The sequence below is a fragment of the Martes martes genome (assembly GCF_963455335.1).
Source record: "Martes martes genome assembly, chromosome: 6".
NCBI classification, from domain to species: Eukaryota; Metazoa; Chordata; class Mammalia; order Carnivora; family Mustelidae; genus Martes; species Martes martes.
In genome coordinates, this window is record NC_137893.1 from 35,248,947 (window position 1) to 35,393,125 (window position 144,179).

General features: G+C 35.7%; 2 protein-coding genes across 4 annotated transcripts; both read right to left on the minus strand.

Annotated features, from left to right (window-relative positions):
• Positions 1-4,345: 4,345 nt before the first annotated feature.
• Positions 4,346-91,126, minus strand: MANEA (mannosidase endo-alpha). Of its 3 annotated transcripts, none has more exons than XM_080805372.1 (5): positions 91,009-91,126; positions 76,869-77,447; positions 37,591-37,700; positions 9,838-9,914; positions 4,346-9,094 (listed from the first exon to the last, which is right to left on the minus strand). In XM_080805372.1, exons 2-5 carry the CDS (start codon positions 77,407-77,409, stop codon positions 8,437-8,439), a joined length of 1,386 nt encoding a protein of 461 aa, XP_080661498.1. In that variant the 5' UTR covers positions 77,410-77,447; positions 91,009-91,126; the 3' UTR covers positions 4,346-8,436. The 3 variants fall into 3 exon arrangements, with proteins under 3 accessions (XP_080661498.1, XP_080661499.1, XP_080661500.1); XM_080805373.1 differs by having other exon boundaries at positions 76,869-77,086; positions 91,009-91,097; XM_080805374.1 differs by lacking the exons at positions 76,869-77,447; positions 91,009-91,126 and adding an exon at positions 45,426-45,562.
• A 24,486-nt stretch (positions 91,127-115,612) lies between these two features.
• Positions 115,613-116,003, minus strand: LOC308344939 (large ribosomal subunit protein eL30-like; the record flags this gene model as incomplete). The annotated part of the gene is made up of 1 exon (XM_080806820.1): positions 115,613-116,003. The coding sequence occupies one exon, from the start codon at positions 116,001-116,003 to the stop codon at positions 115,656-115,658; it is 348 nt and encodes a 115-aa protein (XP_080662946.1). The 3' UTR covers positions 115,613-115,655.
• Positions 116,004-144,179: the final 28,176 nt, after the last annotated feature.

Genomic DNA, 144,179 nt, shown 5'->3' on the forward strand with positions numbered 1-144,179 from the left:
TTGAAAGCAGGAAGCTAGTGTCTTACTCATGTGTAACCCTTTCACCATTGCACTCTCTGGAAAAATTAAAGAAATATTAGTGAATATTCAAAAAATTGTGGGAAGAATTACTTGAAAGATACATACATAGATTATTCACTTTTTGAGATAAATGGATGGCTGAGTGGGTAGATGGATGGATGGATAAATATATAAATGCTTTTAGTGATTGTGCTTTAGTATGATACTGCAATCACATATTCTAGAGATATTTATAAGAAAAAGCATTATGAAATTTGGCCTTGGCATATTATAAGGAAGGTGTTGATATAAAGACATTGTTCATACAGTATCCTCTTTCTGAGAACTCTGAAAAAGAAATTTCTCTTAATACTGATATATATATATATAATATATATATATACACACATATATGTATACACACACATATATACACACACACATATATATATAATATATATACACACACATATATGTGTATATATATGTGTGTGTATATATATATGCATATATATATATATATAAAATAGTTGACACACATTACATTAGTTTCATAGTTTCAGGTGTACAGCATAGTGATTTGACAAATCTATACATTATGCTAGGTTTACCACAAGCATAGCTACCATCTTTCACCATACAATACTATTATGATACCATTAACTATATTCCCTATGATGTACCTTTCATCCGTGTGATTTCTTTATTCCATAACTGGAAGTCTGTCTTTCCAAACCACTCCCCTTTACCCATTTGCTCATACCCTCACTCCTCTCCCTTCTGGCAACCAACAGTTTTATTTATGTGTCAGTTTGTTTTGCTTGTTCATTTTTATTTTTTAAATTCCACATAAAAGTGAAACCGTATGGTATTTGTCTTTTGTCTATCTGACTTACTTCACTTAGCATAATACCCTGTAAGTCCATCCATGTCATTGCAAATGGCAAGATCTCATTCTTTTTATGGCTGAGTAATATTACTTTGTATATATTTACCACATCTTCTTTACCCATAGATAGACACTCTGGTTGCTTCCTTATCTTGGCTACTGTAAATAATGCCAAATAAACAAGGATGCAAATACCTTTTCAAATTAGTGTTTTCATTTCTGTGGGTAAATACCCAGTAGTGGAATTACTGGATCATATGGTGTTTCAATTTTTAATGTTTTACAAAACTCCCACAGTGGCTGTACCAACTTACATTTCCACCAACAGTTCATGAGGGTTCCTTTTTTCTCTGCATCCTTGACTTTTTTTTTTTTTTTTTTAATTCTAACCATTCTGATAGGTATAAGGTGGTATCTCATTGTGAGTTGGGTTAGCATTTCCTGGTGATTAGTGATGTTGAGAATCTTTTCATGTTTCTGCTGGTATTTCTGTATATCTTCTTAGAGAAAATGTCTATTCATGTCCTTGGCCCATTTTTTAAATCAGATTTGTTTTATTGATGTTGAGTTGTATAAGTTTGGATCTTATATTTTGGATATTAATCCCTTATTGGATATTGCAAATACCTTCTCCCATTCAGTAGTGACCCATTTCATTTTGCTGGTTTCCTCTGCTGTGCAAAAACTTTTTATTTTGGCATAGTCCAGTATTTTAATTTTTCATTTCCCTTGTCTAAGGAGACATATCCACAAATATGTTGCTAGAGTTGAGGTCAAAGAAATACTACCTATTTTGTTCTAGGAGTGTTCTGCTTTTAGGTCATCATGATTAGGTCTTTAATCCATTTTACTTTTGTGTATTGTGTAAGAAAGTGGTCTAGTTTTCCCAGTACCATTTATTGAAGAAACTTTTTTTTCCCATTGTAGTCTTGCCTTTGTCATAATTGATTGACCATATAAGTGTGGGTTTATATCTGAACTTTCTATTCTGTTCCATAGATCTATGTGTCTGTTTTTGTGCCAGTGCCATACTGTCTTGGTTACTAGTTTTGTAGTATATTTTGTATCTGGGAAAGTTTTGTTCTTTCAAGATTGATTTTGCTATTTGGGGATTTTTGTGGTCCCATATATTTCTTTTTTTTAATTTTTTTTAAGATTATTTATTTATTTGACAGAGATCACAAGTAGGCAGAGAGGCAGGCAGAGAGAGAGGAGGAAGCGGCTCCCTGCTGAGCAGAGAGCCCGATGCGGGGCTTGATCTCAGGACCCTGGGATCATGACCTGAGCCGAAGGCAGAGGCTTTAACCCACTGAGCCACCCAGGCGCCCCAAGGTCCCATATATTTCTTAATATTATTCTAGTTCTGTGAAAAATGCTGTTGTCATTTTGATAGAGATTTCATTGATCTGTAGATTGCTTTGGGTAGTATGGACATTTTAGCAATATTATTCCAATCCAGGAGTATGGGATATCTTTCCATTTGTTTGTGTTATCTTCAATTTCTCTCATCAGTGTTTTAGAGTTTTCAGAATTCAGATCTTTCATCTCTTTGGTTAAGTTCATTTCAAGGTATTTTTTTAAATATGGTTTAAATGGATTGTTTTAATTTCTCTCTTGTCATTAACATATAGAAAGATGACAGATTTCTGTATAAGTTTGTATCCTGCACCTTTACTGAATTCACCTATTTCTAGTAGTTTTTTAGGGGAGCCTGTAGGTTTTCTGTGTTTTGTATCATGTCACCTGTAAATAGTTTTTCTTTCTTAACCAATTTAGATGCCTTTTATTTCTTATTGATTGTTGTGGCTAGACTTTCAGTACTCATTTGAATAAATGTGGGAAAAGTGGACATCCTTAAGACAGCCATACTTTTCTTGAGAAATTTGTATCTTACTCTATGAGTATTGCACAATATGTAGATGATTAGATTTTTTTTTCACATTGGCTACTCAAAAGCTTAAATTTGTGATCACCAGTATAGCAATGTATTTACCATAATATTGTTTTCCTGTTAATGCTGGGTTCAATGTGGATTCCTATTCTTGTTCCACTTCAACTGAGACTTTTTTGCCACATGTTACATATTCTAACAGATCACTAATATCCTCTTTGAAACAAAACAGATAAGAAAGGGAGGTAAGTTGAGAGTAAGAAAGAAAGGTTGAATAGCAGGCATCAAAAAGGCAGAAAATAGGTTACAGAAATGGGGGCTATAATTAAAGGCAATTACAGTGTTTTCTACTTACTTTCCAGGCTCCAAACATGGATCTATATCGAATAGGCAAAAGAATGAAAGCATTGGTCCTTCTCAGTAAATAAAATTAATTCAAATCAGCTATTCAAAAAGCCAAATTAGGATAAATAATAAATGAAATTTGGTCTTGGCATATTGGTCCTGGCTAAGAGACATGTACCTCATTGTTGGGGTGCTTTATTTCTGATCTTCTGTAAGATCAGGGAAAAGTTATCATACAATCAGAACCTTCATGGATTCACTTTCATTGAGTTTCATTATATACTTAGAACTTATCCAATAATCATCACAATAACTAGTCATATGAAATCCCCTTGAGTGTAATGTTATGAAAAATGTTCTCAATAATTTTATATTCTATCAGAGGTCACAAATTAGTGACCCCACCAAGGAAATATTTTAAAAATCTTTTCTGGCATTTGCCAACATGTTGTAATTAGAAAAAAATTTATACACACATGGGCATACATACGTCCTCATTTTAGTGACCCATACCTACAAAATGAAATGAGAGCTGATTAGCAACTACTCCTTTTAGTTGAGAGTGGTCCACAGTTCCTAGGACTCTCTATGGTCTTAAACCTGATGCATTTATTTATAGTACATTACCTGACAGGTTCCTATAGGTTTTAACATTTTTTGTTTTTTAAACCATAGGTATAATGCCAATTGGAAAATTTTTTTAAGTTTTTTTTTTATATAGTTGATACATGTTACATTATTTTACAACATAGTGACTCAACAACTCTATATGTTATGTTGTGCTCACCATAAGTGTAGCTACCATCTGTCAGCATACAACATTATACACAGTACCACCGACTATATTCCCTATGCTTTACCTTTTATTTTAAATTGTGATGACAATGTACAGTTTACCTTGTAAAGGAGATGCTCCTTTCCTGGCCAAAAAACCAAACCAAACCAAACCAAACCAAACCAAACCATATAACATCTTGTATTAACTACTCTGAAGCTCAATACTGAATATGCAGTCAGCTATATATGCTAGCATGTATATAGATGTATATTCTTTCTAAATTCCCATCTTTCATTGTTGATATACTTTTAAATTCTTTTTATGGAAAAAATACTTTAAATCCTGTTTTCAAAATGAGTACACATTTTAAAAAGAGAAAGCACTACCTACACTCTACATAAGAATGATTAAAGTAAAAAGAAAACAATGAAATATTATACATTAAAAGAATATTTTATTTGGGGATTATATTAAGTCTTTAGCTAAGAATACATAATACTCATGAGGAAAAATAGAATTTAAGCTCTGCTACTATTCATAAAATGATTGTCAACATTTTTTTTTTACGAGACAGCTAAAAAGTCAAGAGCATAATTTCCAGTAATGTACTTTAATTAAATATAACACCAAATTTTCAAGTAAGAATTTAGCAGCCTTGCAGTTAGCTTTTTACATGAAGCCAGAGATTAGACTGCACTATTTTAATACTAATGGCTTAATAGACTGCCACATGGCTAAAGAATCTAAGTAATTAAAAAACAATACATAGAATGGCAGCATTCAGTAAATACAAACTTACCACATCCAAAAAACATTGACACACTACCTTTAGGTGACTGTGTTTAAATATATAAATTTCTAAACTTTATTGCATTTATTACAAGTGAATTTCTTCTATTTTTCTCTTTTGTATTTGTTTAAAAATCAGGGTAAAGATATTACATTAGACATTATCAAATTAATAGTGTTTTCATAATGGCTTTTGTAAAAGTGACTCATACTTTTATGCATGAACATAATTATAATTAATGTATTTTAAATGTAATTAGCTAAAGTGTCACTTTATTTCATGTTTACAACAATCTTTGCTCAGATTAACCAATTCTTTAAAAAAATCAAAAACAAGGCATGATGATACAATCATATACCATAGTATACCACTTCCTTATATCATAAAATATTTATTTCATGGGGTCTTTTCTTAAAAGGCTCTTTAACTTTGATTGAATTTATGGTTAATTTTATGTAAATTGAGAAACTTAAAATATATAAGATGCTTTTAAATAAAGTCTAAAACATCCAAAATAGTGCTACTGTGTTTTAACTTCACTAAATTTTAGATCTGTGACCATTTACTATTTCTTTTTTTCTTTTTATATCATAAATTATGTAACAATAATGGCAACAAAAACTAACCACATTGAAAAATGTTCCCCTCATCATTGATGAAATATAATAGCACTACTACTAAGTTATTTGATTGGACTACAATGAATCTCTAAAGTAATTAAGCAATGTAGCACTTGAATTCTCAAGAATGATAATCTTATAGGAAGCATACAATAACATTTAGACTTTATGTGGATATATAGCAAAGTCACTATAGAATTTTACCTGAATGAATAAATTTTTTTGCTTGTGGTAAGGTTCATTTTTCATTTTGAAATTATAGATATTTATAAAAAACTGGAATTTTGCTGGTCATAAATAAAGTATTGCTTCTATACTGTGGGGCATGAGGGTGTTCTACCTTGATTCAAAATTTAGATATAGACTTTTAAGAGCTGTTTCTGTAGACACTATAGAATTCAGGAACCGTCATCTTTAACTGGTCAGTTTGAAAAAGTGCATGGTTATAAACTTGATAGATTCTCTGGTGGTTTGTTAGGGTAAGATTTCCCAAAAGAGTTGGAGCTAACATAGGATCATGCCCAAAGAATAAAAAAAAACACCTCTACCCGCTACGCCCAAAACTTGTGTGTGTGTGTGTGTGTGTGTGTGTGTGTTTAACAAATTCACAGATTTAAAAATGTAAATACAGTTAAAGATACAGACTTTGTAAATGCTACATATCTCAAATAGAGAAAAAATAGAGTTCTGAATGAATACTACTTTTCATCTGCTAATCAGAAATTAAATATTTTATAAATAGAAAGGGACACATTTTTATACCTATGATACACTATTTCACGTACGCTTTTATTAAATGAAAGTTAATTACTCCATATAACAAAATAGTCTTTTACTTTTAAAACAGAAAAAAAGTTAACATACAACTTAAACATTAATAACAGCAGTTTTGACAATATTAGTCCTTAAGGAGAACAATAAAACAGATTATTTTCTATACAGTCAAAATAGACTGATTAAACCATAAAAGAATTGTGATTCATGCGTTGCATATATTACACTGTTTAATAGTTATTTTAGTTTATTGAAGTCACACCTAGGTAGTTTAAATTAGGCAATCAGTTCTTTGCTTTTACTTGTGATCATCATGATTTAAACTGTTATAAGTCAAATGATAAAGGCAGCTGTAATGAATACCTGAGGAAGACTTATGAAATTAAAGATAATTCCTGTTTTTTAAAACAGGCAAAAAGACACAGGGTTTTCATATAATTATAAATTCTTAAACTCTTATGAAGTCAGATTCCAAACATTCTTCCCTTGAGAAAAAAATCCGTTTTACTTTGAAATCTGATCCTTACTGGCTGGCTGGAGTAATGTGTTGGGAACCACAACAAAGCTCAGAGGTAAAGAGTGTTGTAGTAGATTATCTAGGTCTGCAGTGGAAGCAAGACAGAAAGTGGTAGTATTCACATTGAGTATTTGTTGACCTTGTTTTTATACACTTTCTCTTAATCTCGAACTATTTCATAAAACTTTCTGTCACAGTAGGTTCAAATATACAGTATAAGCAATGACAAAAATTCCTCTTTAGTAATTTCTCTAAATTTAATAAAATATGGTATAAGTGATTATTAGGCATGATACATTTAGAGTTTATCCCTGTGATAATATATAGTAGCTACATGGATATAAGAAAAAAAAAATCCATAGGTCGTATCTGTGTGAATGTTCCTATGAAAGCCTTGGTTCTATCATTATAGTGATTTATTCTTGTAATTTCCTCTAGAAAGTAAGTTACTACTATTGCTTAAATTTCACATGGCCTGATCATTCTCTGAGAAATGGCAAATTCTTAATTTATAAATAAGTTTAACATTAGTCATGCCTTTTTTCAAAGAAAAGATATTTTATTTAAAAATCATTGGCTAAAATAAATTTCATCACCTGATGGGCTGTGTTATGATAAATTCTACAGTTACTTTATTTCTGAATATCTCTAAAACCTGGAGATTTATATCTATTATTGTTCAGTATTGTTTCTCTTCAGTAAATTAAGTATCTAAGAAATAATATTCTTGTAATAGTATATATATATTTTAGAGTTCTAGTTAACTATAAGAACTGAAGGATAACATATAATCTATTAAAGAGATCCATTTTCAGCATATATGTGGATTAATTTGTCACAATAGGACAGTCAGCTGATCACAAGTATTGAATCTGGTAGATACCATGAAAGTATGTTTTTACATGGGGATATATTGTCTTTTAAATGAGATTATTGCCATCATTAAGCATTAAACTTAAAAGTCAAACTTCAGGAATGAATTTAAGATACAAGAGAATTTTCATTTCCATGTTCCTAAAAGGCTACGTAAATGTTCCCTATTTTGGTAAAAACAGCTTAAATATTAAGAAGGAAATCCAATGATAGTATCAACTTTTTTCTTTCTTACTAACAGTTGGTCTCTGATTAAAAACATTAATAGAATAACAAGTTAAAGTTTGACAGGTTATCCAAAAACTGGTATTTTGGGCATTCTATCTTCATAACTGTGAACCAACTATGTTTTCTTAATACAGAAGCATGAAAGAACTTACCATAGCTTCTAAAATCTAGAATTTAGCATTGTAAAACAGACGTATTAGACATGCAAAACACCTAGCATGCTATAAGTAATCAATCCTCAAAGGATGATGCATATTGTGCTATAGAAAGGAGGCCTTCCTAACACAATGTGATGCACAGTAAGGCTGAAGTTGTGATTTTATTTTCCTTAAGAATTTTTATTGCAGACTTTATTGTGTTAGTGAACACTCTGGATGACTGAATCATTGGGAAAAAAAGTCTACATGAAACATGTACATGATCTTTTAGGTTCTATTTTCTTCACTAGACATACCCAATATACACGATCTATTTCTTTGGGCCCAGAATACAAGAAGGATTTAACCGTGCACTAATTATTTATGTAATACAGTTTTGTGTGAGATAAAAATTAGCAGCAAATTACGCCACAGGGAATGTTATTTGCACAGTTTTTCTCTCAGATATTTTTTCAGTGCAGCATTGTGGAGGATGGCAAGGATATCACAATTTTTTTAAAAAAGTGCAAATTCTTTTTATTATGGGGATAACTGCCAATCAGTACACACTTAAAACAATAGGTACTTAATGCATTAAGAAAGAGGCAGCTTCTGATCTAATGCATAAGTTGCTCTTTCCTTACTGTATTTTTCAGACCACTTGCGAGTCAGTTCTAGATAAAGACTTGGTTTATGAGGCCGGTAATCCAGGTACACAGTATTACTGGTTTTTTTGGGAATGGCTTTTTCAATCTGAGTTCCTTCATGCCACTCATTGAAAGAGGTGATAGAAATCACACTGGGGTGAGCATGGAGTGCAGCCCCCAGAGCAGTTTCATAGTACTTCCCGCTGATTCGGTTTCGAGTGTTTTGAGCATTCCATGGGCGGATGCTGGTATCTATATATCCTGGGCCCACACTTGGGATAAACAGTAGGTTGAACTGGTCACAGAAAAATTTTAGCCTTGCCCAGTTCTCATATGATGAGCCATAAGTAAAGCCATTTGTGGCAAAATATGTGTAAATTCCATCAAAACCTCCTTGAAGAATATCATATCTATGTTTGCTTTCTACTAGAAGTGCAATAAACAGTCCATCATAAGGAGAATTGCGGATGCTCTGAGACCCTGTGATGGTTAACAAATTGGCCCATTTTTCAGGCTTTGTGATATAGGAATCATAGATATAAAACATAGGAAGAGCATTGCCAGTCTTAGTCTTGTACCTATAAAAGGCAGGATGATTTCCGTATCTAGAACACAAAAATACATAAAAGTGAAGTGAATATCTGTAACTCATTTTCCACAGACAATAACTTTCTATATTGAAAATGAAGGTAATCGACACAGTTTAAACATATTGTTCACTTTCTTTGGGGGATCAGTCATATTAAGGATAATCATTAAAAATGCATTTTCAATTTTGAAGATAGGTAATGTCTTGATGTATCCAGTATCTCATTTTTCATAACAAGAAATTATATTGAGGTTTACAAATGATGACCAACACCATAAAAAGCCCATTTTCTATATGAATATGTCAACTGCTATTCCTGCTGACAAGTTTCCTTTTACGTGTATAGTATTTGTCACAGGTTCTTATCAGTAAAATCCTTGAACAAAATGAAGCTGTATTAATTTTTTCCTTATAATCAGACTAAATAAAAATGAAAATATTGGATGCGGGTCCATAGATATAAAGCAGTTCACATTTCATAATTTGAACCTTCTTTTAAAAAGACAATCTGTATTTGTGATTTATAGAATACCAATTTAAAATGTCAGCCAGCAAATCATAAATAGCTTAATAAACATTTAAACAGTAAATAATCTATACAGAAAGTGAATTATAGGAATTTCAGAAATGTTCCTCAAAATGAGTATTCACTACAAAATTTAATATATCAGACCATAAGTCATTCAAATCTCAAATATAATTTAAATGTACTCACTATCATTGATCATAAAACAGTAATTATAAACACAGAAGACTCACTTGTCTATAATATATTTGACATTTTTGTACATGCTTTGATCATCTCGATTGCTGTACGGTTCAATGTGAAAAGTGACCTAAAACAGAACAAAACAAAAAAAGATTAGAAAAAATTATCTATGATGTAAAAATAAAAATGAAACTGTACTTCATATTTTTTAATAATTTAAGATGAATACTTATTGAATATAAACATTATTAACAGGGAATTCTAGCAGAGAAAGCTCTAAGTCAACATTGTTACTGTGAAAAAATATGCCTATCAGTTTATATTCTCACAACTCCCTAACGTAGTTACTAAGTGAGGCAGACTGCTGGAGGCAAAATAAGCAATCAGAATTCAGAACTCAAATGTTTGAAGACCATGCAATTCTTCTTCCTGTATGTTTATTTTTTTATAAAATAGGGATATATTCTACATCCAGACATGTTTCTTTGAAAAGAACATGGTCCAGAAAAATCTGGATTCTTTTCCCAGGTGTGACCAATAGCAATTTTTTTTTTCTTTTTTTTTTTTTAAGATTTATTTAAGAGAGAATGAGCATGTACCAGTGTGGGGAGGGACAGAGAAAGAGAATCTCAAGCAGACTCCTTGCCAAACCAGGAGGCTGCCTGGGTGCTGGATCCCACCAACCATGATCATGAGATCATGACATGAGCAGAAATTGAGAGTCAGATAGCAAAGTCCTCTACAATTAAAACACCATTTCACAAAATAATCTACATTTAATGTGTACTATTACTCGAAGAATTTATCACAAAATTACTGGAAAACTACCACTAGTACTATGAATGCTTGTTATTGATATGGTTTATAGATCTCTACCATAGTTGCAGAAAGCAGTAACCAAAAGTATTTTCTAAATACTGTGCACAGAAGATTCATTTTTAGTTTGGGGCGCCTGGGTGGCTCAGTGGGTTAAAGCCTCTGCCTTCAGCTCGGGTCGTGATCCCAGGATCCTGGGATCGAGCCCCGCATTGGGCTCTCTGCTCAGCAGGGAGCCTGCTTCCCCCTCTCTCTCTGCCTGCTTCTCTGCCTACTTGTGATCTCTCTCTGTCAAATAAATAAATAAAATCTTAAAAAAAAAACAAGATTCATTTTTAGTTTAAAAAAAAACATTATATATAAATCAAGAAAAACTGATTATGGCTAGTAAAACCATTTTGTATGATACTAACCAATAGTGTAGATTGTCACTTAGATCTGTAAATCAAATAGGAGATTTTTCACTTTTATTACTAACTTTAACTGACTTATCAGTAGCTATTAAACATCTTTATGACAATCTAATAAACAACTTGATGTTACTCTAATTTTAGGGTTTAGTCTCTTTGAAACATGTATGGAATTAGAAACTTCTATGCTACTGCAATATAAAATGCCTTTGTTTTGGGGCCACCTGGGTGGCACAGCTGACTTGACTGAACATCCCACTCCTGGTTTTAGCTCAGTCGTGATCTCAGCATGGTGGCATCGGGCTTGGGCTGCTGCTCAGCACAGAGTCTGCTTGGGAGTCTCTCTCGCTCTCCCTGTGCCCCTCCCTCTCATGCTCTCTCTAAAACAAATCAATCTCTGAATTGCTTTTGTTGTCAATACCCAATTAAAGTAAAATGAATAAATAACAAGAATACTATGAATAATGAATAATAAAATGGATTTTACTAGCCACAGAATTTTAAAGTCAGAGAGCATTTAGTGAAAATATTCCCTACTTTGTATATTATTGAAATCTCATTTTATTAAAAGGAAGTTTTATCAGTAAAAATAAGGTCAAATTCAATTCTGTATATTTAAGTATTGTTAGGACAGTCACAGTTTTCAGTAATTCTAGAATTTGCTTCTTAACATCAAGTGAAAGCAGAATGGCAAGGGTATAGGTATTTTCATATTCTTATATAATGTTACCTTGGGTAATTCTCCTTTTAGAGGGGATGTTATATTTTCTAAGCTTCCATTTTATATATATAAAGGGTACCATATGTCAAAATATAAATGGCATCCTTTCCTTCTTTTGTAAAGTACAGATAAGAAAAAGCCATTATTGATAAATATACAATATCTTCATTTTCTCTATTTCAAACTTCTTAATTATAATAAAATCATTTTGTAGGTTTAACTATGATGTAATCTAGTTAATGTTTCTCTTAGACCAATATTAAAGTAACTTCATAGGAGTCATAAATGTTCCCCCATTTCATACTTCTACAATTTTGACCAGCTCTTCTCCATCCTGAGTATACTTCCTAAAATGAACATCTGATGATCCTGGAGAGTGGGGTCAGCAACATGCTGGCATAAAATGTTCCTTCTTTAATCCACTCCCCAAATCAAAAGATTAGACATCACCCCCATGGATGTTTTTAGACCTATCACCTTAATCCAGGGAAATTGGCAGGAGTCTCACCCACCAGAGCAGCCACTAAGGGACCTTGTATGGGCTGGGGAACCAGAGGAGCCAGCCAAAATGCCTACACCTCTCTTGCCCCTATGGAACAAAAACTGGGTGAGTACAGACTGGAATAGTATTAGAGAGAGAACCTTCCTGAGTCTAGCCTTCCCTAAGGCAGACTCCAGCATACCATTGTAATGGGAAAAAAAATAGGAGTTTGGCCACCTAAGAGATTATAAGATAAATTCTCCTGGCACTACCCATCTGCAAAATGAAACACTGAAGAGTTCTGATTTATCTGGAACCATGACCATGGTTGGCCAATGGCCATGACCTCTCCTAGGAGCACAGGAAAAGGAAAGCAGTGAGTGCCTAGTTATGGCAACTGGAGAAAACCTTTCTTTCCCTCAGCACCTGGAGTACTGTGGTGGGAGATCTATAACTGGAGGTTGGGAGGATATTGGGAAAGCAAGGAGTAAGAATTTCAAATGGTGGAAAAGGAATTGTGCTTAGCAGGGGGGTACTACTCCCAGGATCATTCTGCTGGGTCTGTAAGTGCACCCACAGTGCTAAACCCATACCTTCCCTCATGCTGTTAGTTCCTTGTGCAGGATGTCATGTGCCACTGTGAGAGCAGTCTCCGGTGGACAGAGAGCATGCTCAGAAACCACTCCATGCTAAAAAACAAAAGAAAGGCTTCTGCCTTGGTAAATTGTAAGAACCGGAGAAGACACAAAAGATTTAAAAAACCAAAACTGCCCCAAAGAAGGGACAAGACTGGAGTAGGTGCACCTTCATAAACACAGAGGAAAAGGTAACAATACTATGGGACATAATACCCTATCTGCTGAAGCAATAAGCAGAATAAAGAGGTATGTACTACTTCAAAAGTACTGGTAAATATCTACAAAGGTTATGACAAATCAAGGAAATATGGCTTCTCTAAAAAAGAATTTAAAACAGCTATAATGAGGAAACTCAATAAGTTACAAGAAAATTCAGGAAGAAAGTTCAATCAAATCAGGAATTTAAAATATAAACAAAATGAGTTCTTTCAAAATTCTGGGGCTGAAATTCAGTAAATGAGATCAAGAATGTAACAGAGAACATATAAAGACCACATGAAAGAAAGAATAATTGACACGGAGGCTAAGAATTTTGACATAACATGGAAGAGGGAACTTAGAGTTAAAATAATGAGGAAAGCCTACATGAGTGGTGATTATCCATTAAAAAAAATAAATATCAGAATAATCATGATTTCAGAAGGAGAAGAGATAGAGAAGGGGGCAGAGAGTTTTTTTTAAAAAGAATAAAACAAAAAACAAGGCTGAGAATTTCCCTAACAGGAGGAAAGACCTGTCTATTGAACTCAAAGAGTACCCGTTAAAAAAATAAATAAATAAAATATTAGGGACGCCTAATTAAGCGTTTGCCTGACTCAGGTGATGATCTCAGGGTCCTGGGATCAAGCCCCACATCAAGCCCCAGATCAGGCTCCCTACTCAGAGGGAAGCCTGCTTCTTCCTCTCCTACTCTCCCTGTGTTTCCTCTCTCACTGTGTCTCTGTCAAATAGATAAATAAATAAATAGAATCTTTAAAAAAAAAAAAAAAACATATTTATTAAAGTAAAGGTGGGGGGCCTGGGCGGCTCAGTGGTTTAGGCCTCTGCCTTCGGCTCAGGTCATGGTCTCAGGGTCCTGGGATCGAGCCCCGTATCAGGCTCTCTGCTCAGCGGGGAGCCTGCTTCCCCCTGTCTCTCTGCCTGCCTCTCTGTGTACTTGTGATCTCTCTCTCTGCAACAGATAAATAATAAATAAAATCTTTAAAAAATAATTTCTTTTATTTATTTTTTTTAAAGATTTTATTTATTTATTTGACAGACAGAGATCACAAGCAGGCAGGCAGGCAGGCAGAGAGAGAGGAGGAAGCAGGCTTCTGGCCAAGCAGAGAGCCCGATGCGGGGCTCGATCCCAGGACCTGGGATCATGACCTGAGCTGAAGGCAGAGGCTTTAACCCACTGAGACACCCAGGTGCCCCTAAAAAATCATTTATTGAAGCACAAGCAGAGAGAGCAGGAGAGGGAGAAGCAGGCTCCCCGTTGAGCAAGAAGCCCAACATGGGACTATCCCAGGACCCTGGGATCATGACCTGAGCTGAAGGCAGATGCTTAACCAACTGGGCCACCAAGGCACCCCATAGATTACCCTTTTATCTCAAAACAAAATGACCTTTATAAGACATAAATTGTCACAATTCCATAATGAAGAATTTTAAAGGCATCCAGGTCAAAAAAGAAAAAAAATGTAACTTACACAGAAATTCCCATTACACTATCAGATTTATCTGCAGAACCTCTATAGGCCTGTAGAGAGTAAAATGACATATTTGAAGTGTTGAAAGATATAAAATTGTCAGCCAACAATACTTAATCTGGCAAAGTTTTCCTTTAGATATAAAAAAGAAATAAAGGCTTTCCCAGATCAACTGAATCTGAAAAAGTTCACCACTAGCCCTGCCTGCAAGCACTAAAATAAGAGGTTCTTCAATCTAAAACCATGACAGGCTGACCAGTGACATGAAAACATACGAAAATACACAACACACTAGGCAAAGGTTAAAAATATTCCTTTTGGACTTAGAAAACTAATTCTAAATTAGGATGGTGTGTCAGCTCTTCAACAATAGTATAAAAGCTAAAGGAACAGTGAGAAAATAACTACAGTAACAGTAAGTTGTTAATGAAACAAAAAAAAGATCTAAATTGTAACTAACATCAAGATATGGTATTTATATACAATGGAATACTATGCAGCCATCAAAAGAAATGAAATTTGCTATTTGCAATGACGTGGATGGAACTAGAGGGTATTATGCTGAGTGAAATGAGTCAATCAGAGAAATACAATTACCATATGATCTTCCTGATATGAGGAATTTGAGAGGCAGGGAGGTTTGAGGGGTAGGGAAGGAAAAAATGAAACAAGATGGGATGGGAGGGAGACAAACCATAAGAGACTCTTAATCTCACAAAACAAACTGAGGGTTGCTGGGGGAAGGGGGGTGTGGAGAGGGTGGTTGGATTATGGACACTGGGGAGGGTATGTGCTATGGTGAGTGCTGTGGAGTGTGTAAGCCTGACGATTCACAAACCTGTACCCCTGGGGCAAATAATATATTACACGTTAATAAAAAAAAAAAAAGACCTATGCAATGAGACATAAAACCATTTCAGGCTAAGAATAACTTATCTTTAAGAAATTTTATGTAAGCCCCACAGTAACTACAAGACAAAAACCTATAGCAGATTGACAAAGAAGGGGGAAACAGAGCATACCACGGGGAAGAATAACCAATTTACAAAGGCTTCTGCCTAGAAAGTGAGGGAAAAAGAAATGATAGAAATACAAAACAAGAAAGCAATTAAGATGGCATTAGTAAGTCTTTACATATCAATAATTACTCTAAATGGAAGTGGAATGAATTCACCAATCAAAAGGCGCACTGGCTGGCTGGACAAAAAGTAAGACCCAACTACTGGGTGCCAATAGGAGATATACTTCAGCTTTAAAGCTATATATGAGACCTGCAGTGATGGAAACATACTCTATGCAAGTGGAAACTGCAATAGAACATCAAATTTCAGAATATAAATTCAAAGAGGGCTGAAAAATTAAGTGTTCAAACGAATATCATTAATTTTTATGGGAATGTTTTCATGTGCTGTGGCAATGATGCTGTACTTTAGTGTTTCTTCTGGTAATAGTTTCCTCCCAAATACCACCAGATGTAATTTATTATATCAATTAGTGCTAAACTTCCTCTCTACAAAATTGTGTCTCTGTGTCAAATATTTTTCTTTGTAGTTTTACTTTACAATTTTGTTGAAATAAATATAACTCTAATTTTGTTGAAATAAATATAACTCTAATAGAAAAAAAAAAACAAAACAGTTCCAATTCAAGATAGTGACAGAGGAAGATCCTTCAACTCACCTCACATAGCACACTGAACCTATACCTATCTATGGAACAATTTCCTCCAGAAAAAACCCCTAAAACTTGGCAGTGAGCTCTTCACGTCTGGTAAACGAGGCAAAGCAGATCAAAGTGGGTAGGAAAGACTGAGACAATCTCACCACAGACCCATAATCAGAGGAGGATTCAGAAGCTGGAGTCTCTCCCTGAGAAGCAAATTGATCCCACACTGGGCATCCTAACATTTAAGACTGGCACCTGAGAGATGAGACTCCAGAACATCTGGCTTTGAAGACCTACAGGGTTTACACCTATCAGATTGACTGGGGCTATAGGAAACTGAAAAATGACTCTTAAAAGGCTCAAGTGCAGACTCACCTGCCCCAGGGCCTGGCATGGAAACCATCCTTTGCAGGTGCCAGGTTTTATGTGAAAGAGACTTACTTGCTAATGTTAAAGCATTGGTCTGAAGGGCAGGGGCCTAGAGGAAGACTCTCTGGGGAAGAAAGCTGGTGAGTACCGTCTTCCTAATCTCTCTCAGTTATGTTCTAGAGCACCAGTATCTCCTGGAGAAGAGATTTTATCTATACCTGGTATCCCGGTTTTTGTGCCAGGTGACCCAGTTTTTGTAGCTGCCTTTCAGAAAACACCCTTGATTAGCTGGCTCTAGAGAATGAGAGCTTGTGTTCCTGGGTCTCACAGGACTGGAACAAAGAGGTAGTTTGACAGACTAATACTACTAGGGCAGAGTACAGCTTGCAGACCAAAAGCCACTCCCAATCTAAGAGAGAGGCCTATTTTCTTGTCCAGGGGCTCCGACCTGAGGGTCTGACCTGAGGCTTCTAGTTTGGCACATATATAGATATCCACAGAATTGCTCTCACTGAACAGAAGCCAGCAGATACAATATTTATTTACATTCTCCATCTACCTTGCTGGAGCTCGCCATTATTTTTAAGAAGGGAACTTATTATATTCTTGGCTGATGCCTTGATTTTTTACAGCTGCTTCTGGGGGATACCTCTATATCACTTGGCTCTGGTGTCCAATGGAGTTTATGCTCATAAATCCCATAGGTCTGTAACCAACAGAGAAAGAGTTCTTACTTAAATAGCTACCAAGCTACCACCCCTAGGACACAGCAAGAGGTAAAGTGAACTAGGACCTTAGTCTTTTGTGAAAGAGGCCTATTGGTTTATACGAGAGCTGCATTCTGAGGCAGGCTTCTAATTAAACACACATTTGGGATGCCTGGGTGGCTCAGTCAGTTAAGTGTCTGCCTTTGGCTCAGGCATGATCCCAGAGTCCTGGGATTGAGTCCTATGTCGGGCTCCTTGCTCAGCAGGGAGCCTGCTTCTCCCTCTACCTGCCACTCTCCCTGCTTATGCTCTGACAAATAAATAAAATCTAAAACAAAACAAAAAACAATAACTAACCAAATTGGTGCCCCAATTTTCATAACTACCATGCAGACAACACCTCTGGCTCTCATGGCCAGTGAATCTTATCTACAGTCTAGTGGAACCACAAACATATCTTCATTCTTAAAGTTACTGCCCAAGGGTCTGGCCTCTGATCAGCCTGAATCTAGGTGCTGACTGAGACTAAAAAAAACTAAGCTAACCAGAAGAAAGTGTCACAACCAAGAACACTGATCCTGGGCAAAGTTACCATTCAGAATTCAGAAGAGTTTTCCACACAGGCAAAAGCCAAAGGAGTTTATCACCACAAGCCTGCCCTACAAGAAATGTTAAAGGGACTGTTTTAAGTAGGAAAGAAAGGGTGCTAAATAGTAACAACTTGTAAAAGTAAAAATTTCACTGGTAAATAGGGTAGTGAATTAATCACAAAGCTAGCATGAAGGTTAACAAATAAAAACAGTTAAAATAACTACAATAATTAAAGTATATATACAACAAAAAGATGTAAATTGTGACCCCCAAAACATAAAAGAGGTGTAAGGAGAGTAAAATTGTACAGCTTTAGAATGCATTCAAACTTAATGACTTAAAACAAACTGTTACAAATATAACTTGTTAAATGTAAACCTCATGGTAATCACAAAGCAAAAACCTACAGTGGATAAGTGCACACACAAGATAATAAGAAATGAATCTAGGCACACCACTAGAAAGCCACCAAAACGAAAAGGAAGAGAACAAAAGAAGACAAAAGAAACAGGAACCCCAAAACAGCCAGAAAACAATAAAACAGCAAGAAGTATATAGCTATTATATTACTTTAAATATAAGTGGACTAAATTCTCTAATCAAAAGGCAGACTAAATGGATTAAAATAAATAAACAAAAATAAGACCCATCCATATGGTACCTATATGTGAGTGTTCGGATATAAGAACATGGGTATTAAGGAGGGCATGTATTGCAAGGAGTACTGGGTGTGATGCATAAACAATGAATCTTGGAACACTGAAAAAGTAAAATAAAGTTAAGAAAAAACTACAGATTCTAAAAAAAAAAAATGCAGTTTGAAAGTTAAGGGATGGAAGAAGTTATTTCATACAAATGCAAATAGAAATCAAGAGAAAGCTGGAGTATCTATATGGATATCCCACAAAATAGGCTTTGAAAACTAAGATTATCAGCGATAAAAAAGGGGATTACATAATGATAAAAGGGTGAATCCAATAAGAAGATGTAGCATTTGTAAATATTTATGCACTGAACACTGGAGCATCTAAATATATAAAGCAAATGTTAGAACACCTAAAGGGAGGAAAAGCAATACAATAGTAGAGGACTTAAATATCCACATAAGTCAATGGATAAATCATTCAGAGAGTAAAAGGAATTATAGGCCTTAACAGATGAACTTAACAGATATCTACAGAAAATTTTATTCAAAACAACAGACTGCACTTTTTTTTTAAAGGGTTTTATTTATTCATTTGAGACAGATACAGAGACAGAGTATAAGCACGGCGAAAGGCCGGGGCAGAGGGAGAAGCAGACACCCCGGTGAGCAAGAAGCCTGACGTGGGGCTCAATCCCAGGACCTGGAGATCATGACCTGAGCTGAAGGCAGAGGCTCAACCATCTGAGGTACCCGGGCATCCTTCTTAAAGTGCACAGTCATTCTCCAGGATAGGTCATATATTAGGCCACAAAACAAGTCTTAACAAATATAGTTAGATTAAAATCATATACCATATGGTCAGAAAAGATGCTTGATGAAACCAGAATATAATTGTAAGAAAACTGGGAAATTTATAAACATGTGGAGATTAAACAACATGATACTGAACAACCAATATATCAAAGAAGAAATTAAAAGAGAAATTTAAAAATTCCTCAGCCACAGCAACTTCTTTCAAGTCACATCTCCAAAGGCAAGGGAAACAAAAGCAGAAATGAACTTTTGGGACTTCATCAGATAAAAAGCTTCTGTACAACAAAGGGAAGTCAACAAAACTAAGAGGCAAGTAACCCATGGAATGGGTGAAGATATTTGCAAATGACATTACAAATGAAGGGCTGATATCCAAAATCTATAAAGAACTTCTCAAAGTCAACATCCAAAAAACAAACAATCAAGGGGTGCCTGGGTGGCTCAATGGGTTAAGCCTCTGCCTTCAGCTCAGGTAATGATCTCAGGGTTCTGGGATCGAACCCCATATCGGGTGCTCTGCTCAGCAGGGAGCTGCCTCCCTCCTACCCTCTGCCTGCTTCTCTTCCTACTTGTGATCTCTCTCTGTCAAATAAATAAATAAAATCTTAAAAAAGAAAAAAACAAAACAAAACAAAATAATCAAGTCAAAAAATGGCCAGAAGACATAAGAGACACTTGTCCAAAGACATACAAATGGCTAACAGACACATGAGAAAATGTTCAACATCACTAGCCATTAGGGAAATACATATCAAAACCACAATGAAATACCACCTCCCATCAGTCAGAAAAGCTAAAATGAACAAAACACGAACAACAATGTTGGCAACGATGTGGGAACCCTCTTACATGTTGGTGGGAACACAAGCTGGTATAGCCACTCTGGAAAACAGTATGGAGGTTCCTCAAGATGTTAAAAATAGAGCTACCTTATGACCCAGCAATTGTACTATTAGGTATTTACCCTAAAGATACAGATGTCATGAAAAGAAGGGGTCATTCACCCCAATGTTCATAACAGCAATGTCCACAATAGCCAAACTGTGGAAGGAGTTGAGATGCCCTTCAAATGACAGATGGGTAAATAAGATGTGGTCCATATACACAATGGAATATTATACAGACATCAGAAAGGATGAATACCCACTATTTGCACTGACAGTGATGGAACTGGATGGAGATTATGTTAAGTGAAGTAAGTCAAGCAGAGAAAAACAATTATATGGTTTCACTCATATGTGGAACATAAGCAATAGCATGGAGGACCATAGGGGAAGGGAGGGAAATCTGAAATGGGTGCAATCAGAGAGGGACATGAACCATGACAGACTATGGAGCCTGGGAAACAAACTGAGGGTTTCAGACGGAAGGTGGTGGAGGGATGTGGTAATAGGGTGATGGTTATTAAGGAGGGCAAATGTTGTAATGAGTACTGGGTACTAATGAGTCATTGAACACTATATCAAAAACTAATCATATATACTATACAGTGGCTAACTGAACATTAAAAAAATGAGACAATGAAAATAGAAATAAAAAATACAAAAACTTAAGAGAGGAGTTCATAGCAATAAATGCCTACCTTCAGAAATAAGAACAACCTAACTTTATATGTAAAGGAACTAGGGGGAAAAAAGTTTGGAGCTATATATAAAAAAAAAAAATATATGTAACAAGGTTTGGAGTTTTATATAGGAAATAGACATTAAAATGACAATAGAAAAAATAGAAAAAAATGACAATAGAAAAGCAAACAAGAGCTGTTTCTTTGAAAATATAAACAAAATTGAGAAACCTTTAAACCTTTAGTTTCCCCAAGAAAATTAAAAAAAAAAAAATCAGAAATGAAAGAGATGTTACAAATAAACCACAAAAATAAAAAGGATCATAAAAACTACAATGAACCATTATATGCTGACAAACTGAAAAACCTAGAAAAATGGCTAAGTTTCTAGAAACATACAACCTCCTTAGACTGCATCATGATGAAAGAGAGAGTCTGAACCAACCAGTTATTGGTAAGGAGATTGAGTCAGTAATCAAAAACTTCCAATAAACAAAAGTCCAGGACAGAATGCTTCGTTGGTGAATTCTACTAAGTATCCAAGGAATTTATAGAAATTTTTACTCTTCCAAAATACAGAAGAGGAGTGAACTCTTCCAAACTAATTTTACAAGGTTAGCGTTACCCTGATATCCAAACCAGACAAGGATGCCGAAAGAAAAGAAAATTACAGGCCAACATCCATGATGAACACAGATGCAAAAATCATCAACAAAAGATTACTAAGCTGCATTATTCACAAAAGCCAAGACAACAGAACAATCTAAATGTCCACTGAACGATGAATAGGTAAGGAAGTAGCAGTATGTAAGTGTATATATACTCATATACAAACACACACACACAATGGAATATTATTCAGCCATAATAAAAGAATTAAGAAGTAAAATTTTGCCATTTGTGACAACATGGATAAACCTTGAGGTAATTATGCTAAGTAAAATAAGTCAGAAAAAGAAATGCTGTTTGCTTTCAAATGTGGAACAAACCAAGCTCACAGACACAAAGGCGAAGGGTGGGAGTTGAGGGATGTGAGCAAAGGTATTCAAAGTGCACAAATTTCCGGTTATAAAAAATGTCAGTCATGGGGATGTAATGTACAGCATGGTGACTACAGTTCCTAATACTCTACTGTACATCTGAAATTTGCTAAGAGAGTAGCTCTTAAAAGTTTTTAATCACAAGAAAACCTTATTACATATGGTGGCAGATGTTAACTAAACTTATTGTGGTAATCATTCCACAATATATATAAATATAAAATCCTTATATTATACACCTGAAACTAATATAATGTCACATGTCAATTACACCCAATTAAAAAAAAGGAAATCAAAGAATATCTCAAATGAAAATGGAAACACAACATACCAAAACCAATGGAATGCTCCAAAACTGGTTCTGAGACAAAAGTTTATAGTGATGAATGCACATATTAAGAAATAAGAAATCATAAATAAACAGCCTTAACTTTACACCTCAAGGAACTAGAAAAAGAACAAACTAAGCTCAGAATTAGCATAAGGAGGGAAAGAATAAAGATCAGAGCAAAGGTAAATGGAAACCAGAAAAGCAATAGAAAAGATTAATGAAACTAAGATCCTGCCTTTTTTGAAAGATTAACAAAATTTACAACTCTTCAGTGGGACAGAATATGAGACAGAAGATTCAAAATGAAATTACAACAGACACTACCAAAATAAATAGGATCATAAGATACTACTATGAATAATTATATGCCAACAAATTAGATAACCTAAAAGAAATGGATAATTTCCTAGAGATACAGAAATGGTAAGTCTGAACAGTAACAAGTAAGGTGATTTGAATCATTATCAAAAACTTCCTGACAACTGAAATCCCATGACCACAAATGTCTCATTTAACGGGGCAATTCTGTCAAATATTTAAAGAAGAATTAATGCCAGCACTTTTCAATTTTTTCTAAGAACTACAAGAGGAGGGAACACTTCTAAACTAATTTTATGAGGCCAGAATTATTCTGATGCCAGAGCTAGATAATGATGCTATAGGGATGAATGGAAAACTATAGATCCTATGAAAAGAGAGGCAAAAGAACATATCTAATGATAATAAAGGCAAAATACAACAGACCCATAGCTAACATTATACTCAGGGAAACAGGAACAAGACAAGTATGCTCACCTTACCACTCTTATTCAAAATAGCCGTGCAAGTCCTAGCTAGAGCCGTCAGGCAAAACAAACATATATAAAGTATCCAAATAGGAGAGAAATAAGTAAAATTGTCATTATTTGCAGATGATAGGACCTTCTATATTGAAAATCCCGAAGACTCAAAGTATAGGATCTAATCAGTGAATTCAGTAAAGTGCACAAATTAAAACCAATAAACAGAAATCAGTTGCATTCTATACACTAACATACATCTGAAAAAGAAAAAAAAAAATCTGTCTCATTCACAAATGTACCAAAACAATACTAAATACAGAGGAATAAACTTAACCAAGGGAGTAAAAGATCTGTATAAAAAGATCTAATAAAAACTACAAAATTTTGCTAAAAGAAATTGAAGACAACATAAACAAATAGAAAGACAGCTTCTGTTCACAGCTGCAAGAGATAATATTGTTAAAATGTTCATGCTACCCAAAGAAGTCTGTAGATTCAATGCAATCCCTACCTAAATCCAATATAATTTTTCACAGAAACAAAAAAAAAAAAAACAATCCTCAAATTTGTGCGGAACCACAGAAGATCCCTAATAGATAAAACAATCATGGGAGAGGACAATAAAACTAGAGGTATCACACTTCCTAATTTCAAACTATACTACAAAGCTATGGTAATTAAACTTTGGTGCTGACATAAGATAGACACATGGACCCATGGAACAAAATAAAGAGCCCAGAAATAAGCCTCTGCATATAAGGTCAACTAGTATTTGATAAGGGGGTCAGGAACAACAGGTGAGGAAAGGATAGTCTCTTCCAACAAAACATGCTGTATAACCACATGTAGAAAAGTAAAATTGGACTACTAACTTATACAACTCACAAAAATTACCTTGAGAGGGACTTGAAGACTTAAACCTAAGAGCTGAAACGGCAAAACTCTTAGGAAAAAAACATGGGTAAGAACCTTCTTGACACTGGTTTTGACATGATATTTTGTATATAACACCAAAAGTACAAATGACAAAAGAAAAAAAAAATCAGTAAGTGGGACTAAATAAAACTTAAAATCTCCTACACTGAAAAAGATAAAAAATAAATGAAAAGACAGCTATGGAATGGTAGGAAATACTTGCAAACCATGTATTGGATAAGGAGTTAATATGCAAAATTTATAAAGAATTCATACAAGTCAATTAAAAAATATGATTAAAAAATGTAGAGAGTAAGAATAGACATTTTTTCCAAGTAAGATACACAAATGGCTAAGAGGTACATGAAAAGGTGCTCAGTATCACTAATCATCAGGGAAATGCAAATAAATATTACATACTATATATGGTATAGTATATATGTAATATATCCTGGCTCCCTGAATATTGAAAAATCTAGGAAGATATTCTTCAGAACTTAACAGTGGATATCTCTACATAGTGGAAACTCCAATGACTTTTACATTATTCTTCATACTTTTCTAAATTTTTTGAAATTTTTACAAGCGTGTACTACTGTTATAATAAAAGAAGAAAATGAAAAAAAAAATAAGATAGCCATAATAACAGATGTGAAGTGCTAGCATCAAAAAGAAGTGTTGATTAGGCTGTGGAGAAAAGGAACCCTTGTGTACTGTTAGTGGGAACGTAAACTGGTTCAGCTACTGTAGAAAGCAGTATGAAGGTTCCTCAAACAATTAAAGATAGCAGTATTATAATACAAACTCTCACTTCAGAGTATTTATTCAAAGGAAATGAAATCATTATCCCCAGAAGATATCTTCACTGTCATGTTCCTTCTAGCATTATTTACAATAGACTATATATGGAAACAATGTAAGTGTCCAATGGATGAATGGATAAGGAAAATGTGGTATATATACACAATGGAATGCTATTCAGCCATGAGAAAAAAAGAAATCCTGCTGTGTGTGACAACATGGGTGGACCTTGAGGTCATTAAGATAAGTGAGACAAGTCAGAAATAGACAATTTAGGGTATCTCTTTTATGTAGACTCTAAAAGAAAATGAATGCAAAAACAAGACAAAACAGAACAAAACCAGTAGAATGGTGTTGCTAGGGTCTGGGGCTGGAGAAATGGGAGTGAGCTTATTTAAGGGAATATACCTACAACTAGTAGATTAAAAACCATGGAGATCTAACACACACAGGACAGTGGTTATACACAACAAAATTCTATTATAAACATTAAACTTGCTAAAATACTAGATCTCAATTGTTCCCATCACTACAGGAGACTATAATTACGTGACATATGATAGAGGTGTTAGCTAGTGCTACAATGGCAATCATTCTGAAATATAAATTTATCAGTGCATTATAAACCTTAATTTACATTTTATATGCTGGTTATAGCCTAACAAAGGAGCTAAAAATCAGATCAGGCTTTCCTCCTTCAACTCCTCCATTCCCCTATACCTTTCACTTTCCCCTATAATACAAATGAGGTCTTCCTACACCTATATGGTGCTATATACTTAGTACTTTTCTCTTCCTGCTATTACTTGTGTTTGTTTCTGACCTCCAGCAAACTGCAAAGTCCCTTAAGAAACAGAGAAATTACATTATTCTTAATATTACCAGCATCTGGAACAGTGCTTGCCAGGTAGCAGGGCCTGAATGAATGCATTCAAGTGAAAGATTTCATGCAAAATTGGTTAATAGTCAAATTCTACATCTTCCATTAATTATACACCCAATTTAAGTAAAATTTACCAAGTTTTCACCACAAATTCACCCTATAACTTAACAAGGAAGGAAAAAAGGGGGAAAAAGGAGATCACTGATAATATAACATCTTTCAAATGGAGCTGAAAAATAATCTTAAAAAAAACCACACACATACACACATACACACAAACATACTCCATGCAACTTTTAACATAGCCAAAAATCTGCATGAGGCTGAAAAACACAATTTTTTTATTTATTTGGCCTATGACTCCAGAGCCATAGGACAAATAAATAATGGATGCTGGTGAACTAACAGTATGAGAAATGTGACTTATATACAACATCGAAAAACACTTGCTATTTTAAAATACTACATTTATTAAAATGCCAGACTATCAGTGGATAAGTTGGTTCTTTCACTGGATCCTCCTGATTTTCTTTTACCTAGATGGATGGTTTAGTTCAGTCAGATTGTAATGTGATGATGTTATATAATTAACAACCCTTTCTAAGACAAACATTTTTTGTTGCACATAGTTATATGGACTGGCTATGATGGTGCTGCTCCAGACTGTGGATCAGGTTCAGATCTGCTCCATGTGCCTATCATTCTGGGTCCTAGGAAGAAAGAGCACCTGGGGTATGCTATTCTCACAGAAGAGAAAAGGAATACAACCATGGAAGCACATACAGCGTTTATGCTCAGACATGGTATATATTATGTTTTTCACATCTTATTAGTCAAAGCAAGCCATGAGGCCAAGGTGAACTTCAGTGGGTCAGGAAGTACATCCACTCCGTTCCATGGAGGGGAAGGGAAAAAGGAATATTGACTAAACAATTACACGATCTACCAAAAAGTGTTTCACTCAACCACTGTTTCACTGCTGTGCTGTGATATTTATTTATTTATTTATTTATAGAGAGAGCATACACATGGGTGTTAAGGGACAGAGAGAGAGGAAGGAGAGCAACAGACTCCCCACTGAGTGGGGAGCCCCACAGAAGGCTCAATCTCAAGACCCTGAGATCATGACATGAGCCAGATCAAGAGGCTGATGCTCAACCTACTGAGCCACCCATAAGAGTCCCTCACTGCTGTGTTTGTAAAGATACAGCAGGATGGCAAAGATTTGGTGGAAAAGATCCAGCTCTGATTTTTACTATAGTTAAAAAGTACTACAACAGCCCTTGTTTCCAATGAATATGCTAAGAAATATATAAAAGAGCAGATATCTAAATCTCTTTGAAAACTCATAATTTATATTTTGCTTTACTCATTTACTCTGCCCTCCTCAAGAAATTAATTAATCTACGTTTGTCAAAGGTAAAGCAAAACAAGTAACCAAAGTGTCAAACATTTGTTATTCTTGCTCATTTGTTTGACTTAAAAGCACTCACCTAAAATAACTCTTGAAGTTAATAAAAATTGCAATTACAAAGTACTTAGTGACTAATACTAGTTAAACCATTATGTAAGCAAAACTAATTAGCTATGACAAAAGCTTAACTGTGAGACAAACTCGTTTCTTAATAAACTCTCTATTCCTAAACCAAAAAAAAAAAAAGAGTGAGAATAAAGGAAAAACATCCTCAGCTCAAAAAGTAGAAAGGGAAGAGTAAACAAACCTGAGGAAACAATGATTAATTCTATCAATCAAGATTGAATAAAACTAATACATTAAAACTACTAGAATATCTTAAAAAAACTATTAGAATATTTTAAAAATAAAATGATAAACTGAAGGGCTGCTTTTTTGACAGGAAGGAGCTAAGCAAATCTAGGCTAACCAAATTGTGGAAAGGGGGAGATATTTCCTTGTGCTGAAAATTAGCTGGGCAAAAAGAGTTGTTACTAAAAACCCCACTTATTCTACTCTTAAATTTTCAGGTGTGGTAAGTTATGCACATTGTAGGCCCCAGTTTATTATCACAGAACTCATAATATTATTCATCACTTCTATGACTGCCTTAGAACTTTAATTTTAGTAAGTTACTGTCATTCTTTAAGCATTAACTTTTCTTTGTATTAGCAGGCGAAGTTTCCATTCTTTATAAAAACAGGATATATTACACTCTATCTAATTATAAGAAATATCTGCTCAACAACACTACAGAAATCACACAAAAACTCAATAAATAAAACCACCTTACAGTTTCATCGTGTCATTTTATAAATGAGGAAGACAAGACAAGATGATAAAGTAACTAATATATAATTCCAAAGCTGAGACTAACTCCAGTCTCATGGTTCCTGGTCTATTTTCATAAGCACTGCATAGTTGCTCCCCAGACATAAGGCCAAGAAATTATCCTAAACATTTCGTAAAATATTAGCCTGTCTGGTTCCGAATGTTTCTGATCATTAGGTATAAAAGCTGAAGCACAGAGAGACCAACTATACTGGCAAACAGATTATCTTTGCCACATTCTGCTTAAAGGAAGCTTTAAAGAGGAGAAAATCAAACCTATCCTCATGTATCAGAACATCCTCACTTTACCTTTAAACTCTTAAAAGTACATAGTAAAAAAGCCAGCTTTGAGTTTTGAAGGCCTCTTCCCTCTCATCTCCCAGAATTACAGAACCTAGAACTACATGGACAGAAGAATGGACTTGTTTTGTGGAAGATAAATCGTATTACTTACCCAGTTTCAGACCTGGTGCCAGTATTTTCAAGGTCTGCATATCTGCCAACTTCAAGTGCCAATGAGAGCTTACTGAATGGTACTAGGGGACATGGCAAATGACAGCTCTTTCCAGTCAGCTAATTTAGGAGATGTTGCTGCCTTAAGAGCTTTAGGATTATAAACTAGAAAAAGAAGGCTTTATAGACAGGATTTGGAGGTGGGGGTGGGGAAGAACTTGTCTACTTAGCTGAAACTGTTTCCCTAGAGTTCTAGTTCTACTCCCTCGTAAATTACTGAATCCGTAAGCTGCAAAAGAAGTATTAAAACTGATCTTTCAGACTTTTATTTGGAAATAAATATTTCAACAGTGGTCCACATCATCTCTTAGAGACCTCATTTAATTTACATGTACTGGACAAACCAGCCTGTCTTCCATTAGTATATATAAATTTCAAGACATTTCAGAGCAAATAAAAAACCTCTGTGATTTTTAGTTGTAACAACCTAAGAATTCAGAATAAATAGTCTCTAAGTGAAAAGATACTCTGATTCCCATTTTCATTAAGATTTGTTAACACACTACCTTAAAAAACAGGAATAAACATGAAGAAAAGTGCACAGTCTAAGAGTTATTAGACATGAAAATTATTGCTTAAGGACAAGAACAGTAGAACAGATAATGCAAAAAGCTAAATCAGTATCATAAAGACAAGGTTATTAATAAACATTCCTTTTACACTTCATTCTAAATGATTCCTGAATTATATAATCGAATCTCATATAAAGTGCTTTATTTTTGGCTATTATGTTTCATTGATCTCTTTCTGTATACTTATGCTAATACCATACTCTTAATACCTGCCATTTGACAGTACATTTCATTATTTGGAAAAACAAGTTTTCCCTTCATTAATTAACATTTTTTAAAGTCTTTTTTTTATGTTTTAAATAAATAAAATCTTTTACAAAATTTTTAAAAAGGGTGCCTGCATGGCTCAGTTGGTTAAGATTCTGTCTTCTGCTCAGGTCATGATCCCGAGGTCCTGGGATCAGGTTCCATATCAAGCCCCTGCTCAGCAGGGAGTCTGCATCTCCCTCTCCCTCTGCTGTTCTCTCTCTTTCTCTCTGTGTCAAATAATAAAATTTTTTTTTAAAAAAAGTGTTTTTTAGAGAGAGAGTGCCTTGTGGGCAAGCATGAGCGGGGGAGGGTCAAAGGGACAGGAAGAGGGAAAGGCAGACTCCCGCTGAGCCCAGAGTCCAACAGGGGGCTAATCTCAGGATGACCCTGAGATCATGACCTGAGCTGAAGTCAGATGCTTAACCGACTGAGCCACACAGGCACCCCTAAAGGTCTTATTTTTTTCCAATTTATTTATAAACTTTAGAAATAGGTGGTTAAATTCTGTATTTAAAATCTCATCAGAATTTTTCATTGGGATTACATTAAATTTATAAATTATATTAAAATATAAAATACAGGGGGAGCCTGGGTGGCTCAGTCGGTTAAACATCTGCTTTCAGTTCAGGTCATGATCTTGGGATGGAGCCCTAAATCGGGCTTCCTGCTCAAGGGGAGCCTGCTTCTCCCTCTCCCTTTGCCACTCCCCACCACTCATGCTCCTGTGCTCACTCTCTCTCAAATGAGTGGAAAAATTCTAGAAAATATATATATATAAATAAAATACAAATGAACAAAAGAATGGCTACTTGGCAATTTTGAATCTTCACATTAAATTCATGTTTCTCTGTTTATGCAAGTCTTTTATATCCTTTCATAAAATGCCAAAGATTTTTTCATAAGTCTACTGCTATCCTATTTTCAGTGTACTTTTTTTCCATTTTTTTGGAAAATGGAATTTTAATGTTAATATAGGAATCCTATTGACTCATATATTCTTTGGTTTCAACCACCTTACTGGACTCATTACATACAAGTTTTTAGATACTTTTCATGAGTTTGATAGGTATTTTCCATTTGCAAAGAAGAGTAATTTTACTTAGAACATTTTTTCTTTTTGTATTTTTTAGTTAAAATGATTTGTTCAGAAATTCTGGAACAGGGGTGCCTGAGTGGCTCAGTCAGTTAAGTGTCTGCCTTTGGCTGGGGTCATGATCCTGGGATCCTTTAGGGATCCAGCCTGGCATTGGGCTCCTTGCTCAGTGGGGAGTCCGCTTCTACCCCTGCCTTTCTCCCTGCTTGTTGTGCTCTCTCTCTCAGATAAATATATAAAATTAAAAAAAAAAAATCTCTGTAACAGTATTAAGTAATACTGATGACAGAAGACATTCTTTACTGATTTTGGTTTAATGAGCATGATACCACTGCTTTTCCATTAAGGATGGTGTTTGAGGGGTGCCTGGGTGACTCATTGGGTTAAGCGTCTATCTTTGGCTCAGGTCATGATCTCAGGGTCCTGGGATCTAGCCAGAGGGCTCCCTGATCAGCTTCTCCCTCTGCACCCACCACCCCACTTATACTCTCTCTCGAATAAATAAATCTTAGGAAAAAAAAAAAAAAGATGGTGTTTGATATAGGTTAGTAAAAGACCTCATCTATCAAGTTAAAGAACTCACAACAGATTTATTAATGAGTTTTTATTTCCTTGAAATTTCAGTACCTGTTAAGATATTTTATCTCCAGCAAATAATTAAATTTAATTTACTTAACAATACAGTGCTAACTGTGTGCCAGACACTGAGTACTTTTCATGTATTACCTCATATAATCTTTATAACCACTCTGTAAAGTACATTTTCTTACTTCTTCCACTTGAGAAATGAGAAAACTGAGGCACAAGAGTCACATAGTTCTTATAAGTGGTTGAGCCAGGACTGAATACAGAGATTTGTATTCAGATTTTATACTCTTGAAACCATTCTTAGATTCTCGCTAATGAACACTTCTTATCTAAGTTTTCTTTAGAAATTTTGCACATATTTTCATTAGTAAGATCAGTCTATAAATCTTTTTTTTTTTTTTTAAGGATTATTTACTTATTTGAGAGAGAGGGAGTGTGCACAAGCGGGGGATAAGGCAGACATACTCCCCTGCCGGAAAAGGGAGCCTGACTCGGGGCTTGATCCCAGGACTCTGAGATCATGAACCACGCTGACAGCAAATGCTTAACTGACTGAGCCATCCAGGTGCCCAGTCTATAAATCTTTCTCCTGCTATATTTGTTTGGTTGGCTTATCCAATAGATAAAACAAGAGAATATGGCAAAAATGGTAGTCACATCTAAGATTAGGTCAAGAAAACACTGCAGCGTCTCTACTGGACTCTCTCAGATCATTCATTATGGGGAAAGTAGCTGCCATGTCTTAAGGAGACTCAGGTAGCTCTATGCAGAGGCTTAAAAGAACCAAAACTCCCATTCCGATAGCTGAAAGGAACTGAGGGCCTGTGAACTGGTAAGTGAGAAAGCTTGGAAAGATCCTACAGCCGTCAGATAACTGTAGTTCCAGTAAACAGATTTGACTATAACCTCTTGGGAAAGTCTGACCAGACCCACCAGGTTAAGACACTTTCAGATTCTCAACTTGCCATTGTATTTCAGTACCATAAGAATCTGCTGTTTCTTCAAAGGTTGACTAGAAGTGCCAGGTGAAAACTGATGCTCTGGGAAGACATGTTCAATAAACTTAAAGAAATTTTTTCTAGGATACAAGTCAATTCAGATTATTTAAACTTCTTTCTGTACATACATGTATTTTTTTGTATTTTCTTTTTTTTTTTGTATTTTCTAAGAAAATGGCCATTTCTTATAGATTTTAAATACGGTGATATAAAATCTAAACTCTTCTGCATCTATGGGTATATACCTATATATTTTTTTCCTTTTTTAATCTCACCAGTGACTGCTGTTTTGTAAGTAAAAAAATGATAGATTTACACAGGCTATTGATTTGAAGGTTTTGTATTCTATTTAATTGCTTACTTCATCCTTATTAATTTCTCCTTCCCCTTTTAGCTTATTATCGCTATCCCACTAGTATTAATAATGCAGTAATTTTGTCAGTGCTATTTATTTTTTGTCATCTTAAATTTTACTCTTGATTATTCTTTTTAAGTGTTTTTTTAATTAGAATCTTACAATTTTTTTAATTTGATGTCTTTTAGATGTTTCATTTGGCCTTAAATGTTTAGGTATACTGAATATGGCCAAGGAATGCAGAATCTATGGTTATATTATAGTTCTTGTGAATTTATTATGATTAATGTTGCCACCTTCTACATAACCAGTTTTTGAAAAGTGTGAATAAAAACAATGCTTATTCTTTTGCTATTTAGTATAAAATTTTCCTTTGGAGTGCTAATGCAATCCTTTTAATCATCATTTCTATGTTTCCATGATTCATTAATTTCCAAAAGAAATAAAATCTTACACTGTGAAAATATTTCCCCCATTTGTAACACAGTTTAATACATGGGTAGAATATACTTGGTCTGGGACACCTGGGTGGCTCAGTCAGATAAGCATCTGCTCAGGTCATGATCCCAGGGTCCTGGGATTAAGTTCCTGTATCAGGCTCCTTCCTCAGCAGGAAGCCTGCTTCTCCCTCTGCCTGCTGCTCTCCGGCTTGCATACTCTCTCTTTCTACCTGACAAATAAAGAAAATTAAAATAAATAAATAAATAAAAGGATAAACTTGGTGTTACAGATGCTTTTCAGAATTTCACCAGTATCTTTCTTATATGTACATAAATAGGTGTGTATACACGTGTGTGTGTGTGGGGGGTATATGTGTTAAATACTCCTTGAGTAAATATCAGATTTTGACAGATTTTGAGTGGCAGTTTCTTTTTCAATTACTTTATACATACTTAAATTCACATGGTTAACAACTCTTGTTTTCAATACATCTTTGATATCTAAGATATTTAAAAATCTAATTACTATATTATCTTCATAAAAGAACACTTCAATTATTTTCCACTAAGCAAACAATAAGTAAATGAGGGTAATATATGTATATAAAATAGTAAGAGATCTTTAATAAATTATAATGTACACAAGTTTGGAATTCATGATAGAATTTTTTTATGGAAAAATAGAGTATTAGAAAAGATTCTCATTCATATTTGCAAATATTTTAATAAAAGTATCCATTCCAAAAACTAATATCCTCATGTCCAAAAGAATTAACTTATAAGTAGTTTGATAATAAAATTAAATATCTTCAGAGGGTCCAGTTCAAGATGTTGACATAGGAGGATCCTTAACTCAATTCCTCCCATGGATATACCAAATCTACAACTATGTGTAAAACAATTTCCTCTGTAAGAAATCCAAAAAGTAGCTGAATTACTTCTGTACATTAGGCTAACAAGGAAAAAAAAAAAGTTGAAATGGATAGGACAGGCTGAGACACAATCTAACCATAAACCCCACTATCACTGCAGCAGTCCACAACCATGAAGCAAAACACAGAAGCAAAAACCTTCAACAAAATATTAATAAACTGAATTCAATACATTAAAAAGATCATACACCATGATTAAATGGGATTTATTCCAGGAACACAAGAATGGTTTAACATCAGCAGATCAGTCAATGTGAAACACAACATTAATTAAGAATTAAAAAGCATATCATCTCCATAGATAAAAAAAGCATTCAACAAGATTCAATATCCATTTATGATAAAATTATCAGCAAAGTGGGTATGGAGGAAATGTATCTCACAACAGTAAAGGCTATATATAACAAGCCTCCAGCTAACATCACAGCCAAAGGAGAAATACTGAATGTATTTTCCTGTAAGATCACAAACAAGACAAGGATGCCTACTCTCACCACTTTTATTTAGCATACTGTTCAAATTCCCAGCCAAAGCAACAACACAAGAAAAAGAAATGAAAGGAATGCAAATTAGAAAGGAAGAAACAAAACTGTCATTATTTGCAGATGATATAAAAAAGTCTAAAACTTCATCAAAAAGCCGTTTAGAATATAGAATTTACTTTTATACAATACAAATACAAAATTTAGTAAAGTCGCAGAATACAACAAAACCAGTACATAAAAATGTTGGTATTTCTATTCACTAATAATGAGCTAAAAGAGAAATTAAGAAAATCCTACTTACAATTGCATCAAAAATAATAAAATACCAAAGAATAAATTTTACTAAGAAGGGACAGATCTTGGGGAGCCTGGGTGGCTCAGTGGGTTAAGCCTCTGCCTTCGGCTCAGGTCTTGATCCCAGAGTTCTGGGATTGAGCCCTGCATCGGGCTCTCTGCTCAGTGGGAAGCCTGCTTCCCCCACCTCTCTCTGCCTGTCTCTCTGCCTACTTGTGATCTCTCTCTGTCAGATAAATAAATAAAATTAAAAAAAAAAAAAAAAAAAAGAAGGGACAGATCTCGTCAAAGTGAAGAAAACACAAATGGAAAGATACTCCATGCTCATAAACTAAAAGAACTAATATTGTTAAAATATCCATACTACACAAAGCAATGTATAGATTCAATACAATCCCTATGAATATTCCAATGACATTTTCAACAGAAAGGGAACAAATGTTCCTAAAACTTGTATGGAACCATGAGAACCAAAGCAATCTTGAGAAAGAAAAAAGAAACCTGGAAGTATCAAGGTCCCTAACTTCAAATTGTATAACAAAGGTACAGTAATCAAAACAGTATGGTACTTGCAAAAACACAAACAAAAAAACAAAACCAGAAGCAGATCAATGGAACATACAGAATAGAAAGCCTGACTCCCCCCTCACCAAAAAAAAAAAAAAAAAAAAAAAAAAAAAACAACTCATGCAGATATCATCAATCTTCAACAACAGAGCCAAGAATATACACAATGGGGAAAGGCCAGTCTCTTCAACAAATTGTGTTTCGAAAACTGGACAGCTACATGCAAAAAAATGAAACTGAACCACTAAATCACACCATATACAAAATTAACTCAAATGGATTAAAATCTTAAACATAAGTCTAGAAAGTATAAAACTTCTGGAAGACAACATTGGTGATAAACTCCTTGACAAAGTTCTTAGTAATGATTTTTTGGATTTGACACCAAAAGGCAAAGGCTACAAAAGCAAAAATAAACAAGTGGGACTACATCAAACTAAAAAGCTTCTGCACAACAATGTGAAAGGCAACCTAGGAAATAGGAGAAAATATCTGCATATCATATATCTGATAAGGAGTTAATATCCAAAATCAATTTTAAAAAGCATATGATCTAATTTAAAAAGGGGCAGAAGTTCAGAATATTTTTCCTAAGAAGATATCCAGATGGCCAACAAGTACCTGAAGACGTGCTCATCCTCACTCATTATTGGGGAAATGTAAATCAAACCACAATGAGATGCACCTCGCACCTACTAGTATAGCTATTATCAAAAAGACAAGAAATAACCAGTGTTGGGAGCACCTGGGTTGCTTAGTCAGTTGCACATCCAACTCTTGGTTTCTGTCCAGTCATGATCTCAGGATCATGGGATCAAGTCCCCCAACAGGATCTATGCTCCATGTGGAGTTGAGATGCTCCTTCTCTCCCTCTGCCCCTAGCCCCACCCATGGACACACAGGCCCTCCCTTTCTCTCCAAAATGAATCAATCTTTAAGGAATAACAAGTGTTGGAGAGGATAGGGAGAAAAGAGAACCCTTGTGCACTGTTAGTGGGAATATAAATTGATGCAGCCACTATGGAAAACACTATGGAAGTACTTTAAAGAATTAAAAATAAAACTACATAGGGGGAGACAAACCATGAGACTGTGGAGTCTGTGAGACAAACTGAGGGTTTTGGAGGGGACAGGCATGGGGGGTTGGGTGAGCCCTGGATGTGGTGCATAAGCAATGAATTTTGGAACACTGAAAAACAAAACAAAACAAAAACAAACAAACAAACAAAAAAACTACATATGATCCAGCAGTTCCCCTTCGGTTATTTATCCAAAGGAAACAAAACAAGTTTGAAAAAATAGTGATGTTTACTGCACAATTACAAGCGTACCTCAGACATTACAGGTTTGGTTCCAGGCCACACAATAAAGTGAATATTGCAAAAAAGTGAGTCAAATGAATTTTTTGGCTTCCCAGTGCATAACAAAGTTCATCTTATACTATGCTGTAGTCTGTTAAGTTTGTAATAGCATTATGCTAAAACACTATGTATCTTAATTAAAACACTTTACTTCTAAAAAATGCTAGCCATCATTTGATCTTTCAGCAAGTCATAATCGCTCATCACAGACTGCCTTAACAAATATAACAAAAAAGTTTGAAATATTGTAAGAATTACCAAAATGTGACACAGAACATGAAGCAAATGCTGTTGGAAAAATGCCGGTGTATTTGCTATATGAAGGTTTGTCACAAAACTTCAATTTTTTAAAAAATGTAGTATCTGCAAAGCACAAAATCTAAATGCAACCAAATGAAGTGTGCCTCATTTACAATAGCCAAGAACTGGAAATAACCTAAATGTCCGTTAATGGATGGAAAAACAAAATGTGGCCTATGGGGCTCCTGGGTGGCTCAGTGAGTTAAGCCTCTGCCTTTGGCTCAGGTCATGAACTCAGGGTCCTGGGATCAAGCCCTGCATTAGGCTCTCTACTCAGCAGGGAGCCTGATTCCTCCTTTCTCTCTCTGCCTGCCTCTCTGCCTGCTTGTGATCTTTGTCAAATAAATAAATAAAACCTTAAAAAAAAAAGAAAAAAAGAAAAAAAAATGTGGCCTATACACAAGGCAAATATTATTGTGCCACAAAAAGAAGGAAATCTCGCCATTTGCTACAACATAAATGGACCTTGATGACATTATGCTACGTGAAATAAGCCTGGCAAAGACAAATAACCTATGATCTCATTTACATGTGTACCTGAAAAAAAAAAAAAAAACTCATAGATATAGATAACAGATGTATGGCTGTCTGAGGTGGGGGTGGGGAGGGGGTGAAATGGGTGAAGATGGTTAAAAGGTACAACTTCCAGGCATAAAATAAAAAAAAACCCAGGTATATAATGTACAGCATAGTCACTACAATTAACATTGTATGATGCATTTGAAAGCCACTAAGAGAATAGATCTTAAAAATTCTTAACACAGGAAAAAATTTGTAATTGTGTAATGAATATTAACTAGACTTATTGTGATGATCACTTCACAAAATAAACACACCAAATCATTATGTTGAACACCTGAAACTAATGTAATATGTCTACGATATCTCAAACAAATAAAATGAAATACCTTCAAATTATATTTATGAGCTTTATCCAAAATAGTCGGTACCAAGTCATCAGTATTTTCTCCATTCTCATCATTTGTACCAGGTGGGTACCAAGACAGGGCTAGTACACCTAAAAGAAAAGACCAAAAAGAAAAATAAATACAGAAGTGGGAGTAATTGGAGATATTCTTAAAAAAAAAAAAAAAAAAAAAAAAAGAAAAAATTAAGGAGGCAGAATAAAGACCAAATTGTTAACATTGAAAAAGAAACACATCCTCATATAAGTTGTTTTGTTACTTTACTAGATACGATCTATGGTTATTTGATTACTTTATATTGTTATATTTATGGATTCTTTATCAAGTATGAATATATTTAAGTTAATAGGTTTTACTTTCCAGATTAGGTTTACAGAGAAATTGCACAGATAGTACAGTCTCCATATATTCTTCCCTTATATACCTGTTCCCCAACCCACATACAGTTCTTGTTATTAATATCTTGCATTTATGCAAGACATTATATATATATATATATATATATATATATATATATAAAAATAATGTGATGAACCAATACTGGTACATCAATATTATGTATATACATATACATATATATATGCACATATATATATGTATATGTATTTGTTACATGTGATGAGCCAATATTGATACATCTTTATTAACCACAGCCCACAATTTAGATGAGGGCTCACTCTTTGTGATGTACAGCTGTATGGCTTCTGACAAAAGCATATGTACCCACCATTAAGTATCATGCAGAATAGTTTTACAGACCTCAGAACCCACTGAAATCTATCTATTTATCCCTCCTCTCTCACTCGTCTCTCAATCCCCTGGATACTTATTGATCTTTTCAGTATCTCTATTGTTTTGTCTTTTCCACAATGCTACATAGGTGGAATCCTATCAGTAACTTTTTCAGACTGGCTTCTTACACTTAGCAATACATAATAAAGGTTCACTTCTGTTTCTTTGTATATTTATAGATCATTCTTTTTACTGCTGCATGATAACTCACTGCATGGATGTACAACAATTTATACATTCACTTACTGGAACATACACCATGGATGCTCCTAATTTGGGGCAATTATGAAGATTCAGGAAAAAAAATAGTTTCTCCTTGTAGTACTTACTTTTGAAACGATACATTACAAAATAAGTTTTAGAAACATAAGCCCACACACACAAAAAAAAGCTTACATAATGAAGGACTATTTGAAATCAACTCTCAAAGCCTCACTTATATATGAAGAAATGAGAGACCATTTGAAAAAGCTGCTTATTTGTATATCAACCAACACACTTTTTAAGGCATGGACAAAAATACAATGGTACGAAAATAGAAGCATGTGGAAATACAGGAACTGCAAGGTTAGAAACTGGCAGAGAACTAAATTATAACACTTATACTTTATAGTCAACCTGCCATGTACAGAACAGCCCCATCTAGAGAAACAAAACAGAACTTTTATTAAAGTTTACAGGAAAAAAGATGTCTATGTCCTCTATCCACTCTGAAAATAAGATAGCAATAAGAACATGAAAAGTGGAAATACATAAAGTGCTTCATAATACATAAAGTGCTTTAGGGAAGCTTATGATTAGCCATGAAGGGAGTCTATTATATAGAGAAAAATGCTGGTAAGAAAAGTGGAAACAGTTGACCAAACATCTATGCTGCCTAAGAGTCTAGCTTATAAAAAGAACAGTGCCAATGGAGAGTCACAGTAAAAAAACAAAACAAAACAAAAAAACAAAAAAACAACAACAACAAAAAAAAAACCCAACACAAAAAAAAAACCCTCAACATAACTTATGTAAAAATCCTACCAAAAAAAAAAAAAAAAAAAAAAGTTGAGACAAAATAGTAAAGAAAAGGACATATAAAAGAAAGATCATGCCATGAAGCCTAGGAAAACTGTAAGCATAGCATTCTTCCATGAAATTCAAAACAAAAGATACCTGTTTCTAGCAATAGATTAGGTTACACAGACCAACATTTCCATGAAAATAATATTAAATAAAATATGGATTACAAAAAACTTCTTAGCCAAAGAGCTGGAGAGTAAGGAATTACCTGTCCAAATTGAGGCAAAAACATGAAATGAGCATGGAAGTCAGTCTTCCCAAAACATAATTGGTAGAAGTAAACCAACCATCAAAACCAGTGGATTAAGTCCCAGGTTGACAGCACTTGGGAAATTCTCTAGCTTTAAAGTGACTAGTGTTTTCTACTGTATTGAACAACACAGATAAAGAACATTTTCATTATCACATTAAGTTCTACTGGACAGTATTGCCAGATTGCTGATTCTCGTAATACCCTAATCATTTCATTTTTATCTACTGATTTTTCTTCCTCATTCTCACTGAAGTTATACTCTACGGCTTGAGGAAAATGTTCTTTGTTCTTCATTATTACTTTCAGCTTTTTATTGTATCAAATTATCATTTCCAAATGTCTAATTCTATCTCCATACTGTGCTCCACAATCTAATTTTTCCTTGTACAGTATCTTTTGGACTATATCACTCCTGAGTTCTGAATAAGTAATGGCCTGGAAAACAAGTCAGTGATGGTCCTCCTCAGGCAGACTGGACCACTTACAATGGTTATGAATCATCACAGCAACCAGAGGTTTCTCTAACACAAACTAAGTATCATTTATAAATCAGATTACTGCATATTTCTACTATCTCACTTGTGTAGTGCAAAGAGGTATTCTTTGAGGTCTTTTCTCAGAATATTAGCATTTCGTTTTATTATTTTTAAAAATACTTATTTACTTTAGAGAGCACAAGACAGTGTGCACAAGTCAGAGGTAAGGGCAGAGGGAGTGAATCTTCAATAGACTCCCCACTAAGCTCAGAGCCCAACAAGGGACTCGATCTCATGACTCATGAGAGTATGACCTGAACTGAAACCAAGATCAAGCACGTAAATGACTGAGCCCCCAGGCACCCCTAACATTTTATTAAATGCAGATGTCGTATCAATCATGTTGTTCCTCCACAGCACACATCACAGGGCCTTCAATATAAGTGATACCCACTCTTGTGTGTGTGTGTGTGTGTGTGTGTGTGTGTGGTGTCACATGATGAATCTAAACAGGATAATAGTTAAGAACATAAGATATGAAATCAAACAGACCTAGAAACTCAAGTTTCCATTCTATTATTTGATAGATGTTTATCTTTAAGTTTCCATTTTTTAAATGAGGATAAGTTCAGTTCATTCCCTAAAAGTGTGTTTTAAAAAGTATAGAGAATGACTTACATAGAATAAGACCCCCAAAAGTAATTACAAAGATGATAATAAAAAGATGATGGCAAATAAATTAGGATACATTTAACTCTACAGAACTTATGAGAGTTTCCCTTATATTCAGGTAGGTAACTTACTGTTTCCTTTAAACATATCAAACATTACTTTAAACTAAAGATTTAGCAGAAAGGCAAGCCCAGTTCCAGATATAAACAATATTATCACTACACAAGATAACCCATTTCAACAAAAAAATATAAGGCATATAAAAAAGCAAGAAAAAAAAAAAAACTGTCCAGAGGCAAAACAGGCAACAGAAGCAGACTCTGATATGGATCAAATGCTGAAATAATTAGACAAGGAATATAAAATTACTGTGATTCAAACACTAAAGGATCTAATGGTAAAAGAGCCATTATATGTCGATCATCAGGTGGGAAATTTCAGCAGAGATGAAAACTCTAAGAATCAAATAGTTCAAGGAAGATAAAGTAGGGTGACCCCAAGCTCACCTCCTCCCATGGACACACCTCTGAGATAATAGCTGCATTTATGTAACTAGCTCTAAAAATGATCTGAAGACTGACAGAAAAGACCTTCCACAGTTAATCATACACAGGGAGTCACATCAAAAAGGTAGGAGTGGTGGAGTCACAGTTGGGAATCAAAACACTGGGTGAGATTAACCACAAACAGTACTTACACTAGCAAAGAGAAGGGAGAGGATTAAACCTCACACCAGGCAAACAGAACACTGGGAAATGCCCTGGGAAGATGAGTTACCATAACATCTGGCCTTAAAAACCAATGGGGCTTAACTTCAGGAGCTTTTAATGCAAAACTTAAGTCCACTTATTTTGAAAATCAGCTTGGCTTAACTTCAGGAGAGTCGGACAATGACAGGAAACAGAGTCCTGCCTTTAAAAAGACAGAATAATAAAAAAACTCAACCAGAGCCATAGCATAATAGTAGCAGTTTGAAAAGTACCTGGGGTATACATGAAGGAAAGTTACTTACTAATCTCAGAACATATGTTTGAGGGGTAGGCATAATTAGGAGACTTCTCTAGAAACAAAAGTACTGGTGGGTGCCATTTCTCTTCTCCTCCCCAATGCCAGATAGCCAGACACTTGCAGGAGCCAGCATAACACTACCTATCCTGCTATCACTATTTACCTGCAGACCTGCTGATCCAACCCTCCTGCATTGGCAAGCATCCCACCAAAGTGGTTCCTGCCCCTCCCAATAACCTGCAAGTAGCCCCACTAGGGACCAGCACCACTCAAAAATGGTGCCTACCCTGGGGAGGGGGAAGATAATCCCATACACCAGAATGCCCACAGTTCCTGCATCAAAGACTCTTCACTGGTTGAGCAAAAAGTAAGGTTTGCTGTTTGGTATCCCACAACTGTGGCAGGCTAAGTTCAGACAGCCTGACTGCTGACCCCACCCACCTATGAGACTGCTAAGGCCTCAAACAGACTTCTCAATTGTACAAATTCCACCTTGTTTGCCCAAAGTAGGCAAAGCAGGTCATTGCAGTTGGCTGGGCTGAAGACAAATGCAGTTCAGTCACAACATTAGGGCACACATAGCATGCAGAGGAGACACCCCAGGAGTACCTGTTTCTGGTAACCAAGGGGGTACTAACAGGGTACCACAGGACTTCTACAGAAAGCACTACTTTTAAGATCAAGAGACATAGCTGATCTCCCTAATATATGGACACAAACAGAGTTAGACAAAACGAGAAGATGGAGAAATATGTTCCAAGTGAAAGAACAAGACAAATCACATCAAAAGAGTTCAGTGAAACTAAGATAAGCAAATATGCCTGATAGAGAATTCAATTCAAAGTAATGGGCATAAGGATAATCACTGGATTTGACAATAGAGTAGATGAACTCAGAACTTCCAACAAAGAAATGTGTAAAAAAGAACCAGTCAGGGATATCAGCCGGGCATCTGCCTTTGGCTCAGGTCAGGATCACAGGGTCCTGGGATTGAGTCCCACATCAGGCTCCTTGCTTGGTGGGGAGCCTGCTTCTTCCTTTCCCACTCTCTCTGCTTGTGTGCACTCTTTCTCTGTCAAATAAGTAAGTAAATAAATAAAATCTTTAAAAAAAAGAGAGAGATAAAGAATTCAACTGCTGAGATTTAAAAAAAAAAAATACGCTAGAGGGAATCAACAGATTAGAGAATGCAGAATACATCAGTAATCTGGAAGACAGGACAATGGAAGGCAAACTAAGCTGAACAAAAAAGAGAAAAGAGATTAATAAAACACTAAAAATAGGTTAAGGAAACTCATTACCAAGTGAAATAACATTCCCTTTGTAGAGATAATAGGAGCAGGAAAGAGAGAAGGGAAGAGAAAATTTGATAAAAATCTGAACACTTCCATAATGTGGGGAAGGAAACAGATAACACATCCAAAAAGCCCACACAGCCCCCAACAAGATGAACCCAAGGTCCACACAAAGACACATAAGTAAAATGGCAAAAAGTAATAACAAAGAATTTTAAAATCAACAAAAGAAAACAGTTACATACAAAGGAAACTCCATAAGGCTCTCAGTTGACTTCTCACCAGAAACTGTGCTGGCCAGAAACAAGTAGCATGATATATTCAAAGGGATGAAAGGGAAAAACATACTCACAACCAAGAAGATCCAAAAGGTTATTCAGAATAGAATAAGAGGTAGTTTTCCAAATGAAAGTTAAAGGAGTGCATCACCACTAAACCAGGCTTACATGATAAACAGAATTATTCAAATCAGAAGAAGAGGACATAATTACAGGTAGAATAACTATTAGAAAAACATTTCACAGGTAAAAGCACACAACAGTAAAGGTATTAGATGAATCACTTATAAAGCCAGTGTGGAGGTTAAGATACAGAAGCAGTAAAGTCAATTATATTTACAAAAATCATTCAACGTGGATACAAAATAAAAAGATGTATGACAAAATATATATAAAACAAAGGGGAGGGTAAAACTTTAGTGCTTTCAGAATGTGTTTGAATTTAACCAACCATTAACATAGACTGGTATGCATGTTATATATGAACTAATGGAAACCAAATAAAAAACCTGTAATACACACACACACACACACACACACACACACACATAAGCCAAGACTAACACTATGGAAGGCCATCAAACTAAATTAAGAGAAGATACAGAGAAAAACTAAAACAACAACAAAAAATTAACAAAATGGTAATAAGTATATGCCTATCAATAATTTAAATGTAAACTGGACTAAATAAAAAACACAGGGCTACTGAATGGAAAAAAGAACAAGACCCATCAATATTCTTCCCACAACAGATTCACTTCAGACCTAAAGATATGCAAACACTGAAAGTGAAGGAGAGCTGGAAAAACATACATCATGGAAAAAAAAAAAAAAAAGAGAGAGAGAGAGAGAGAAAGAATAAAAGAGAGAAATAAAATAAAAGAGAGAAAAAAAGAGAGAGAGAAAGAATAAAAGAAAGCTGTGGTAGCAATACTACTGTAAGACAAAAAAAAACTTAAAACAAAGACTGTAGTAAGAGACAAAGAAGGGCATTACATAATGATAAAGAGATCAACTTAACAAGAAATTATAATGACTATAAATATCTATGCATCCAAAATAGAAGCACCTAAGTATATAAGGCAAACATTAATAGACAGAAATGGAGAAACTGACAGTCTTACAATAATAGTAGAGGTCTTTAACATTTCACTTATATCAATGGATAGATAATCAAGACAGAAAATCAATGAGGAAAAAGTAGCTCTGAATGACACATTAAAGCAGATGAGAATTAAATATATATATATATTTATATATAAAGAACATAAATATATATATTATATATAAAGAACATGCATTCTATACAAAACAAGACTATGTCCTTTTCAAATGTACATGAAACATTCTCCAAGACTACACAAAACAAGTCTCAATAAATTTAAGAAGATTAAAATCACATACAGCATCTTTTGATCATAATAGTATGAAACTAGAAATCAATTACAAGAGAAAAATCTGGAAAGAACATAAACGTGGAAGCTAAACAACGTGCTACAAAACAGTGAATGAGTCAACAATGAAATCAAAGGGGAAATCAAAAAGTACAGAGAAAAGTGAAAATGAAAATACACCAGTACAAAATCTTTGGGACACAGCAAAAGCAGTTCTGAGAAGTTTATGGCAATACAGGCCTATCTCAAGAAATAAATAAAAAAAATCTCAAATAACCAAACACACACCTAATAGAGCTAGAAAAAGAACAAAATAGGCAAAAAAAAAAAAAAAGTAGAAGGAAGGAAATTTTAAGTTTAGAGCAGAAATAGGTATAATAGAGACAAAAAGAAAAACAGAAAAAAGAAAAAGATAAAAGAAACCAGAAACTGGTTCCTTTAACAGATAAACAAAATTGATAAACTTTTAGCCAGACTCACCAAGACAGGACTCAAAGAAATGAAATCAGAAATGAGAGAGAAATAACCACCAACCCCACAGAAATGTAAAGATTTATAAAAGAATATAATGAAAAATTACATACCAACAAATTGGGACAAGGGGTGCATAGGTGGCTCAGTCAGTTAAGCGCCCAACCTGATTTTGGCAGAAGTCATGATCTTAGCATCAAGAGATCAAGCCGGCATTGGGTTCTTCTCTGGACATGGAGCCTGCTTAACATCCTTCCTCTATCTCTGCCCCTCCCACCATTAGCACTCTATTAAAAAAAAAAAAAAAAAAATTGTCCATACCCAATGGATTCACACATGAATTCTACCAAACATTTAAAGAAGAGCTAATACTTATTTTTCTCAAAGTATTCCCCAAAACAAAAGATGTAAAACTTCCAGATTCATTCTATAAGGCCAGCATTATCTTGATACCAAAACTGGAAAAAGACAATACACAGAAATAAAACTGGAGGCCAATATCTCCAATGACCATAGATGCAAAATCCTCAACAAAATACCAGCAAACAGAATTCATCAATGTATTAAAAGGATCATTCACCACAATCAAGTAGGGTTTATTCTAGGGATGCAAGGGTGTTTCAATATGCACAAAACAATCAATGTGATACATCACACTAAGAGAAAGGATAAAAATCATATGATCAGCTCAATGGATGCAGAAATAGCAACTGACATAAAAATACACTCATTCACGATAAACTCTCAACAAAGTGGGTTTAGAAGTAACATAACCTAATAATGGCCACATATTAAAAACCCACAGTTAATATCCCACTCAATGGCGAAAAACTGAAGTCTTTCCTCTATCAAGAATGAAATAAGGATGTCCACCCTCACAATTTTTATTCAGAATAGTACTGAAGTCCTAGTTGCAGTAACCAGAGAAGAAATAAAAGGTATTAAAATTGGCAAAGAAGAAGTAAAACAGTCACTATTTGCGTATGATGCAAAAATATGCACAAGTAAAATATGAATTTACATATAATTATATGATGTGATTACTAAGAATAAATAATTCAGTAAAGTTGCAAGATAGAAGAGTAATATATAGAAATCTATTGCATTACCTATATATTGATAACAATGTAGCAGAAAGAGAAATTAAGAAAACAATTTTGTTTCCAATAACACCAAAAATAATTAAAAAATCTAAGAATAAACTTAACTAAGGAGGTGAAAAACCTGTACTCCGAAACTATAAAACACGGATGAAAAAAATTAAAGAGGACACAAATAAATGGACAGATATTCCATGCTCATGGTTTGGAAGAATTAATATTGTTGAAATGTCCAGGAGCATCTAGGTGGCTCAGTCAGTTAAGTGTCTGTCTTCAGCTTGGGTCATGATCTCAGGGTCCTAGGATCGAGCCCTTCAACAGGCTCCCTGTTCAGCAGGGAGCCTGCTTCTCCCTCTCCCACTCCCTTGCTTGTGTTTTCTCTCTCGATGCATCTCTCTCTGTCAAATAAATAAATAAAATCTTAAAAAAAAAAAAATAGAAAGAAAAAGAAAGTGAAATATCTGTATTAACTAAAGCAATCTACAGACTCAATGCAAACTCTATCGAAATACCAACAGCATTTTTCACAGAACTGAAACAAGTAATCCTAAAATTTGTATAGAACCATAAGACCTCAAAGAGCCAAAGCAATCTTGTGAAAGTAGAATTAAGTTGAAGGTATCACAATCCCAGATTTGAAAGTATACTACACAAAGCTGTGGTAATCAAAACAGTATGGTATTGGCCAAAAATGAGACACATAAATCAATGGGATTGAATAGAGAGCCCAGAACTAAACCCCTGTTTATATGGTCAATTAGTCTACAAAAAAAGGCGGCAAGGACATACAATTGTAAAAAGAAAGACAACAAAGGCGGCAAGGACATACAATTGTAAAAAGAAAGACTTCAATAAATGGTGCTGTTAAAGCTAGACAGCTACATGCAAAGTAATGAAATTGGACACTTTCTCACATTATACAAAAAAATAAACTCAAAAAAACTATATGTGAGACCTGCAACTATATCTCTCCCTAAAAGAAAATAGCAATCTCTCTGACATTGTCCCCAGCAAAATTTTTCTAGTTATGTCTCCCTTGGCAAGGGAAACAAAAGCAAAAATAAACTACTGGGACTTTATCAAAATAAAAAGCTTTTGCACAGCAAACGAAACCATAAACAAAATGAAAAGGCAACCTATTGAACAGAAGATATCTGTAAATCACATATACAACACCAGCACCACCAAAAACAAACAAAACCTGAAAAGATATTTTTTTTTAAAAATTGGGCAGAAGACTTGAATATTTTTTTCCAAAGACACACAGATGACCATTAGACACATGAAAAGATGTTCAACTCACTAATCATCAGGGAAATACCAGTCAAAACACCTTACATCTGACAGTATGGCTAGAATCAAAACAACGAGATATAAGTCTTGGCAAGGATATGGGAAAAAAGGAACCCTTGTGCACACTGATGAGACTGTAAATTGGTGCAGCCACTGTGGAAAAAAGTATGGAGGTTCCTCAAAAAAATAAAAATAGAGATACCATATGGTCAGGGTGCCTGGGTGGCTCAGTCTGTTAAGCCTCTGCCTTCAGCTCAGGTCACGATCTCAGGGTCCTGGGACTGAGCCCCACATTAGGCTCCCTGCTTAGTCAGGAGTCTGTTCTTCCTTATAAATCTTAAAAAATATCCAGAAATGACCCAGAAATACTACTACTGGGTATTTATGCACAGAAAACAAAAACACTAATTTAAGAAGATATATGCACCCCCATGTTTATTGCAGCATTATTTACAATAGCCAAAATACAGAGGGAGACCAAGTGTCCATCAAGAGATAAACTGCTAAAGAAGATATGGTGTGTGTATGTATGTATAACACAAAATGGAATATTACCCAGCCATAAAAAGAATGAGATCTCACCATTTGCAACAATATGGATGGACCTAGAGGGTATTATGTGAAGTGAAATAAGTCAGGCAGTCAAATACCATGGGACTTCAGTTATATGTGGAACCCCCCCCCCAAAAAAAATAAATGAACAAGAAACAAAGCAGAAACAGACCCATAAATATAGAGAATAAATTGGTGGTTGCCTGATGGGAGGAAGGCGGGGCATAGGTGAAATGGATAATAGGTATTAAGAAGTGCAAACTTAAATTTAAGGAATAAGTAAGGCATAGAGATGGAAGATATAGCATAGGGTATGTCAATAATATTCTAATAACATTTTATAGTGACAGATGATGACCACATATATGGTAGCACTAAGTAATATATAAGATACATTGAACCAATATTTTGTACATCTTAAACAAATACAACGTTGTATGTTAATTATACTTCAATAAAAAGAATCAAGTAGAAATACTGGAAATGAAAAATGTTAAAAGATGAAGAATACCTTCAACAGACTCATGAACAAACTGAACAGAGCTGAGGAAAAGAGGTATCTTCAAGCAAGTCACAAAAAAATTACAAAAATTAAAACAGAATAAGATTAAAACAAAATATCCAACATCCAACAGTTCTAGGATAAACATCAATATTCTATCATACATGTAATTAAAAACTCAGAAGAGGTAGAAGGTATATGTGTCAAAATAACTGCTGGAGGGAGGAGTCAAGATGGCGGAGAAATAGCAGGCTGAGACGACATCAGGTAGCAGAAGATCAACTAGATAGCTTATCAAACCATTCCGAACACCTACAAATCCAACAGGAGATCTAAGAGAACAAGAGCAACAATGCTAAAAACAGAAAATCGACCACTTTCTGAAAGGTAGGACCAGCAGAGAAGTGAATCCAAAGCGATGGGAAGATAGACTTTGGGGGAGGGGCAGGCTCCCGGGAAGCGGCGGAGCAACGGAGCACAAAATCAGGACTTGTAAAAGTCTGCTCCACTGAGGGACATTGCTCCAGAGGCTAAACCGGGGTGAAGCCCACGTGGGGACAACGTGGCCCCAGGTCCTGCGGGGTCACAGAAGGATTGGGGGTGTCTGAATGTCACAGAGCTCGCAGGTATTAGATCAGGGAAGCCAGCTACAGAGAGAGCTGAGGAATGAGCTCTCAACTCGGGGTTACCTTGAACCGTAATCTGTGGCACAGGCCACTGCTCTGTGAGTGGGGTCCCCACAAGATCTCGGGAGACACTCCCTGGAAGGCCTCAGGCATCTGCAGAGTTTAGAGACTCCAGGCAGAGCTGTGTGCCAGAGACAGAGATGCTTGGTCAGAGGCTGGGTGAGCTCGGAGTGCAGCCAGAGGCCAGGGAGACGGGATTTGATTGAGCGCTTTTCTCCTAGCACGGCCAGAGGTCAGGGAGACGGGAGTGACAGAATGCTTTTCTCTGAGGGTGAACTGAGGAGTGGGGCTGCGAGCTCTCAGCTCCTCTGGGCCAGAGATAGGGAGGCCGCCATTTTCATTCCTGTCCTCTGGAACTCTACGGAAAGCATTCAGGGAACAGAAGCTCCTGAAAGCGAACCCGAGCGGATTTCTTAGACTGGCCCCTGGTAAGGGCGGTGCAATTCTACCTGGGGAAAAGACACTTGAGAATCACTACAACAGGCCCCTCCCCCAGAAGATCAACAAGAAATCCAGCCAAGACAAAGTTTACTTACCAAGGAGAAGAGCGGAATTCCAGAGGAGGAGAAAGCAAAGCATGGAATTCATGGCTTTCTCACCATGAATCTTTAGTCTAGCAAAGTTAATTAAATTTTTATTTTATTTTTTCTTCTATTTTTTTTAACTTTTATGCTTTCCTCTTTTAATGGTTTTTAACTAGTTTATCTTAATACTTTTCATTAAAAAAATATTTTTTGAACCTTCATTATTATTTTTTTTTTAATTTTTATTTATTTGACAGAGAGAAATCAGAGCTAGGCAGAGAGGCAGACAGAGAGAGAGGGAAGCAGGCTCCTGCTGAGCAGAGAGCCCGATGCGGGGCTTAATCCCAGGACCCCGAGATCATGACCCGAGCCGAAGGCAGAGGCTTAACCCACTGAGCCACCCAGGCGCCCCTGAACCTTCATTATTATAGTCACAATTTATCCTTCACTGTATCTAACTTTATTTTTTGTATACACATAGGGTTTTTTTTTTTTCAAAAAATTTGGGGTACAACTTCTGCTAATAGATCAAAATACACCCTAAATCTAGCACTTGGCTTGTTCAAGTCTCCAGCCTGAGCAAATTCTCTCCATTTTCTTTTTCTTTATTCTCCCAACCAACTTAACTTATCAACTCCTTTTTTAGAAATTAAAAAAAAATTTTTTTTCATCTTTATAATCATATTCCATCCCTCCATTGTGTTTACTCTTATATATGTTTTTCACTCTTTAAAAATTTGGGAGGTAGTTTCTTCTAAGAGAACAAAATACTCCCAAAATTAAGTGGGTGACCCTGTTCTAGTCACCAGTCTAATATATATTTTTTTTCTTTTTTATACTTTTTTCTTTATTTGTTTTCTTTTTTTATTTTTTTTTTTTCTGAACTTTTTATGCTCTTTCTTCCCCCCATGATTTGGGGTCTCTTCTGATTTGGTTAAAGCACATTTTCCTGGGGTCTTTGCCACCCTTTTAGTATTTTATTTGCTCCTTTATATTCGTATCTGGACGAAATGACACGGCGGAAAAACTCACCACAAAAAAAAGAACAAGAGGCAGTACCGAAGGCAATGAACCTAATCAATATGGACATTGGTAATATGTCAGATCTAGAGTTCAGAATGACGATTCTCAAGGTTCTAGCCGGGATCAAAAAAGGCATGGAAGATATTAGAGAAACCCTGTTTGGAGAAATAAAAGCCCTTTCTCAAGAAATAAAAGAACTAAAATCTAACCAAGTTGAAATTTAAAAAAGCTATTAATGAGGTGCAATAAAAAATGGAGGTTCTTACTGCTAGAATAAATGAGGCAGAAGAAAGAATTAGTGATATAGAAGACCAAATGACAGAGAATAAAGCTGAGCAAAAAAGAAACAAACAATTACTGGACCACGAGGAGAGAATTTGAGAGATAAGTGATACCATAAGATGAAACAACATTAGAATAATTGAGACTCCAGAAGAAGAAGAAAGAGAGAGGGGAGCAGAAGGTATATTGGAGACAATTATTGTACAGAATTTCCCTAATATGGCAAAGGGAACAAGCATCAAAATCCAGGAGGTGCAGAGAACCCCCCTCAAAATCAACAAGAATAGGTCCACACTCCATCACCTAATAGTAAAATTTACAAGTTTTAGCAACAAAGGGAAAATCCTGAAAGCAGCCCGGGAAAAGAAGTCTGTAACATACAATGGTAAAAATATTAGATTGGCAGCAGACTTATCCACAGAGACCTGACAGGCCAGAAAGAATGGGCATGATATATACAGAGCACTAAATGAGAAAAACATGCAGCCAAGAATACTATATCCAGCTAGGCTATCATTGAAAATAGAAGGAGAGATAAAAAGCTTCCAGGACAAACAAAAACTAAAAGAATTTGCAAACACCAAACCAGCTCTACAGGAAATATTGAAAGGGGTCCTCTAAGCAAAGAGAGAGCCTCAAAGTAGGAGACCAGAAAGGAACAGAGACAATATACAGTAATAGTCACCTTCCAGGCAATACAATGGCACTAAATTCATATCTCTCAATAGTTACCCTGAATATTAATGGGCTAAATGCCCCAATCAAAAGACACAGGGTATCAGAATGGATAAAAACAAAACCCATCAATATGCTGCCAATAAGAAACTCATTTCAGACCCAAAGATACCTCCAGATTTAAAGTGAGGGGGTGGAAAACAATGGACCATGCTAATGGACATCAGAAGAAAGCTGGGGTGGCAATCCTTATATCAGATCAATTAGATTTTAAGCCGAAGACTATAATAAGAGAGAGGAAGGACACTATATTATACTCAAAGGGTCTGTACAACAAGAAGACCTAACAATCTTAAATATCTATGCCCCTAACATGGGAGCAGCCAACTATATAAACCAATTAATAACAAAATCAAAGAAACACATCGACAATAATACAATAATAGTAGGGGACTTTAACACTCCCCTCACTGAAAAGATCAACAAGGAAATAAAGGCCTTAAATGACACACTGGACAGATGGACATCACAGATCTATTCAGAACATTCCATCCCAAAGCAACAGAATACACATTCTTCTCTAGTGCACATGGAACATTCTTCAGAATAGATCACAACCTGGGTCATAAATCAGGTCTCAACTGGTATCAAAAGATTGGGATCATTCCCTGCATATTTTCAGACCACAATGCTCTGAAGCTAGAACTCAATCACAAGAGGAAATTTGGAAAGAACCCAAATATATGGAGACTAAACAGTGTCCTTTTAAGGAATGAATGGGTCAACCAGGAAATTAAAGAAGAACAGAAAAAATTCATGGAAACAAATGATAATGAAAACACAACAATTCAAAGTCTGTGGGACACAGCAAAGGCAGTCCTGAGAGGAAAATATATAGCGATACAAGCCTTTCTCAAGAAACAAGAAAGGTCTCAAATACACAATCTAACCCTACACCTAAAGGAGCTGGAGAAAGAACAACAAAGAAAGCCTAAACCCAGCAGAAGAAGAGAAATAATAAAGATCAGAGCAGAAATCAATAAAATAGAAACCAAACAAAACAATAGAACAAATCAACAAAACTAGGAGCTGGTTGTTTGAAAGAATTAATAAGATTGATAAATCCCTGGCCAGACTTATCAAAAAGAAAAGAGAAAGGACCCAAATAAATAAAATCATGAATGAAAGAAGAGAGATCACAAGTAACACCAAAGAAATACAAACAATTATAAGAACATATTATGAGCAACTCTACGACAACAAATTTGACAATCTGGAAGAAACGGATGCATTCCTAGAGATATATAAACTACCACAAATTGAACCAGGAAGAAATAGAAAACCTGAACAGATCCATAGTCAGTAAGGAGACTGAAACAGTCATCAAAAATCTCCAAAAACAAAAGCCCAGGGCCAGATGGCTTCCCAGGAGAATTCTACCAAACATTTAAAGAAGAACTAATTCCTATTCTCCTGAAACTGTTCCAAAAAATAAAAATGGAAGGAAAACTTCCAAATTCATTTTATGAGGCTAGCATCACCTGAATCCCAAAACCAGACAAGGATCCCATCAAAAAAGAGAATTACAGACCAATATCCTTTTTTTTTTCACTTTATTTTATTTATTTTTTATTAACATACATGGTATTATTTGCCCCAGGGGCATAGGTCTGTCAGTATCGAATCAGAAGAGACCCCGAATTGCTAAGGAAATGTTGAAAAATATAAATAAAACTGGCTGCATCACGTTACCTGATTTCAAGCTGTACTACAAAGCTGTGATCACCAAGGCAGCATGGTACCGACATAAAAACAGACACATAGACCAGTGGAACAGAGTAGAGAGCCCAGATATGGACCCTCAACTCTATGGTCAAATAATCTTCGACAAAGCAGGAAAAAATATACAGTGGAAAAAAGACAGTCTCTTCAATAAATGGTGCTGGGAAATTTGGACAGTTATATGTAGAAGAATGAAACTCGACCATTCTCTTACACCATACACAAAGATAAACTCGAAATGGATAAAATACCTCAACGTGAGACAGGAATCCATCAGAATCCTAGAGGAGAACATAGGCAGTAACCTCTTTGACATCAGCCACAGCTACTTCTTTCAAGATATGTCTCCAAAGGCAAAGGAAACAAAAGAGAAAATGAACTTTTGGGACATCATCAAGGTCAAAAGCTTCTGCACAGCAAAGGAAACAGTCAACAAAACAAAGAGGCAACCCACGGAATGGGAGAAGATATTTGCAAATGACAGTACAGACAAAAGGTTGATATCCAGGATCTATAAAGAACTTCTCATACTCAACACACACAACACAGATAATCATATCAAAAAATGGGCAGAAGATATGAACAGACACTTCTCCAATGAAGACAGACAAATGGCTATCAGACACATGAAAAAATGTTCATCATCACTAGCCATTAGGGAGATTCAAATTAAAACCACACTGAGATACCACCTTACACCAGTTAGAATGGCCAAAATTAGCAAGGCAGACAAATATCCTTGATGAACACAGATGCGAAAATTCTCACCAAAATACTAGCCAATAGGATCCAACAGGATTATTCACCACGATCAAGTGGGATTTATTCAAGGGCTGCAAGATTGGTTCAACATCCGCAAATCAATCAATGTGATACAATACATTAATAAAAGAAAGAGCAAGAACCATATGATACTCTCAATAGATGCTGAAAAAGCATTTGACAAAGTACAGCATCCCTTCCTGATCAAAACTCTTCAAAGTGTAGGGACAGAGGGCACATACCTCAATATTATCAAAGCCATCTATGAAAAACCCACCGCAAATATCATTCTCAATGGAGAAAAACTGAAAGCTTTCCCACTAAGATCAGGAACATGACAGGGATGTCCATTATCACCACTGCTATTCAACATAGTACTGGAAGTCCTAGCCTCAGCAATCAGACAACAAAAAGAAATTAAAGGAATCCAAATCGGCAAAGAAGAAGTCAAACTATCACTCTTTGCAGATGATATAATACTATATGTGGAAAACCCAAAAGACTCCACTCCAAATCTGCTAGAACTTGTACAGGAATTCAGTAAAGTGTCAGGATATAAAATCAATGCATAAAAATCAGTTGGATTTCTTTACACCAACAACAAGACAGAAGAAAGAGAAATTATGGAGTCAATCCCATTTACAATTGCACCCAAAACCATATGATACCTAGGAATAAACCTAACCAAAGAGGCAAGGAATCTATAGTCAGAAAACTATAAAGTACTCATGAAAGAAATTGAGGAAGACACAAAGAAATGGAAAAATGGGGGCACCTGGGTGGCTCAGTGGGTTAAAGCCTCTGCCTTCGGCTCAGGTCAGGTCCCAGAATCCTGGGATCGAGCCCCGCATGGGGCTCTCTGCTCAGCAGGGAGCTTGCTTTCCCTTCTCTCTCTGCCTGTCTCTCCGCCTACTTGTGATCTCTATCTGTCAAAATAAATAAAATCTTAAAAAGTAAATAAATAAAAGGAAATGGAAAAATGTTCCATGCTCATGGACTGGAAGAACAAATACTGTGAAAATGTCTATGCTACCTAAAGCAATCTACACATTTAATTTAATGCAATCCCTATCAAAATTCCATCCATTTTTTTCAAAGAAATGGAACAAATAATCCTAAAATTTATATGGAACCAGAAAAGACCTTGGATAGCCACAGGAATATTGAAAAAGAGAGCCAAAGTTGGTGGCATCACAATTACAGACTTCAAACTCTATTACAAAGCTGTCATCATCAAGACTGTACGGTACTGGCACAAAAACAGACACATAGATCAATGGAACAGAAGAGAGAGCCCAGAAATAGACCCTCAACTCTATGGTCAACTAATCTTCGACAAAGCAGGAAAGAATGTCCAATGGAAAAAAGACAGCCTCTTCAACAAATGGTGTTGGGAAAATTGGACAGCCTCATGCAGAAAAATTAAATTGGACCATTTCCTTACACCACACATGAAAATAAACTCAAAATGGATGAAGGACCTCAATGTGAGAAAGGAATCCATCAAAATCCTTGAGGAGAACACAGGCAGCAACCTCTTCGACCTCAGCCGCAGTAACTTCTTCCTAGGAACATCGCCAAAGGCAAGGGAAGCAAGGGCAAAAATGAACTACAGGGACTTCATCAAGATCAAAAGCTTTTGCACAGCAAAGGAAACAGTTAACAAAACCAAAAGACAACTGACAGAATGGGAGAAGATATTTCCAAATGACATATCTGATAAAGGGCTAGTATCCAAAATTTATAAAGAGCTTAGCAAACTCAACACCCAAATAACAAATAATCCTATCAAGAAATGGGCAGAGGACATGAACAGACATTTCTGCAAAGACGACATCCAGACGGCCAACAGACACATGAAAAAATGCTCCACATCCCTCGGCATCAGGGAAATACAAATCAAAACCAGAATGAGATACCAACTTACACCAGCCAGAATGGCTAAAATTAACAAGTCAGGAAATGACAGATGCTGGCGAGGATGCAGACAAAGGGAGAACCCTCCTACACTGGTTGGTGGGAATGCAAGCTGGTGCAACCACTCTGGAAAACAGAATGGAGGTTCCTCAAAAAGTTGAAAATAGAGCTACCCTATGACCCAGCAATTGCACTACTGGGTACCCTAAAGATACAAACGTAGTGATCTGAAGGGGCATGTGCACCTGAATGTTTATAGCAGCAATATCCACAATAGCCGAAATTGGAAAGAACCTAGATGTCCATCAACAGATGAATGGATAAAGACATATATATATATATGTATGTATGTGTATATATATATATATATATACACATATATATATAATGGAATACTATTCAGCCTTCAAAAGAAATGAAATCTTGCCATTTGAGATGACATGGATGGAACTAGAGGGTATTATGCTTAGAGAAATAAGTCAATCGGAGAAAGACAACTATCATATGATCTCCCTGATATGAGGAAGTGGAGATGCAATGTGGGGGGTTTGGGGGGTAGGAAAAGAATAAATGAAACAAGATGGGATCGGGAGGGAGACAAACCATAAGAGACTCTTAATCTCACAAAACAAACTGAGGGGGGCCGGGGGAAGGAGGGAAGGGAGAGCATGGTGGGGTTATGGACATTGGGGAGGGTATGTGCTATGATGAGTGCTGTGAAGTGTGTAAACCTGGTGATTCACAGACCTGTCCCCTGGGGCTAAAAATACATTATATATTTATAAAAAAATAAAAATAAATAAATTTAAAAAAATTGCTAAGAATTATCTTAAGTTGATGACAGACACAAAACAAATTCAAGAAGCTCAGAGCATTCCAAAAAGATAAATACCAAAACTAACACATATACATGTTTAAACTGATAAAAATCAAAAATAGAGAAAACAGTTTAAAATCAATGCAAAATGACAGAAACATACAGGAAAGTAAAGTTATGAAAAGATTTGTAAAAGTTACAGTACACTTCCCATTGTAAACCATGATAGAAGATAATGGAGTAACATTTTTAAAGTCCCAAAAGGAAACTAAAACCTCCAAAATCTGCCCACTGAGAATTCTATAGCAGAGGAAGCATCATTAAAAACAAGGAATATAAACAATATTTGAAAGAATTCATTGCAAACAGACCAGTATTATGGAACATTGAAAAGGTAATAAAGAGAATATTAATATGTGTCCTTTCAATACTTTATAAGATGAATGATCGTTTAAAGCTATCATCAACAAACTATGGCCCATAAGCCAAATCTTGCCTTTTATGTCTTCTATACATTTGTTTATATATGGCTACTTTTACACTATAATGGCAGACTTGAGTGGTTGCAGAGACAATGTGGTCCATAAAACCAAAAATATTGCTGGTTCTTTAAAGAAGATGTTAGCCAACCTCTGGTCTACAAGAAAAAGAATAGTAATAATGTACAGGATCTTCTGTGACAATTATAACAACAGCAAAAGATATAGTAGGGAAAAATTGGGAATATATTGTGGTAAGGTCCTTATACTACATACAAAGTATATATTATTTGCAAGTGGACTGATGATAAAAAGGTATTATTTGGTAGGTCTTATGTAAACAATTAAAAAAAGAAAAAAAATAAGCGAATAGTGGAGAGCAAATGAATCATAAAAATTATTCAATTAATCCAAAAGAGCACAGGGGGAAAAAAAAGGAACAAAGAAATGGAATAAATAGCAAGTGGCTAAAAAGACAGATTTCAATCAATATTATCATATGACTAGTCACACCGAGTACAAACAGTCTAAGCATATCATTTTAAGGACAGAATTTTCAAAATGGATTTTTATAAAAGCAAGACCTGACCACAGACTGATTTCCTTGAACACAACTTAAGTATGAAGACAGGTCAAAAAGAATGGGAAAAGATTTACCAGACAAACACTAATCAAAAAATGCTGGAATTGTTATATTAATGTGAGACAAAGTAGACTTTAGAAAATGAATATCACCAGCACTAAAAAAGGAGTATTTCATAATAATAAAGGACTCTATACAAATGATATGAGTCCTAAATGCTTATGTACATAACAAAAGGCCTTTAAAATATAGAAAAATGGCAGACCTGAAAGGGGAAATAGATAAATCCAAAATTATACATCAACATTGCTTTATCAATAAGTGATAGACTAGATAATTGGCAAGCATACAGAAGACCTGAACAATACTATCAAGAACTTTAACTCACATTTATAAGATAATCCCAGAGCAGCACAACAAACAACCTTTTTCCAGATTATGAAACCAAGTGTTGATTTCTTGAAAGGGTAAAAAATTTTAGTTAAATATATTGACCAAGGGAAAAAAAAAAGCTATCATAAAAAGAAACTATCAAAAGCATGGGTAAAGAGGTAAAACATACAGAATATACAGACCCCATATACTTTAAAAGCTTAATAAAGGGATAACACAAACAACTCTCTATCAAATACATAATAGGTAATACTACTGTCTCTACCCAACCTTTTCCAGAAAAAAAGTAGTAAGTTTTCTTAACTAGTTTTATGAGGCCAAACAGCCCCACTTTATTTTTATATTGTTATTTTTTAAGATTTTATTTATTTATTAGGGGAAGAGAGAGAAGAGAGCACTTGTACACATGAACAAGGAAAAGGGCCTTGGTAAATGGAGAATCTCAAGCAGACTCTGCACTAACCATGGACCCTGATGTGGGGCTTGACCTCACGACCAGGACCTGAACTGAAATCAAGAGTTGAATGCCTAACTGACTAAGCTACCTAGGTGCCCTGCCACACTACTTTAATAACAGAAAAACAAATAAATTTCATGGAAAGAAAAACTATAGAATGATGCACCAGCTAAACATGGACACAATCTTTTTAAAAAATTAGCAAATAGGATTTTGTACTATATAAACAACAAATCAGCAACAAATGGAGTTTATTCCAAGAATGAATAAAATTCAACACTTGAAAATAAATCTTCCTAAGTCACTATATTAAGGCCAAAAGGATTAAATAACCAATAGATTAAAGAAGAAATCATAGGCTAAGTGTTTTCTAAATGCTTAGAAATGAATAAAACAAAAACATGACATATAAAATCTGGGATATAGACAAGGTGGTGCTATGGGGATAAACTGACAGCTATAAATACTTACATTTAAAAGAGGAGAATGGGGCTCCTGGGTGGCTCAGTGGTTAAGCCTTTACCTTCGGCTCAGGTCATGATCTCCGGGTCCTGGGATCGAGTCCCACATCAGACTCTCTGCTCAGCAGGGAGCCTGCTTCCCCCTTCTTTCTGCCTGCCTCTCTGCATACTTGTGATCCCTCTCTCTCCGTCAAATAAATAATAAAATCTTAAAAAAAAAAAAAAAGATGAGAATGATCTCAAAACCACCACATACCTTTACAACTTAAAGAACTAGAATTAAAAACAAAACAAAAACCAAAAAAATGAATCCTAAGGCTCGCAGAAGGAAGGAAACAAAGATTAGAGCCAAGATAAATGAAGTAGGAAATTAAAAAACAGAAAATCAGTGCAAACAAAAGTTGGTTCTTTGATGAAATCATCAAAATAAACAAACCTCTAGCAAGATGGGTTGAGAAAACAGGAGAAAAGATTACTAAATTGCTAATATCAGAAACAAAAATCTAAAAACAGAAATAACAATTATCAGAGAGTACTATGAATAAATATATGGCAAAAAAAATTGGATAGCCACATTAAAATGTACAAATTCCTAGAAGCCCAAAAGCTACCAAGACTCAACCATCAAGAAATAAACAGCATAGACTTATATCTAGTAAGGAAAGTGAATCAATAATCAAAAATATCCCAACAAAGAAACAAGCCCTGGACCCAGTGGCTTCATAGGTGAATTCTATGAAATACCTAAAGAAGAACTAAATTCCTCTCAAACTATTCCAGAAAATTAAAGAGGAGGGAGTATACTTTCTAATTCATTGTATGAGGTCAGCATTACCTTACTACAAAAGCAAAGACACAAGAAAACTAGACTATTATCACAAATGAACATTGATGTAAAAATTCCTCAACAAAATACAGATGATACCAGATGTAAGATGGTTCAACTTAAGATTTTTCAACTTTATGATAGTGTGAAAGTGACAGGCATTCAGTAGAAACCATATTTTGAATTTTGATCTTTTCCTTGCCTAGCAATACGTGGTACAATGCATCCTCGTGATGATGGGCAACAGCAGGAAACACAGCTCCTGGTCAACCATGAGATCATGAGGGTGAACAACCAAAACACTTAGAATCATTTTGTACCTATACAACTACTTTGTTCTTCATTTTCAATATAGTATTCAGTAAATTACATGAGGTTTTTAACACTTAAATATAAAAGAGGCTTCATATTAGATGGTTTTACCCAACTGCGGGCAAATGTTAGAGTCCTAAGCACACTTAAGGCAGGCTAGACAAAGCTATGATATTTGTTAAGTTAGGCACATCAAATGTATTTTTGACTTATGATATTTTTAACTAACTATGGGTTAGTCAGGACCAACCCATAACATGAGAAAGAACTGTCATTACTAAAACAAATTCAACAGTATAGTAAAAGGATTACACCAGGAATGCAAGGATTCATTGCATTCCACAATATGTAGGAATCAATAAATGTAATGTAACACATTAACAGCATGAAGGGGGAAAAATTATCTCAATTGATGCACAAAAAGCATATGACAAAATTCAACTCTTCCATGACAAAAATACTCAAAAACTAAGAATAGAAGGGCGCTACCACAACAAAAGCTATATATTAAAAAACAACAACAACAACAAAATGACAGTGAATAGCCAACAGTGAGATTCAAAGTTTTTCCTAGAGAATCAAGACCAAGGCAGGATGGCTACTTTTACCACTTCCATTTAACATAGCACTGAAACTACTGAGCCATCAAAAAAAAAAAAAAAGTGGGAGTGGGGGAGAAACCTTGCCATTTGCAATGATGTAGATGAAGCTAGACTGTATTAAGCTAAGTGAAATAAATGAGTCAGAAAAAGACAAATACCATATAATTTTACTCCTATATGGAATTTCAAGAAACAAAACAGATGAACATATGGGAAGGGGGGAAAAAAAGAGACACTCTTAATTATAGAGAAAAAATAGGGTTGATGGAGGGAGCAAGGCAGGGGATGGGCTAAATGGTTGATAGGTATTAAGAAGGTCACATGTTGTGATGAACATGGGATATTGTATGTAAGTGATAAATTACTAAATTCTACTCCTGAATGTCAAATAACTAGACAAAATATGTCAAATAACTAGAACTTAAACAAATATTTGGAGGAAAAGAAAAGCATAACATAAAAACAAAAAACAAAACACATAGAGCTGAAGGATCTAGCCAGAGCTTTGGGGATAGGAAGAGAAGGGAAAAGACACCCAAGGTGTAAAGAAAGTAGTAAAATTATCTGTGTGCAAGTGAAATGATTTTATATATGGAAGACTCTCAAGGGCACCCCCCAAATAAATAAATAAATAAATGAATAAATAACTTTAGCAAAGTAGCAGGATACAAAGAGAACATGGAAAAATCAGTTGCATTTCTATACTACCAATGAATGTTCTGAAAAGGATATTGCAAAAATAATTCCAAAATGATAACATCAAAAGAAATAAAATACTTGGGAATTAACCAAGGATTTGACAGGCTTGTACAATGGAAAGTACAAAACACTGCTAAAAGAAATTAAGGTCAACAAGAAAAGACACAGGAAAAAAAACAATGTAACCTACAATGGAAAAACCATTAGGGTATCAGTGGATTTCTTTGAAGAAACTCTACATGCCAGTGGAGTGGAATGACATATTCAAAGAACTGAAGGATAAAAATGGCCAGCTAAGAATACTTTATCCAAGAGTTAACCCTCAGATGTGAAGGTCAAGTAAAAGCTTTCTCAAACACACAAAATATGAAAGAGCTCACCATTACTAGATCTGTCTTGCAAGAAATACTGAAAGAAGTTCTTTAAGCTGAAATGAAAACAGGCTTATCAGACTCATAAAAACATATGAAAGTACATAACACACTGGTAAAAGTGAAAATAATACAGTCACACATAGAAAACTCTAACTCTATATTAGTAATGATGTATTTATTAACTAAACTATAGTACAAAGGTTAATAGAAAGTTGGAAAAATAACTACAGCTACTATAAGTTAAATATACACAAAATGTAGATAAACTGTAATGTCAGTTGTATAAAAGGGAGAAGTAAAATGGTGAAGACTTTATAGGCAACCAAAGATAAGCTGTTCTCAGCCTAAAATGGATGTTTTTATACAGTGTTTTATGTAAGCCCAATAGTAGCCACAAGACCAAAACCTAGAGCAGATCTACAAAAGACAAAAACAAAACAAAACAAAACAAAAAAGGTGTGGGGGGGCTGCTGACTGACATACCACCATGGAAAATAATAAATTCATAAAGGTTGCAGAAACAGTGTAAAATAAAACCAGAAAGCAATTAATAAGACATTAGTAAGTCCTTACATATTGATAATTGCCATAAATATAAATGAACTGAATTCACCAATCAAAAAACACACAGTGGCAAAGTGAATAAAAAACAAGATCCAGCTATGTGGTACCAATAAAAGATTCATTTCAGGTTTGAGGATGCATAGAACACTCAAAGTGAAGGGATAAAAACAAAATATGCAAATGGAAACCAAAAGGAAGTAGGGATGGCTATCCTTATATCAAAATAATAGCTAGAAAATCTATAAATACATGGAAACCAAACTCCTTAACAACCAATAAGTGAAACAACAGATTAAAAACAGAATCAGTATCTTCAAATGAAAATGGAAACACAACATACCAAAACAAATGGGATGCTACACAACATTTCTGGAAGTTTAAAGCAATATATGCATATATTAAGAAATGAGAAAGACTGCAAATAAACATAACTTTACACCTCAAAGAAGTAAAAGAACAAAGAAAGCTCAGAGTTAGCAGAAGGAAGGAAATAATAAATATCAGAGTTGGGGGGAAAAATGTGTAAGAGACCAGAAAAACAATAGAAAAAGTCAACACAAAGTTGGTTTTTTTGAAAGATAAATTTGACAACACTTCATCAAGAGTACTACGTAAGAGAGAAAACTCAAATAAATAAAATCAAATGGATGAGAGGAAATTATAATTGACTATAGAAATAGGCTCATAAGAGACTACTATAAACAAGTATATGTGAGCAAATTACAGAATATAGAAGAAATGAATAATTTCCTACAATCCTATAATCTTCTGAGACTGAACCAGGAATAAATACAGAATCTGAACAAAATGATAACATGTAAAGAGAATAAGTTAATAATCAAAAACCTCCCAACACTGAACTATGCAGACCAGATCCCTTCCCTGGTGAATTATATCAATGTTTAAGGAAGAATTAAAGCCAATTCTCAAACTTTTCCAAAAATATGGAGAGAAGGAAACACTTCCAAAGTTTCTATATGAGGTAAGCAATACTCTGATACCAAAACAAGATAACGGCCCTACAAGAATAGAAAGCTAGAGACCAATATCCTTGATGGATACAGATGTAATAATTCTAAACAAAATATTAGCAAACCAAATTCAAGAATTCACTGAAAGGATTATACACCAAGTGGGACTTATTCCTATTCCTAGGGTTCAAGGATGGTTCAACATATATAAATCAATAATTGTGATATGCCAGCTTAATAGAATGAAAAATAAAAAATATATCATCTCAAAAGATGTTTAAAAAAAGGCATTTGATAAAATACAACATTCTTGCAGGATAAAATCCCTTGAAAGATTGAGTATAGAAAGAACATACCTCAACATAATGAAAGTAATATACAACAAACCCACAGTAACATCATACTCAATGAAGAGAAACTGAAAGCTCTTCCTCTAAGATCAAGTATAATACAAAGGCGCCCACTGTCACTAGTCTTATTCAACATAGTACTGGAAGTCCTAGCTAATACAGTCAGGCAAGACAAAGAAAAAGCATCCAAATAGGAAAGGAAGAATTAAAACTGTTGTTCTTTACAGATGATATGATCTTATATGTTGAAAATCCCAAAGACTGAAATAAAAAACTACTGGGTCTAGTCAATGAATACAATAAAGTTGCAGGGTGTAAAATCAAAACACAGAAATCAGTTGTTTTCTATACATTAATGATAAAGCATCTGAAAAAAAAAATAAAGAAAACTACCATTCACAATAGCATCAAAAATAATACGATACCTAATAATAAATTTAACCAAGTTAAAGACCTATGAAAACTACAAGACTCTGCTAAAAGAAACTGAAGATGACATAAATAAATGGAAGGACATCCCATGTCAAGGATGTGAAGAGTTAATATTGTTAAAATGCCCATGTTATCAGAGTGCCTGGTGACTCAGTTCGTAAAGCATCTGCCTTCATCTCAGGTCATGATCTCAGGGTCCTGGGGTCCAGCTCTGAGTCAGGCTCCCCATTCAGGAGGGAGTCTGCTTCTCCCTCTCCCCTCTTGTTCTCACTCTCTCTCAAATAAATTTTAAAAATCTCCATGTTATCAAAGCCATTTGTATATTCAACACAATCAGTACGAAAATTCCTATTGCAGATGGTGGGGGACTAGGGAAGACAGCAAAGGAGTAGGGGACCCTCATTTCATCTGGTCCCTGGAATTCAGCTAGATAGCTATCAAATCATTCTGAACACTGGCAAATTCAACCGGAGGTCCAAGAAAAGAATTGCTGCAATTCTACAAATAGAAATGTGTTCACTTTTGGCAAGGTAGGAGGCGTGGAGAAGTGACTCTGAGGCGATATGTTGGAAAATAAACCAGGGGGGAGGGACACTCTGAAAGCCGACTACCGGAAAGTGATATAGCAGCAGAGTGCAAAATCGGAAATTTCAGAAGTCTTCTCCAGTGAGGAACGTCCCCGCCCGAAAGGCGCTTAGGTGGCAAAGCAGGCAGAATCCTAGCTGGTACAGTGTGGTCTCAGAATCTCCAGGGTCACAGAAAGAGGGGGTGTGCATGAATGTATGAATATAGCAGAGCTCACAGGCATTGGAGCAGGGATGCCAGCTGCAATCAGTGAGCCCAGGAGTGGGCTTTCAGCTGGGTGTTCCCATAAACCACAGCGCAGTTGGTAAGGCAACCACTCTCCAATCAACGCCCAGCAAGTGGCAGAAGCAAGACCCTTTTGCATCCCCTGGGAGAAGCAGCACAGGTGCAAACTGTACTGCAGGGTTTGGAGACTCCATACCGGGTGGCAGTGTGCCTGAGATCAAAACACTTGGTTACAGGCTGGGCGAGCACAGTGCTGACAGAAAACAGGGAGATAAAAGTGACTAATGGCTTTTTCCAGGGAATGCATTGAGGAGTGGGGGTCTGAGATCTCTGGAGATCAGGACACTGCCATTTCTATTTTTATCCTCTAAAGGCAGAAAGCCTTCAGGGAACAAAAGCCACATAGAGAAATCCAAAGCCACCTACAGTGAGCCCAGCCCCCTGGCAACAGCAATGCAGTTACACCAGGGGCAAAGACACCTGAGAATCAGTGCAAGAGGCCCCTCCCCCAGAAGATCAGCAAGAATATCTGGCTAAGATCAAGTTTACTGATCACACAGAAATGCAAAATTCCAACACTAGGAGAAAATAGTATGTAGAATTTGGGGTATTTTTCTCATGATTCTTTAGTCTTTCAATTTTAATTCATTTTCCTTTTCAACTAATTTCTTTTATCAAGTCTTTTAAGTCTTTTTTAAATTTTTGTTTTTAGTTACATTTTATTCTTTCATTATATTTTGGTTTTGTATGTATGTTTTTCTTGCTCTACAATTTTGAGATGTAATTTCTTCTAAAAAAGAGACCAAAATACACCCAAAATCAAGTATATTGCTCTGTTCTGTTCACCTCTCTGATTATATTTTTAACTCTCTTTTAATTTTTATTTTTGCAGTTACATTCTATCTTTCCAATAGTATTCATTTTTGTATATATACATAGATTTTTCTTTCTATACAGTTTTGGTACCTAGTTTTCTAACAGACCAAAATACACTCAGGATTTAGTGTATCTAGTGTATTGCTTGGTTTTGTTCAAGTGTCCAATTATATATATATTTTTACCTTGTTGGTTTCTGGTCTCTGAGTTTAGTATAATTCTCTGAGGTCATTGTTGCTTTTTTATGATTTTGTTCTCTCACCTATTCTTCTCTGGACAGAATGACAGGATGGGAAAACCCCTCGAAAAAGAGAATAAGAGGCAATACTGACTTCCAAGGACCTAATCAGTTTGGATGTAAGATGATGGAATGATCAGAATCATTATTCTGACTATAAAGATACTATATGGACTTTAAAAAGCATAGAAAACACTAGAGAATCCCTTTCTGGAGAAATAAAAGAAATAAAATCTAATGAGGTTGAAATTAAATAAAGGCTACTAATGAGATCTGATAAAAAAAAAAAAAAAATGAGACTCTGCATGCCTGGGTGGCTCAGGGGTTAAGCGTCTGCCTTCAGCTCAGGTCATGATCCCAGTGTTCTAGGACCGAGTGCTGCATATGGCTCCCTGATCAGTAGGGAGCCTGATTCTCACTCTCCCTCTGCCCCTCCCTGTGCTTGTGTTTTCTCTCTCAAATAAATAAAATCTTCAGAAAAAAATATGAGGCTCTAACTGCTGGAAGAAATGAGGAAGAAGAGAAAATTAGTGATATAGAACACCAAATGATAGAAAATAAAGAAGCTGAGAAAAAGAGAGATAAACTACCAGATCACGAAGGGGAGAATTTGAGAGAGAAGTGATACCGTAAGACAAAACACTTAGAATAATTGGGATCCCAGAAGAAGAGGAAAGAGGGAGGGGTGGCAGAAGGTATACTGGAGCAAATTATAGCTAAGAACATCCCTAATCTGAGGAAGGAAAGAGGCATTCAAGTCTAGGAGGCACAGAGGAGCCCCCCATCCCCCCCAAAAATAGGTCAACGCCCTGACATATAAAAGTGAAACTTGTAAAACTCAGAGACAAAGAGAAAATGCTGAAAGCAGCTCAGGAAAAGAGGTCAGTAATGTTCAAGGATAGAAACATCAGACTGGCAGCAGACCTATCCACAGAGACCTGCAAGGCAAGAAAGGTATGGTATGATACTATTAAGGGTGCTAAATGAGGGAAAAAAAAAAAAAAATACAGTCAAGAATACTTTATCCAGAAAGGCTGTCATTCAGAATAGAAGGAAACATAAAGAGCTTCCAGGACAAACAGAAACAGAGTTTGTGATCACTAAACCAGCCCTGCAGGAAACATTAAAGGGGATCCTTAAGCAAACAGAGAACTCAAAAGTAACACAGACCACAAAGGAACAGAGATTATACACAGAAACTGAATTTACAGGTACTACGATGGCATTAAATTCATATCTTTCAATAGTTACTCTGAATTAAAATGGGCTAAATACCCCAATCAAAAGACACTGGGCATCAGACTGGATAAAAAAGCAAGACCCATCAATATGCTGTCTGCAAACGACTCATTTTGGACCCAAAGACAACACCAGATTGAAACAGAGGGGGTGAAAAATCATTTATCATGCTAATGGACATCAAAATAAAGCTGGGGTGGCAATCCTTATACCAGACAAATTAGATTTTAAGCTAAACACTGTAATAAGAGATGAGGAAGAATACTATATCATGATTAAAGGGTCTATACAACAAGATCTAACAACTGTAAATATTTATGCCCCTAACTTGGGAACAGCCAATTACATAAACGAATAGCAACAATAACAACAACAAAAAACCCAACTAATAACAAAATTATATAAATGAATTAATAACAAAAACAAAAATGACAAGAGGTGCCTTTAACACCCCACTCAATGCAATGGACAGATCACCTAAGCAGAAGATCAGCAAGGAAACAAGGGTTTTGAATGACACACGGGACAAGATGGACTTCACAGATATATTCAGAACATTCCATCTTAAAGGAACAGAATACATATTTTTCACAAGTGTATATGGAACATTCTCCAGAATAGATCACATACTAGGCCACAAATCAGGTCTCAACTGGTACTAAATTACTGGGATCATTAACTGCATATTCTCAGACTACAATGCTTTCAAAGTTGATCTCAAATCACAAGAGGAAATTTGGAAAGAACGCATTTGGAAAGAATACATGGAGGGCTAAAAAGCATCCTACTAAAGAATGAATGGGTCAACCAGAAAATTAAAGAAGTAGTTAAAAAAAAAAATTCATGGATACAAATGAAAATAAAAACACAACTGTTCAAAATCTTTGGGATGCAGCAAAAGTGGTCCTAAGAGCGACATAGCAATATAAGCCTTTCAACTAACAACCTAAACTTACACCTGAAGGAACTGGAGAAAGAGCAGCAAATAAAGCCTAAACCCAGTAGAAGTGAATTAAGAGTAGAGCAGAAATCAATGAAACAATTAAAAAAAAAAAAAAAAAAAAAGAACAGTACAGATCAACAAAACTAGGAGCTGGTTTTTTGAAAGAATAAGATTGATAAATCCCTGGCCAGACTTATCAAAAAGAAAAAAGACGGAAATAAATAAAGGATCCAAATAAAAATCATGAATGAAAGAAAAGGGGATCACAACCAACATCAAAGAAATACTAGGAATTATAAAAACATTCTGGGCAACTATATGCAAACAAATTAGGCAATCTGGAAGAAATGGACGCATGCCTAGAGATATACAAACTACCAAAACTGAACCAGGAAGAAACAGAAAACCTGAACAGACCCATAACCAGCAAGGAAATTGAAGCAGTAATCAAAAATTTCCCAATAAAAAGAGCCCAGGGCCAGATGGCTTCCCTGGGGAACTCTACCAAACATTTAAAGAATAACTATAATTCTGAAAATGTTTCAAAAAACAGAAATGGAAGGAAACTTTCCAATCTCATTCTATGAGGCTAGCATTATCTTAATCCCAAAACCAGACAAAGACCCCATCAAAAAAAGAGAATTACAGACCAATATCCCTGATGAACATGTATGCAAAAATTCTCATGAAGATACTAGCCAATAGGATCCAACAGTACATTAAAAAGAGTATTCACCACAACCAAGTGGGATTTATTTCTGAGCAGCAAAGGTGGTTCAACATCCTCAAATCAATGTGACACACTACATTAATAAAAGGCCAAGAACCACATGATCCCCTCAATAGATGCAGAAGAAGCATTTGACAAAGTACAGCATCTTTTTTTTTTTTTTTTTTAAGATTTTATTTGAAAGAGAGAAGAGGGAGAACAAGCAAGGGCAGAGGGAAAGGGAGAAGCATGCTCCCCGCTAGGCAGAGAGTGACACCAGGCTTAATTCCAGGAACGTGAGATCATGACCTGAGCCCCAGGCAGATGCTTAACTGATTGAACCACACAGGTGCCCCAGCATCCTTTTTTTTTTTTTTTTTTTTTTTTTAGATTTTATTTAATTTGACAGACAGAGATCACAGGTAGGCAGAAAGGCAGGCAGAGAGAGAGGAAGGGAAGCAGGCTCGCCGCTGAGCAGAGAGCCCGATGTGGGACTCAATCCCAGGACCCTGGGATCATGACCTGAGCTGAAGTCAGAGGCTTTAACCCACTGAGCCACCCAGGCGCCCAGCATCCTTTTTTGATTAAAACTCTTTGTAGTGTAGAGATAGGGGTAATATACCTCAATATCATAAAAGCAGTATACAAAAAGCCCACTGTGAATATCATTCTCAATGGGGAAAAACTGTGAGCTTTTCCCCTAATGTCAGGAACACAACAGGGATGCCGTCTCACCACTGTTGCCCATCATAGTACCAGAAGTCCTGGCCTCAACAATCAGACAACAAAAAGAAACAAAAGGCATCCACACTAGCAAAGAAGTCAAACTCTCACTCTTCTCAGATGACATGATACTCTGTGGCAAGCCCAAGAGACTTCGTCCCAAAATTGTTAGAACGCATACAAGAATTCAGTAAAGTGGCAGATATAAAATCAATGCATAGAAATCAGTTGCATTTCTATAACACCAAGAGCAAGACAGAAGAAACAGAAATTAAAGAATTGATCCCATTTACAATTGCACCCAAAACCATAAGATACCTAGAAATGAGCCAAACCAAAGAGGCAAAGGATCTGTACTCAGAACACTATAGAACACTCATAAACGAAACTAAGGAAGACATAAACAGAAAAACATTCATGCTCATGGATTGGAAGAACAAATATTGTTTAAAAGTCTACGCTACCTAGAGCAATCTGCACATTTAATGCAATCCTTATCAAAATACCATCAACTTTTTTTCAGAGAGCTGGAACAAATAATCCTAAAATTTGTATGGAAGCAGAAAAGCCAAAGGAATGTTCAAAAAGGAAACCAAAGCTGGTGGCATCACAATTCTGGGCTTCAAGTTCTATTATAAAGCTGTAATCATCAAGTTGATAGGGTACTGGCACAAAAACAGACACATAGATCCATGGAACAGAACACAGAAACCAGAAATGGACCATCAACTTTATGATCAACTAATCTTCAACAAAGCAGGAAATAATTTCCAATGGAAAAAAGACAGTCTTTTCAACAAATGGTGTTGGGAAAATTGGACAGCTACATGGAAGAATGAAACTGGACCATTTCTTATCCCGTCCACAAAAACAGACTCAAAATAGATGAAAGACCTCAATGTGAGACAGGAATCCATCAACATCCTAGAAGAGAACACAGGAACCAACCACTTTGACCTTGCCCACAGCAACTTCTTGCCAGACACGTCTCCAAAGTCAAGGGAAACAAAGGCAAAAATGAACCATTGGGTCTTCACCTAGATAAAAAGCTTTTGCACAGCAAAGGAAACAGTCAACAAAACCAAAAGACAACTGACAGAATAGAAGAAGATACTTGCAAATGCCTTATTAAAGGGTTAGTATCCAAAATCTATAAAGAACTTCTCAATCTCAACACCCAAAGAATAATTAATCCAATCAAGAAATGAGCAGAAGACATGAACAGACATTTCTCCAAAGAAGACATCCAAATGGCCACAGACACATGGAAAAATGCTCAACATCACTTGGCGACAGGGAAATACAAATCAAAACCACAATGGTGTGAAGTGAGATACCACCTCACACCATTCAGAATGACTAAAATTAACATGTCAGGAAATGATGGGCATTGGCAAGGATGTGGAGAAAGGGGATCCCTTGCATACTCTTGGTGAAAATACAAGCTGCTGTAGTCATTCTGGAAAACAGTATGGAGGTTCCTCAAAAAGTTGCAAATAGAGCTACCCTATGGACCCATCAATTGCACTACTAGGTATTTACCCCAACGATACAAATGTATTGATCCAAAGGGACACCCACACCCCACAGTTTATAGCAGCCATATCCACAACAGGCAAACTGTAGAACGAGGTGAGATGTCCATAGACAGATGAATGGATAAAGAAGATAGAGTGTGTGTGTGTGTGTGTGTGTGTGTGTATGTGTATTTTAAGGTTTTATTTATTTATTTGACAGAGAGAAACACAGTGATAGAGGGAACACAGCAAGGGGGAGTGGGAGAGAAAGAAGCAGGCCTCCCACCAAGCAGGGTGCCTGATGCGGGGCTCGATCCCAGGACCCTGGGATCATGATCTGAGCCGAAGGCAGATGCTTAACGACTGAGCCACCCAGGCATCCCAGGAAGATATAGTATATATTTTTATACAATGGATTATTAGTCATCAGAAAGGATGAATACTTATCATTTACATCGACATGGATGGAACTGGAAGGTATTATGCTGAGTGAAATAAGTCAATCAGAGAAAGACAAATGATTTCACTCATATGTGGTATTTTAAAAAACAAAATAGAGGAACATAAGTGAAGGAAGGGTAAAATAAAACAAGATGATATCACAGAGGGTGGGATACCTGGGTGGCTCAGTTGGTTCAGTGTCTTCCTTAGGCTTAGGTCATGATTCTAGTGTCCTGGGATCAAATCCCATGTCAGGCTGCACGCTCAGTGAGGAGGCTGCTTCTCCGCCTGCTGCTCCCCCTGCTTGTGTGTGTGCTCTCTGACAAATAAATAAAATGAAAGAGAGAAAGAAAGAAAGAACTCCACAGAGCAAGGTAATCTATAAGAAACTCTTAATCATAGGAAAAAAACTGAGGATTGCTGGAGGGGAGAGGGCTAGGGGGATCGGATAACTCAGTGATGGACATTAAGGAGGTGACAGGATGTAATGAGCACCAGGTGCTATATAAGACTGATGAATCACTGAACTCCACCTCTGAAACTAATAATACCCTATGTTAATTAAGTGAATGTAAATAAAAATAATTTTTAAAAACCCTCCATTATTTAAGTCAAAAAAAAAAAAAGAAATTCCTATAGCATTTTTCATGGTAATAATAAAAAAAAAAATCCTCGAATTTGTATGGAGCCACAAAAGACCCCTGTATAGACAAAGCAATGATAACAAAGAAAAACAAAACTGGAGCCGTATTTACTGATTTCAAATTATACTATGAAGCCATACTAATTATACAGTATGATCCTGGTATAAAAATAGGCACTTAGATCAACAGAATAAAATAGAGTACTTAGAATTAAACCCCCACATATATAGTCAAGAATAAGGGAGCAAAGACTATTAATATTCAATGGAGAAAGGCTATCTCTTCAACAAATGATGCCAGGAACACAGGATAACCAAATGCAGAAAAAGAAAATCGGACTATCTTACACCACACACAAAAATCACCTAGAAATGGATCAGACTTAAACATTTGGATAGGACATCCAAAGCCCAAGTAAGAAAAAATTAACAAGTGGGACTACATCAAACTTGAAAGCTTCTACAATACAAAAGGAACAATTAAGAAATTAAAAGGCAAATAAATTATTTGTAAACCATTTAACAGACAATGGGTTAATATCCAAAATATACATAGACTTCCTGTAACTCAATAATGAACAAATCCCCACAAATTATCCACTTAAAAAATGAGCAGAAGAACTTAAGAGGCACTTTTCCAAAGAAGACTTGCCACTGTTGGCATGAAAGGTGTTCAGCATCATTAGCCATCAAGGAAATATAAATCAAAACTACAGTGAAATAGCCCTTCATACATGTTATAACAGATATTATCAAGAAAACAAGATAGTAAGTGTAGGCAAGGATGTATAGAAAAGGTAATCCTTGCACACTGTTGGTGGGAATGTAAATTGGTTCAGCCACTATGGAGAAGAGTATAGAGGTTCCCTCCCAAAATTAAAAATAGAACTACTGTATAATCCAGCAGTCGCAACTCTGGGTATAAATCCAGAATAAATGAAAACTCTATCAAAGAGATATGTGTATTCCTGTGTAACTGCAGCATTACACAACAGCCAAAATGTGTCCATCAATGAGTAAATGGATGAAGACATGGTGATAAAAACAGTTGGACAGATATAGATAGATGCACACATGCACGCATGCACGCACACACACACACACACACATATATAAGTGCATATAAAGTGTGATATATATACATGTATAAAATGGAATACTCTTTGACCAGAAAAAGTAGTGAAATCCTGCCAGTTGCAACAACATGGATGTATCTTGAGAACATTATGCTAAGTTAGACATAGACAAATACTGTCAGATAGCTTGTATGAAATGCAAACAAAACAAAGAGAGTGAAATGGTGGTTACCACAGGCTCAGGAGTGGGGAAATGGGAGAGAGGTTGTTTAAGGTACACATATGATACTAATACATAAATAAGATGTGGAAATCTCATACATATTACAGTGATTATAATCAACAAAACTGCATTAAAAACATTCACTTGCTAGAAGACTAGATCTTCATTTTTTCCACCACTAGAAGAAATTAATTATAAGATGTGATAGAAGGACTCGCTAATGGCTACAATGGCAATCAAATGAAACCATATATATCAAATTACTACACTATATACCTTTAATTTGCAGAATGCTAAATGTCAATATTTCAATAAAAATTAGTATAATTCAATACTTAACTGATAAGAAAATAACATACAGATTGATTACAATGTCACTTTTATTTCTATCAAAGGATTTATTTTTCCCAGAACACCTACCAAAAGAAATATTTGATCAATAGTGAAACAGTCAACATTTAAAATTAAAATAATTGTATTGTTGATAATGTTTTCAAATAATTCATGTTCACACATATTATGTCATAGTAAAATAATATATAGGGGGAAAGGTCTTCATAAACATAAGACAGGCATAAAACTACATATGAACTGAAAGTTTTCTTCCTAATCACAAATAATAACATACCAAGGATGTCATTTACATATTATTTCTTCAGATAAAACATACCTGGGGGCTGAGGGGTTGGGGTGGGGTGAATACTCATTGCATAAAGTTCAGTTTGCTTTAAAAAAAAAAAAATCTGAAACTGCCATGGATATCCATTTTTTGTCAAGCACAGCAGTCACAAACAAGCCAACCATGCAATAAAAAAGCCTTAAATGTGATAGAAATTCTTTGTACAAAATAGTAAAGTCATTTGAAAGGTCCTCTACCCAAAAGTAAATTGTAAACTGAGACTGTAGTCAATGCTCTCTGAATTTACCAATCCTATTTCACGTCATATTTTATATTATAGAACATAGAAACTGGAGCTATAAGTATATACTATAAATTAAATTTTCTTAAATAATTGGAAAAAATAATTACAGAAGAAAAACAAGTCATCTTGCATACCTGATGTAGATTCACAGAATTCTATATTGTTTTGTTCATGAAATGCCTTGCACATCTCTATATACCTATCAGCTCAATAATGAGTTTGTGCCTTTTTATAGTTATAAAAATGTGAGAAGACTCAATTTATTCTTGTGGCCCTAGTGTTAGGGACACTAATAAGAGAGGAAACATAACAGAGACATTTTTTATTTTAAAGGGTAGGTTAATAATTTGAAGAATTCTCAGGCACCCAATTATATATATATATTTTTTTATTAATTACCTGCGGGATAATGTATGTAAATCTATGTAAATGTGTGCAGTTGGAGTGCCAGAAGTTAGAGGGAAGACAAAGTTGAGGGAAAAAGGGAACAAAAATAACCAGAGACTTCTGATCAGTTAAGTTAAAGTGCATACTGTAAATTTTAGAGCAATCATAAAATAAAATGAATACATAATCAGTCAGAAGGGAAAAAATGGGATAAACATATCCTATAAAAAAGAAGGCAGGGGCGCCTGGGTGGCTCAGTGGGTTAAGCCTCTGCCTTCGGCTCAGGTCATGATCTCAGGGTCCTGGGATCAAGTCCCACATCGGGCTCTCTGCTCTGTGGGGAGCCTGCTTCCTCCTCTCTCTCTCTACCTGCTTGTGATCTCTCTCTGTTAAATAAATTAATAAAATCTTTAAATTAAAAAAAAAAAAAGAAGGCAGAAAAAGAAGAAAAAAGAATAGGATAGTATAAATAGAAAACAGCAAACAAAACATTTAAAATAAACCATATCATTATTCTATTAAATATAAATAAGCACATATTTAAAAAGCAGAGATTAGACAAGTTTTAAAAAACAGAAAAATAAGACCAAATGATATACTACATGCCTAAAATTTGAAACAGTCCAAATGTTCATCAAGATGAATGCAGAAACAAATTGCTATAATCATACAATGGGGGACTACTACTCAGCAATAATTATAACTCAGTTACTGACATAGTTAATAATATGGGTAAACTTCAGAATGATGTGCCGAGCAAAAGACCCCCCCCCCCGCCCACCTACACACATGCTAGATGATTCTACTTTCACACAGTAAGAGAACATTAACAACTATTCTACTACAGTGAGAGAAATTAGATTCACAGTTTCCTGGGGAAGAATATGAAGGTGCAAGAGGGAAGCACGATGAAAGTTTCTGGGCTGTAGAATATTTTATTTCATGTTGGGCTAATATTTAAACAGGTGTATACCTTACAGAAACGTCACTGAGCTGTATACTTGAAGTGGGAGAATCCAATGTATCTTATGTAGGCCCCAATTCAATTCTAAGTCTTTCTATTTCAATTCTACTCTAATTGAATTTCTAATTCAATTCTATTTCTAATTTCTAATTCAATTCTTAAATTTCTAACATTAAATTAGAAATCAATAAAAATATATCCAGAAATGTTCCAGAAATTATAAATTATATAATGCATTTTAAAGTATATTAAAAGGTGGTTTCCTGGATTTTTAAGGACATACATGCAGCTTAATTTAGAGTTTATAAGTTTAAGATTATAATTAATAACAATGTGAAGAATAATTAGTAACTTAAATGTTCTACATTTACACACACACACACACACAGATCACATATCTAAACACACACACATAAAAATAATTACCAATTGAAGCTGAGTACATTTGTTTCATGTGAGTTTCAATGACAGAAGGATCCCGAGAGCTGTAAATTCCCAACTCAGGGTAAAAGCTGGAGCCAATGTCATCCGGGGGACTGTGCTTCCCTTGTGGATAATTCTTGGTTAATCTAGGGTCCCAATGCTTCAGGACTGGATGGTTCCAATGTATATATTTACCATCAAATTGTGGATTTCCGTACCAACTGTAATAAAATACATGTAAATAATAATTCAGAGGTTGCAGCTCTTCCAGGTAAGGTTCAGAGGCTTTGGAAGGTTTCATAGTGATTTCAACACTTTTTAAATTCTTGTTACTTGTTTCACGGTTGATTTTGTCATTGTTTTGGGAATCGAAGCTTTTCCCTAAGCGAGTTTGTTGATGAAGTAGTGGAAGAAGTTCAAGTCCAAAAGGATCTCCAAAAGTAGCTTTATTTGGTCTCAGCATTTTTAAACCCATCATCAGGGAGAAAATAAATAGAATAAAAAGTGACAAAATGATGCAAGTCCTTCTTCGAAACTTTGCCATGATGACATACTTTAAACTCCAAAATGGTAAATGTTTAGCTGTAATTTATTGAAAAATGGTAATTAGTAAATGGTATTGACAGTATTTCCCAACGTATTTGAATGAAAACTAAAATCCATAAACTTCATTACGTTGAAAAGTTTTAAAAGTGCAATATATTAGTTGTATCATCAAATACTGATGTCTACAAATCTATATATGGCTAGACTAAATGGTGGTATTTATTTGGAAGTATCACAACTATATTTTGTCAGATAAACATCTTAGAAATTTTATTTAAGAAAGTATTTTGCAGGGGCACCTGGGTGGCTCAGTGGGTTAAAGCCTCTGCCTCCGGCTCGGGTCGTGATCCCAGGGTCCTGGGATCGAGCCCCACATCGGGCTCTCTGCTCAGCGGGGAGCCTGCTTCCTCCTCTCTCTCTGCCTGCCTCTCTGCCTACTTGCGATCTCTGTCTGTCAAATAAATAAATAAAATCTTTAAAAAAAAAAAAAGAAAGTATTTTGCATCACTTGAACAGATTTTGTGTATGCTGAATACAGGGAAGGAATATTCTATGCAAATGGACTAAAATTTTCTAAATATAAAATTAAAAGCTCATAGTTTAAAAAAGGAAATACTTATGAATAGATTAAAAACCTAGTCATTAAATGGATTTTCAACAAACTTTTAACTAAAATAATGACTGCACAAGAAGAGAGTAATCACATTTTATGACATTTCTGAAATGAAAAGAAAGATAAAGACTGATCACAAGTGAGGGGTTCCTAATTTAAAAATACATTGCTTTATAACTATGAACACCTTATTGAACAAAAGTTATAAACATGGACTTATAACTTTTAAAATGGTATTGTGTTTGTGTTTCTATGTTTCAATAACTATATATACACATGTGTGTAATGTGTGTATATGTACACGGGTATATACGCATACATATGAATAAAATGTCTTTATGTACAAATTTCTTACTAGAAAGGTATTTGGGGAAAAACTGACATTAATTTTATTTATAAAATATGACTTTTTATAATAAACCATGCTGTTGTTATTCTAGAGAATTGTTACAATAAACTAGTCCTAATAGAAAAGACAAATAGGGGCGCCTGGGTGGCTCAGTGGGTTAAAGCCTCTGCCTTCGGCTCAGGTCATGATCCCAGAGTCCTGGGACTGAGCTCCTTATCGGGCTCTCTGCTCAGCGGGGAGCCTGCTTCCTTCTCTCTCTCTCTCTCTGCCTGCCTCTCTGCCTGCTTATGATCTCTGTCAAATAAATAAATAAAATCTTTAAAAAAAATTTAAAAAAAGATAAATAACACTTAATCTAACCAGTAAGTAATTCTGTCTCACACTCACACACATACACACACACACACACACACACTTTCTACAAATTGCTACATCATTATGCATACATGCAAGAAATACTAAGATGAGCAAACATATTTCTTTTAAGACTAAAATCATAGATTCCTCTCAAAGTTAACCTTACTTAATTGTGAAATACATTACACCTAAAGATTAATATAAAAGACGTGTCTAGGTTGAAACACATAAACATTCAAAAAGGAAACTGCCAGGTTAAATGCCCATTTCCATCTCTTGTGCCCCTTGCCAATCACCAGCCCTGCCCCTTCGCCTTAAGGAGAACTTGACTTTTGTATTTACCATCCTCTCACCTTTCTTCATAGTTTTTCCAAAACATAAACATATCTAACCAATTTTAATTTTGTTTTGCCAGCTTCAAAATTTTATTTAAGTAGATATGGTATATCCATATAAACATACATACATATATATACATAGATACACACATTATTAATATGCATATTAGCCTTCTACATAGATTATATAACTTTTACATATAGATATGCTACAAATATGTATAATTAGATATAATTAGATATACATAAAATATACAAAAATATTGTGGAACAAAATTAAACCTTCTCTGACACTTACTTGATGTCTCACCTCTTTCCCATCCCTGCATTCCAAAACATCAGTTCTTCCACTCTCATAAAGAAAACCATGAAAATGGAAAGGGATAGGTAGGTAGGTCTGGAGAATTTTGTCTTAAAACTGTATTGATCCACTGGTTTGATGAAAATGTTTTCATGCCAAGTATTCTCCTTACACTTTGGAAATACAAAGTAACCCTTTCTCTATTGCCCCTAAGACTCTAGTCTAGGGACTCCCTCCAAAAGTTATTATATTGTATTATTAAATGGATACATCGTGACCACACCAACAAACTAAATTCATTTAAGTTTCTCATGCAACCAATCAATAACATTACATATAAACTAAAACAAGCATTATGAAAATAGATGTAGCTGACTTTAAGATGAGAAACAGTTAAGTACTTACTGTTGTTTTTGAACAAAAATTTCATTTGGTTGAAATATCAACAAAAGTCTAGAAAACTAAAAAGATGTATAACTCAATTGAGCAACTCAATTGTGGAAAAACTAGTATGCTAAGCGCCACATGAAATAGACTGATTAGATAGATTTAGTTAGACATAGTTCTTATGTTCAAGGTGCTTAGAGTCCATGAGGAAGGCAGAAGACACATGCAAGTAACTAATTCAAAGAAAGGTGCCAACAGAGAAGTGAAAGGCATATATAAAGCAATAAAATGCCTTACATAAGTTGAAGAAAATGCTTTAGGAAAAAAATAGTAAGATCTTATAAGAATGAGTGTAATATGCATAGGCTGGTGGAAAAGGAAAGGAAAAAGATGGCCATAGTGTTAGAGAAAGTGTGCCCAAAGATTTATTTACTGGGCATGAAAGACACATCATGAAACAAAAAAACCCCCGCAGGCTGCAGCTAAGAAAACAAGATGAGGAGGAAAAATAAAGCTATAGTGCCATGCTAGAACCATCCTATACCAGAGAAAGAGGAGTTTTCTGGTAAATAGGGGACCACTGAAGACTTGTAACAAAATACTGCCATAATAAGAGTTCAGATTACGATGGAGCGCTTATAAAAAATATTCAAGACATCAAACTTTACCATTTTCTCAATCTAATAATCTCCCATTCATAATAATTTTAACATACTCTCTTCCCACATCACTATTTCTAGTGACTCTACAAACATGGATGATCCATCCAGTAGTTTAGCCTCCCAATTCTTGGCCTCATTTCTAGAGATTGTTCTTCCACCCCCACTTCACCAACTCAGGTATCATACTCCTACTCTGGATCCAGTCTTTTATACCACTCCAAAATCTTTACTTCCCCCCCCCCCCCCATTTTCCAAACATAACCTTTTGTGCTTTGAACCCCTCTAGTTTAATAGAATTCATTCTGGCAACTTCTTGACCTTATTGAGATGTCTTATCCACTGAGTCCACTGTTTTTTTCTGCTATTTCTTCTGGTCTTCATGTTTTGTCTCTAGTGACACAGTTTATCATCCATAATTCAACATTTTAATTCCTCACTTCTCTCCTTTCTTGATACATACCTGGTAAAACTTCAAATAAATATGTGTGTCTTGACTTTGATTCAGAACTACAGAACTATACATTGGACAAAAACATGCAACCATGCTGACTTTTCACTATGAATTCATGACCACAAATTTCAAATAAACACTCAAGACCACTTAACTTCCTGTTACCATACTCTAATATGTTCACTTTTCTAGCCTCAGAATTTCATTTTCATTTTTCATCATACCTACTGTTATGTCACGAATTTCCTTTATTATCTTCAAATAGCTAGGTCTTATACAGTTGACCCTTCAACAATGTGGGTTTGAACCGTGCAGATTCATTTATATGTGGATTTTTTTTTTTCTGATAAACATGGTACAGTACTAAAAATGCATTTTCTCTTTCTTATTACTTTAATACCATTTCTTTTCTCTAGCTTACTTTAAGAATATAATACATAGGACATACAAAGCATATGTTAATGAATTGTTTGTTAACAGTAAGGCTTCCAGTCAACAGTGGGTAATTGGTTGTTAAATTTTTCCAGAGTCAAAAGTTATATGCAGATTTCCAACTGCACAGGAGTCAGCACCCCTAACCTCCAGCACTCAAGAGTCAATAGTACTTCATAGAGAAAAAAGAAACAATCATACAGGAACTCCCTTATGTTCCCAATAAGAAATTAACTAACCTACTGGCATCAACTTTTGTCAGCAAATGTTTCTGATTATAATATTTGTTCTGCTTCACTCCTTTTTCTTCTATAGAAAATCTTAATTTTTTGAATTTTGCTCAATGTTTTAAACTGCATTTTCTAAGTTTCTTTACCCTCTTATAAGGCCTGATCTGTTGTGTTTATCTTGTAGTCATTTATGGAATAATTAGCTCACTTCTGACTTTTCTTAGTTGTAATGTGCTTATTCATATCTTGTAACTATTTTATTTCTATCTAAATATTAGGTTACAGTTGTCATATTTTGTAAACGTGCCTCTCTGGCATGCCTTTAGTGTTTACAAGTATGTTCAACCTTTCGCCTATAAGGACTTTGTATGAGATTTGACTGATCTTTTTCTGTTACTGAATATTACATGAAATAATTTTCTCTCAATTTTTAGGAGTGTTTTATCATGGTAGTTTTTCCAACCTAATGCTCTAGAGAACTTCTACTGTTTTTGTGAAATCTTTCTATGGCCTTGAGTTTTATCTGAGATCAGTTGGGTTTTCTTCCATTCCCACATTTACCTGGATGTTTTTATTTCTTGGCTTCTATTTTGTTATTCTGCTCAATTTGAAAGTTATTTCCAGAAGTTACTCTTGCATATGGGGTTTTGTCCTGAAAACCAAGATGCTCTAGCCTCTTTAGATAGAAGATTTCAAAGTTCCCCTCCCCCTCTTGCAGCTATTATTCACAGACTGGGCTATCCTCCTTTCAAATTAATATCTATATATTTAATATATTCCATAAACAGAACATCCATATTTATCCGTGTTATCAATTGAAGCAGATGCACTATTGCTTTCTTCTCCTTCTTCCAGCACAAACCGAGTTAGAAGTCTTATAGCTGTGAGTGAGCTGTCCCCTTCCACTCATACCTTGGGGTCTATGGGGATAATCTGTTATTTCAGTTTTGTTACAGGTATTTGTTTTGGTTTTACTATTTAATGGTCTGTTTTTAGGATCTCAGAATGATTCAAACACTATACCAGTGCTGTTGCCATCGCATCTTTAGCAGTATCTTATGAGTTTTGTACCCCTGTATTTTTATGACCACTTAGCTCAAAATATATTCAAATTTCCATTATTGTTCCTCCAATGACTATAAGTGTGTTATAACACATTTGGGAGACTTTCTAGATTTTTTTTTGTTGTTGATTTATAGTGTGAATCCACTGAAAACATCCCCTTGTATGATTCCAGTCCTTTGAAATGTGTTGAGACTAGCTTTAAGGCTTAACCAATGACCAGTTCTGTTAAGTGTCCCATATACACTTCAAAAGGATATATATTCCATAGATAGTGGTTACAGGCATCTATTTGTGTCTACCAAATCAAATATGCTAACCATTTTTTTTAAAGATTTTATTCATTCATTTAACAGAGAGAGAGAGAGATCACAAGTATGCAGAGAGGCAGGCAGAGAGAGGGGGAAGCAGGCTCCCTGCTGAGCAGAGAGCCTGATGTGGGGTCCATCCCAGAACCCTGAGATCATGACCTGAGCTGAAGGCAGAGGTTTAACCCACTTAGCCACCCAGGCACCCCAAATATGCTAACCGTTTTGTTTATATTTTTCATATCCTCACTCATCTTCTGTGTTAAAAATCCCCCATTACCGTATTTATATCTATAGTTTACATAATTTTAATGTTATGTAGAGACAAATTTGCAGACTGTTTTCCTAAAGTATTGAATCTTATTTTACAATGAAATGTCCTTTCCTTCTCCACTGATGGGTTTTGTCTTACATTCGACTCCAATATTAATATAGCTACAATGGATTTCATTTGGTTCATGCTGGAACAGAGTATCATTTTCATCATTTTTTGTCACCTTAGGTAGCTTTTTTCAAATAGGACATCACTTTATTGTTGTTGCTGTTTTTAATCTAATCTGACAGACTCTGTCCAGTAATTGTAGTATGCAGTACATTTACAATTCTGCAAATACAGATATTTAAATCTACTTCTTACACCCTTGCTTTTTCTTTTGGCCTCCTTTCAAGTTCCATTTTTTCTTTACCTTTTTATTTTTCCCTGTTTGCTAATTTTACATTTACATTCTTTGCTCTTATTTTTATCTTTCATTACAGCATACATTCTCGCCAAAATCCAGGATGAATTAGAACTTTACTATGACTCAACAATAAGAGCACACTTAGGAGACTTTATTTTCTTTATCCCTCCCCCAATTTTGTGCTCCTGTTTGGTGTACTTTACTTTTTACACAAATCTTAAACCCCACCAGATGGAATACTGTTTTACACAGTCAACGTTCATTGCATTTACCCTTTCCTTTGCTCTTCACTTCCTCCTGCATCCCCTTACTTCCATTCAAAACAATTTTCCTTACGAAGAAATTATTCCCTTTAATAAGACTTTTAGTATCAGCCTGCTGCTAATAAATTCCATGTTAATTTGTTTGAAAATATATTTTGCCTTCACTGTAACATGGATCTATAGACTTCTATATTGGCAATTTTCTTTCAGTATAACCCATTATCTTCTGCCTTTGTTTCTGTTGAAAACAACTATTGTTTTCTGGTTCTTTTCCTTAATTTTTTAAAGACTTTAAGGATATTTTCTTTTTCTCTGGCTTCTTTTATTATTTTTCTCATCTTTGGCTTTTAGCAGTTTTGCTATGGAATATGGTTTTCTTAGTATTTATCCTGCTTATGGGCCCAACATGCTTCTTCAATCTGTGGGTTGATATCTTTCCTCAGCTTTGTAAAATTCTTGACCACAGTCTCTTCAAATACTGCTTTTGCCCATTAGTGCTTTCTCATTCATTTCTCATGTTGGAATACATTACTTCTGTTAGAATTTTACTGTTTTTTAAACATTTTAAAATTTCCCTCACCTCTCCATGTCTCAGTCTGAGTACTTCTGAACTCTTTCAGTTTCCTAATTCTTTTTAGCTGTGATCTAATGTTATTTCACTCTTAGAATTTTTATTTAACTCTTTTCAAAGCCATCAGTTCTCTGCTAAAATTTTCCAATTTCTAATTCTCTGACCATGTTAATTCTACTTATTTAAAGTCCACCTCTATTAACCTGAATTGGATCTTAGGGATTCTGCTTTTATTGCCTGTTTTTGTTCTCTCTCAACATCTGGTCACTTTTTTTTTGCATGCTGGGCATTTTTTTTTTTTAATTGAATGTCAGCCATTGTAATGAAAATTTTTAGAGACAATGAAGCTCTATACATTATTTTTCTCCAGAGAAAACCTGTGTTTGCTTCTTAAGGACTATTAGGGTAGAGGAAGATTATCTTAATCCAATCAGTAAAATCTTCAAACCTGGTTTTAAGTCCTTGTAAATATCTGAACTATTTCTGTTTAATCTTACTCACTTACATGCATGGATACTGAATTTAAAGTCATGGGTTTTAACAAGATCCTGCCACTTTCTATTTTCTACTTATGTTCTTAGCTTCTCTGCTATTTTAAAATCAGGGGTTTTAAACAATCCTCCCCTATTTCCTCCACAGTCTCCCAAAAAATAATGCATGTTGTAGGGCTCAAAGCCATTGAAATGACTAAGGAATTCCATCTGAATTCCCTTATAACCTGAGTGTAATGGAAGACTATAACAATGACTCAAAATTCATATGCAATAAATGAAAAGGCAAATTAACTACATAAATTTAAAGATATGCATATCTGAAAAGACTATTAACAAAACACTATTAACAGTGAAAATACTGGCAAGTTCTTCTACCTCACTCAAAATTTTTAAAAATGCAAATTAAAGCTGTTCCTGGGTGGCTCAGTCAGCTAAGTATTCAACTCTTGATTTTGGCTCCAGTGGACAGTCTCAGGGTTGTGAGATGGAGCTTGTTTGAGATTCTCTCTGCCCCTTTCCCCTTTAAAATAAATCTTTAAAATAATGCAGAATTAAACTACATAAAGATATCATTCCTTATCTAGGAGACTAAGAAAACAAAAACAAAAATACATCTTGTTGGTAAGAAGACGGGAAAACAAGCACTTCCAAACATCGCTAGCTGAATGCAAATTGGTAGTCTTTTTGTGAATTTGGCAATAGCTAGCAAAATTACACATCCATTTATCTTTGGACTCAGAAGTCCTACTTCATGGAAATTACCTTAAAAATAAAAAGCACATAAATAGCGCATAAATCCATATATAGCACTTTCATTATAAAATACTGGGGTGTTGGGGTCCCTGGCTGGCTCAGTGGGTTAAAGCCTCTGCCTTCAGCTCAGGTCATGATCCCAGGGTCCTGGGATCGAGCCCCACATCAGGCTCTCTGCTCCGAGGGGAGCCTGCTTTCTCCTCTCTCTGCCTGCCTCCCTGCCTACTTGTGATCTCTGTCTGTCAAATAAATAAATAAAATCTTAAAAAAAAAAAAATACTGGGGTGTTAAGCTAAATAAAAGGAGGAACAGCTCTTTGAAATGACATAAATTGATTTTCTGGATATACCGATACGTGAAAGAAGGAAAGTGCAAATAAAATATACATTGTCTCAAAAAAATATTTTCTCAAGTGCATAAAAGAAACACAGGAAGAATAAACAAGAATCTTAAGGAGGTTGATTATGTACGGGGGTAAAAACAAAGAGGACAGAGAATGTGGGAGGAGGAGAATGGGTAGAAGGGTTGGAGAATAGAAGGGAGTCTACCTGGCTAAATCCTGAACAATTTCAGCAATAACATAAGGAGTCATAAATAATAGGTATTAAATTAAGAATTAATGAATCCACACAGGTATTTTTTCATACTGCTTTTTTTTAATGCAAAAATAAAAGGAATAAAGAAGACTCATATTAGAATGCCAACTAATAAATTTAGATGGACTAATGGAATATCTCTATTTGGAAACTACCATAACAACCGTAGTAGGCAAAAATCATCTATGGATATTAAATGAGGAAATAAAAGTTTGATGAGAAACAGGGTACCCATATATTACCAAACAATCTCCCCAAAAGACACCTAATTAATACAAAGGAAACAACAGCAACTCAATGCAAAACCTAGCAGACAACACTTTAAACAAGCGATCAAAATGAACTTTGAAGATGACCCAAGAAGGAAACAGAATCACTGCCATAGTATTTGTCAAAATTTAACTTGGATCTAAACATGAGGAAACATCAGACAATATATTAGACACTCACATTTATGCACATACATATTACATGTAATGTATATAACTATATATAATGTAAAATGTGTGTACATGTGTATAATGATAAAGCAAATATAGTAAAATATCACCATTTGGTGAATATACAAGAAAAATAAACAGTAACTCAGTTGTTTGTACTGTTTTTGAAACATTTCTAGAAGTATAAATTTGAAAATTTAAGAAAGAGAAAGAAACAAACAAACAAACAATCCCAATCCCACCAGCAAATTGGAGGACATAAACTGGTAACCTAATGCTCATTTCTGGGAAGCGCCAATTAATACCATCCTTCAAGCTCTGCAATACAGGACTGCACGGAGTAAAATTCTAATGTATCAAGTGTGGCAGCCCTACAGAGAAGAATAAAGAGATGATAGAACAATTTTGGCCTGCCTCTATCTCTTCTTGTCCTGAAAATTCCAGAATATCAAGATGAAAACAAATCCTTCCCTTAAAGACAGTAAGAAATTTGACAAGCCATGAAGTAAAAAAAGGAAAAAAAAAAAAAAAAAAAAGGAATCCTGGATATAACAAGATCTCAACTACATTAAAAATACACAAAGAAAAGCACTAACACATGTAAAATGATTACCTCTGGGTGATAAAATATAGTGATTATTTTCCTACTCTACCTTCTAAAATTAGAACATAACACATCATAAGGAAAGTTTAGGAAATAACAGTAATGAACATTGTCAAGCCACAGGGAACAGGAGCTATGACTATAGGATATAAAAAGTAGAAAGACCTTGCTTTTTGAGAGCCTGAGTGCTAAAATGTGTGGAAGAGTCAAGATATAGAACAAAATATTGGCCTTGCAATCTAAAAACCAAAGTCCCAAATCAGCCATGTTTACCTCTTAAAAAAAAAACAAAAACAAACAAACAAACAAACAAACATATTACCTACTGTGTTTTCTGACAAAGCTGTTCTGTGAATCATGCAAGATAATGTACATGAAAGTGTATTTTAATCATATGGTAAATATCAATTAGATTTAAAAATAAAGGTGAAGAACTATAAAAGACAAATAGCTCTGAAACTTTTTATATTTGTTAGATTCCTTTCTCAGATCTACACAAGAACACAAAATGTCCATTTATGGAAGCTGCCTTGTCCCGCCACCCCACCTTTTTTTGTTGTTTTTGTTTTTTTTAAGATTTTAATTTATTTATTTGAGAGAGGGACAGTGAGAGAGAGCATGAGAAGGGGGAAGGTCAGAGTGAGAAGCAGACTCCCTGTGGAGCTGGGAGCCTGATGCGGGACTCCAAAATCCCAGGATCATGACCTGAGCCAAAGGCAGTTGCTTAACCAACCGAGTCACCCAGGTGCCCCACCACCCTACTCTTGCCTGTAAATGTAGTTTAAGTCGGTCCCTCTTTTTTAATTACTTAATTCACTCACTTAGAATGTTCATTTATTACATCATTATAGATGATTCACTGGCTCTATCCCAACCTCCACATCTCAATTAACAGTAAGTCACCACAACTTAAAGGCTGAGCACTGTAGTTAAAGACAGATAACCTCCACCTGTGCCTTTTAAAGCTATTTTGCCTATTCAAATGACCTCATCTTTCTCTGCTTTTCTCCTCTATACAATGAGTTATTACCTGATTCACAGATATTTGAGCATAAATTATTATAAAACTTTAGAATCATTTCCTGTTTAGAGTAACACTGAATAAAAATGAGTATTATGATTATTAAAGATGGGCATTTGGCAAGCAATTAATAACATAGTTAATTCTATCTAAAAGTCTGTTCTCTACATGGCTAACTTTTAAAATGCTACTCATCCCTCAAGACAAAGCTGGAATGTTGCCTCTTCTTGATACCTTCCCTAATGATTCCAGAGTGAAAAGTACTCATTTTCTCATATATTCTATTGTTATTACAGCTTTGCCTACTTACTAAAGTGGCATTTCTTTACATACTGCATTATGCTATTTACTTACATGTATTAGATCCACTACTGGATTGCTCCTTGAGGTCAAAAAATGGAGTTCTTGTATTTATACCGCAGAAGAGCTCTACACATCTTATACATAGTGGCCATTAAGTGTTCAGCTTGAACAATTTAATTTCAGGCCCTTTTGTTTTTGACATTAGTATATATTTGGGCAGTATGTGTATGTATAGATTCTAATGACTATACAGATGGTTGACCTTTTTACAATCTAAACTGAACATATTATATAGCAAGAAACATCCAAAAATTTTAAAAATTCATTTTAATAAAAATTATCTTCAAGATAGCAAAACCATAATGACCATTGAGAAGCTAGCAGTTCTAATGATCTAAGAAGAAAGGAATGGAGGAACTATTTGTCTTCGACAAAAGAAGATTCAGAAATCACCTGAGAAAATAAAATTACAAGTTAATTGCAGATGTATGGGTTCCCAAAATAGGAATCTACTCAAGGTATTGGCTATTGAAGACCCGTTTTCTTCAAAGGGCAGCTGACATTACATAATACACATAAGTTTTACCTAATAGGTTCTCTTGAAACTCTATGGTTTCTACTTTTGTGTTTTAGGCTTTTAATCTTCAAAATGCTAGTTTTTGACTTAAGAGTTCTAAAAGATCCAGAGCATTGTGACATCAACTTATTTCAGAAAGTATCTGCTGTCAATCCAGTTAGAAACGTCAAAAGATTTCACCTTTTAATTACCTACTGCTAAATTATACAGACTTGCGGTGTTTTTTAGTATTGTTTTCTAATTTTATTTTCTAAGAAGCCATTATAGATAAACAACTATTTATAGAAGATACACCTGGAACTTTCAAAATCAGTTTCTGTACCAAGGTTTCCTTGCCCAGGTGGTTTTAGTGTAAACACTTACACCTTCTGGTTAACGGAAATTCAGACCCCCATAATCTTATCCTTCCATTTTAGTCTTCAAAACAATAAGTAAAACTTTTTTTTAACAACATTTTACAGATGACAGATGTAACAGAGGTACAGTTTTCAGTGGGCTTAGTAAAAGGCTAAGTAACACTCTGAGGTTAAGCACCAGCAAGAAGCAAAGCAAGTTTGGCTCTAAAACTCAAGCTCTTGCCTTCTATTCCACCGTTTTACAACCTACCACACAAATCAGGTTTAGAGATTTTTTTTTTTTAAACAGATGAAAACTGCTGACACGTGTCATGTTTTCATTTAAATAGAATGGGCTTAAAAAACAATCTGTTACCTACTCATAAACTGCAACTTAACTTTACTCTGAGGACAGTTTATTTTCTGATCTTACACATAGTATTTAATCACGTGACTACCAGAAATGAGTCTGTTACTGTTTTATGCACAGAGCCTGAAAGTCTACAAGAGTGACTGCGCCCCATTGTTTTTTTCTGAGTTTACATATAGCCCCAAAAGAAGAAAAACCACACATTGTCATGAAAATACTCTGTAATGCGACAGTATTAACCAACCTGGATTTTATTTTGTATTTTTCTCTCAAACTACTATCGAAAATACTTTAACATAAACAACTCATTCCAGTCCTATTTGTCTTTTTTAAAGTCCTCTATTATCCTCCCTTGTTTTACTCATCTTTAAATAGTTCCACGTTTTCTCTTAACATTCATCCCTAGGGTCTTACAATATATAAAACGAAAACCATCATAAATGCATGAATTTCAGTTTGCTCCTGTGGAATGGAAAAAGAAATCCGTCCGGCACAGCTGCATCCTGAAACTTAGCAAAAGATAAATGTCGATGCTGATAGAGCCAAACATGTTGACAAATGAATGGGAAAAACCATCTCTGGGGTGGCTTCGCCATCCCTACTCTCCTCTCCAGAGGCCCAAAGGCGCCAGGAGGCAGGCGGCCGCGACCCTCCTGCGACAACCCAAGCGCGGGAGGCCTCGATCCTCCCTCCTCTCCCCGGCAGACTGAAGGCGCAGCTGCAGTTTGGATACAAAAGGACAGGGCACTGAACGTCTTCCGTCACTCCCGGAATTCCCAACTTGACGGGGAGAGGAGGGAAAGCTGAGGAGACGACGGGACGTTCCGCTGCGAAGAAGCGGCCGACACAAAGCCCGCAGGCTCTCTAAAAGCTAGCAGTAAAACTAACCCAGAGAGCTAACAGTAACGGGGGGGAGGGGGCATCCCGGGTCCCCAAAACGCAGCTCGCCGCCTCTCGCCCGCCCAAGGGGCGCGGGGTCAAAGGCCATCTGCAGAAGCTGCAAGCACATTGGCTAGAGGACAAGCGCGCAGGCGCTGGGAGGTGGGTCCCGAATTCGCCGCAGCCGCGTCTGCGGTGCCCTGAATCCTCCAGCTACTCACCAGGGTCTGGGAATCCGGCCACAGGCAGACGCTTCAGCCAGAGCCCTGGGGGTTGAAAGCAGAGGGAGAGCGGAAGCCGACACCCTGCGGCCTTACCGCAGCGAACCCATCCAGCCCCGCCTCCCAAAAGGCGCGCGCAGAGCGTTCCTGCAGCCCCCGGTGGGCGGGGCCTGACGCCGGGCTCTGGAAGGGGGCAGGGCGCTGGCTTTCCGGGCAAGGGCTCCCTTTATCTGCGAGCGTAAGGAGGGGCGTGAATGAAGGAAGGGAGAGTTTTTCCGGGTGTCCCGCGCAGGTAGAGAAAAGAGGTGGAGCCGACTCAGGCTCTCTCTCCGATTCGAGGTGACCCACCTCTCTCTTAAAAACTGCTCTGAAGTTCCTCTGGGAAGTTCTCACTAAAAAGGACAGCTGGTTTTGATGGGAGGCTTTCTAAAGTTGCGTTGACTCGAGTACACAGGTTGTTTTCAAACTCTTTAAGGACGAGTTTTATCTTTTTTGAAAAAAACTGGAACTTTTTTTTGAAGGCCCTAATAGATAAAGATGACATTTAATTAGCAAATATATAAAATCACCTTTGTAGTGGATTATAAAAATAATTGAGAACAATGAGACAGGTATAAAGAACAAGAACTTTCAAAATAGGGGTTTCAGCTGAAGGATTCCATTTTACATCAGCCTGAGAAGCCAAGTGAATTCTCTGTTTTGTTTGGTTACATAGTAACAAGGAAATCCTGGCTCACAGTCTAGAACTTGCTGACGTGAACAATTTTGTAAGGGCGTCCTTAAAATCACACTAGATTTTTAAGAAAAATTTTAGTTGTGAAATATGCATGTATGAATGTATCCTGTATGTGCACATTTTAAAGAATAATAAAAAGAATACCCTCGTACTCACTACGGAGCTGAAGATGCAGAATACCAGTATTTCTGAAGCCTTCTCTAAAGTCCTCTCCATCTCGCTCCCAGACAGAAATAACCATTATGCTAAATTTTCTATTACTTATTTTCTTGCATTTTGAACATAGTTATATATGTATGATTCCCTAAAAATATGTTATCCTTATTTTTTATAATGAATCACACAGCATTTCCCCTCCAATTTCTTTTTTTCACTACACATTTGTGTTTTGAGATTCATCTATACACAGATACATTTCACATAGGCTGGCACATCACCATAACACCTGTTATTGTTAGATTTTAAATTTTTTGTCTGCCAATAGCATCTCTTAATTTGCTCCTTAATTTAATCCCCTTGCCAATGAGCTTGTGTATCTTTATAAATGCTTAGTGGCTATTTGGTTTTCTGTGCAATGCCTGTTTTCAATTTTAACTCACTTTTTATAGGCTTGTTGCTTTTGGAAATTAATTTGTAGATGATCTTTACATATTTTTAAAGCTTAAATACTTCTCTCTTGTTGGTTATATGTGTTTCAAATAGCTTCTCTCAGTTTATGGATTGTCCTTTAACTTTCTATGGTATCTTTTGATAACCAAATGCTGTATATTTTAAGTAGTGCTAGCATTGTAACAAATTTTTACATTATAATTTCATCCATTTTGCTTTCTTATTTGTAACAGTCTTCAAACCTGAGATCATAGGATATTTTATTTTCTAAAAGTTTTAAAGTTTAATTATGAAATATTTTTAGACACAGAAAAGTATAAATAAAATAATGAGTATGTCATAGGCTTTGTTGCTTTGGGGAATTAATTTGTAGATAATCTTTATATATTTTTAAAGTTTAAGTACTTCTCTCTTGTTGGTTATATGCACTCAACTCTGCATATTGAAAAATTCAGCAAGACCCTCTTTCTTATGATTCTTTTTTTTTTTTTTTAAGATTTTATTTATTTATTTGACAGAGAGTGAGATCACAAGTAGGCAGAGAGGCAGGCAGAGAGAGAGAGGAAAGCAGGCTCCCTGCTGACCAGAGAGCCCAATTCGGGGCTTGATCCTAGGACCCTGAGATCATGACCTGAGCCAAAGGCAGAGGCTTAACCCACTGAGCCACCCAGGCGCCCCTCTTATGATTATTCTCTAAAATTACCTTAATTAGGGGCGGTTAGGTGGCTCAGTGGGTTAAAGCCTCTGCCTTTGGGTTGGGATCAAGCCCCATATAGGGCTCTCTGCTCAGCAGGAAGCCTGCTTCCCCGCCCCTCTTTCTCTCTACCTGCCTCTCTGCCTACTTGTGATCTCTGTCTGTCAAATAAACAAATAAAAATCTTTATTAAAAAAATTGCTTTAATTACTCTTGGCTGTTTGTTCTTTCATATAAACTTTAGGATGATTCAGCCAAGATCCATAAAAAACCCTATTTGGATATTGAGTGGAATGAATTTGACTTCATTGATTATTTTATCCACAGGCCTGGGAAATAAGGAGAAGGATCTTTATTGCTAATGCCAAAAAAGAAGTGGAAACCGGTTTTGCTAGTAGCAAGACAAGATCAACCCCAAGGATCTTGTGGGGTAGAGACTATTATAATAATAAACAGTAATTAGGAGAAGACAAAGGCTACTATTAGTTTAATGCATTAGAACAGTTCTCAATAAGAATTCAATGAACAAAATTTGTATTTTTTCCCCATTCTTCCCTGTTTGGATTTTTTTTTTCCTCCCCTTTGGGAGCTCAGTGACCACCCTGATGTAACATATTTGAAATGTCTATTTACTACATAAAATCAATTTATATGCAGCTCCCACTTTTTTCCTTCTGGGAATCCCTCTATTAGATGAATGGCTTATTCCTTAAGTGCTAGTTTTTAGTTGAAATACATGTAAAAAATAGACAATTGAATTTGCCAGAAATTATAGCTATCCTATATCTGAAAAATGTCAAGATTTAGTGTGTAAAAATATTTGTGATCATTACAACAAAACATCGTTCCCATACCTCCCAATAATCAAGTAATCCACACAAAAACACTTTGAACAAACAGTGATATGGGGAAAAAAACAATGACGGCATTGTCTCTGTTAGTGATATTTCAACATTTCTTGCCATTAGCAAGGGACCAACAGAATAGTCAGAGTTATAGGATGGGGCATTAGATGCTATCCCAATCCAATTTATAAATACCATTTTGCATTGAATCTGATGGTTAGAAAAAATTATTCAATGAGAATCTATTTACCCTAATTTATTTATGCTGGCAGGCATAATCAAACAGTTCTTAAGAAGTAGGCATACACTGATATAAAATAAAATACCCTTTCTTTCATTCAACATCAGAATATTTATTAATATAATAACTTCTGTAAACATATTAGAGTTGGGAATAATGATTATTTCAAAAAATGCAGGAAAAGAAACTAGGCCCTCAGGACTGGTACTCTTTTACTTTCATTTATTAGGATTCTATAATACTGAAATCTTACTTTAGAATTTCTATTTCTGTCAATTTTTAAAATTGGTAAATTGATGACAATAATTGTCATGAGAGAGAAAGTTATCTAAATGTTTAAGTTAAAGCAAAAAAGGAATTTGTGTTCTGAAATTCCCTACTGCACTGTAAAAGATTAGTGTCTCCTTGATGGCATGGATTTTGCCCTTTTTATATGTTCAGAGCCAGCAAAAGTTGTTGACATAACAAGAATGCAACAAATAATTTATTCAGGGGATAAAAGAATAAAAGACTAAGAGGTTACTTACTCATTATTATTTAATGCTACTTTCTGATATGTATTGTTTGCTCTAGTCCTAGAACTGTCCTTACTGTCATCTGAATACTTTGTCTTTTCTTCCACCCAGTCCCTGCAGTTTCATTAGAATCTTCTAAACATATTATGTCATTTCATATCTTTGTTCATCACTCCACTTACCTGACATGTCTTCTCACATCCTGTGTATTCCCCCTCCATTCAAGTTAGAGTTCTTTTTTGCAAGCAATAGAAACTGAATTTGGCACACTGAAGCACAAATAGACCTTATGTGAAAGGTTACAGAGAATAGCAGAAAGGTGAAGTCTAGTAGATAAGGCAACGGGCGGGAACACAGAAGGGCGGGACAACTGGGATGACAGCCTCATGCAATGGTACAGATTAAGGCACTGATAATTTCAAGTGTGCACTGAGCTCTCAATGTTTGTGACACCACCATGAAGAATCTCTCCATTCTGCCTGCATTGTTTGCCTTAGTTCTTCAAGATTCAAATCTTTGGTTGGAAAAATTTGATGAGCTAAGCCTAAGTTATATGTCTGTATCTCCTTAGCTTCCTTAAAATGGAAGTCAGTCCTTTTGGCTTCCTTAATGAGAAGTCAGGTACAAGACACACACTATGGTTTTCCTCCAAAACCTGGATTTTTGGATTCTATAGCCAACAAACAAACAAACAAATACGGTAAATCTCAAAACAAAGGTTCAATTATCTACTACACTATGCTTCAATGTCCATGTCAAGTCTGCCTTCTCTAATGCTATTGTACTATGTAGAGTGTAATTATTACTACATACATAACATTAATCACTATTATGTTATAGGAAGTATGATAAAACAGCAATAATTTCTTCATTAATTAAATTGTCATACCATTCTTTACATCATATTTTCCTATATAAAGATGTAACTAGGCTATCTCTTGACATCACTTGGGATGCAAAGACTATAACTCCTAAGAAATCCCCTGAATATAACACCAAAGCCTCTACCAACTGATAGCAGCAGATAATTCAGAGATCCAAACTCTTACCCATCACCCCCTACCGCTCTAATTTTTCAACATGTGTACCCAGAGTTCTTGAGTACCTACCAGCCTTGACAACAAAGAATCCAGTCTTTATCCAGTCATAAATTCATGACTTGTGACATGGGTCAAAGAAGAAACTGGTGTTGGCAGGTCATGTCTCTAACTCAGAGCTGTGTAAATTCTCTGACCTTGTAGTGGCCATAGGGGCTAAGGTGCCTTCTTTACTCATTAGTAGAGGCTGATTTAGGATTTACTCACACCCTAGTATTAAACTCAATGTATGTAATTCTCAACTGCTACAGTCTCAATGTTTGCATCCCTTCAAAATATATTGAAATCAAACTACTCGGGTGATGGTACCAGGAGGTGGAGACTTTTAGAAGTGGGGACTTTTGAGGCAATTAGGTCATGAAAGCAGAGCCCTCATGAATGGTATAGTGCCTTTAGAAAAGAGGATTCAGAGAGACCCTGTTTCTCTTCTACCATCTGAGGATAAAATAAGAAATCTATGACCCAAAAGAGGGCTTTCACCTGACCATGCTAGCACCCTAACCTTGAACTTCCAGCCTCCAGAACTGGGAGAAATAAATGCTTCGTGTTTATAAATCATCTGGTTAACATATTTTGTTATAGCGGCCTTAAGCAGACTGAGAAACCAACTAAACAGGCCAAGTCCCTTCGACCAAAGCTCTTTTCATTTCTGATTGAAGCACTGGGCCAGGTCATGGCACTGCAAGTGATGGAGATGGGGGAGAATTCCAGTGTCATTACTGTTCCACATAGAGGTGGCAGAGCATTAACCTCTGGCTAATTGGCGCTGCTAGACTAAATGTACTGTTGACTGGGTATGTGCCATCTCTCCTGACAAGACCCTGTTCCATGGGGCAGTGAGACAGATGCTTGTCTTCAGGTGAAACCTGGGCCAGCAGAAGGATATGGCACTTCCTGAGTGGGGCAACTATTCCACAGGTTGATACATAGCCTGTCAGTGTTTTGAGGGAAGGAAGTTTCATGTACTGGGATCAAGCATTAATTTTATGCCTAATTAGCCAACCCCCAAATTTTGTACTACCTGAAGTCCAGATTTTATAGTTATCTTCTAAGGCATTAGGTTTTGTTTTATTTTGTTTTTTCCTTTCCAGAACAAAACATAGATTCCTTAACCAAATTGACCTAACCTTTCTTCTGCCACAAAACTATCATCTCTTAACATTAAAAAAAAAAGAGAGAGCAGTTTGCAAAGTTACTAAAAAAAAAAAAGTGTTATTGCTTAAGATAGATGAGCCCACTCAACCTCTATTTATGTAAGACAGAACACAAGTAATTTTTCTCAACAGTGTGCTGCAAGGTGATTTTCTGTGCCTGCTTATTCTAAGAAGTAGCTGGCAATTTCTCTTGCTAAAAGTGTAAAGGAAAGAACATGTACTTATTCTCTGAAAAAATATCCCTCTATTAGAGAACCCAATTAAAAAGCAGGTCTGTGCCTTGTACATCTTTTTTACCTCACATAATGTCAAGATCCATGAGCACAGATACAAAGACGTCTAATTCACTGCTGGGTCTCCTATATCCAGCATGTAGTAGGTGCATGTGGTAGGATGAGCAATGGTCACCTAAGAGAACTAACTCCAAATCTTCTGAAAATGTGAATGTTACTTTACATGGCAAAAGAGACTTTGCAGATATGATTAAGTATCTTGAGATGAAGACTGTCTGCGTGGGCCCTAACTTTCATCACAAATGTCCTGATCAGAGGCAGAGAAAGGGAAATTTGAAAACGAAGGCAATGTGGCAGCTGAAACGAAATGCTGTTGCCAACTTTAAAAATTGGGGAAGGGGCTGCAAGGAAAGGAATGAAAGGAATACAGCTCTAGAAGCTAGAAAAGGCAAAAAAACAAATTCTCCCCTAAGCCTCAAAAGGGAGAGCTACCAACCAAACTAACACCTTGATTTCAGCCCAGTGAAATTAACTTCAGCCTTCGGAATTCCGGAACTGCACGAAAATAAATGAATGCTTTTTTAAGCTACCAAGTCTATACTAATTGCTTCCAGCAACTAAAGGAAACTAACATGGCGCTCAAAAAATGTGTTAAATAAATAAAGCAATGAACAGTAGGGCTTCAGTAAATGTTACATTAATTACAAGACAGCAGGTTGGTCTAAAAATAGTGTGTGAAAAGAAAAATGGTAGATGTACCATTTACTCTTCTTTTTATTGTGGACATTAAAATGTTTTTTTGGATGTGAGAGAATCGTCACTAATTGTCACCAATCTGAAGTGGGGTTTTCATTCATCAAATATTTTTCTGGTTGTTTTGGAAGTTTTGTTTTGTTGAGATTGCTCAATATGTTAATTTTATAATTGGTTTTGATTATGCATTTATTAACAATTTTGGGGGGCTGCCTACTGTCAGAATACATCAGCTCAGAAGAAACATCTGCCTTCTGGGAGCTTGGTATCTAGAAAATACAGACACACGTTATATGGTTTATATTAATTATCCATTTACCACTGTATGGGCTACTTCAATTATATTTGTAGATGTCTATATTTTCAAGAGTTTGTGTTCTTGTAATATGGGCTTTTCTTCATTCGTCCTTACATTTTTATAACACCTGGCCCAGTGACTTTCACATAGCAAGTCTTCAAATATGTTTCTTTAATTGAATGTGTCTAATGGCCAGAAATTCATTCTTTATTGACTAAATAAGGAATAAAGTACTGTGCATCTGTGTGTGTATGCATGTTTATTCATGTATGTGATAACTTGGTGGTAACATTTTCATGTTCCTGCTTCTTTCAAAATAAATTCTCTGAGTAGGATGCTTAGTCATCTTTTAGAAGAAAAAAATGCAACAATAAAAGCAGAACTTACCAAATTACCATTTATGATTTCATAGCAAAGAAATACACACATATTTTCTAAATACTCTCTTAATATTTTATGATTCATTAGAAAAATATAATGTGCTCCCAGAAAGATTAGAAATACAGTTTTACACATATATTTTAACTGCTTTTATATGTTTAGAACTTGTTCCAAGGTATGAAATATCTTTATTTCACAATATTAATTTTTTATATTTTATACAACTTGTTCAGGAAAGTATAAAAGAAAATATCAAAAGAATGAGAAAATATTGACTTTAAAAAAACTATTTTTCAAGTGAGGGTCAATGATATTTAGTCCATTTAAAAAAACAAGATAAGGAAATTTTAGATTGGGTTTACCAAAAACCAGAATATATTGGCCTCTCCCAAATTTTTCTCCAACATTTCTGGTTCAATTTTGATTCTCTCCTACATGTGTCCAAGCTCCCCAGATGATTGTTATCTTCCTCGTTCTCCCTGGGGGTATTTTTGTCTCCAAGCCTGAGATTTCTTTTCCCTTGAGCTCTTAGTGTAGGCAGCTTTGTAGTTCTGAAAATTCTGACTGGAGGTACCTTCTTTGGGTTCTTGGCTCCCCTTAGATTAATTCAGGCTTGCATCTACTGGGGCTTTGTTGGAGTTATGGCAACTCATAGAATTTTAGAGTGTGACAGGATATTAATGTTCAGCAGGACAGCATTTCTCTTAGTAGAACAATCTCTTCTACAACACTCCAAACACATGGTTACTATAGCTTGCTTGGCAACAACCAAAAATAGGGAACTGATGCCCACAAAATCAGGATAACTTGCTGCAAAGTTTCCCTCAAACTAAGCAAAAACTAAGCCTATCCCTCCCATACATTGATCCTAGCTCTTTTCAAGGAGCTACAGAAAATACTATAATCCCTCTTCTACAAGAAAGCCCTAAAAATATACAAATATGCTTCTAATTTTCTTTCCAAGTTTTTTTAGAGAGAAGTATTTGACTTCTTTGAAAATTCTCTGGATTTTGTAGCCAGAATAAAGAACTGAGTTGCAGGGCACCTGGGTGGCTCAGTGGGTTAAAACCTCTGCCTTCGGCTCAGATCATGATCCCAGGGTCCTGGGATCGAGCCCCGCATCGGGCTCTCTGTTCAGCAGGGAGCCTGCTTCCTCCTCTCTCTCTGCCTGCCTCTCTGCCTACTTGTGATCTCTGTCTGTCAAATAAATAAATAAAATCTTAAAAAAAAAAAAAGCAAAACTGAGTTGCTAGTGCAGAATATACTCTATTTTTCTGTCAGTTTAGCCTGAGATGTCAGTATCAAGAGGAAAAGGAAAGCTCTAATTTCTCACATCAGCTTACTTTAAATATCAAGTTTCTGATGAACACAAAACTGGGTAAACCAACCAATTGTTCATAGCCCCCTTCCCTTCGCCCTTCCCCCATACATAGAAATGCTGAGCAAAATGTAATTCCAAACTATTTGCTTTTAATATATAAAAGAGCAGAGAAAAAGAGAGAGAGAGAATATTTTTAAGTGTCAAAAACAAAGAGAATTTGAAGCCAAGCAGCAAAGGCAACAATACAGTTAATAACAGCAACAACCCATTAGACACAGGCAGTTTTAGAAGAGCCACTGAAAACTGTTCAAAGAAAGAAGAAGACTGAAGACTCAGGCAAATATGACTAAATTTTAAATAGATAGTAGTTACATGCATTTCATATTTTGAGCATATGAAAATATTTTGTAATATAAAAAACTAAGGATATATGTTTAGCATACTTAAAAAATATGAGATGCATGTACCCACAGTCTGCCACCTCTTGCTCCCCAAGTTGTCTGGATAGGACAGTTGCATTCATGGACATTTTTACAACCTTCTTGAGGATAGTTGCTGGATATGTGCTGAGCAACCTGAACCAGTTCAAGATGTAGAGCAGCTGTAATGTGCCACAAGCTTTCAGAAAAAGTGAAATGGACAAAAGTGCTTAATTGGGTTAATGACACAACCATTGTGGGTACTGAGATTCATGACCATATTTATGGTAAACATTTTGCACTTTTTTAGTACTGTGCATTATACGAAAGTGAGTTTATATAGTCATTTAAAATGTTAAATAAAGTTGAAACACTTCAAAACACAACAAAAATCTAAGGAGAACTCCACACTTAACTTTGGGGCGCCTGGATGGCTCAATCGGTTAAGCATCTGCCTTTGGCTCAGGTCATGATCCCAGAGTCCCAGGATCCAGCCCTCTGAGGCTAGGCTCCCTGCTCAGCCAGGAGTCTGCTTCTGCTCCCCCCCCCCCCGGCTCTTTCTCTTTCTCTCTCACTCACTCTCTCAAATAAATAAACAAAATCTTAAAAAAAATTACAAGGAGAATCTTGGAGGAATCTGGGGAAACTTGGTAAGCAGGTGAAGCAGGTGTAATTTTGGCTTTTTAAATATTTTATTATTAAGTTTTTATTTTAAAATCTATTATAGTTAATAGACAGTGTTATATTAGTTTCAGGTATATGTACAATATAGTAAGTCAACAACTCTATACATTACTCAGCACTCATTATGATAAATATACTCTTAATCTATACCATATATATATATTTATATATATAAATATACCTCTTAAAATATACTCTTAGTCTATACTCTTAATTATACCTTCACCTAGTTTACCCATCCTCCTACCCATTCCTACTCTGGTAACCATCAGTTCTGTTTCCTGGTTTTTCTTCTTTCCTTTTATTCTCCTTTGCTCATTTGTTTCTTAAATCCCATATTAGTGAAATTATGTGGTATATGTCTTTCTCTAACTTATTTCACTTAGCATTACACTCTTTAGCTCCACGCATGTTGTTGCAGGTAGCAACATTTCATTTTTTATGACTGAATAATATTCCATTGTACACACACAAGCATGCCGGCATGCGCGCGCGCGAACACACACACACACACACACACACACACACACACACACACAATCTCTTTATCCATTCTGCTATCAATGAACACTTGGGCTGTTTCCATCAGTTAAATGGGATTGTTTTCTTAATTTCTTTCTGCTGATCCATTATTAATATACAGGAATGTGATAGATTTCTGCACATTATTTTTATATCCTGAAACATTACTGAATTCATTTATCAGTTGCAGTAGTCTTTTGGTGTTTAGGGCTTTCTAAACATAGTAGAATGTCATGTGCAGATAGTTAAAGTTTTACTACTACCTTATTAATTTGGACGCCTTTTTATTTCTTTTTCTGTCTGAGTGCTGTGGCTTGAACTTCCAGTACTATGTTAAATAAAAGTTGTAAGAGTGGACATCCTTGCCTTGTTCCTACCTTAGGGGAAAAGCTGCAAGTTGGGTAAAGCTGAGGATATACACTGAGGATAATGCTAGCTATGGGTTTTTCATATATGGCCTTTATTATTTGAGATATGGTCCCTGTAAACCTACTTTGTTAAGGGTTTTTATCATGAATGGATGTTGTACTTTGTCAAATGCTTTTTCTGCATCTATTGAAATAATCATATGGTTTTTATCCTTTTTCCTATTGATGTGACACATTACACAGATTGATTTATGAAGATTAAGTCACCTTTGCATCACAGGAATAAATCCCACTTGATTGTAGTGAATGATTTTTTTTAATGTATTTTTGGATTTTTCTGCTGATCTTCTATTGAGGATTTTCACATCTATGTTCATCAAACATATTGGCATGTATTTCTCTCTCTCTCTCTCTCTCTTTTTGGTGGTGTCTTTAACTGGTTTTGGTATCAAGGTAATACCGACCTCAAAGAATGAATTTGGAAGTTTTCCTTCTATTTCCTTGGAATAGTATGAGAAGAATAGGTACTAACTATTTAAATGTTTGGTAGAATTCACCTGTGAAGTCCTCTGGTCCTGGACTTTTGTTTGTTGGGAGTTTTTGATTACTGATTCAATTTCATTGCTGTTAATCATTCTTTTCAAATTTTCTTTTTCTTTCTCCTTCAGTTTTGGTAGGTTATATGCTAGGAATTTATGCATTTCTTCTAGGTTGTCCAATTTGTTAGCATATAGTTTTTTATAATATTCTCTTACAATTGTTTGTATTTCTGTGGTGGAGTTGTCATTTCTCCTCTTTCATTTGTGACTTTGTTTGAATCCTGTCTCTCTCTCTCTCTCTCTCTCTTTCATGTGTCTGGCTAGACATTTATCAATTTTGTTGATCTTTTCAAAGAACAAGCTCCTGGTTTCATTGATCTGTTCTTTTTGTTTGTTTGTTTCTATATCATTTATTTCTGCTTTAATCTTTATTATTTCTTCCCTTTTGCTGCATTGTGGTTTGTTTGTTCTTTTCTAGCTCCTATAGGTGTAAGGTTAGGTTATTTATTTGAGATATTTCTTGCTTTCTGAGGTAGGCCTACATTGCTATAAACTCTCCTCTTACAAATGCTTTTGTAATTTCAAAGATTTTGGATTGTCATGTTTTCGTTTTCATTTGTTTCCATGTATTTTATTTTATTTCTTCTTTGATTTCTTGTTTGACCCATTCATTGTTTGGTAGCATGTTAGTTAACCTCCTTATATTTATGCTCTTTCCAGATTTTTTTCTGGGTGGATGATTTCTAGTTTCATGCCACTATGGTCAAAAAAAGATGTATGGTATGAGTTCTATCTTTTTTTAATTTGTTGAGACTTGTTTTGTGGCCTAATATGTTGTCTATTCTGCAGAATGCACCATGTGCAGTTGAAAAGAATGTGTATTCTACTGTTTAAGGATGGACTGTTCTGAATATATACCTGTTAAATATATCTGATCCAGTATGTCATTCAAAGCCACCAATTCTTTGTTGATCTTCTGTTTGGATGATTTTTCTATTGAAATAATTTGGGTGTTAAAGTCCCCTACTATTATTGTATTACTATAGATTACCTCATTTATATTTGTTATTAACCATTTTATGTATTTTGTGCTTCCATGTTGGGCGCATAAATATTTGCAATTGTTATAACCTCTTGTTGCATTGTCCCTTCAATGATTAGTGTACTTCTTTGTCTCTTGTTACAAACTTTGTTTTAAAGTCTATTTTGCCTGATGTAAGTATTGCCACTCTAGCTTTCTTTTGCAATTCATTTGCACGATAAATGTCTCTCTCTTCCCTCATTTTCAATCTGCACATGTTTTTAGGTCTGAAATTAGTCTTTTGTAGGCAGCATATAGATGAGTCTTGTTTTTTTATTCACTCTGTCACCCTATGCTTTTTGATTGAAGCATTTAGTCCATTTATATTCATAGTAATTATTGATAAATACATATTTATTGCCAATTTTTACTTGTTTTATGGTTGTTTTCACTTTTTCTCTGATTCTTTCTCCTCTTTCTCTCTTTCATGGTTTGTTGGCTTTCTTTAATGGTAGGCCTGAATACTTTTCTCTTTATTCTTTGCATATGTGTTACTGGTTTTTGTTTTGAGGTTACAATTAGGTTTGTATATAACATCTTCTAAATATAGCAGTCTATATGAAGTTGATGGTCACTTAAATTTGAATTCATTCTTAATTCCTCCACCTCCCACATTTTAGGTACATGGTGTCATATTTTACATTTTTTTTTTAATATTCTGAATCCCTTGACTGATTTTTACAGATACACTTATTTTTACTGGTTTTGTGCTTCCAACTTTTTATACTCTCACTTATGATCTTTCCTTTCCACTTAAAGAGTCCCCTTTAACATTTCTTGTAGGGCTGCATTAGTGATCATGAACTCCTTTTGTTTTTGTTTGAGAAACTCTTTATTTCTCTTTTTATTTTAAATGATAGTCTTGATGGATAGAGTATTCTTGGATGCAGTTTTTTTCCTTTCAGCACTTTGATCATATCATACCATTCTCTTCTTGCCTGCAAAGTTCCTGCCAAAACTCTCTGATAGCTTTATGGGATTTTCTTATATATAACTATCTTCTTTTCTCTTATTGCTTTATAGGTTTTTTTTTTTTTCCTTTATCACTACTTTTTGCCATTTTAATTACTATGTGTTTTGGTGTGGATCTCCTTGGATTGATTGTGTTGGTGGATTTCTGTGCCTCCTGAACTTGATGTCTGTTTCCTTTTCCATATTAGGGAATTTTTCAGCTATTTTTCTTTAAATAAATTATCTGTCCCCTTTTTTCTCTTTTCATCTTCTGGGATCCCTATAATGCAAATGTCATTATGCGTGGTGGAGATGCTGAGTTCTGTAAGTCCATTCTCATTTTGCATGATTCTTTCTTCTCCTTATGCTCAGCTTGATTACTTCCCATTACTCTGTCTTCCAGGTCACTAATCCATTCCTCTGCTTCTTCTTGCCTATTTATTCTATCAAGTGTATTTTTAAATTAATTTATTGTGTCTCATCTCTGATTGTCTTTTTTTTTTTTATCTTATTGTTAAGGGTCTCACTGATGTCTTCCACTCTTTTCTCAAGCTGAGTGAGTATCCTTATGATCATTACTTTAAATTCTCTATCTGGCATATTACTTATCTCTGTTTCCTGTAGGTCTCTTACTGTGGTTGACCCTGTTCTTTCATTTGCAAGACATTCCTCTTTCTCCTCATTTTGTCTAACTCTATGTATCTGTTTATGCATTTTAGGAAACTCAATTACATCTCCTGCTCTTAAAAATAATAACCTTATGAAGAAGAGGTCCCCTAGTGCCCTGAAGCACAGTGTCCCCTGTTCACCAGAGCCTGTGCTTCCAGAAGTGTCTCTTCCATATGTTACATGTGCCCCACTATTGAGTTCTGGCCACTTTTCCCTTCAGTCCAATTGTCTGCAGAGTCTGTCTCTGCCTGTTGTGGGCAGTGTTTGGTCCCTGGCTGGGTGGGGTGCATTTTAAGAAGGTGTGCACTGGCCTGCTTACAAAATGATACCTGCCCTGCTGCTCCTATTGTTACTGGAACTGAGGTCCCATGAAAGGTACAGGTTGGGAGATGAGGTGTTGGTGAGCGTGCACCAGTCTTCTAGGGAATGGGGCCCATATCGCCAGAATTGAGGCAAGCATGGCTTGGAAGGATGGACCCCCTGAAGCAAAATTTGGGTGGGGGTTGGTATAAGCAAGTTAGGTAAAAAGTGTGGAATCTACACTGGTTCTCGCAGGTGGCTATGTATTCATGATGGGTGGTTGGGGTAGGAAAAGACACCTGCCAGCTCCTTTGTTCCTGCAAGGTCTTCCCATGATCCCTGCCTCTCTAGGCCAAGCTCTAGGATGGGTAAATAACTTTCCTCCCCTCTGGCCCTGGCATTTTTCCAAGTGCTGTTTCCAGGCTATATCCCTGCAGGCTATTTGTCATGCTGTCTCTTTAAAGTTGAGGACTCCAATTTAAAAAAAAAAAAAATAATTAATTAACTTTCATTTTTTTAATTTAAATTCAATTAGCCAAGGTATAGTATATCATTAGTTTTTGATATAATGTTCAATGATTCATTAGTTGAGTATAACACCTAATGCTTATCATTCTAATACCCTCTGGGCTTTCTCAGAGCCAGACCCTCTGATTTTTAAAATTCTAGACTTTAAGTCCCACTGGTTGTAAGAACTCACAAGATTAGGTCCTCTCACTTTCAAAGCCAAATATTATAGGGATTTGTTTTCCCTATGTGGACTCCTGAGTATGATAGTCTGTTTTCTTGCCCTTCTCCAAATCCTGTGGGCTAGCTCCCTACCTTTCACAGACAGCCATGGTTCTCTTTACTCCCAAACAGTGTCTGCAACTTTCCTACTTTCTCTGATATGGCTTCTTCTCTACCTTTAGTTGTATAGTTTATTCTGCCCGTTGTTGGGTCATTTTCTGGATTATTTACACTGATGTGAGAGTTATCTAGTTGTATCCATGGGATGAGGTGAACTTAGGGTCCTCCTACTCTGCCATCTTCCCAACCTCCCAAAGCAAGTATAATTTGAAATAGGTTCCTTATGAAACTCTTCTCTGATAAAGCATGTCTACTCTTTGTCTGAGCTATTCTATTTTTTTTATGAATTCCCCACTGATTAAAGACTTACCGTAATCTCACTGCATATAAGCTGTTGTGCATTCAGAAAATATCCCAAGACGCCTCCTATGTTTATATTTAAGTTATTTAGGAACTAATACTCTCAGAACTTGGGGTAAAAAGGGTTGTAGTGGTAGGAAGATACTAGAGAGTGACATTGGAATCCAGTAAGTGCTGATAACATTATCAACTGAAGTACATAAAGTATCTGATTGAATGTAGACAGTTAGGTACCTTTCAGTTAAGTCCAAACACAAAGCTTTGGGAGTCAAGGGGTATGGACATTTTATTCAAAGTTGTCTAAATATTTTCTGAGTTAAAAATGGATTTTATCCTGCTAATTCCTCATAGACACTAAGAAAATATATTAGGTGAAGAGGCTAGTCTTATAAAATCATGTGTGGGCTTCTAATACGTCACACTAGGATCCATGTGAGATTCAGACAAAGAAAAAACAATAGCACTCAATGGTCACAAGAGCAATTTTCATTTCTGCAAAGGACAAAGGACATGGCATTAAAATGACTGATAATATCCAGTTCAGGCAAGGTCATAGAATATGGACACTCTTAAATATTATTGGTGAAAATATTAGTTGAGAGAAGCTTTCCAAAAGACAATTTGGGTACACCTGGTAAAGATTATTTTTTGTGTGAGCTATTTGTAGCAGTCTCTCCTACAAATTACACCTATATTGGGCAAGCTATACATGTAAGTAAATGACACAAAAGATATCCATGTATATTTTTTAAGAAAAATGATGTTGCCAAGCTATGTAGATGGCTACAGAAATACATTTATGTCTGTATAGTTTTCTATCACAATCCTATCAAATTACCACAAATTAGTGGTTTAAACAACACGGCTTTATTATTTCACAGTTCTTTAGGTTAGAAGTCAGACTTGGGTCTCCTTAGGGTGAAGTGAACGTGTCAGCAAGACTGCCTTCCTTACCGAAGGTTCTAAGGGTGATTTCATTTCTTTGCTTATTCAATTTTTGGCAGAATTCGGTGTCTCACCGTTAAATGAGTTGAGGTCTGCAATTTTCTGCTGGCTGTAAACTGAAGCCGGGTTCCAGTTTCTCAATCCATTGCATTTTTTGGCTCAACCCCTTTCCTTCATTTTCAAAGCCAGCAAAGACAGGTCAAGTCCTTCTCATGTCACATTCATCTGACTCACTCTTCTGCTTTCCTCTTCCACTCTTCTGCTTTCTTTTTCCACTTTTAAGGACTCACGAGATTGTAGTGGGCCCAAGTTAAGAATCAGGATAATCTCCCCACCTCAAGATCCTTAACCTTAAACACATATACACTTTTGTCACATAAGGTGACATAGTCATAAGTTCTGGGAATAGGGTGTGGACATCTTCAGGTGCTCATCATTCCACCTACCACAATATTTAGAAGTGTATTAAATATATATATGTGTGTGTGTATGTATATATGTATATAAATTATTTTATGTGTATATATATGCATATATTTATATGTATATTTATATATACATATGCAACCATTGAGGTGAGGAAAAGTAGAGACAGAGAGACAGAGGGAAGACAACATTGACAAAAACAAAAAATAAATATGTGTTCATATAGAACAAGTTTCTAGAAATAAATATACCAAACACTTTTAATTGGTTATTTCTGGGAATTGGGTTTTCAGTTTCTATATATACATTTAAAATTTTTTTTTAAATTTCTTTTCAGTGTTCCAGAATTCTTTGTTTATGTACCACACCCAGTGCTCCATGCAATATGTGCTCTCCATAATACCCACCACCAGGCTCAAGAGTAGTTTGCTTATATACAAAAAGCATACATTAATTTTTGCACTGAAAAAAGTAAAAAGGTAATAAATTGACCAATTGGCCTTAAGACCCTTGATATAAATCACTTGCTACATCTCCTAATATAAACACCTAGGGAAAGAAACAGTCTCTAAGTAAAATCAATGCTCCTTGAATTATTCATCAAAGTAAATTGGCAGACACTTCACCACAGGTGTTATATGCTCTGAATTGAAGAAATTAACCTTTAAACTAGTAATTGGCTGATTTGTGACATATCTAAATATTCTTAGTATAAAATGACCATATTAGTATTACTACTAATAACACTAAATACTCCTGCAATGGTAATAACAAGGAAAATATTAAATTGTTTTATATTATAGTGATTATAAAGCTACAGTTTCAAATACTTTTAAAATTCAGAACACTATTCTATAGTGTGAAGTAGGGAGAACGGATAATATTATCTTCATTTTTTGGCAAAGAAAATATTTAAAAGGCCTAGGTAAAACTTCATGAAGTTCTAATAACTCAAAATTATGCAGAACAAAAATAAGTTCTTAGGTGTTCTATTTTGGGAACTATGTATAATGTAAAAATAAATACAATTTCTTCCTTAATGAAATTAACAGTGTAGAAAGGTGGTAAGACATGCATGTGGGTGGTCACACTTAATGCAGAAAGTTAATAGCATTATAAAAAGAGTATCAATGAAGTATTAGAAGAGTTCAGAGATAAGTAGGTTGCTTGAGTATGAGATCATTAGGGAAATGTAATCAAACAAGCAATATTTGGATTGGGTCTGAAATAATACATATTGTATGATTTTCCATAAACAGGAACTAAAGCAGGGGTGTGAGAATATAAGCCAAGGACTGAATGAGAATGGTCCTATTAAAAGCAATGACAAGGAGAAGCAAGAAAGAAGGAAGAGTCATTATGTTTAGAATCAACAGCAGAAGACACATGAAAGAAAAGAATCCAAGATGACTCCACATTTTCTATTCTGGATACATAGAATAGTGGAACTGTTAGCAATACTCACCGGAAACATTTCCTCACCTTCCATTACGTCCTGAACCTTCTGTGAGATGGTTACTGCTCCAAAAACTCCTTAGGAATTGCTTTCTCAAGGTCTCCAGTGATCTCCTTGCACTAAATATAATAAAAAAAAAATAGTCACTATCATATTTGATTTCTTGGCTACATTCAGCTCTATAGTCACCTCCATCTGTCTTGAACACTTTCTTCTTCCTTCTTAACTCCACACTCTGCAGCTTTACAAAAGACAATTCATGCAAAGGGCACCGCCCTTAACGCTCATGCACACATTTGCTCAAAATATGTTAGCTTAGTCCTGTGATTATTCCCATTACTTTTTTTATGACCCCACAATCTCCTTTGTATGCTTCTCTTTCTTGGTTGTGCCCTTAAGTAGACTCTCTTCTGCCTGGGTCTTCTCTCTTCTCACGCGATGTACTCACTGTCAGCAATCTCCGTTCAGTTTCCTGGCTCTCATAATCATCAGTATCCTAAGAATCCCAAAGTCAAGTTTCTAGTTCAGATTTTTCTTCTAAACTCCAGACCCATTAACTTCTTTTTGACTATTTATGCTTATAAATACTTTAGGAAACTCAAATGTAAGATGTCCAAGATTGAACAAGTTTTCCTCCTTAACCTGCTCCTCTCCTTCTGCTTCATTTCTCCATGGAAGTTTGCAGTATAATTAAAAAAAAAAAAAATTTGGTATTTGTTCCCAGTCCCCAGCATACATCTCCTAGAACCTTAGAAATTGTCTCTGTGATAAGAGTTATAAGAGCATCATTTGTTCTATGAGATAACTTGGATGAGACCCCCATAAAAACCTCTAATCCCCTGTTTGGGAGCTACTGGGTTGATGAACACAACAAGGTGCTGGGAAGGAGGTCCACTCAAAGAGGGCATGGAAGCTCTATGTCCCCTCTTCTATATCTTGTTTTATGCATCTCTTCCATTTGTTGTTCCTGAGTTGTATCCATTATAATAAAACAGTAATAGTAAGTAAGGTATTTTCCTTTTTTTTTTTTTAAAGATTTATTTATTTATTTATTTGTCAGAGAGAGAGAGAGGAATGATAGTGAGCACAAACAAACAGAGTGGCAGGCAGAGAGAGAAGCAGGCTCCCCGTCGAGCAAGGAGCCCGACGTGGGACTCGATCCCAGGACGCTGGAATCATGACCTGAGCCGAAGGCAGCTGCTTAACCAACTGAGCCACCCAGGCGTCCCAGTAAGGTAATTTTCTGAGCCTTGTGAGTTATTCTAATTATCAGAGGTGAACAATGGTGGTGGTGGGGGGATTGTAGGAACCCTTACCAGCTTAGCAGGACTTTTTAGCTTAGTGGAACAGAACTGGAGATAACCTTGTGAGTCAAAACTTGCAACTGGCATCTGAAATGACAGAAGTCTTGTAGACTGAGAGCCTTTAAAGCTGTGGAGGCTGATGCTACCTGCAGGGTAGTTAGTGTCAGCATTTAACTGAATTGAATTGTAGGACACGTATTAGTGTCAGAATTGATTAGTGTCATGACAAAAAAAAAAAAAAATTACCCATAAAGATATCTTTATCCAACCTATTACTCAAGCCAGAAATCTTTGTCTTTCTTTTTTTCCTCTAGGGTCCCAAACAAATAAATCACCAAGTCTTTCAAAATATATTTTAAACTTCTCATCTTTCTTCAACTCTAATGTCATTACTTTAATCAAAAAGTTCATCACCTTTCATTTGATTCTAGTTGATCATTCCCCTGCTTTTGGTCTTTCAATGCACCTCCACACTGCAGTCAAAATGTTCTTTCTAAAACTCAAATTTGATCATGTAACTCCCTTCCTTATAAACTTCAACAATTTCTCTGTTTCTCAAGAAATAACACAGCTTAAAGGGCCCTAAAGAATTTGGCTGTTGATTGCCTTTCCTGTCTCAAAACTTACTACTCTATACCACCTGTACTCTAGCTATAATAAATTATTTTCTATTCCTAGGCTTGATGTGTGTCATGATCTTTCTTATTTTCATACTTACTGTTCTTTCTGCCTATAGTACTCTCTTCTTCTCCCCTTTACAGGGCTAAATTGCCACTCAAGCTCTAGCATTCAACTTAGATGTTATTTCCTTTAAAAAAGCTTTTTCTGATACCAAGTCAAGATTAGGTGACCTCTTTGTTTTTTTCATCTTATCACAAGCTCATCATAACTTGGCACTTATCATGCCATCTCATACTTTCTGCTAACTTGTGTGCATGCATGTCCCTTAATTCTGTGTAAACATCCTCTGAGAAGAGACCTTATCTACCATCTTCATCAATATACACTCAGCAACAGAACCTGACACAAAGAAAATATTTAATAAGTACAATGATGAATGAATATACAAATAAGCAGATGAATGAACAGGTAGAAAAACAGATTTGGGAGGTAGAAAATGATGCACTCAGATTTGGACATGTTGCTTTGACTTGAAGTCATCATCATAATATCCAAGGCAGGAGCAGGTATTCATCTGCATGGTTAAACAGGAGTTTATAGAAAATGCAAATGTAGGTAGTAAGATCTGGGAGTGATCCACAAAGTAGAGATCACTAAAACCACAAAACTTGATGAAATTGTATATAGAAAATATAGAGAAAAAGAGAGAATTGTTAGGGAATATCTATATTTATTTTTAGGTAAAATCTCCATACACCTGAGATGAGGTGAGTAAAAGCTCCATTAATGATTCTAGACAAACACAGTTTGATGAGGATTTAAGTTTGTGAATGAGAAGCTATTGGTGATGACTTCCAGACAAGTAATTGGCTTGAGAATTGGTATATCTAGCACCTTTACCAACCCAACATTTTCAGTTACCTAGTAATTAATAACAAAATGCCCAAAGAAACATAAAAAAAAATGGTGAAAATCCTGTATAGTTTTAGGAACCATGACTAGTCAATATACCTCAAACTGAGTTAATTTATCTGGAAACACATCAAGGACTCAATGCTTCTTCTTCCTGAGATTGTAGTATAACATTACAGAAAATAAATTTAGGAGATTCTGGCATTCATAATTTCGAGAAGAAAAGGATAAAGGCCATGGCACAGAATAAAATATGCAGGAAGCACCTTTCCAGCATCCTTTCACTCGCTCTTATCAGCAGTGTTCTGAATTACCTGCAGTGGGAGACATATGAGAACGTAAGTTACTCAAGGAGGAAGCCAGCAGGTGGTGGTTTCTCCCTGATCTACTATGATTCTTCCCAATGATTGGGCAGTTAACACAGGAGAGGCAACAAGATACACCATGTCTGTAAGTTTAAAACTGAGGCAAATGGAAAGTGAGACACAGAAAGCTGGTCCCTGGAATAGCAGGCTCATCAATTGTAGAGAGGAAATTATGCACAGATTAAATTATTTCACTAGGCTTGCCCATGTCTTAGCATCCTTCCAATTCTTTTTAGAATGCAGGATTACTAAATTTATGCTGTCTTTCTAGCTTAAAATGTTAAAAAATATATTCTGAAAAATACATTAAGTGTACAATAAAGATATCAAGATGTATCCTCCCATGTGCTACTTAGACAAATTCCAGGCCATAAAAGACCTCTGTACATTAATGAATAAGAAAACAGAATGAAGAAAATGGAAAATAATTGTTTTCATAAAAGGACTAAAATCCAACACTAAAAATTGTTCTTGAAAAAAAAAAAAGCCTTCCCTAAGAAATAAAATTTGTTTTAAAGTGTCTGTCTCAGAAAAAGATATATACCATATGATCTCACTTATATGTGGAATCTAAGCAAACAAAAAATAAAAACAAAAACCAAAAAAAGCAAACAAAAAATAAAAACAAAAACCAAAAACCAAAACTGCTTATGGAAACAGAACAAAGAGTGGTGGTTGCCTGAGGTGGGTGGGGAAAAGAGGTTCAAGGGGTCAAAAGGTACAAATTTAAGTTATAAAATGAGTAAGTCATAGGGATATAATGTAGAGCATGGTGACTATAGTTAGTAATACTGTACTGCATATTTTAAAGTAGCTAGGAGAATTGATCTTGAACAGTCTCATCACATACACAAAAATGAATAACTAAGTATGGTGATGGATATTAACTGGACTTTCTGTGGTGATCATTTTGGAATATATACAAACATCAAACTATTATGTTGTGTACCTGACACTAATATATGTCAATTATACTTTATATAAATAAATTACTTCACAAAAAGAAATTAGTAGTGCATTAAGAAATAATGTACCACAACACATTTAATTTATCTCCACAGTGAAATTATAGTTCAACATCTGGAAATTCACTAAAATAGCATGTCTTATTAATTGGTCAAATGATATTAAAAAAATACAAGTGTTTGTCTTATACTATCGAGAGAATTCACATGGATTCTTGAAGCAAGAAAATAAGATGAAATGATAATCAAAATACTAAGTTCAAATCTTGTAACAATCATTAATTTTAGTTTCAAGGAATTTGGACTGAAGATGTGTGCTGTAATTGAGGCCTCACTCCCTGCCACCTGTCAATTATAAGAGACTATTGACCTCTGACAGTTAAAGGTAGCTAGACAAAAAGGTACCCAGAGGGAAAATTTTTGTCATGTTTTTCTATTCTGGAAGTTGGCTAATAGCAAGGTATTTCATTAGATGATGGATGTGTAAAGCCTTGATGTGAGGGTACATATAAATTGCTTAAAATGCCAAATTCTATTAATGGAGGCCTACAGGTGAAAAAGTGCAGAGAAAATATGCATCCAGTCAATAAAGACAAAGCTTTTAGAGAGGGTTTTTGTTTTTGTTTTTGTTTTTTATCTCTTCTAAATTCTTACCAGTGTGGTAGGTTCACATCACAGTAGAACAATCTGTATTACACATTCTTGCAATAGGTGGTGGATACAGTACCTGATAAAAAAAGAATAAAAATTATTTAGTGATCTGAGGATTTAGCTCTCACTCTCTTCCGGCAACTAAATATTTGAATATGTAATAAAACCTTATGCTTTGCCAATCCCTTAAATTTAAGTTCTGTGTAAATGATCAAATGAAGCCCAGTAAGTGGAAGAAGCGTAAGAAGAATTTGACCAAATTCTTGCAGCACATTAAGTTACTTATCTGCAAATTATAAATGATATTCTCTCTAGGCTGACAAAATTTTGAAAGATATCCTTTCCTTATGATTTCAGCTGAAAGCCAGAATAGAATTCAAGGAACCAAATTCATTTAGTACACGGTGGACTTTGTCCTCTGCCATAACACAGTGTAGTGGAAAAAATAGGTCATAAGAAGCAAACAGCATGGTGACCACTAGCAAAATTAATATACAAAAATAACAGCTTTTTTATCCTTTGAAAAGATAAAATATAAGAGCAGAATAAATAAGAATGTGCAAGACCTATATGAGGAAAGCTATATTCTACTGAGATACACAAACAAAGACTTAGATAAATGGAGGTTCATACCTTGTTTTTAGGTATAAAAGTTAATGTTTAGAGACATCAATTTTTCCAGCTGGATCAACATATTCATTGTTTTGGCAATCAAAATTTCAAGAATTTTACCAACTTGATGAAATAATTCAAAAACATAGGTTAGAAAATTAACCTGTGTGAAAATCACCAGGAAAATTCTGAAGGAAGAAGAATGAATAGAATCATAGAACTACAGTAATTAAAATAGAGTAGATATGAGGAAAGATCACTCGGATCAATGAACTGAATAAAGAATCTAGAAACTGATCCTACATTCTTACTGACACATGAAAAATATGGTATTTCTAATCACTGGGGGAAATATAGATTACAAGAAAAATGATATTAGGTCAACTGAATAACCAGTTATGTTAAAAAAATGCACTTAAGATCTGATCTCAAGTAAAAAACATTATAAGATTAAATACTTAAACATAATGTAAAAATAAAAAAACTCATAAGACATAAGAAAAATTAGATAATGTTCTAGTAATTCAAGTACAAGGTATATAAAAAGTTTATACAAATCAATAGAAAGATATAGTAGAATTTTTAAAACTGGGTGAAAACCACTCATAAACAAGAATCAGAAATTAAATAAAAAGGGTTAATGTGCATTTGAAAAGCTAAGCCTAGGGTTAGTTTCCTGAGTGTGAAATTTTTAGAGCCAGTAGAGCCCCAAGCTTCTAAAGGCCCCATGCTCAGTGTAATACTGTGTTGTCATACGCTCGAAATTTTTCTTGTTTGTTTGTTTTTAAAACAAGCTGTGGCCAGTTTTATTAAAGAAAAATTCTGCGTGATTTACCTTTCACCAGTCTGTTCTGGCATGCTTCTAATGATATCAGAATCACCTGGATCAATGATAGCCAGCGTGCATACTCTGTGGTATTTCTCACATGCTGGGCCCAATTCAATATTATTGCCACTGTAGTGATGGACACCAGTTTTGGCCAACATGGCATAGTATTCTATTTCAGATTTCCTCAAGGCCTGGCAGTTGTTGGCGAGGATGACCAGCTTCGCTTTGCCATGTCTGATCATTTTCAGAGTCTGCTTGTACCCCAGCACATATTTTCCACTTTTCATAACGAGCTGGAGCCTGGAGTTGATTGACTCCAGTGACTTTTTTGTCTTCTTTGCGGCCACCATCTTCCTGCCTTAGATGCGGGAGGGCCCCAACCAAGAGCAGCTGCCAAAATGGCCGGGAGAGAGAAAGGAAAGAGCTCCCTCAAAATTTTAATAATTTTGAAAAAGGGAACTGGACTTTCATTTTGTATGGGATCCTGAAATTTATGTAGCCAGTCCTGATGTATCTTCACATAAAATACATGAAATACAAATAAAGCCTCACTTTAAAAAATTGTTTTCAGTTTTAAAAAGATAAAAATGTTGATGATATTATATAATACTAAAAATGTAGATAAGGGGGTGTGGGTGCCTTTATGGCTCTGTCCGTTAAGCTTCCAGCTCTTGACTTCAGCTCTGGTCATAATCTCAGGGTCCAGGGATTGAGCCCTGTGTCCAGATCCATTTTCAGCGGGGAGTCTCCTTGAGGATTCTCTTCTCTCTCTCCCCCTCTCTCTGCCCATCTTCCTGCTAATTCTCTCTCTCAAATAAATAAGTTCTTAAAAAGAAAAGGGTATAGATAACACAGAACTCTTACACACTTTTAGTACAGCCAATTGCAAATACTCTAGAATCATATGACAAAACTTAAAGTGATCCAGCCTTTTTTTCCCTCCAGAAAATGATCTACAGAAACTAACTGAACCAATATGTAAAAATAAGGATATTCATCACAGTATTGTTTATAATAGCAATCTAAATGTCCACAAAATCATTGATTATAAATTGAAAGATACACTTATATAGCTGTACATTATACTTTAACTTGAAATGTTATACAATTTTTATATTCACATAAACACATCCATATGATGTATAAAGATATACAGTGATATGGAAAGATGTGCATGATCTACTTCCAAGTGAAAAGCAGACTGTGTAACAAGGAGAGTGAAATGCTATAGGTACTTATAGAAAACTTTTGGTGTATATGTATAAAAAATGTCTGAAAAGAAGAACACAAAGATATTTTTGTCTGGATTACAGAAAATTTTCATTTTGTCGTTACAGTTTTTGGTAATCTTCTTTTAAACAATGACCTTTTTCTTACTATTAAAATAAAAAAAAACATTTCATTTTAAATGAATAAGAATCAGCCTACTTAATTGTGTCTGTGATTATTAAAATACTGAAATACAGGTCTTCCTCGACTTAAGATGGGGTTGCATTCCAATAAACACATCCTAAGACGAAAGTGTCAAGAAATGAAAATGCATAATATACCTAACCTACCAAACATCATAGCTCAGCCTAGCCTAATTTAACTGTTCTCAGAACATTTACCTTAGTTTATAGTTGGGTAAAATCATCAAACACAGCCTATTTTATAAAGTGAAGAATATCTCATGTAACTTATTAAATACAGTACTGAAAGGGAGAAACAGAATGGTTGTGTGGGTACGAAATGGTTGTAAGTGTATTGGCTGTTTACCCTCATGATCATATGGCTGACTGGGTTCTGTGATTTGTGGCTACCATCCAGCATCAGGAGAGAGTCATACTGCACTAGCCTGGAAAAAGATCAAGATTCAAAATTCAAAATATAGTTTCTACTGAATGCATATCATTTTTGCACCACCATAAATTTGAAAAATTGTAGGTTCAATCATTGTAACTTGGGGGTCGCCTGTATGTAGTTGCAAAAATAACTTTAATTTGATATCAAATAGGGCATATGACATAAACAAAGTTTTGAAAGAAAAAATCAACAATATTTAAAAGTTATGGTAAATCATTTCAAACATGCAGATTATACGACAAAAATTGGAAGGTGGAATGACAAGCATACCGATTCCTTTATCTTAAAAGGAAGCAATATTATACACTTCAGTGCTGACATAGACAATTAAAGAAGTATAGGTTTAATTTTGTTTTTGCATGGCATAATTATAGTAGAATTTATAAGGATTTTTAGAAGCATGAAAAATTATACCAGACAGCACAGGATTATGAGGTAGAACATAAGTCAGTATATCTTGAGTTGAAGTGAAGAATAGTACTTAATGTGAAAAATAATAATGGATTTGGATTCAAATTTAATTAAAAAGAGAGGAAACCATACCGCACTTAATGAACCAAAGAAAATTTCAGTCTTTCATCTAAAAAAGAAAGCACACAGAGTGTAGTTGAATCCAGATGATGTATTACAGCGATTGAGTTAATTCTCTCTGTTGATTAAAATAAATACATAATCTCCAATAAATTGCTTCCTGATATTCCTTTAAGTTGTTTTACTTGAAAGAGACTTCAAATGGAGGAAAATAGCAGACATCTAAAATAAATTCAGGACCACCTGCAGTTTGACTCTTAGAAGTCTGATGAGTAGAGATATTTTAGTCAAGTGTCTGATGTAAAACATCACATTTCTATCATCATTTTTGATTGGAAAGGGGATACTTGGAAGTAATCCAGCACAGTGTGGTAGTCGAACTGAAGGTAACATAATGCTAATTTTATCTGTATATCTGTGCTGTTAAGACTTAATTTTAAGAACTCAATTAATGGATGTTTACTTTTCTTGCCAAATTCACTTAAAGTTTATTAAGTCATTTCTTTTTTCACTTTTTAAAAAAATATTGAAACCTATGCTATCAAAATGGTAGAATAAGAAAAATTACATAGATTTAAAAATTTGAATCCATATTGTCTATATTCATTATATTGATAGCTGGATAAAATGGAAGAATTGAAGAGTTTAAGCCTTTTGAAACAACTAAAAATGCATATGTCATGAGTTGCCAAAAGTAATACTAAATTAATGAATGCCAATTTTCAGAAAACTCCTTTTTTTTTTTTTTTTTTTGTACTTAGGCAGAAGAAATTTGTTTTCTCAGAAGTATGGGATCTGGAAATATGAAATTAGAATGCCAGCACAGAAAACACTTTTTAAATAAGTCTGACCCTATACAAAGGCAAATGCGTTAGTGGCAAAATTTGGCCACCTTAAACAACAGAATGTCTGTTCCCACTTCAGAAAATAGGTAACCAGATAAAAATCTATGAAATAGCCACTGGTTGTTTTTCAACTTATTTTCTGTAGACTATCAGCATAAGGCATATCTGCTATGCTTTTTAAGAATTCAGATATTTAGCTCTGGTTTAAAATGACTAAATCCAAATTTCTGAGATAAAACTCAGGAATATTTCTTTTTTGCCAAAGTCCAAATTTCTGAGATAAAACTCAGGAATATTTCTTTTTTGCCAAAATCATACTAACATAAAAACATACTAACATACATTAATTTCTCTTAAGTCCCTGCTTATAGGGCAAGAGTCAAGAATCTGGAAAGGAGAAGCACGGGGGAGCTGCACAAGGGCCACTGGTTGGTTCTCTGAGAGCAGCTGACTTCACAGTTCTTATGTGCTGCTAAGCAAAATTCTACAGGTTCTTTGGAGTCTGCATTAGGACGACAGATGTCAGGAGAGTTACGTGCAGAGAACAGAATGATTGTGGAGGGTACAGGAACCTGCTGTATCAGCAGTTCTGCAGATAAAACTTAGGAATGAAAGTTAAGAAATGTGTACTTTTCTTCCAACCTGCTGTATGAATTTTGGGGAAAAAACATATATTTTTACAACTATTTTGCCATCAGGTATAAAAAAATACAAATAACGTATGATCCCTTCCAGCCTCAGATAAATATTTATGTGAACAATTAAATGTTTTCAAGAGCTTTGCCCTGTCCATAGAACTGGTGCTCTCTCAACCAGGCTCACTACTTGTCACTAAATCATTTTTTTCTTCCCTCTCACCCTCTTTTTTTCTGTATATGAAGAAAATATTGATAGACTTCCTTGTAGACTAACATTTTAATAAAATACCTAGCATTGTCACCAGGCATATAATTTGTTAGTAAGGAATATTTACTATTGTTGGTAAATTGCTAATGTTTAATTTTTGTTTCACATTCACCTTTTTTTTTTTTTTAATTCACTGATCAAATATTTTTGAGTCTCTACTTGCACAAGTCACTGCTAGGTCCTATTTAGGAAGTGACGTGCCCAATAGACACCATTATAAAGTCCGCAGGATAACAGAGGAAACAATATCAGACAAGTATTCAAATGAATAAAAAGTTGGAAATGCTACCGACAAAAAGTATAGGGTACTCTCAGAGGAAATAATACAGTAATTAACAGTAATTTAATTAATTAATGCAGCAATCTAATAGGGAGGTCGGTAAGTGCCTCTTGGAGGGTGTCCTATTTGAGGAGGTGCTGGGGCCTGAAAGAAAAAATTGTTAACATTTGTTCACAAGAGTGAGAGTGAAAGGGTTCCAGACAGCAGAGAGGATAAAGAGTATCTTCAAAATTCACAAAACCAGTGTAGTGTGGCTAGAGCATAGTGATAGGGAGAGGAGCTGGAAAAGAAGCTAAAGGTGGAGGCATGAGTCAAAGCAAAAACTTAAAAGCTTGTGTTAAAGCAATTGAAGGGTTTGGAGAAAGGGAGTGACTGGATCCTCTTGGCTGCCTCCATGGAAAAGAGATGTAAATATTAAACACGAGAAGAACAGTAGAGGCTAGTTTATTCTGGGTTAAAAGATAACAGTGACTTGTCTAAAGTCAACTAGTGAAGTCTGTGAGAATTGTCTATATTCATCCCTCACTTTGTTACAGGAATAAGTAAACCCAGAACATCTAAAGTACTGGCTAGGTAACCAAAAGAGGGATTTGGACTCAGAGAGGAAAAGGCAGAGCTCAGTCTTCAAAACTCATATGTAAGAATGAAACCAAGGCAAAATTTTCAAAACTATAGCAAGACCAGTGGCACAGGTGACAATGCTTTGTGTCAGAAGGTTGGGCTAGGAGACATTAGGCCAGGTTTGCCCTAGAACCTACAGTGCTGTGGATGAAGCTTAGGAAATTCCAGCTATGGTAGATCAGGAAACAGAGGCTGGTAGATACCACCAGGTAAAAAATACTTTGTGTTTTAAATCACTGGATGATATTGTGCAATGTGCATTATGGAATAAATGTGACTACAGAAGACTAAAATGTACTAAGGATGTGTGTTGCCATTTAAAGTGATGAGAACAAGCATCAGAATCACCTCGGTTACCAGTGCTTGATCAAGTCTTTCCCAACTTCCAACTATAATATCTATAAAAAGATACTAAAACATAAACATTCATAACTCTTCAAATCAATACAACCAATATTATGTACACAAATTACAAGTTTCTTTGCACGGGATGAAAAATTATAATTAATGTCTGATGCTGACACATACTTTGATTTTTTGAGGGATATATTCCCCAGGGAAACAGAACCAATAGCTTAGATAGAAGTATATGGGTAAGTTATAGCTGATATATAGATATGGATTTATTGTGAGGAATTGGCCTATGTGGTGATGGAGGCTGAGAAAACTCACAATCTGCTATCTGCAAGGTGGAGACCCAGAAATGTTGGTGGTATATTCAGTCTAAGTCTGACAGCCTGATGATGTTAAATCCCAGTCCAGGAGTGGAAGAAGATGAGATGACATGTCCCAGCTCCAGCAGTTAAGCAGAAAAAGGTGCATATTTCTCTTTCCTCTTTTTTGTTCCACTCAGGCCTCCAATAGATTGGATAATGCATGCTTGGGAAAGGCCATCTACTTTACTGAGTTCATAGATTCAAATGCTAATCACATCTGGAAACAACTTGACAAACATATCCAGAAATAATGTTGGTAACCAGAAATCTGGATATCTCCTGTTGGCTTGACACATAACTATCATAAGAGATAACAAATGTGTAAACCTAAAGATCATCTTCACTGTTTTGCCATAGGTATTCTCTTGGCCTCAGAGCTCAATATCTGGACCAATCACAGCATGAAACTTGTTTTCCTCTAATGTGGAGGAAACACCTGCTTTCTAAAACATACAAGACCATGTAATCTTCCAGTTTCTCCCATTTGTAGTTTTCTCTGCTCATTCTGGAAATAAAATGATCACTATTCTATTTTAGCCAGAGGCAGGCATGGAAGGTGTTGGTGCTCTTCAGGGATGTGGAAATACAAGTAGGGAGGGACTGTGATGGGAAGCGATGGAGCAGTGTGTACTGTGCCTTGCTATTGTCACTGTCTAGCAAGAGAAGATCAAAATAGGGGGACCTGGGTGGCTCAGTGGGTTAAAGCCTCTGCCTTCAGCTCGGGTCCTGATCCCAGGGTCCTGGGATTGAGCCCCACGTCGGGCTCTCTGCTCGGCGGGGAGCCTGCTTCCCTTCCTCTCTCTCTCTGCCTGCCTCTCTGCCTACTTGTGATCTCTGTCTGTCAAATAAATAAATAAAAATCTTTAAAAATTAAAAAAAATAAAAAAGAGAAGATCAAAATAATATTTTCAATCATTAAGGCACAAATGATCCTTTTCAAAAGACAACCAGATAGCTACAAAAGATAAATGTTTTCTGAACATAAGAAATTTTGATAGAGGTTCTACACATAAACTCTGTGACTCAAAATCCATCTGAGGGAAGTTATAATAGAGTAGGATGGCCCATGAATTCACCCACAATGTTTATGAACAATACCATGTTTGGATATACATTCTTCTTTACCAGAAAAAGCAGATATAAAAGATATGTAGGTATTTTAGCAAATCGACATAAAAGAAGTATAATGGTATATAAACTGCAAGGACATATTTTTGGGAAATGTTTACTATTAGAAATATAAAACACTTTTTCTTAAAGCATCTGCTTCGGGTCCTTAATACAATTTAAGAAAACATGGACTCAGATTTAAAAGATACAAATATGAAGTGAAATGCAACAGATTGACAAGAAAAGGACATTAATTGACAGGAAGTAGAAATTAAAAACAAAATTGCCATAACACAGGCTCTCCATGAAAAAATAAATAAATATTGTGCATAAAGGGGCACCTGGGTGACTCAGTTTGTTAAGTGTCTGCCTTCAGCTCAGGTCATGATCCTAGGGTCCTGGGACTGAGTGCTGTGTCAGGCTCACTGCCTGGAACAAAATAAAACAATGCTAGTATCCGAACTACATCAGGTAGTATCAAAACACTATTTTATTTGTTAAATTGATTATTATAATTCATTTTTAACATGTATGTATCTGTTAATTTTTTTTTTTTAAGATCTTATTTATTTATTTGACAGAGAGAGAGATCCCAAGTAGGCAGAGCAGAAGGCAGGCAGAGAGAGGGGGAAGCAGGCTCCCTGCTGGGCAGAGAGCCCAATATGGGGCTCGATCCCAGGACTCTGAGATCATGACCTGAGCTGAAGGCAGAGGCCTAACCCACTGAGCCACCCAGGTGCCCCTGTATCTGTTAAATTTTTTAAAAAGATATATGCTTTACAAAGCCTAGCAAAAATTATAGTAAAATCATAGTCCATGGAGAATTAGACAAGAAAAATAAAGATATATTAAAAAAGCTCAAAATTGAGATGGCAAATAAACCAGATTTTCAGGGGCATAACAAACAGGCTTACAGGAGGAGTCAAACTCTTCTACTAAAGACAAAGTCCAATCATATGTTATTCCCAAGAGACATAGCTATGGGGGGAATATGACATAGAAAAGTGAAAGAAAAAAGAACTGCCAGAGAGGTTGGGTAACGCAAACAAAAGAAAGAGTATAATATTAAAATCAGTTATATTAGATTTTGTGGCAAATAAGTCATCAACTAGAAAAAATGGCTCTCATTTTATAGTAAAAATTAAAGATTTTAGATCTATAATTATAGAAGATATTCAAAACAAATACATTTGTATGACAAATAACATAGCTACAAAATATTAAGGTAAATCTACCCTATGAAATTTTACAAGGAAAACTTGAAGAAGAGGAAAAATGGTAGCTTTGAAGACACATCTCCCAAGTTTTAAAGAACCACGTAGAAAAAAATAAAAATATAAAAGTTATGTAATACTTTAATTTATAATTTATTTAAAAGAGAGTCCAAATATGTTTCAAATATCAGGATATACACTTTCTTCTAAAGGCCAGTGGATCATTTATAAAAACTGAACATCTAATAGGCCACAAAGAAAAGTATTTTAAATTAATTACAGAAAAGCTGAAATTGTGTATGTCATGATATTAGATCAGAAAGTAATAATAGCCATTAATAACAAAAGTTGAAAATTAATTATTTGGAAATAAACAACACACGGCTCATTAACATGGATCAAGGGAGATGGATTACTGATTGTTTACAAAGCAATACAAATGAGAATGCTTTAATAAATATTTGATAGAAACTTTATGTCCACAAACTCTTTGGCTTAAAATCAGAAGATGGGATGAACTAGCAACTAGGTAGATAGTGATTAACGCTAGGGCAATTCACCTATAATGTCTATGATCAACTACCATATATAAATACTATTTCATCATGGAAAATAAGTCCACTTTTTTTTTTTTTTTTAAGATTTTACTGATTTACTTGAGAAAGAGAGAGAGCACACACAAGTGGAAGGGGGGTAGCAGAGGGAGAGGGAGAAGTAGACTCTCCCTACAAGAGATGGAGCCCTACAAGGGGCTTGATCCCAGGACCCTGTGGCTCTATTTAAGGACTCTGGGATTGGGACCTGAGCTGAAGGCAGAGGCTTAACAAGCTGAGACACCAAGGCGCTCCAAAAATAAGCAGATTTTTTAAAAATGAAAAATATGCATGGGTGTAGTTAAAAATGAAGCAATCATCCTGCAGCCAAAACAAAGTTATTTTTAAATTATTTTTAAATTTAAAAATAAACATAGCCAAATTACTTTTAAAGGCTTTCAATACAAAAAACAAACAAACAAACAAAACCCAAAGCCCAAAAACAAAAACCAAAAAAACAAAACCAAAAACCAAAAATAAAATAAAAGAAAAGAAATAAGAAATAAAACTGAACATAAAATCATTCAAATCAACTGCTTGTTTTAAGAGGTAGGTTTGATTATTCAGTATCATGAGCCAAACAGAAAGAGATGAGCGCCATGGAAAAGACAGGTTGTTACTCACAGTTCCTAGGATGGGGGCATGCCAGGCCATACTGAATCACACAGAAAAGTACCAGGGTTGGTCAGGAAACAAAGGTTACAAGGGAAAAACATAGGTAAAGTATGTGTGATTTCCCCAGGAAGGAACAGACATGGCAGGATAAGCAGGTTTAGGATTGACTGGTCTGAATAATTTCAGTAGGCTATGGCGTGCAGGGGCTGTCCCAAACTGTCTAGCACCTAACTCTGGGGTGGTTAGAGCAGAGAGATAATGGCCCTGAGAGTGAAAGAAGGGGGTGGGGTGAGAAGATTTGGGATTGCTTGGTTTACATATGAAAGGCGTTCTCCTGGCCTAATCATTTACTAGCTCTAGGAATTGGCTAGGATTTGCAGGGTCAGTAAGCCTTCAAGATGTCAAAACATTGAAATTAAATAAAATAAAAAGGTGTGACTGATACACTGTTGATCCCAGCAGGTGGTCAAAAGCAGGCTTCCTTATCTCCCTTCCGCAGCCAGGGCAGATGCTGTGATGCACTGCCTCATTGCATTCTTAGGTAGAGAGATGAATGACTAATCCCAGCTGCTGGAAGTGCTGTCAGCAAAAACCTCTCTGCCCCATCACTCTCCCTTCCTAGGTGGGCCCACATCCAATGACTGATTGGTGCAGAACAGAGTTTCTTAACTTTGGTATTACTGGTACTTTAGACAGAATAATTCTTTGTTTTGGGGGTCTGTTCTGTGCACTGTGGAATGTTTAGTGGCATCTCTGGCCTCTACCCACTTAGATACCAGTAGTACCCACACTCAGAATGTCCCCAGACATGGCCAAACATCCCCGAGGGAGCAAAATCACCTCCAACCGAGAACCACTGACGTAAGGGTATAAAAGCCCACCCACTTCTAATTCTGGACAGCTGTAATGTGTCATTCTTTCCTCCTCACATCCCACGGAGTTCCATATGAAGCCCATGACTCTGGTCACACTACCCACTCCTTCAGGGCTAATTCATCCATTTCAGTGCATCCATTGTCATGTATATACTGACAGCTTTTAGATCCATATTTCCAGCCCAGACCTCTTGCCTAACCATCAAATCTGTATAATTGTCTATTGGCTGTGTCTTTTTATCAAAAGACATTATATTTTTGTGCTTAAGAACGTGAGCTCTAAACAAATAAGAAGAAAGGAGAAAGAAAAAAACAACAAAAAAAAGAACACAAGCTTTAGAAGCAGTTGCTCATGTAAGTACCTTGACACACCTACTGGTTTTATAACTTTGGGACACCACTGAGCCTCTCTTTGCTTCTTCTTCATCTATAAAATGGACACAAGAATATGATGTACCTTACAGGTTTGTGGGGGAATCAAATGAGTTAAGATAGATAATTTAAAACAATTTCTGGCAAACTGTAAGTTCTTAGTAAATATTAGCTCTTACTATTAATCACTCAATTGTCTTGCCAGTATCAAAGGGAGTATGTACAAGTTCAAACTATATCCTCCATTTCCCAGCTTGGTCTTCTGTATTTATTTCCATACATGACATCACCAACTATCCATTCAAGCCAGATGCTTGCTCAGTGATGTTATTATTGATTGTTCCATCTCCTACAGTGACTACTTCAAATTAAACACCAAATCATAGTGAACCTACATTCTCAGAATTGGTTGAATCTGATCATTTTCTTCATCTCAATTGCCGCTATCTTAGTGTAATCCCATATCTTTTATTGCAAGAGCCTAGTGAAGAAATGAAGAACATGGACTCTGGAATCATAGCTGGGTTAAAGCCCAGTTCTAGCAGTTAAACGATATTGGGTAAATTATATTTCCTCTCAATATCCATCTTTTTCTTTGTCTGAAAAACAAAAACAATCATGCTTACCTTTAGAAGATTGTAAAAAATATTACAAGGGAAGCATTGTTTGTATTACCCTCAACTTAAAATAACACAAATGACCATTAATAAAAGACTGGATTAAATAAATTATAATATTTTCATAGAATATATAGCAATAAAAATAAGGAAAGTACCATTGCACAGGACAACATAGTTGAATCTTGGAAATGTAATATTGATTTCCCTTACCCCCCCCCAAAAGGCAAGACACAAAAGAATACATACAGAATTTGTATAAAATTTAAAACAGGAAAATCTTAACTGCATTGCTTAGTGATATATACCTAGCGGTAAGACTTGGTAAAACTGTAGCAGAACACATGGTTGTGATTACCATAAAAGTCAAACACATGAATGGGGCAAGGATATACTGAGGAGGGTTGATTAGGGAAGTTACAGTCTAGTCTGGTGGCTTTTGAGGTGGTGATAATGTTCATTTTCTCAACCTAGGAGGTGGTTGCTTGAATATTTATATACATATATTATTTATTATATTGTGGATTAAGATGTTATGGGTTTTTTTGTATGATAGTTATATTTCACAAATTAGAAGAGGTTAAATAAAAGGAATATAATAAATGAAAATTAAGTATAAGCACAGGAATATAAAAATGTAACACATTGACACACACATACATACATATATATGTATATGTATACATATGTGTATGTATATATACATATATATACATATATATGTGTGTATGTATATATATGTGTATATGTATATATAATTTGGAAAATAAAGGGTTACTATCAGGTCTGAATTTCGGACCTGTTTCAGGAAGATCACCAATTCTTATAACACTGTTTCCTAGGAAACAGTAAAGATAAATGAAGAATATTTTATTTGCCTCATTGGTGTGTGGAACACTCATCTGCCTTGGGTTGGGGAGCTGTGAGCTGGCATTGGGCCTATGTGGTAAGTACGGTATAAAAGCTTGATGTGAAATAAAGGCTGAGGGTTCCATATGTCTACATGACCCACATGTACCCAAGCTCTCATCTGTGGCAGTCATAGGTGTCTATGTGGGTGAGGCTGCAAATGAAGCCTCTCCTTTTGTGTATTTAAGTAGCTGCTGAGAAGAGATGAGGAGATGAAGATGCCTAACCTACATCATGTACGATTTTCTTTTCTTCAATAATGCCAAGTAAACAGAGCTTTATGTTAAATCCTGCCTATGTCTCTTGAGTGTGATTGCCAATTCACACCCATTACCTCAGTCATGGTTCCAGACATTGGTGTCAGAAATAGGCTTGGTTTTCAGACCTTTGAGTCAAAACACTATGATGCAGGAAGCAGAACTAAGTAGGGGTAGGGAGAAGACTCTGATGAGGATTTGATGCCAGGGTGGTTACATTCTATAGATTTATCTCCTGGGTTACTGATAAAACAGATAGAAAGGAAAGGCAAAGTGAGGTGGGGGTCAACTGAAGAAATAAGGAGATGGTGAATCAGTTAGACTCATTATCAGATTGCAGTTAAGAAAGAGATGAAAAAAGAAGAAATTTAATAGATTATTTCAAAAGATTTACTAGAGCATTATCAGTAGTTGGAAAATCTGTTCCATATCAGGCAGAGTCTTCCCTTAATGAATCCCATGAGACATGCTCCCTTTAACCCAGCCTGGATGAATTTAAATCCAAAGATGCTGTTAAGGAACAATAATAACAAGTGCTAACTAGGGTTACTAAATGTACTCTGTACGTTGAGACAGTAGAAACCAAAGAGGATTAACCTAAAGGTTGGAATATCTTGCCCTACCCCTTGTGGAAGCTATAAGGTCATGTGCTTTGGTTAAAGTAGAATATCCCAGGGTTGGTGAAACTTTTTGAGTTAAGTGGATACTGATGCATAATGCATTATAAATTTTCAGGAAGGAAGATAATATTAAGAAGCCAAAAAGGAAGCTAAAGGGAATGGAGATATGTGGTAGGATGTGTCATGGTCCCAATAAAACTCTAGCTAGAAACATGATAAAGGAGGAGCTATCCAGTAGTGGTATTCCCTTTGCTTGAATATATAACTGGAAAGGATGTGATACATGAATGGAAGGTCTTGCCCTTCCTAGTCTGTAGCTGAATGTTAGGGACATCTGTGCTTTGCCAAGACTCAACTGGATCAGCTAAGTGGGAGCCCTTACAATTGACCTAAGCTGCTTCTATGGTAAAGACTAAACTATATTACCTTCCAGGAACGCAACAGGCAATCTTAGTCCTGATTAAAGAAGTCATGGAACAAGTTGTCCTTTTCAAATACCCATTCTTTTCATCTTTGCTCTGTCTGGTCTGGAAGAAAGTCCAAAGCTTCTACTGTTCCAGACATGGTAAAAACTATCAGAAAGTTCAGATGACAATGTTGATGGTATACTGTCATAGACTCAGAATCTTGAAAATGTCAAGCTCAGGAGAGACTCCATTAAAAATACTTCTACTGTTGTCCTTCAAGGTTACTCATGTTCTCCAGGATTCAATTTACTGCCCTATGTGTTGATTCATGAAGTTGATAATATAACGATACGTCTCCTCTTGGATAGGAAGCTGGGACTGGAGGGAGGAGAAATTTTAAAAGATGTAGCTGCAGTAGGACTAGCCAAGGATGCTTGGATAATCTGGCTAAGGAGTTGGGACCCAGTTCAGTCGTACCTTTTTCCAGAAATAATCTAGGCTGGGGCCGATAGAGGATTTCATGAACAACAAAGAGAAAGCTGTCTCTCTTCAGGTCTTTATTAATAATAGGAAGGAACAAAACCTCAAAAGGCTGTTTGGATTCTAGAGGACATTACATTCTGGAATCCTGTTAGTCCTAATATACAAAAAGACTAGAAAAAGAAATGGGTTTGAATGCAGTCCAGAGCAGAGGATAGCCCAAGCTGTCCCTCCAAGATTTTATAATTCTGACATAACCAGTGTATTTAGAGAAGTCTACTGCTAAAACACATAGACTCAGTCCCTGGCAAAAGCCTTCCAATGCTACTTATAGGCAACTGTTAGATTTCTGGACTAAAATTTCCCTGATACTTTTTCTAAGAACAGCCCACATGAAAAACAAGTACTGGCACATACTCTGGCTCTATTAAAAATAACACTCATACTTAAGAGTATCAGATTATATTGAAGCTTAAGTTATCTATAACATCGTGGGTGATATCTGAAAGAGACTCCGGTAAAGAAGAAACTATACAAGTTCCCTGATAAAATATAAATAGTATATTTTAGAGCATGCTAAAGAGATCAGCTCTAAGGGAATGCACTGTGTCCTTAAGTAGATAGCATCTCTGCGTCGATAGTGGAACTCCTGAGCTACCCACTCTTATTGCCCAAAGATTTGAAACCTGTTGAGGCAAAACATCTGCCTGATTTGCTGATGGAAGTTCTTACAGTGAATGGTGGGACTCTATGGGAAGGCTGCTGCATCTGACAATGGTCTGTAGAAGGCAATATGCATACACAGTGAGCTAAATTGAGAGCAATATATTTGGCAGTGTATGAAGAACTTGGTTCTTAGCATCAGGGAAATTACTGAATATATGGAGACTCCTTGGTGTGTTGCATGGATAGGTAGACAAATGGTTCCTTAATGAGTAGACACATAAGAAAAGCCTGTTATGAAAGGGTAAAATTGTGGATGTTCCTACAGAAACTTCTAGGGAGAATTGCATTCATAGATGTGCACCAAGAGAACATTTTTCTGGCTCAGAGGGACATGGGATAGCCAAGGCCATTTCCCTGGTCTGCCCCTGTGGAAAAACAGTTGGGTATATGAGATGAGCTGGCAAAGTGATGCACAAATAATGTCATAGTGGTTGAAAGATTGGCATATACTAGTATCACTCTGAACAGCCAATAATATGGTGAAAACTATCCTGAATGTTATCAAGAGAAAAAAAATGTCCAAAAATTGTGTAAAGGGAATTACATGAGGTCAAGAATCAGCATATCATGGACAAGTGGGTTACATAGAAAACTGCTCATGGCTCCTGGAGTATTCTAATGGGTCTTTTCAGGATAGACAAGTATTTGGAGTCTCCTTTATATGGCTTGTAGGAAACACATTTCACCATAGCCAGTTCACCAAATGGGACAAAAAGTACAACGCAGAATAGACATATATTCCTACCAGAGTCAAGGGAGGGGCTTCACTGAAAATTGGAATGGGCAATTAAAACATTCATTTTCGAGTGACAGGATGCTAAGGATGATAAGTATGAGAGAGTCTGGATAGTAAGTTGAGTGAGTGTATGCTTCATTTGAATATGATCAGTATTGAGAGAAGAATAGCCTTAGGGAAGTTTTCTGTGTACCAGGAATAAGGGGGTCATAAATGATGCTGTGGCACTAATCTTTGTCTTCTGCAATTCACAAGCTTTTCTTTGGGGTGTTCTGATCTAATGGTTTAGATAAAGATAAAATTTGCCCTCCTTCCTGCTGAAGAGAACATTATTGCTTAAGATACTGTATTCCTTTGAAGTTGACATTCATTCCTAAGACAAACCTAGAGCAGATGGTCACCTTGCTTAATCTGGCAAGGCTAGGACTAACTCTAGCTGCCCTTGGTAGGAGAAAATGTCCTCCTACCTTTTATCCTTGCAAACCTACCATCTATTTTTAAGAATGGAGAAAGGAGGACTTGGTGATGTTCTATTGTTACCTGAAGGGAAAGAAAAAAAAAAAAAGTCATTTGAGACGGTATGCCCTGCAACACCTCTGGAGAGGCTCTGTATCTTCACTGGAGAAGGATTCTCTATTGCAGATGATTGCTACTGTGTTTAAGAAACACAACATCCCTGGGTATTTTAGAAACCCAAGCCAGGGAGACAAACCTATTGAAATGCTAAGGACCATCTAAATTATAGCAGAATGTCACTGGAACATGTGGCCCTTATCATCATTTTCCTTACTGCATATGTGCCAGGAATTTAAAAGGAGGTGTCATTTCTTGCTATATAGTTAGTGGGTACTGAGCAGATAAAAGACCAACAATATATTCTCTTTATAGGGTAAATGCGTTATACTCTACATTAATTGTGGGAATCAGTATCAATAAAAAGCTATTTTTTCCTAGCTGGGTATGATTAGTCAGGCCAGAAGGAATCCTGAATTTACTGAACATTCTTTTTTTTTTAAAATTATTTATTTATTTATTTGACAGACAGAGATCACAAGTAGGCAGAGAGGCAGGCAGAGAGAGAGGAAGGGAAGCAGGCTTCCTGCTGAGCAGAGAGCCCAATGCAGGACTCGATCCCAGGACCCTGGGACCATGACCCGAGCTGAAGGCAGAGGCTTTAACCCACTGAGCCACCCAGGTGCCCCTTTACTGAACATTCTAGTGACCACCCCTGTCACTGAAAATATATGTTATAAAGGTAAGAGATGATTCTGTTGGGAAGGATGGAGAAATTACACTGTAATAAAAACAAATATTTGGTATGCTAAGTATTACTGTAATAGTTACTGTTATATGGTATAATATTAGCAAGTAGTTTGTATGCTAAGTATTATTTTAATGTCTCATTTACTGTTATTTGATATAATATTTTATAGGCTTACATATAAAAATTAAAGACAAATAAATGTATACTGATGGTGACCCCCCAGGATGAAAAGATATTTTGGGAAATTGGTTTAAAATCCCCAGTTGTTATTAACCCCATGGAAACTGATTGTCCAGACAAAATGGTAAATTTGGTCTTAGAGAAACTAAACACAAATATAAATGTCTCTAATAACTTTTAAAATACACAAGTGATAGTGAGTGAGAGGGAGACCTGAACAACTGATAAGAGAGTAAGAAAAGATTTACAAGGCATGCTGGTCAAGATGAACATGTTTTAGGAAGAGGATACCAATACTTTATTTAATAGTACAAACCTTGGTGGTCGCAGGTGCATTCGCTTGTTTTTTCCTCTATATACAATTTTAGAGACGTGTTTGTCAGAAAAAATGTCACAGAACATTTAAAGAATTTGTTTCATGAAAATATTGACTCAAGATCATGGGGGTGAAACTGTGAGAAAGAATTTAACATTAGTCTGGTCCAATTCAGCCTCTCAGAGGATGACCTTAGTTTCCCTCAGCACTTTTTCCTTGGAAGGAGTGGAGCTAAGAAAAATGAGAAATAGTGTTTCTGTTTGTTGGATGAAATCAGCACTAGGTTGGGAGAGCTACAAGTTGGCAAGCTTGTTTGGGGCCTATGGGCTTAAGCAGTATAAAAGATCGGTAGAAAATAGAGTTCATAGTTTTTATGTGTCAAAGTGGCCCCCTCACAACTTGCTTCTTACTCATGGAATCCTAACACCCAATTGGTGGGATAGACAAAAGAACCTATGTACTTGGGAGCTGCTGAGGGAGTGGAGGATGCTGCAGCTGCTGTGTTCTCTGATTTGTATCCTGTCATTAAACTAAATGAATGTAAAACCTATTGATATCTTCAGGAAAACATCCAGACTCTTCAGTGCAGTTTCCATTCACTAGATGACCAAGCTTCAGCCTCTCTTGTTCTCATTCATAATGCCTGCATACCTATCTATTAATCTATATGTAGATATTTTAAAATAGTTGTATTTCCAAAAAATAATTTTCTCTTCTCTTTGATTATTTGCAACTTTTTCTCCTTTGTTTATAATCACCAATGCAGACTGTAAACCTTATCCCATTCCTACTCACTTCAGTCTTAAAGGATATACTTTGATAGAAGACAATAGTAATTATTCAGGCTTTATCATGGCATAAATGAATGACTCCCCATGACCCACTACTTCTCTTATATCTGATTTCATGGTCATGGGGAAATCTAATTATCTTTGATTAAATTTTCAATTATTTTTTTTTCTAAGCAGCTTGATGTAGTATAGGAAGAACCCAGAAGGTGGGCACTATAATTGTGGTGACTAGGCTGGTACTTCAGTTTCCATGTATTAACATTCCAAGTTAACCATCAGTGTTTCAGGACTTTATTAATGTCAATCAGTGCCTGAGGAATTTATAAATATAAAAGCACTCAGAAATTTAAGGTTCTTTCATCCACAAACCTAAGGACTATGCTACTGACACTGAAGGTCTTAAGCTAGAGAGACTGCCTATTTACTGCTCTCTCTGTCTCACTGTAATAATGAATCTTATGTTTGGATTCATGTATCACTCCATAATCACAATAATATTTTTTGCTTAAATAAAATTAATGATATTTTTTATCCGGTTAACGTAGGTCAAATAGAGCTTTGCAAATAGGTATACATAACTTGATGCTAAAAATAAATAATTACTCAAGAGAATGAGAAGATAAGTCACAGATGGGGAGAATACACATGCAAAAGACTTATCTTACAAAGGACTGTAATCCAAGAATTTTTAAAACTCAACAGTAAGAAAACAAAAAGCACCATTTAAAAATGGTTCCAAAGACCTTAACATACACCTCACCAAAGAAGATACACAGATGCTAAGTAAGCAAATGAAAAGATACTCCTCTTCACATGTCATCAGGGAATGCAAAGTAAAACAAAAATGAGATACCATTACACATCTATTAGAGTTGTCAAACCGGAACACTGACAACTCCAAATGTTGATGAGGATGTGAAACAACAGAACTCTTATACATTGCTGGTGAATATGAAAAATGGTACAGCTTTGGAAGATGGTTTAATAGTTTTTTTACAAAACTAAATATACCCTAACTATACAATCCAGCAATTGTGCTCCTTGGTATTTACCCAAAGGGACTAAAAATTTATGTCCACACAAAAACCTACACACAGATATTTGTGTTTCCTTTATTCATAATTGCTACAACTTGGAATTAACTAGGATGTCCTTCAGGAGGGAAGGATAAATAAACCGTGGTGTATCCAGATAACGGACTATTATTCAGCATTAAAAAGAAATGAAAAGACATGAAAGAACCTTAAATGCATATTATTAAGTGAAAAAATGCCAATTTGAAAAAGCTACATACTGTATACTGTATAATTCCAACTATATGACATTCTGGGAAAGGCAAAACTATGGACACAGTAAGTCAGTGGTTGTCAGGGCCTAGTGGTTGTCTGGACCTACAGGAATTATGATAATTTCATAATTCCAAGAGTGTTGTCAAAGACTTCTAGCATTTCATAAAAAAAAGTAAGCAACTTAAGAGCCACTTGTCTAAGTAATAGCAGTATTCCTTCAGTTGCAGAGCCCATCATTCACTAGACATCTCTTGTCTAATTAGGGTAATATCTAAATCATTTCTGTGCCTCCAAAATGGCAACTCTCTAGCAAATCCTCCCCACTGCTGTCAGAACAAGCTTTCCCAAATACATCCCATTTTGTTCTCCTCCTTCAACTTCTGGTTTTCCCTGTTTCTCATACAATAAAGTTAAAAGTTGTTTTGGCTGTCACCGAAAACTTCTTGGCTTTTGGAACCCTTCATGTCCAAGTTATTTTCTTCCAAAACACTCCTCAGGTAAAATAATATCCAATAGTTTAATTTCTTAAATAGGTAAGTTCCAACAACTCACTAGCAGTAAACTGCATGGTATTCCACAAATATTGCTGTACTTCCTCTTGAAATTTAAGGTGTCCCAAGGCACTCCAGTGAATTTTCTGTGCATCATGGGGTGCTCTGCTGTACAGTTTGGGTATGATGACATGATGATATATTTTTCCTCCATCCATTTATTTCTTTCTTACCTTCCCTTCCTTTGAATCTCCAACCCATCTAGACTCTGCTCTTCTGCATGCATTTCTCAGATATGCTGGATAATTTTATATATCTAAAGTCTTGTTCATTCTAATTCTTCTGTTTGCACTGCATTTTCCTGTCCTTGTTTAACTAAAAAAACAAAACAAAAAAAAAACCAAAACAAAAACAAAAACAAAAAAAAAAAACTACCTCATCATTGACGTTCACCTCCAATATTGCCTCCTTTATTAATATTCATCATTCTCTTTCTCTGCCGGGGGGAGTTTAAATTCTCATCCTTTGTGCTTTACTGTACCTTTATTAACTTCTACCATAGCAGCTATGGTATTTTGTTTTAAATATTTTTTATGGCTTTTATTCTCATCTAGACTGTCAGACCCTTGATCAAGAGGCAAAATCACCTCAAATCTACCCTTGTATTTTATGGAGAACTTAATCACTTATCAAGTACCTGATAAAAGAATGAAGGAACTTATGCCATTCAGTGCCAAATCATCATCTGTTAGCAGAGTTTAGAGATGGAGAGCATATAGCTATAATTCCAATTTAAGGTTTTCCATTGACAAAGATTCTCTCCTTGACGAAACTTTAGCCAGGCTCCTATAAGCCCTCTTCTCATCTAGGCCTCAACCTTGGCCCTCAACCTTGAACAAACACTAACATACTTTATAAAAGCTCAACATTGTATCCCTAGGATGACCCTCATGCTCCTTAAAGTGTCCGCCTGAGGAAACTCAAGGTTACCAAAAGAATTTATTTTTTTCCAGCCAACATCTGAAGATAGGGCCCCGTCTCCTAATTTCTGTGGAGAATAGGAGCCTAACTTTGATAAATGCCAGTTTGCAAACCCAGATAGGTTTCAAATGGGCCAATCCCCCTTCCTGTTTTTGGTAATTTTTCACTTACCTAATTCTACTGAGTTTCTGTTTAGCCCCCTCTTTATTCCTTCTCCAGTAAGTAAAACTGGAGATTTTCTAATCAGAGTTGTTTTTCTAATTTTCTAAAGTTGTTTCTAAGTTTCTAAAGTTGTTTTTCAAATTTTCTAATCAAAGTTGTTTCATCTCAGACAAAAAATTCATCCCTCTCAAGATAACAAAGGTAGCCCTGTAAATGTTAGGAGGCTTTTATTTAATATTAATTTGATAATTTGTATATTTTAAGACATATTTTAAAGATTTATTTATTCATTTGAGAGAGAGTGTGTGTGTGTGCTTAAGCAGGTGGGGATGGCTGAGGGAGAGAGTAAATTCCAAGCAGACTCCCAGCTGAGTGCAGAGCCCCAATGCAGGGCTTGATTCCATGACCAATGAGATCATAACCAAAGCTGAAACCAAGAGTTGGACACTTAACTAACTGAACCACCCAGGCACCCCCTATATTTTAAAACATTTATTGGTTGCCTAAGTTATCAATATATAAAATATGCATGTGATGAATTAATTAGTATGTGTTAATTTCTTACTGTGGATAAAGCTCTTGACTTTCTAAACACTAAATTGTTGTTTTGTTGTTGTTGTTGTTTTTAATATATATACTTTGCTAATATGTTGCTCTATAAAAGGACATATCTTGGCTATGTCCCTGTGAAACTCTTGCCTTTTATAGATATAACGAAGAAATTAGACCATACCAAACTTCCCGTCCAGTGTTATAGATATTCCACTGAGGTGTAGCATAATAATTTCTTCTTTTTCCATAGGGGTACTGACTTTTCTCAATGATTCTTTTCAACTTAACAAGTAATTCAACTGCCATTACACAGTTTCTTCTGGCCAGCACTCTCAGGAGAGTCTTTGCTTCCAAAAACTACTGACTCTTACAACATCACAGACTATGTATTATAAACAATTCATCACATATTTAATGACAACAGTACTTTCATCTTGTTTACTTTAAAATTATTCTTTTTTCTTCGGTAGTGTTAAAAGCACCCTTGTGTGTGAGAGATGTTTTTCCTTATTATATCTATTTGACAAATGGAAAATCTCTGGCCCAGAGGTTCAATTAAGGTCGCAAAAGTCATTGGTGCACTAAGGCATGGAATTCCCAAACTGATGACTTCAAGGCCCTTGCTCTAAACATTCAGTTGTAAAGGATATAATTATATGTGCTTGAGCGTAAAAAGAGGGGAGAATACTGCTGTTTTTCCTCTATCAAAAAACTGTTACATTTTCTAATCTAAGTTTTATTTACAACAGTTTATGGGTATTAAGAGAAGGGGACCGGTATTTGATGGCAGTCTTCTATGTGCTCATGACTGTGTTGGGCATTTTACAACAGCAACTTGTCAGATCTAGCTAAAGACTGTGCAAGGTGACTATTTTTATCTCTATTTTATAAGAAAGAGCTAAGTTATTCACTTAAAGTCACACAGCTATTAAATGTCAGATTTAGGTTACAAACAGGCTGAGCTTTGAAGCTCATTCATTCCTTATTAGAAGATACTTCCTTCTGAATATAACTATATAAGAACTGAGAAGTATATAGAATTATGAGATACATCTAATTTTAAGTAAAGTATGTGCCCAAACCTAACATTATACAGCTATAATATATTAAATATAAAATATTTTCACATCATAACTTTACTTAAAGCACTTAATCTGATTCACGTTACAGTCGACAAAGACAGCCTTAATGTTCCCCTCAGTTTCTCTAAACTTTAGGCAGGTTTCTCTCTGACTATAGGCCCTACACTTCAATCTTCCTTAAAGAATTGACTTTATTAATCTTGCAACTGTAAACTCTTTCTTCGCACTTTTAAAAGTATATAAATCTACTGGCTGCCTGTTGCCAGTGTTATTACTCAAGAATATCTTCCTCAAGGACCTAGGAGCCATTCCTTTGAAATGTAATAATCAAGGAGGAGAGTCCCTACCTCCTAACCTCTGTGAGAGGGGAAGTAGCATAATTTCCATTAGTACCAATTACCAAACACAGATGGACTAATCCCAAAGAAAAACATCTGCAAACTCAAGAATAACTCAAAGTACTCCTTAACATATCCTATTGATCTACCCCCACTCCCCCATCTGACTTCTTCTGCTCACTAGTACTTTTCTCCTGGCTCACCCTAGTGCTTAAAAACCCTCCAGCCCCTTGTTTTGAGGGGACAAAGTTAGTTATCCACTTTTGACTGTGCCCTCTCTCCTATTGATGTCAATGTATTGAAATAAAATCAATTTTGGTCTGCCCACTTTGTCCATTGTGATTTTATTTTCTTTAAAAGATTAATTTCAATTACATGCAATTTTTGAGAAATTTGCCTACTGATGAAAGCTCATATTAAAAAAAATATCAATTTGTATTTTGTATTTCTTCATGCCTATTAAACATGTTTGTAAATAAACTATTTCCATAGAAATGGTATTAAAAACTTTAGATGAAATAACATTTTAAAAAAATTGTCCATATTTGGAGGAGGGGCAAGATGGCAGAGAAATAGGAGACCCTATTTCAACCGGTCCCCTATAGTGAGCTAATTATCTACCAGAACACTCTAAACACCCATGAAATCAGCCTGAGATGTAGGATTATACACTTCTGGATCTCTATGGGGACAGAATACACCAGTGGAGAGGTAAAGCAGAGGAGAATGATTGGACTGATATCAGAGGATAAACAGAAGGCGGAGGGAGCCACCAGAACTGACCCACTGGAAAGTAATACCCCAATACAAAATTGCCCTGTGATTGGGGACCAGCATGAATTTGGAGTCTGGTTAAAAGCACTCAAAAAGCAAAAGATTTTAAGGGGCAACTGGTGGAATCAGGTGGTTACGGACACAGGCCTAAGCCCATGGACCCAGGACAGCCATCACCAGTGACGACCTGTGCCAGAAAGAATGCAGCAAAGATCCAAGTGGTGGTCCCCGATCCCCCAGATTTCCGCTGCTTGCACCACTGCTCAGCTAGATGAACTCCTGTCGGTGCACGTGAGGGAGTCTGATATGTGAGCCAGCTGGTGCTCTCTAGAACCACAGCCATTTGCGCTCTGCATACACTGCATGATGGGGGTCTGAACCATGCTCCCCACCAGTGCCTGAGAGAGCACCTGAGAGACCTCCATGTGGGCACTAGCTGGTGGTCTCTAGGACCAGCTGAGAGTCTGAACACCCCCAGCCCAGACTTGAAAAACTCTGCATGCTATCTCTGGTTTGGATCTCTCAGGCGGGCAGCAACATGTGAAACCTTGAGGTATGGACCCCAGACAGCAGTCCCGGCAAAGGCAACCACTGGAAGTAGGCTCCCTGGACAAATATCGCTCATGGTTTAAGTGGCACGAGAGTTCAGAGACAAGCAGGAGCTTTGGGTGACCCTGAGACAGTGGCTGGGGACATGCACTGCCTATGGGAGGTTGCACAGCTCAGCAGAGTGTACAGAGGCGGAGTCTGTGTGTTCTGGACCACCCAGAGGGGAGCAGACCGAGGCTTCTCTCTGAGACACAGGTCTGGGTACAGTTTACTTTCCACTAAACCAGAAAAAGCCTCAAAAAGCTGCCAAAGAATAAAAACCTCCAGAGAGCAAGAGCGTGAAAAACTGGTTTCCACAGAGCCCAGCCCCCGATAGGGATCAGGAGGACTAAACCCAAGTAAGACTGCCTAAAAAACATCATGGCAGGCCCCTCCCTCAGAAAGCCAGAGAAAAGAGTGAGAGGACAGCCACCACAGGGTCCCCATAAAACTGTAAAACCCCAATATCAGGGGAAAACAAGATATTAAGCTCAGTATTACCCTAAAACCTACATATTTGATAGATACAACTTTTGTTTTTAATTCACTCTCACTATTCTTGTTCTTTTTAATTTTTTAAACCTACTTACTATTACAAGAGGTTCAGTACAACATAATCCATAAGAACCTTTTAACTTGAACTTTTTTTCATACACATTCCTGTGTTTTTCTTTTGCTTTTCTATTTTTTTAAATGTACATATAGATATAAGCTTCAAGGTAATCAATACTACCCCTATATATAAACCAGTTTAAATCTCCTTTTATCTCTGGAAAGTTGAGTCCTTTAACAAAGATATCTAGATACACCCAGGAAGAATCAAAATAAGCTTCCTCATCCACATCGAGAATTTATAAGCATCCTCCCATCTTCTTCTTCTGTCAATGTTTCAGTGTATTTGTTTTTATTCTGGTATTATATAAATCTTATCCTTGGGGTTCATTTTGGCTGGGTTCTTTTGTTTTCTTATCATTTATTTTTGTTGGTCTTTTTTTTTTTTTTTTTGTCCGTTTTTGTTTGTATGCCTTATAAATCTTACTTTTGGGGTCCGTTCTGTCTGGGTCTTCTCTCTCTCTCTCTTTTCTCTCTCTCTTTCTTTCTTTCTTTCTTTCTTTCTTTCTTTCTTTCTTTCTTTCTTTCTTTTAGTGGTGTCTTGATTGCTCAGAACGTTCCAGGGTGCACCTTTCCTGGATTACTATTGATATATTCAGCTACATATCCCCTTAACCACCTCTCACCAAAATGATTAGGAGGAGGAACACCCAACAGAGGAAAAATTCAGAGACTGTGCCCATTCCATCAGAACTATTGGATATGGACATAAGCAGTATGTTGGAAAGGGAGTTCAGGGTAACAATTATCCAGGCAATGGCTAGGTTAGAGAAAACCATTAGTGACAACATGAAATCTCTAAGGGCAGAAGTGAAAGCTGCTGAGGAAGAAGTTAAAAATGCTATCAATGAGATCCAATCTAATCTAAATACTCTAACAGCTAGGGTAACAGAGGCAGAAGACAGAATTAGTGATCTAGAGGACAAACTGATAGAGAAAAAGGATCAGGAGGAGGCATGGAAGAAACAGCTTAGAAGCCATGAAAACAGAATTAGGGAAATAAATGATGCCAGGAAATATTCCAATGTCAGAATTACTGGTATTCCTGAAGGGGAGGAGAAAGAAAGAAGCCTAGAAGATAGAGTTGAAAAAAATCTTGATGAAAATTTTCCCAATCTAGGGAATAGAACCAGTGTTCATGTCCTAAAAGCAGAAAGATCAGCCCCCAAAATCAACAAATCTAGAAAGACCTCAAGACACTTGATTGTGAGACTGATGAATCATAGTTTTAGACAAGAGCTCCTGGGGGCAGTTAGGGGGAAGAGATTCCTTATGTACAGTTATCCATCAGAATAATGTCAGACCTGTCCACAAAAACCTGGCAAGACAGAAAGGGCTGGCAACACATTTTCAGGGTACTAAATGAGAAGAACATGCAGCCAAGAACACTTTATCCAGCAAGGCTGACATTCAAAATGGATGGTGAGATAAAGAGCTTCCAAGACTGGCAAGGTTTAAAAGAGTATGTGACCACAAAGCTGGCACTACAGGAAATACTAAGGGGGTTCTATAAAAGAAGAAAGGACCCAAGAGTGACATAGAACAAATATTTAAGAGGCAATCTATAGAAACAAGGACTTCACAGGCAACATGATGTCAATAAAAACATATCTTTCAATAATTACTCTCAATGTGAATGGCCTAAATACTCCCACAAAATGACACAGGGTTGCAGATTGGATAAAATGACAGGACCCATCCATATGCCATCTACAAGACCCATTTGGAACCTGAAGATACATCCAGACTGAAAGTGAAGGGATGGAGAACCATCTTTCATGCCAATGGGCCTCAAAAGAAACTAGGGTGGTGATTCTCATATCAGATAAATTAGATTTTAAACTAAAGACTGTAGTCAGAGATAAAGAAGGACACTATATCACCTTAAAGGGTCTATCCACAAAGAAGATCTAAAGACTGTAAATATTTACACCCCCAATATGAGAGCAGCCAACTACATAAGACAACTGTTAATCAAGATAAAAAGTCATATTGATATGAATACATCAATAGTAGGGGTTACTAACATGCCACTGTCAGTAACAGACAGATCATCCAAGAAGAAAATCAATAAAAAACAAAACAAAACAAAAAAAGAGCATTGAATGACACACTGGACCAGTTCGACCTAATAGATATATGCAGAACATTCCACCCTAAAACAATAGAATACTCATTCTTCCCCAAAATACATGGAACTTTCTCCAGAATAGACCACATACTGGGTCACAAATCAGGGCTCAACTGATACCTAAAGACTGAGATTATTCCCTACATATTTTCAGACCACAATGCTTTGAAACTGAAACTCAACCACAAGAAAAAGTATGGAAGGAATTTAAAGATTTTATTTGTTTTTTGAAAACAGAGATCACAAGTGGACAGAGAGGTAGGCAGAGAGAGAGAGAGAGAGAGAGAGAAGAGGAAGCAGGCTCCCCGCTGAGCAGAGAACCCGATGTGGGGCTTGATCCCAGGACTCTGAGATCATGACCTGAGCTGAAGGCAGAGGCTTTACCCCACTGAGCCAGCCAGGTGCCCCTGGAAGGAATTTAAATACTTGGAAGCTAAAGACCACCCTGCTTAAGAATGTTTGGATCAACCAGGAAATCAAAGAACTTAAACAGCTCGTAGAAACCAATAAGAATGAAGACACATTGGTCCAAAACCTATGGGATATGGCAATGGCAGTCCTAAAGGTGAAATACATAGCCATCCAGCCTCACTCAAAAAAACTGAAAAGTCCAGAATACACCAGCTCTCTTTACACATTAAAGAACTGGAGTATCAACAACAAATTAAACCAACCTCACACACAAGAAAGGAAATAATCAAGATTAGAGCAGAGATCAATGAGATAGAAACTAAAGATACAGTAGAATACATCAACGAAACTAGAAGCTGGTTGTTGTTGTTGTTGTTTGAAAGAATCAATATGATCAGTAAACCACTGGCCAAACTAATCTAAAAGAAATGACAGAGGACCCAAATTAATAAAATTATGAATGAAAAGGGAGAGGTCACCTCTAACACCAAGGAAATAGAAACGATCAGAAACTATTATCAACAGTTATGTGCCAATAAGTTAAGCAACCTAGATGAAATGGATGAATTCCTGGAAACCTCTGAACTTCCAAAACTGAAGCAGGAAGAAACTGGCAACCTGAATAGACCAGTATCTAGGAACGAGATTGAAGCAGCGATCAAAAACCTCCCAAAAAACAAGAGCCCAGGACCTGCCAGAGTCCCTGGAGAATTCTACCAAACATTCAAAGAAGAAATAATACCTATTCTCCTGAGGCTGTTTCAAAAAGTAGAAACAGAAGGAAAGCTTCCAGACTCTTTTTATGAAGTCAGCATTACTCTGACCCCCAAACCAGGGGATCCTGGCTTGGGGATCAGACCCCACCAAAAAGGAGAATTTCAGACCGATATCCCTAATGAATATGGATGCCAAGATTCTCAGCAAGATCCTAGCTAATAGGAGTCAACAGTACATTAAAAAGATTATCCACCATGACCAGGTGGGGTTTACCCAGGGCATGCAAGGTGGTTCAACATTTGTAAATCAATCATTGTGATAGAACAAATCAGTAAGAGAAGAGAGAAAAACCACATGGTCCTCTCAACTGATGCAGAAAAAGAATTTGACAAGATACAGCATCCGTTACTGATTTAAACCCTTCAAAGTATAGGGGTAGAGGAAACATACCTTGACTTCATAAAATCTATCTATGAAAAACCCACAGCGAATATCATCCTCCTTGGGGTAAAGCTGACAGCTTTCCCTTTGAGATCAGGAGCACGACAAGGATGCCCACTCTCGCCACTGTA

What these genes read in the sequence shown, in the direction of transcription:
- MANEA (XM_080805372.1), bottom strand. Translation starts at nt 77,409, where the DNA reads ATGGCAAAGTTTCGAAGAAGGACTTGCATCATTTTGTCACTTTTTATT. An exon ending in AATGTACTCAGCTTCAATTG is followed by an intron (nt 37,701 to 76,868) that starts GTAATTATTTTT and finishes CTTTTCTTTTAG; the next exon opens with GTGTACTAGCCCTGTCTTGG. An exon ending in CTCATAAATATAATTTGAAG is followed by an intron (nt 9,915 to 37,590) that starts GTATTTCATTTT and finishes GTTCTGTTTTAG; the next exon opens with GTCACTTTTCACATTGAACC.